General features: G+C 34.8%; 7 protein-coding genes and 1 pseudogene across 10 annotated transcripts in view; 4 read left to right on the forward strand and 4 right to left on the reverse strand.

Annotated features, from left to right (window-relative positions):
• LOC120771695 overlaps positions 1-2,437 on the forward strand; it is an 8,945-nt pseudogene extending 6,508 nt beyond the window's left edge.
• Positions 2,438-9,161: 6,724 nt separating this feature from the next.
• LOC120771409 lies at positions 9,162-13,234 on the forward strand. Its single transcript, XM_040099385.1, has 3 exons — positions 9,162-9,256; positions 11,985-12,422; positions 12,479-13,234. The coding sequence occupies exons 1-3, from the start codon at positions 9,202-9,204 to the stop codon at positions 13,168-13,170; spliced, it is 1,185 nt and encodes a 394-aa protein (XP_039955319.1). The 5' UTR covers positions 9,162-9,201; the 3' UTR covers positions 13,171-13,234.
• Positions 13,235-17,992: 4,758 nt separating this feature from the next.
• On the reverse strand, positions 17,993-65,793 carry LOC120770854 (formin-J-like). Of its 4 annotated transcripts, XM_040098466.1 has the most exons (6): positions 65,478-65,793; positions 33,514-35,653; positions 24,025-24,243; positions 23,466-23,951; positions 20,023-20,076; positions 17,993-18,774 (listed from the first exon to the last, which is right to left on the reverse strand). In XM_040098466.1, the coding sequence occupies exons 2-6, from the start codon at positions 35,621-35,623 to the stop codon at positions 18,746-18,748; spliced, it is 2,898 nt and encodes a 965-aa protein (XP_039954400.1). In that variant the 5' UTR covers positions 35,624-35,653; positions 65,478-65,793; the 3' UTR covers positions 17,993-18,745. The 4 variants fall into 4 exon arrangements, with proteins under 4 accessions (XP_039954400.1, XP_039954399.1, XP_039954397.1 ...); XM_040098465.1 differs by lacking the exon at positions 17,993-18,774 and having other exon boundaries at positions 19,957-20,076; XM_040098463.1 differs by lacking the exons at positions 17,993-18,774; positions 20,023-20,076 and having other exon boundaries at positions 22,923-23,951.
• Positions 65,794-66,168: 375 nt separating this feature from the next.
• On the forward strand, positions 66,169-67,783 carry LOC120770855 (zinc finger protein 277). The gene is made up of 3 exons (XM_040098468.1): positions 66,169-66,447; positions 66,501-67,387; positions 67,442-67,783. Exons 1-3 carry the CDS (start codon positions 66,195-66,197, stop codon positions 67,679-67,681), a joined length of 1,380 nt encoding a protein of 459 aa, XP_039954402.1. The 5' UTR covers positions 66,169-66,194; the 3' UTR covers positions 67,682-67,783.
• LOC120770856 (pre-mRNA-splicing factor Syf2) lies at positions 67,767-68,760 on the reverse strand. The gene has a single exon (XM_040098469.1). It carries the CDS (start codon positions 68,564-68,566, stop codon positions 67,877-67,879), a length of 690 nt encoding a protein of 229 aa, XP_039954403.1. The 5' UTR covers positions 68,567-68,760; the 3' UTR covers positions 67,767-67,876.
• A 285-nt stretch (positions 68,761-69,045) lies between these two features.
• LOC120770861 (U7 snRNA-associated Sm-like protein LSm10) lies at positions 69,046-69,798 on the forward strand. Its single transcript, XM_040098477.1, has one exon. The coding sequence runs from the start codon at positions 69,129-69,131 to the stop codon at positions 69,549-69,551; it is 423 nt and encodes a 140-aa protein (XP_039954411.1). The 5' UTR covers positions 69,046-69,128; the 3' UTR covers positions 69,552-69,798.
• Positions 69,598-92,470, reverse strand: LOC120770860 (putative fatty acyl-CoA reductase CG8306). The gene is made up of 10 exons (XM_040098475.1): positions 92,338-92,470; positions 91,645-91,809; positions 76,683-77,133; positions 74,796-74,941; positions 74,597-74,706; positions 74,283-74,475; positions 70,539-70,676; positions 70,355-70,474; positions 70,034-70,291; positions 69,598-69,972 (listed from the first exon to the last, which is right to left on the reverse strand). Exons 2-10 carry the CDS (start codon positions 91,650-91,652, stop codon positions 69,834-69,836), a joined length of 1,563 nt encoding a protein of 520 aa, XP_039954409.1. The 5' UTR covers positions 91,653-91,809; positions 92,338-92,470; the 3' UTR covers positions 69,598-69,833.
• A 4,613-nt stretch (positions 92,471-97,083) lies between these two features.
• LOC120770859 (putative fatty acyl-CoA reductase CG8303) overlaps positions 97,084-144,179 on the reverse strand; it is a 53,892-nt gene continuing 6,796 nt past the window's right edge. Inside the window, exons 3-7 of the mRNA XM_040098474.1 lie at positions 109,094-109,488; positions 101,374-101,878; positions 99,273-99,714; positions 98,952-99,209; positions 97,084-97,900 (exon numbers count right to left, since the gene is read on the reverse strand). Coding sequence (XP_039954408.1) covers positions 97,768-97,900; positions 98,952-99,209; positions 99,273-99,714; positions 101,374-101,878; positions 109,094-109,360 — 1,605 coding nt within the window. The 5' untranslated portion in view covers positions 109,361-109,488 and the 3' untranslated portion in view covers positions 97,084-97,767. The remainder of the gene's footprint in view (positions 97,901-98,951; positions 99,210-99,272; positions 99,715-101,373; positions 101,879-109,093; positions 109,489-144,179) is intronic.

Here is a 144,179-nt window from a genome sequence, read left to right on the forward strand (position 1 = left end):
CCGAAAACCTATATCAATCGCAGCGAATTGAAATTCCATCAACTCACCCATACGGGCGAGAAGCCACCACAAGTGTGAGTTGTGCCCGAAACGGTTTTTCGTTATCCGCATCATTTGAAACGTCATTATGATGTTGTACATTTGGGCAAGCGTGCACGCTGTCCCGTGGAGGTTGCGGACGCACATTCACCACGCAAGCACAATTGAAGATACATTCGTGGATACACGACGGCAATGAACCGTATCGCTGCAAGTACTGTAGGGAAACGTTCAAGAAACGCGAATAGTAAGTATTTGTGTTTATTTATCATTATTTACATATTTTCTTACTACTCAACTGCTAAATGTTAATTATATACTTAAATGTAGTTGTGTACACATATACACGGGTGGCTGGATAAGTGTTACAGCATTAAACTAAGCGAGATAGATATAGGGTTATATAAATAATCAGCATGAGGAGACAAGCTGTAATCCGGGTGACTGTCTGTTTGTCCGTCCACGCAAGCTGTAACTTGTGTTAAAATTGAGATATATTGATGAAACTTGGCATGCAAGTTCCTTCGCAAAACAAATTACGAGTTCGTAGATGGGCGTAATGGTCCACTGCCACGCCCACAAAACGCCATTGACCGAAAATCTATAAAGTACCACAATGAAGCACTAAATTAAGATAAGATGTAGAACTGTAATTTGTCACAGAAGATGACCCTCTGTGGGCAAAAATTTTAAAATATGTGGGCGTGGCTCCGCTCTCTAATAAGTTTAGCGCACATATCTGCTAAACCGCTAAAGCTACAATATCCAAATTCACCTAGCGCAAATATTATAAGAACTTCTACCGACAGTGTGAAAATGTGAATGTGAATGAAATCCGATGATAACGCTGCCCACTGTCCATATAACAGTACTGTTAAAAACTTAAATCGCGATAAATCAATAACTAAATACGCGAGAAACATAAAATTTTACCCGCGATATGGTATGACAGGGGCGTTAATGTACGTTAGGGTCAAAAATTGGACTGGGCGTGGTCCACTTTTTAGGTGAAAACACATATTTCAAGACCTGTCCGTCCATTTGACCTAAATTCTAGTAAGTAGCATTCTTTCTCATATTGCCATATCACAGTGCGAAAATGGGTGAAATCGGACTACAACCACGCCTACTTCCCATATAACACAATTTCAAATTCCATTTGATTCTTTCACTTTCAGTACACAAATCAGGGAGTAATTGATATAACGGGCTTAAACTTTGCACTAACAATTCAGTTTAAAGTATGTAACCTTATGACCAAAAATTGTCTGAGTCCAGCGTAAAACCGTTCAAGCCCCTAGTACCGAATATTTGGACCCCAGTATATATAGTTGACTTTTGTCCGTAAATATCGGTTAATGTGTAGAATATATAATTGAAATTCAGGGATAATCCTTCTCCTGACAATGACATTTTAAAATGGATTGAATCGGGCTAACACTTCGCTGAGTCCCCATATAGCAAATTTAAAGATTTTCGAACTTCCATGTGACTTTGTACTGCATATATCAGCTAGAAATATGTAAGTTATCTCAATGAAAATAAAGAGAGCATGTTTCACTCATAACAGTGTATCTTTGTGCCTAAAATTGATGGGCGAAAACTTGACCTAGACCCCATATAACTAATACGAGGATTTTCGAACACCCGACTGACTTTGCTCCATATGATTCCGATCCTCTGGTTCATGTTATACACTTTAAGGTATTTCCTTGGCTTTGAGTCCTGAAAGTTGAGAGAGTATAAAATGTTCGGTTGCACCCGAACTTAGCTCTTCCTTACTTGTTTTTTTTTTTTTTTTTAATAATATTTTTTTATTTTTATCAATTATCAATTTCGCGGGAGGCGCTCACTAATCTATAATGTAATTTTAAAATTTTTCACAGTTTACGTAAACACACGCGCCGTGTCCACAAATGCGATCTAACTGAGGAGGAAATTGCCGAAATTTATCGCCAAAGTGTTGGTCACACCAATCCGCACGATTTCACAGTGTCACTCTCCAATGGGCGCATGTTGCGGCGTTCAGATCTCGAATTGGCCGCCCAGCGTCCTCACGAATATGCAAACGATTTGGGCGCCGAAACAGCGGTGTACCACAGCCGCCGCAGAGGTAGCTGCCGTTGAGTATCGTTAAAACGTGGACATCGATACATCGAACGCACTCTCACCGCTACTAGCATCCAATACGTACATAATAATATGAATATGAAATTCGGCATGGGCGTTGAGGAGGAGGATGAGCATGCTACTGGCTCCGTATCGCATGTCTCGCAGAGCAGCACTTCCTTGTCCACGCATGAGGAAAGCATACACACCTACATCTTGCCCGGCATGGAAGAGCACGGCCAGTTGCCACATTTCAAACTCGAAAATTCTGGCTCATTTTGAAGTGACACACAAGCGTCTATATAAAAATGCTGTGTATTCGCCCTCAATTGCCATTGTTTGTGAGCACCGTTTACCGCCAACGTCGCGACCGTCACCACCACCTTCAGCTCCACCAGAAGTTTTAAATTTTTATCTAAATGTTTGCAAATATATTTTAATATAAACAGTTAATAAACACATTACTGTATATACACACATACTTATAAAGTGGACATACAGCAGTTTTGTGTTTGCCTGTATATGAAAGGCATATATCTACACTTATTTAAATCATTGTTTGGCTAGAGATATAACAGTAATATGGCTCAGAAGAAAAGTAAAGTATTTATGATTAAACTACAAATAATCTTGGGTTTTTTAAAATGAAAAAAGTTGAAATTAAGTTAATTGAACACTTGTGCATATGTAAATTCATACATACATACATACATACATATTTTTGTTCACATACCCACACATATGCACACCGTAGCATAAATGCTATTGTAGATATTTAAATGCTAAAAGTAATGTAAATTAATAATATTAATAATAATAATTAAAAATATGTCACTATGTAATGTGCTTTACATTTTTTAAGCTTACCTGAATCCTTGTTTGTTTTCTGGCGGAATTTTCCAATTTGCACTTTTAGGCTGATTTCATTGTTACAGCAATGTTGTTGTCGTAACGGTTATTTAGTACCCGTTAGGGTGGTGAGTTTCAGAAAAGTTGTCATCGATGTCCTCCAACGGTAGGCCCAGGAAACGTGCTGTTTCGACGGTGTCGGACCATAAGGAGAGGGGTGTTAGATGTGTAGGGTTAGCTGATCATACAAAGAGGTGGTTAGAATCATGCGGTGACTTCTTGCATGCTGAACATACATATATTGATATGTCAGTGTCGAGGAAGCTTATTTCCTAGGTGCTCAGGGCCAATGGATTTGGAAGATTTTGCTTTATTGATGACATTCCGAACCTTCTCATCGGTTAGAGTAAGTAGGATTTGTCTACCGCAGGGTGCAGTGTAAATTGCTGATTAAAATAGCTCGCGCACTTCTTCGGTTCCGTTGAGGCAGGGCCATTGAATTGAATTTCAACTCAGTCATGATGTCTCTTCGTGTTAGACAAAGCCTTGACAGTAGTCCAGAGCTTACTCATGCCGGTGGAGAGGTAGCAAGTTTCCAGGTCTCTCTTTCCGCTTGCGTTGATTTACCATTTGCCGAATCTTCAAATTGAGATCGCTTATTCGGGGATCACAGGCATCAGCATGGCGTAAGATGTTGCGCTCATTAGCTAAAACAGCTGCTTCGGCAGGAAAATTGGGGCGGAGTTCCGCGAATTTCCAGCCGGGATGAATTGAGCGATAGCAGTTGCGATCACCTCGGGAATAGGTAGTGTGGTAAAGGTGCTCTCGGTAAATCTGTATAACCGATCCAGTTGGCTTTGTTAAAGGGAGGTTTCTCGAACGAGATAATTATAGACATATGGTGTGATGCGATAGTTAGCATAGGTCGCCAGGTTATGCTATTTATCAGACCATCACTAGCGACGGTAATAGCGGGCGCGCTATTACAGGTGCCCATAATTCTGGTGGGGGCTTCGTCATTCATTGTCTGACATTTGACCGGCAGGAATGCCAAAGATCGTGATGCGATTTAAAGTCACCTAGTACCGAACGGTTCTCACCACAAAGTAGTGCACCTATGTTTGGATGCTATCCTGTAAGGCAACATGTAACTAAGGGGATGTACATACATATATAAGTTAAATATTTCGAGCTCGACATTGCCTGACCGCTTAGCTATACCCTGAAATCTGACTGATCGGAATAGAAGTCATGCTGCCTGTTTGAGCTACTATGGACCGTATAGGTCCTTTGTCGGCCACTCAGGTTGAGTGAGAGTGCGCGAACTTCGTGCAGATCTCACAGCCGTAGAGGCCAAAGTCGTAACTTGTGGTTCACTCCCGGTGTGTCTTAAGGTCTGAGCAATTCTTAAGATGGCTCCATCCATTGCATGTATAACATGTGACCGAGGTGGAGTTTGGATGAAGCCTTTTGGCGCAGGCTCAGAACAAGAATTCGTCCGGGCACGGAATCTTTGAATAAGTTGTTCTGATTGGACGACTTTAGTATATAACTGTCATACAGGCTGACTCGGGTAGATTTAAGCCACTATAATGCTTTTTGTGCTGTCGCTTGTTAATTGTTGCTGCCATCAGGAATAACTTTATAAAATACCAGGCAGGCTGAAAAATCCGTATATCCAGGCAGTCCAACAAATAAAGAGATTCATATTTATTGTAGTTGGAACTAAACTTCGGAAGACAAGTGCATAAATTCCATTATTTTGGGATGAACAATTTCTTAATAATTTCATTCCGAAGAGTAATCCACATCCGAGTGGACTGTATGCGAAGAACCGACCCGTTTCCACAACAGTCGAGTATGCGTAACCGGAACGGACCCGGATTTTTTCCGCCCAAGAACTGTCAACTCGGCAGAATTCTGTTTTACGTCATCCTCTACATAATTTTGAGATATACTGACGAGTTGGGTCCAACTTTCGTCCATGTGAACTGAATGCGAAGAAGCGGATCTAAAGCGTGGGAAGACGTAACGGTGAGCTGACAGGGTCCATATATTTGGACAAATATTTTCATCGACTATCTTAAAAAGGTAAATAACAGCTGTAGAAATGTTACTTAAAAGTTTGAACGAGGAAATTAAGGGATAATGACACTATTTGCATAATAAGAAAGTGCTGTTTCAAAAAAAGACACTGCATCATGTCACTAATCACTGAAATGATGCTATAAGTTGTGCGCCGAATTGTTTCCGCCTTCAGCATATTTCCCAAATCTGAGCTCATTCAACTTTTTCCTATTCTCAAATCTCAAGAAAGGCTCGACGTAAGCGAGGTTTTTCTGTAGGAAAAGGTAAACTGTACTTCAAAAATGAATTCAAAAAATTAGGATCGGTGCAACAAGTTGCTTGCACTTTGGTTTTTTTCGATCTGGGCCACCAAGAACTTTCTCCGGTTCTTAACTCTCAAGAAAGTGGTCTCTGGCAGGAAGCGAAGGCGTAATCAAGGCTTATTTGTAACAAAAGCCAAATTCTACTATAAAAATGGCATCGAAAAGTCCGTCCGGTACATCGCACTCGACTGTGCGGTTGAATATCATTTCGAATTAAGCAAAAATTTGTGCGCACTTTCCAGACTCGTGTTCTTCTTTTGAAATAATGCAACAAGCAGTCGCGCCATTAACAATGAAGACGTCGCAATTTTTAACAAGCATGCTCTCTTTGTTCTCATTGTATATTTAAATGCAATTCTTCTTAACTGTTGACTTTTATTACATTACATTGTAATCAGCTAAACATTACCGTTAATGGAAACTTGTATTACAAGCGAAAAGCATTTAGCAATTATTTTCAACCTTGTTAGCAAAAGCGATACATATGAAGATCGTTTAGTTCGCGTGGCACGAAATTGTTATACACGTCGTAAGTTCGCCTCGAAGCTATAGAATTCGAAAAGAATGTAGTATAGCTCGACATTGAAACCACTTTTAGCACATGAACCGAACAAAAGTATCTTCAGCGGCTTAAGATAACGATTATTTGATTCTGTTATTCTTTCGGAGATGGATAAAATAACACTATATCGTAGCACTGGGATAGAAAGTTCAGATATCGTACATTTGTGAGGACTGTGCTGTAAAACGCATTAGAATATATAGAAATTACTAGGGGATCCGTCCACGCGTTCTTTGGTATTATTAACTATTCAATGCAGTGAAATTTTTATAAAAATCCAGCGTTTCTGTCTAGTTAATAGAGTTGTCCGATAGATTGTACTTAATAAACATCACCATTTGTGCGAATGGAGATGCCCGCTTAATAGGGCGTCCATTTAAGATGGTTTTCACTGTATTGTTTATTTATGAATGGTTTTAACTATCCTATCTTCTAAGTTGGTTCGAACTGGACACAGTATGCTAAATTTTACTAAAATCGGTTCAGTAGTTTAGGAGTCCATCGTGGACAAACAACGTGACACGTACTTTATATTTAAAGATAAGTTCACCAAAAAAATGGGTTAATAATAATATAGGAAACGGGACCACAAAAAACGGGGATATATGAGAGTATTCAATTTGGTGGTGATTGCCGGCCGAGCTATTCAAATATGGCGGCGAAGAACTAATAAGGAGGAAGTATCAGCTTCATTATAGAATATGATCGGACAAAAGCATGCCCAACGATTGGAATTTAAGTGTATAAGAATAACTCTTGCCAGCTACTTCGGACTGAGTAGTCAATTGAGAAGTAAAGTCCTTTCTCGACGAACAAAGACCATATATGGTGCAGAGGCATGCATGGTGACAACATCTGATGGGTCGATATTACGAGTTTTCGAGAGGCGCATTGGCCACTTGACATAGCTCAGTGAATTAAAAGACAGAGGCTGCGCTGGCTAGGTTATGTCGTCCGAATGGATGAAAACGCTCCATGTCTGAAATCATTCGACGCAGTACCCGACGGGGGGAAGCAAAGGAAGAGGAAGACCTCCACTTCGCTGAAAAGACCAGGTGGAGATGGACCTGACTATACTTTAAATCTTCAATTGGCGTCAAACAGCGGGAAGGGAGAACGATTGGCGCGGTTATAACCACGTAAGCGGTATCTACGTCAATAACCCTATTACCTGATTTATACTCAGTTTGGTTTGCCATTTTATAATGCATAGACTTTCTCCGTAACTACATTGGCAATTTGAGCTAATTTTTTACTAAATGCGCGCTGTATCCAATATTCGGTGGACAAAATCGCCCAGCAGAGTATTTAATTCGAGCAACTATCGATTGGCTTCGTAACACGTTTACTCTAGTGGATAATGCGCAGCCTCCGAGACGCCGTATAGTAAGCATAGAAGACGCGATTGCTCTTGTGGTGCAGAATATCGAAGAAGATCAGAATGAGTCCCTCCGATTTTATGGATTTTGTTTTGTGTGCTAACAAAATCAAACTCATTCAAGGATTAAAGCTGAACGACCATCAAAACCGTCGCATATTCGGTGAATGCGCCCAAAATGAAATGGCCAAAGATCCCGATTTTCGCAAGAATATTTTATCTAGCGTTAAAGCTCAAAGGCAGTGTTTGGTATACTTTATGGGCAGAGGGAATCATTGGTCCATATTTCTCCAAGAATCAATAATAATATTGAAATGAATGCGGAACGCTTTAGAGCCGCGAGTAATGACCTTCTATGGTCGACCTTTACTTCCAACAATACCCAACAATACGGCACTACATGCCATACAGACAACATGACAATCAATTTGTCGATGGAAACTTTTGGTTGGCACATTACTCTGGCATGGCCTCCAAAGACGTATGATTTATTAACGCTGTATTATTTTTTTGTGGGGTTATTTGAAGTCGCTTGTCTATGCAGATAAGCCGTAGGTGCTAAACGCCTTGGAGGAGAATATTCGGCCGGTTATTGTCAGCAATATGCCGCCACAATTGCTGTATAAAGTAGTTGAAGGCCTCTCGGCTGGTATTTATTCGAGCCAGCTGGAGTGGTTACTTGCACAAAATTATTTCTAAAACATAATGGCAAATCCTCATATTTATTATAAAGAAAAATTCTTGACTCTGACATTGAATTATTTGCATTTTAGTTGTTCTCGAAAGCCAAAAGTTAAGAAAAACCAACAATTTTTATAATAATTTATAATATAATCTCACCAAAAGTGTTCGATTAATTTTAAATTTTTCAACCTTAGCTGAATAAAATTATTATACTCTGTGCAGATTGTTGTGCGGGTACGAAATGTCGTTGGCCAGCGTAGTGTCTGATTAACTGTGCTGTTTTTGAGCGCAACTTTAAAACTTACTCCCCAATTGCATGTTATTTGTTAATAGTCGCTCGCGCAGTGTACCTGTACATAAATGAATAAATTAAGTTTAATTTTCGTTTGTTTTAAAAAAAAGTGTTTCGTTTATTATTTTTAAAAACACTTGGAACTAACAATCAAATATATGTAACTACTATGGATAGACATATGTATATATATGTTAGTACGCTGTTTGTTTAGGTGTATCGTGGCGTATACGCAACATAATTAAATTGCGTCTAGCTTTACACCAGCACTAAGTATTTAAACACCGTTTATATACAATTTTATACAAACATAACTGCAAGTAGAGTGTTCACAAAGTTATTTAATATTAATCCTCTATTTTTTTGTTTGGGAAATATTAACCCTTTAACTGGTAATAGTATTATGGACGACCGGTCTATTGAGTTGGTTCTACATATTTGAGGTCAGCTCAAAGTTATGGCAAATATACATTTTTTAAGTAAAACTAAGTTCCTAAGCAGGTGCCGAAGAAAGATGGAATGAAATGGAACTTTCATTTAAAATCAAAAAGAACTTGCAAGTTAATACTTTCTTTACAGCATTTTCATATTTCAGTGCTATTACTGCAAAATGTTAACTTTCATATGTATGTATATCCTAAATCGACATACTCATATTTTACTTTTCATAGATCATTATAAACACATTAGTCGACCCAATGTTAAAACTCTAACAATTTCCTCAAATTTGGCACACAATCTCAATGTCTGCGTTTTAGAATACACTTACGCATATCTTATCAGTTGAAGGGTTAAGCAACATTAGTTTTCTATATAAAAGCGCTAAAATTGGTTAACACTTTAGTTGATAGTAATTAAGTCACTACTCTGGGCATTTGAATAACGGTTAATAAGGGAAATGTTTAAATTGTGGTTGAAACTTGAACTGTTCTTGGCATTGAGCAGTGTTTTCGGTAAATCGGAATTGGAGTTTGGAAACTCTGTGCAAAAGTCTTGTGTCAATCAAATATTTATTCAAGTTTAAAAATCGACTGTGCTAGTGAATGACTGTGTTGATAAGCCAGTGTGATAGAGTCGAATATTTTCGACTTAGTCGGTCATGAATATAAGTTAATATGCGACAAAACTATCAAGAACGAAATGAGTTGAAGAGATTTGAGTAATCTCAAAGTAGGGTTATCTTTAGTATCAATTGTTAGCATTAACAAATTACTAACAGGTCAATTGAAAAGTCCCCGGCCAACCATAGTAAAGCACAAAATGACAAAATTGTTTTTTTTTGTTTTTTTTTTTTTAATTCAACATAGTTTCCTTTAAGGGATATACATAAACTGATTGTAACAACCTTCTAACTTTGATTTGTCTTTCCGATTTGTCTTTTGCTTTCAAATAGGTCTCTGTTTCGTCGATCACCTCCTCATTGGACGAAAATTTCTTCACAGCTAGCATTCTTTTGAGCTCTGAGAATAGGAAAGAAACGCTGACGGCCAGATCTGCAGAATACGGTGGATGCGAAAGCAATTCGAAATCCGATTCATGGATTTTTGCCGTTGTTTTCACTGACTTGTGTGAAGGTGGATTGTATTAGTGAATCCGCACTTCCTTTTTCTATAAATGCGGCCGTTTTTCGCCGATTTCATCCCTCAAACCAATAACGCTATGTAATTGTCGCTGTTTATAGTCTTCAAGCTAGTGAATCAAAATTATTCCAGGCACATGTCATAACCTTGTCAGCCGACTGTTGCATTTTCCCACGCTCTGGAGGGGGTTCACCATGTACAATCAACTCGGTTGACTGTTGATTGGATTTCGAAGTGAAATAATGGAGTCATGTTTCATCTATTGTAACATATCGCGGCCAAAACTTGAGTTTATTATGCTTGAACATCGCCAAACACTGCTCCGAATCATCAACTCTCGCATAGAGCTTTCTCGCAATCATATTTTCGTGAATGATGTGAGGTACACGTTCACTTGATATTATATGTTATCTCGAACAACTTCACTTTACGTCCATTCAAAATTATTTTGTGGACTTTCGACGACGAAGAACATATCAACGCCGCCAACAACATTTTTTGGGCGTCCACCATCTTCGGTGCACATTTCAACACGTCCAAACTTAGCATACCAATCTTTGATGGTTGACTTTCCTGTGGCAGTGTCGGGAAACTCGTCATCAAGCCCTTCAACAGCTGTTATTTATAAACTCGCCATATACATATGTACATATGTGTCAGGTCGGGGACTTTTCAATTGATCTTTCAAAATTACCGAGGTCCTGTCGACGTCCGCCTATTACAAAGAGAGAAAACGTGAGGTCTTCAAACATTGATAAGATATAAAAGTCCAGGTTGTTCTTGGCTCAAAAAACACAAAAAATTAATTTAGCACCAATAATCTATTCAGGGATAAAAGCTTGTTTGACATCGAAAAAAAGAACAGAGTTCTTGAGAGACCCATTATTTTAAATAGTAATCTGTTAAGACCTGCGAAACGACTTAGACATGAAGACGTTCTAGCGGAACGTAATCAAGTGCATATGGGTGCCCAATCACTAAGGTATAGCCGGGAATAAACTGGCTGATGAGCTCGCCCGCTCCGCAGCATACACTAACATGGTGGGACCTGTACCCTTCATTGCGGTGGGTCGTCATACCATAAAGTAGCTGCTCCGCAAGGAAGAAGGAGTAGGCGGAGAATCTGTACCACTGTAAACTGAAGAAGCATAAATGGTCCTGGCTTCTTGTGTAAATTGCTGGTTCTGCGATAGGAAGCCTGAAACTCCAGAACACCTGCTAATTGACTGCATTGCAGTCTGCAGACGCAGGATAAAGGCGCTTGGCTCCATGTTTCCATATAGGAATCATACCGCCTCACTAGTTCCTAGCAGTATATTGGAATTTATCAATATGCTAGCCCCAAGACTTAGGAGAGGTCACAATAGACCTTAGATCGCGATGCAATCCTCATCTATCCTTATCTTAGACATGAAGATCTCATATGGTTTGATATTTATTGCATTTCTGTAGGACTCGTGAGGCTCCAAACATCCTTGCCTTAAAGGACAAGAAATAATGCGGATTCATTCCAATATTGTGTTATTCACTATGGAACTTTACATTGCTCTAAGCTCATATACTTAAATACCAGAAATGCGCGAGATTTTGATACAATATTTTAAAATTGGTAGAAGAAACTTTATTTGTCTTCTTCTTCAGGAAATTCTTACTCGATCTGGTAGAAGAAACTGTATCTGTCTTCTTCCTAAGGATATTTTTATTCTGTATCTGTTTTCTTCCTAAAGAAATTCTTACCCGATCTGGTAGATGAAACTTTTTCCTAAGAGAATTCTTCCTGGATATGGTACCTTTACAGCTTTTCTATCGTGGCGCAGGTAATTTAGTCGAATCTCAAATAAGACCGCCATTTCACTAAACTGATGGCAGAAACACTGGACAAAAGCTTTCTGATTGTGTAGTTGGCTCTAAAAGAATAAATAAAATCCTTAGTTCAGCTCAAACCTATAACTGCTAAGAATTTATTGGGCTTACGCTATTTATGTTATAAGACTTGTAAGATCTTAATGGAATCTCGCAACTTGCAACCATTCACGCACAGTTCGATTAATCTGTAAAACTAAAACTTTATTTAATCAATAATATTATGCCTGCCTTTAAGCCGATCCCTGCACGATTACCATACCAAGCGACTTGCCTACCCCACAGCCGGTTATTCTGATACAAGATGCACTCTTCCGCCCAACTAATGTAGTGACCGAAGTGCAGGAGAATGAGGAGATTACGTTGCATTGCGCCGGTAGTGGTAATATAGTGGTGGCATTAAACCAGCAGACAGCTACGCTAAAATGCCAAAATGGTCAATTCTATAGCGAAGAGAAGGATCAGGAATACGCGCTTGCAGATTTAAAATGTACACATGTACCCACATCTGAGCTGTTGGTAACCGAAAATGCTTGTGCCGAAGGCGCCGGTGTTTTCTACGAAGTCGGCTTTCAAGTGAACGATGTTTTCCAAAGTGTCTTCACGATCTGTTACGACAGCGAAAACGAACATGCGCTATATTCACGCAGTCTCATTAATGGTGCCGCACAGAGTTGTAAGTTATGTGCTGTGTCTGAGTGGTTTCATATAAATATTATTACTTATTTACAGTTAAAATAAACGATAGCACGCGTCGCGCCTTCCGTGCGGATGGCATGCGTTTCAGCACCTCTGCTACAAATACTTTATACACGAACAAAAATCAAATTGCGCGTTTCAAAACACTTTTTGGTACTGGCCAAACTTTTATAAACAGCACAAGCTTCTTGGCGCGTGGTCACCTGGCACCAGATGCCGATTTCGTCTTCAGTTACGAACAGTTGGCCACTTACTATTATGCGAATTGCGCTCCGGAGTGGCAGGTTGTGAACGCCGGCAATTGGGTACGTGTGGAGAATGCGGTGCGCAAACTGGCCTCCTCATACGGTTCCGATTTATTGACCTTTACCAGCACTTTGGATGTGTTAGAGCTGGAAAATCCGTCAAATAATCAATTGATTGACATTTATTTGGATAAAACCGAAGTGATCCCTGCTCCCAAGTGGTACTATAAAGTGGTGATGCATCCTAATTTGCCGATTGACATCGTCTTTGTCACTTGGAATAATCCGTTCGCAAATGTTTTCAGCGAAGTGCAGTTTTGTACTAATGTTTGCGAGAAATATGGTTTGAGCTCCAGCTACTATGAGGAAGCCAGTCGTGGTTATACTTACTGTTGCGAGTTGAACGATTTTTGGACAAACGTTATGGGTGACAGCACACCATATTACGATCTACCAGATGGCTGGAGTTATAAGAATTAATTTGAGGCATAGATATTGCATATGTGTCTCATTAAAATACAATAAAAATATATTTGAACGAATACTTGATTTTCTTATTTACTTGGAAGCATTGTAGAACTGGATAGATAATTTTGAAAAAAAAAAATCATAGAAGGATGAAACCCATCGGTAACGAAATATAAAATAAAAATAATTAAGGAAAATAATTTACATACGACCTGGGGTCGAGGAAAGCAAGAGGATGTTTCGATTTCCGGCAAAACTACTAGGCCTATAAAAAAAGTTATATGACAAGTAGGTAATGAAAATTTTAACTTTTGTATACATACTTTTTACACATAACCTCAAAATGTATGTGAAAAATTCAAATAACCAAGTTTGTGGTTTACTAATTTTTATCTTATATCGACCCCAGTAGAGAAAGTAGAGTATTTTACGTGGCGGGTTTCAAGCCCAGCGCACAACCCTGGGGAGGGATGGTTTATGTTCTTCTTCAAACGGATGTTTTGTGGCTACCCAGAGGTTACTTGGTTTAAAATCGGAAGTCGTAAGCTCCTTGAGCCATATGTAAACGAATCTTTTCTGGCCACTCCCAAGTGAATGGCGCTCAGAAAACTTTCCTCACTTGCGTGAACTTCTACACTTGGCACCATCCTACTCGGACCACTATCTTGTTGCAGCCAAAATACGCACCCTCCTCTGCGCAGCATAAAACGCACGTCAACAAACACAAGGCAGGTCGAGAAGCTGCTATCACAATAGACAGCCGAACGATCTTCTACTCTACTTGCACTGCTGTTCTCTGAGAGCACTCATCAGCAACTCGGTATAAGGGAACTGGGGGACGGCATTTCAAGCTCCTTCTGTACAGCTGAAAACGAAATCATTGGTTTACGGAAAAGGCAAAAGTACAGCTAGTGCGAAAAGGAATGCAGTGTCGCAGTAGAATGAAAACAGACTGCCTATCTCGCAGCGTTACAATCGACCACAACACGTGCGGGATGGATAGATACCGAGAGTTGAAGATGGAAGCGAGACGCATTTATAGACTAAACAGTATGAAGAGCTTGACAAGCTGATCTACAGGGAACAATTTCACAAATCGAAAATTCTACTTAAAAACTACTAATAGAAGGTTTCAAGACCGAAGCATGCTCTTGTCCAGAGGTGATCTATTGATTAGTACCCAGAGCTTATTGAAATAATGGAGGGAACACTTCTACAGCCTGCTGAATGGCAGTGAGAGCATAACTCCAGGAGATGGTGAACCCGATTCCCCAATTGATGTCATGAAGAAGTTCGAATAGCAATTACCCGTCTGAAGAACAACAAAGCGGCGGGGGCTGATGGATTGCCGGCCGAGCTATTCAAACACGGCGACGAAGAACTTTTAAGGAGCATGCATCAGCCTCTTTGTAAAATATGGTCGGACGAAAGCATGCCCAACGATTGGAAGTTAAGTGTGCTCTGCCCAATCCACAAAAAGGGAGACCACACAAACTGCGCCAACTATCGTGAGATAAGCTTCCTCAATATCGTAAAAAGAGGATCGACACACGCCATCTCTTCGTCAATTTCAAAGCTCCTTTTGACAGCACGAAAAGGTTTGGAAAGGACCTCTTCGAGCTGTTCTATACGAAACGAGTTTCAGACAAGGCGACTTCCTATCGTGTGACTTCTTCAACGTAGTCCTGAGAAAAATAAGCTGGAGATTTGAACAGAAAGGTATAATCTTCTACAAGAGTGTACAGCTTCTGCCGTATGCTGATGATATTGATATCATTGGCCATAATAACCGCGCCGTTAGTTCTGCTTTCTTCAAGTTGGACAGAGAAGCGAACCATAATGGGTATGGTACTGAACGAGGGCGACGAAATATCTTCTGTCATCAAAAAACAGTCATCGCACTCGCGACTTGGCTTCCACGCCACTGTTGACAGTCAAAACGTCGATGCTGTGGATTATTTCGTCTATCTTGGAAGTAGCATTAACACAAACAACAACTTCAGCCTCAAAATCTAACGCAGAATAAATCTTGCCAACAGGTGCTACTTCGGAATGAGTAGGCAATTGAGAAGTAAAGACTCCTCTCGTCGAACAAAGACCAAATTCTATAAGTCATTCATTAGCCTAGTCCTGCTGTATGGTGCAGCGACATGGACGACGACACAACTGATGAGTCGACCTTACAAGTTTTCGAGAGAAAGGTTTTGCAGAAGATTTATGGATTCCGTGCATATGTATGGTTGATGTTTTACTGAACATGTCGGCCATTTTGTACTGAAATATTTTTGTCAATGATTCCCTTATATTGTTTATGCCACCACAGCAACAACAATAAATATCACTTGCAATAGGCATTTAAATAAAAAAAAATGCACACAATAAATTTATTTGCGTAAATGTATGTATGTATGTTTATATTTACATTTGTTTATCTTTATTTCTTAGTTTAAATTTCGGTTATTTGGCTACATACTCGTATTTATAAATAATATTTATATGCTCTTGTATCAAAATTAAACTACAAATTATATCAACAATTTTTCGCTATATACAAAAACACTACAACTATATACATATTTACATATATTTAGTGAATTATATGTATTATAAAATAAAAATTCACAAAAAACTCTCTCAATAACTCATTACTGCACTAAGGTACGCATATCTACAGTTACAGCTATTTAATTCAATAAAATAATAAATACACTCGCGGTAAAATGTTAACAAGCTAGATTTTTATTAAAAAAAATGTTTGCTTTGACGAAACTAGTTCGCTTGAGCTACTAAATTAGTTATCACATTCGCATGCGACGCTACAAAACGTAAGAATTATTTTAATAATTTAATATTACAACTTGCTAGCTAGTATGGGCTATACTACCGCTTACAGTTATACATATATGTATAAGCGTTACATTTAAACTTTATTTATTTACAAAGTCTTTTTCACATTTCACACAGCATTTTCTAAACAATTACTGTGAACTAATTTATGCCGGTGAAAAGAAGTAATATGACATTTCTCGTTAGTGTAACTGTTTATAATGCTTTTGTTTTGTTTTTCACACATTCAACTAAGTAATTTTGTATTAGACTAACTAAATTTAGCTAAAAAATATTTTAACAACTTTTACACGTAATTTGCTGCCAGCAGCAATTTTATAAATTCTACACACGCACATGAGTTTACATACAAATATATAGTACAGCGATTAATCGATCGTTTACAAACGCTACAAGCTTGATGCTTTTTCGTCACAAAAAATTTCGTGTTTTCTCGAAATCGTTCAAAATTACTTTTTGGTTTATTGACTTCACACAAAGTCCTTTAAAATGGTGCCTTCGTTTCACATTTTTATTGTTACATACAAATTTGGCTGCTACAAAAATCGGTTGATAAATGCGTTAGCTGTTGAATGCATATCCATGCAGATTGTTTGGACACTTTATGTAATATATATGTGCATATACATACATATGTATAAATACATATACGGCATTTAATTCATGCCAATTTGTGATTTTAGTTATTTTTTAAATTTATTTTCTCTACTTGTTTGTTCAAATAATGATCATAGTTAAAAAAATACGATATCTTCGATAGTTTTCATTGAAATTGTATCGATATTTTGTGATTTTTTGATCGATATTTTGTAATTTTACTATCGATATGAAATAGTAGAAATGTCGAGGAAAATAAATTGCTAATTTTGATGTTTCTATTTTTTAAATTTAATTTTTCGATTTTTTCCATTCAAACTTAGTTGTTATTTTATGAGATTTCTTGATTTTTACTTTTTTAATAATTTATCGGCTTTTAACAGTTTTGTATTTATCGGATATAAATGTAGACATTTTTTAAATTTTTCTAATTTGCAGTAATTTTTTAGCTCCTTTTAGATTTATAATTGTTGGAATCAAACAAAAAAATTTAGCACAACAACTTGTTTGAAAAATATCAACATTTTATTAAAACTCATCAATATTAATCTCAATTTTAAATTTTTTACACTTTATCGGTCTTTATAGTTTTATTTATCGATATAAAATAGTAGAAATTTTTTTTTATTTTTTTGCTAATTTTGCTAACAGTTATTACAGTTATTTTTTAAACTCACTTTTCGATAAAAAAAATATATTATATAGTATATTTAAAAATTAAATATAAAATAAAAAATAATTAAATTATAATAAAACAAAAATTCTATAATTTATGCACAATTCACTCTACGCGATAAAAAATATCGATATTTTAATTAAAATTTAGTGCTAGTTTCTGCTTTTGAATAAAAATTAAATGCCAATTCTTTGATTTGAAAGTTTCGAAAATATTTTTTTTATGAATTTTTAATTAAATAAAATTTTAAAACAACGATATTTTCTGCAAAAACAGGTATATAAAATACATATTTTGTTCTCACTAAAATATGTAAATAAATGTATAAAGCGCTTTGAATTTTTGTTTTTGTCAAAATAAAAATCACAATATGCCTACATGATCGAAAAATACAAATAATATCGAAAAAATAATGATTTACAAGGTCGGGGAAGCTAATTTAACTTCTAATCGAAAAATTTCAAAAATTTTAAAATTCGAAGCATTTCTACTATGACTGTTATAAGACCGACTTGTGAAAGCATTATCTCCCACCTATTTTATTCTGATTTTCCGAGTTTAACTTTGTGATTTTGACACTCTTTTCAAAAAAATCTATATATGTATGTATATATACTATAGTATGTATGTATATATTTAGTGTTCGCAAATCAAATTAATTTCTGATCAATATTTCTTAAAAGTAAATAAAGCCATATTTTTATTTACCAATCACATAGTGTTATTAGCAGCACTTAAAAAATTCTTGAATATTTTTTTTTATTACAGCATTCAGTCGAAAACTTAGCGAAGCGTTTCAAGCACCTTTGCATTACAGCTACGACGACAAACATTTGTATATACCTAAACAAAATTCTCGACTTAAGTATGTATACTTGCTAGCCAATGCATTTTGCATTATTTGGGTAACTTTTGTGAGTTTACAAAAAATATAATAAGCTAATTCGTTCTGAAGTTTCAATTCTTTGTCAGCATTAAAATAAGCAACGCTTAAAGCACACAGTCCTCATGGCGCAAAATGAGGCATTTCTCGGCATCACAGCTGTAAAACATTTGAATCGGAAGATGCAAGACCGCTGCGGCTAAAACAAAGCTTTTCTACCGTAGTTCATAACTTCAAAATAAAGCCGACACGATCTCTGCATATTGAAAAAGTAGTGGTAATAGACGATTAACATTTCCTGCACTGCAGTCAATTACCGTTCTGCACTTAGCGGTCAACAATGACACATTTTAAATAACCTTAAGATATTTAGTGCCAATATGCCATGCAACAAGCGTCGGCCTAGTCAAAAATGACGAGTTTCTGCTAATGCTGTTGAACTATGCAGCGCAACTGCTTCAACATGAGCGAGTCTTTTCCAAACTGTAAACAGATATCAGTCGCATTTACTTTGCCGCCAGTTGTACTATTAATCCTCAGTAGACCAACAAACGTGATGGTTATGATGGCCTACGCGGTGACTGTCATGACACGACCCACGAATGCACAATTCCTGGAAGCAGACATAAATATTTAATAGAAAATTAGTTCAAGAAACATTTTTACAAATACTATGTATATATATTTATATATATATGTATGTATATGTGTGGATATATAAACAAACATGAGGTGTGCGTTATTTCTCAATTTTTTTTTTTTTTTTGAAAACCTCTGCTGAAGTTTAAATGTTTGCCCTAAAATTAATGATGCAACGTAAACAAGCTCTGTATTTTCAACTTCCCATGCCTGATACATTTTGTACGGTTAAGGTTTAATTTTATTATTTCATTAAATAATAATAATTGTATACATATAACCTCCTATTTTTTTTTTATATTTGGCATTGACGAAGAAAATCTACAAGTTTGAAAACGTGATTTTCTAGTACAAAATGAAGTTTAAATGTTTGCCCTAAAATTAATGATTCAACGTAAACAAGCTCTGTATTTTCAACTTAGATCCCATGCCTGATACATTTTGTACGGTTAAGGTTTAATTTTATTATTTCATTAAATAATAATAATATTTCTTTTTCCATGTATACATATAACCTCGTATTTTTTTATATTTGGCATTGACGAAGAAAATCTACAAGTTTGAAAACGTGATTTTCTAGTACAAAATTTTCCATAGTTCCAAAAATAGTAACGTATTGATTTTTCCATACAATTTTTTTCAAAGTTATACGCAGTTAAACTTGTACACCAAATGTGCTGAGCATTCATATAAGTGATTAATGCATTCTGCGTTGCTCATACGACATGGTGTACTTATCAGTATATTGGATACATAACTTTAGTTGCGTATAACTTTAAGCGCTGTTTTCACAATGTTTGGGTACCATCTGGCTCGGTAGAATTCTGCCGCTACAACAACTTAATAATCACTGGTTAGCAGCCATCTGTCAGTTAAGTTTTGGTTAACTTAGCCAAATTTCGGTAAATAACACTTTTTAACCAAAACTTTTTTAATAGGCAAATGGCTGCTAACCAGACCTTGAGGAAACGGACTCAGCTAAAAGGAAAATCATGATGATCTTTTTTGTAGAGTGGAATATGTTTTTAGAATACCACTTATAGGCAAGGTTCACATTGAAAAAAAAAAGATAAATAGCTTTTTTACGTCAGATCCTTGTTTTTATGGCAAGCGACTTCAGATAGCATTTGCAAAAATAAAAAAAATCAACTTGAAATATAACGGACACTCTAATATGCTTAGATACATATGTACATACTCGTATGCCTCTGTGTTAACTTACTGTTCTCGCCTGGTGATAGCGTGATATGTATATCCTCTCGACTCAAAATGGGTTCTGCAACAAGTATTTGAAAAAAAAAGTGTTCTTCATAAATAACTGTTGATATGGTTAGGTTTGTTTTTTTTTGAAGGCAGCAAAAGCAGGCAAAGAACAATGGCATAGAAAACGCAATTCAAACGCAATTTTCGCATAAGTCTTAAGTTTCATTTTTAATTTATTGTTGCAGTTTTTACACTTACATACATAATATTAGTATTAATATTGGTAGTAAAGGTTATATAATTAAATTTGTTGCAATTAACTAATTAAAAAAATAAAAACATTTTCGTAACGAAATATTAAAAAAAAGGCTAAAACAAAAAAATGTTAAAATATTATAAAAAAAGGTTTACAAAAAAAATTAAATACACAAACATGCTGGTTGCACGCTCTTTAACAACAGCTGAAGTATCCATAAGGGTATGCTTACTTGTTGAGTCCTTCTGTAACTATTGATGTGTCGACTTGAACTAACATAAAAGTACCGCCTAAACGTTAGACTTATTTCACATAATTTAAAATGACTATAATTACTATAAATATTTATATGTATATGTAAAGTATTTTATTTTTCTTTATAATAATTAATGCACACGAACGTAAAAGTAGCTTTATAGAGCACTTTAGCTTTACTTTTTTATTTTATAATGTGTAAATTAACTACATACATATAAGCACGTCATTTAAGTATTCAAAAAAAATAGTATTTTAAAATATAATATATCTACTGCTTACAGATTTTTTAAACACATTTTTACTCTTCTTAATAACGCAAACACTTTTTATACTTGTTTTTTGTTTTTTTTTTTTAATTATCACAGCTTCTAGTTACTATTTTTTATTGTTTAAGAATTTTTTGCGTATGTATGTATATAAGTATATACATATGTACATATGTGTATAAGAATCACATGCAGTTAAAGAAGTTTTTGACTGTTCGTTGAGCAAATGATTGGATAAATAATCTTAATTAGATAAAGGGAGTTTTTATTAGCAAGTACGAATAGGCACTTTAGTAACTCATTGTAAAAAAACATTAAGATTTAATGTACAAGTTTTTTGACATTTTTAGAACAAATAATAATAGTTTTGTAGAAAAATTGTCATAAATTAAACAGTTTAATACAGGACAGAAAATTTTTAATAAAAAAATAAAAAAATTTAAAAAAAAATAAAAAAAAAAAAAACTAAAAAAAAAATTTAATAAAAACATTGTAAAAATTTAATTTTAATACAAAAAACTTAATAAAAAATTTAAAAAATTTTTAATAAATACATTGTAAAATAAATGTAATAAACAAAATTTTAATAAAATAAAATTAATACAAAACAAATTTTTATTTAAAAAAATTTATTATGAAAAAAAAATTTATTATGAAAAAAAAAATTTATTTAAAAAAAATTTATTAAAAAAAATTTGAATTAGAAATTTAAAAAATATTTTTTAAGAACTGAATTAAAAATAGAAAAATTAATTTTTAATGGCAAAATAGGTGTACAAATTTTAAAATTTAATTTTTTAGTTCAAAAATACATAGTACATAGCAATTAAAAAGAGAAATTTGCATATTTAACGCCAAAATTTGAATTAAAGTATTTTTATATGCACAAATTGTATTAATAACAGAAATTTAAACCTTTAATCCCAAAATTACATAAACATACATATGTACATACATACATACATATGTGTAGTGAGCAGGATTGTAAATCTTTTAATTAAAACATTTTGGATTAGAAATTGAAAAAATATTTTTTAATCCCAAATTCGAAATTAGAATAGACCAAAACCTGGGTAAGAAATTGAAAAATTAAGTTTTTAAATAAAAAAATCGCAATTAAAAAGTGTTTTTTGAATATTTAATCACAAAATTATAAGTAAAATATTTTTGAATGCACAACTGGTACAAACAATTTAAAATAAAATGAAAATTGAGTCCTTAATCTCAAAATTAGAATTGCAAAATTTTGAATTTGAATTTTGGTAGTGAAAAATAATGTTTTTTTTTTTTTTGCAAAATTTACATGATTCTAACTGAAAAACTGTAATTAAGGAAATTATTGATATTTTATTAAAAATAATTTTTCATTTTCAAAAACTAACCAAAAATTATAGAATATTAAATTTAAAAATTTCTAACTGAAAACTTGGCATTCGAAAACACAAGTTTTTAAAAGCTAGCCAAAAAAAATTGAATTTAAAATTCGAAATTTTCGTTCGAAAAAGCAATTTTTTAAATTCTTTATTATAGACTTGGCATTAATTTTTTTTTTATTTTTTATGTGGCATTTAAAATTTTTTTGTTATAATTAACAACTAAATTAATTTTTTTCAATAAATTTTTGCAATTAACAATTTATTTTTAAATCCGATATTTGGTATTAGAAATTTTAAGATCATTTTTAATTAAGATTTTCGGGATTACAAAATAAAAAAAAAATAATTTAGATATTAACGCAATTTTTAACTGAAAACTTGGCATTCGAAAAGACATTTTTTTAATTATTTATTGTAAACTTGGCATGCCTTTTTTCAATGCGGTATTTAGAATTATTATTATTTTTTTATTTTGAAATCGATTTTTGGGATTAGAAATTCATTTTTCATTTTAAAATCCATTGTTTGAGATTAGAAATTTGAAAATTATTTTTAATTAAGACTTTCGGGATTACAAAATAAAAAATAATAATTTAAATATTAACGCAATTGCGGTTTTAACGCATGAATTGCAACCCTGCTGTTGATTGTTTATGTAAGAATTGTAAACACATTCACTATTTTAAAACATTTATGCAGCTCATTAAACAAAAAAAATTAATAAGATTTAATATAAAAAAAATTTACTTAAATATTTTGCTCTTATTGTAGAAGTCGTTTAAACGTGTATACGAGCATTTTAACTGCATGCAAAGCAACAACAATGAAATACAAACATTTAAACGCATAAAACTGTGCTTAATTGTAACGGCCTTATATATAAGTAAACAAGTAACTAATGCATTTGGTTTATAGATTAGCATAAAATATATAAGTAAATACAAACTTAGTGGCTAAGTAATAATTTAGCATTGTGTCCATAAAAAGTATGCAACACGTAACAATAATTATAAAAAAAAGACATTTAATAATAATAAAAACGCCATGCAAGCCATGCAGTGTTATTCCGCAGCTACGGTGTGTGCAGCAGAAGTTGGCGAATTGCCCGCTGATGCGGTGCTCGCGCCATGCGCTATTGCAGTTGGAGTCGCAGCGGTCAAGGCCGCCGCTGCAGCAGCTGCAGTCGCCGATGCCGATGCGCCACCGGCTGCCGTTGCTGCGGGCAGCGGCTGTGGCATGACTGCGGCTGCTGCTGCAGCGCTGCCGCTGCCGCTGCCACCAGCTGTGGGCACAATGCGTATCGTACCGGGTATGATGCGCACACATTCGCACGCCTCGCATATGTTCAGCTGTGGATGATTGAGGAATGTACACATGGAGCAGGGCCAGCGTTCGAGCGGTTCATAGTCGTCACCGCCATCGGTATTCGAATCAGAGTAGTCCTCCTCGTCGGTTGATGGCAGCTGATATGGTTGCGGTTGGCCGACATAGTTCACGCGTTGCGTTGGTGGCGTTTGCTGCAAGCGCGGTGAGTTGGGTGTGCCTACAGCGCTACTGTGTCCACTACCAATAACACCAACAATGCCGGCGGTGCTACCGACACTGCCAGGCGTGTTGTATTGTTGCTGCTGGAAATCTACTTCAGTTGGCTGGTATTGTTGGTAGGGACTTTGCGGTTGTTGTTGTGGTGGTGGCGGTCGTGGTGGCCGTTGCCACCGTGGGAATGCTTGTTGTTGTTGCTGTTGCTGCTGCTGCTGTTGTTGTTTCAGTCGCTCGTCTTCGCTTAGCTGACCTGAGGGTTAAGTGAACGCAATTCTATTGTAAATAAATTGTTTTTAGGCATGTGTTTAGCTGGTATAAATTACCGTAACGTCTGATATTTTCGATTTCATTCAATGTTTGTTGACAGTCAGTGCGTAATCTTTCTATTTCATAATCCAGTCTCTCAGATTCGCCGGGATTCAAGGGTTCGGTTAGCATTTTGACCTCTTCCTCGACATTGCCAAGCTTATTTTTGTTTTCCCGCAGTGCCGAGGCCAACTTGTCACGCCGCGCCTTCTGACGCTTTATGGTCTCGATGAAAGCTGTAAAAGAGGAACAGAACTTTACTAAGTGTTAATGAAATTATGCACACAAATATATGTAGATTTAAAAAATATTGAACACCGAACTCATTCCAAAATACCTAATTTTTAGCGAAAGGGTTGAATGGTTGTCTTAAAATACCCTGAGGTATGAAAGAGAGTTGGTAGTACATATACTATGTATATACTGAGCAAATATGAAGAGAAAGCTAAGGGATAGATATATGAGGACAAAAAGGCGTTATTTAAAACTTTGGAGATGGTTTTTAAATATCCTGAGGTATAAAAGAGAGTATTCTAAGCTAACTTGCAGTCAAACCAACACCTATTGCATACGAAGAGCTCGAGTTGCCCCGAGAAACTAAAGTGACCCTTGCGTAGCTTCGTTCTGGAGAGTTCTTAGTTCTGAGTTTGTATGACAGCTATATGGTATAGTTTTGTGATATCGGAAGTTTCGGCAAATGAGCAGCTTCCTGATGAGAAGTAGACGTTCAGATCAATATCTCAAAAACTGAGGGACTAGTGCGGATATATACATACGGGTATTAGAAACTTCTTGTCAAATTTAATATACACTGTTCAGGGTGTAATAATAATAAAACACAATTTTAGTCATTTTGGACTATAAGAAAAGCCATTTCTAGGTTAATATACACTTGTAGGGTGCCAAATTGGGTTTTTGAACATAAGATTGCAGTCCGTCACTAGCATTTGCGACACAAATTTAAACAAAATTCTACGACGAAAATTAGAATTTATTACTCGCAAAACATGGCCAGCAGTAAAAGTTTAATTATAGCAAAAGAAATCTCGAATTTTTCTATATTTATTTTTTTTATTAATTTTGTTTTATAAAAAGATTAATATATATTTATATTAAGTCCACTTGATTGGCGCTAATTTTTATTTATGAGTATGAGCGCTTTCAATATGATTGCACGAGCCGAAAGCCATTGACGTTAAACACTCGGCTCACTCCATTGAAGCGCGCCCCGCCCACATAGGCGCTATAAAAAAATTTAGTTGTGTCGGACAAGTCGTAAAGCATCAAATCCACATACAAATGAAATGCGAAGGAAATTAATTGCTAATCCGCTAAACTGCTGCAAAATAATAATAAAAAATAAAAAAACAATAATACTAAAATGCAAACAAATTAAATTTTAAGCTTTAATATTGTACATTATAGAAAAGCCATCGAAAGTGGGAATTCTTGAGAAAGTACAATCGTAAATCTTATTTTATAAAGTCTTTTCTTCAGCTGTCGCGTTTTTTGTTTATTTGTAAGCGCTTTATTTTTGGCATTGCGAAAATAGGTATTCATAAAAAAACCAAAAAGCATAAAAACACAAACAAAAATCATAAAATAATAACAAAAGAAATTCGCAATGTTTAACAAATTAATAAACATTCTTGCACATTTTTATCTGAGTTCTAATAATAATTTAATGGCGTTGAATTGGAAACATTGTTGCTTATAGCTATGAAGAGCGCCGAATGAGCGGATTCTTTCAATAGACCAGCGTCGAACGGATGTTGGATAAAATATTATTTTGAAAATAAAGTGTTCGGCAATAAAAATAGTTATTAATTTTATTTGCTTAGCTCAAGTGATAATAAAATAATAAAAAAAACACGAATAAATCGTATAAATGCTTTCATGTGAGGGTGGTCCTCAATTATGCGGAACAAATTTTATTTCAATAAAAGTTGAATAGCTTTAATAGAAAATGCAAAAACTTTTTCATCGAGCTACCTAGTTCTGCCCGGATTGAAAAGCCAGCAAACAGATCGATCATGTTGTGATAGATGGAAGACACGTCTTCAGTGTTTTAGACCGTCCGAGGTCTTGGCATTAATAGAGGCGTGAGTACGAAGGGCTTGATAAACTGACGTGCAGGAGTAATGCTCGAAAATTCTGTGAAAATATGCGGCGACTAACAGAATGTTTCAGGACCGGAGCATATTCCTGTAGAGTCCCAGAGGTGATTGACAGCGGCTACGCTGACTAGGTCATGTCGTTTGAATTGATGAAAACACTCCAGCTCTAAGAGTATTCGACGCAGAACCCACCGGGGGAAGCAGAGGAAGAGGAAGACCTTCAAGACCAGGTGGAGAAGGATTTGGCTACACTTGCAATCTCTAATTGGAGCCAAACAGCGAAAAAGAGGAACGACTGGCCACCAATCCCGATTTTCACAAGAAAATTTTGTGCAATAAAGCTCACTTTTGGTTGAATGTTGAGACGCTATTACATCCTCAAAAAGTCAGTGTTTGGTATACTCTATGAGCAAAGGGAACCATTGGTTCATAATTGTTCCAAAATGAAATAGGCCATAATATTACAGTCAAAGGAGAACGCCATAGAGCCACTATTAATGACCTTTCGTGCCTGAATTTGAGGATGTTAATGTGGACACCCTTTGGTTCTAATAAGGCGCTACATCACATGCAGCCGACGGAACAATCAATTTATTGCAGTAAACTTTTGGTGAGCGCATTAACTCGTGTCGAAGCCTCCAAGGTCGTGTGATTTCGCCTTGAAAGAGAATATTCAGCGCATTATTGCTGACATGTGGTCCCAATTGCTGTTATAAGTGGTTGAAGATTGGGCCTCTCGGGTGAAATTTATTTGTTGCAGCAGCGGCGGTCGCTTGGCCGAAATATTTTTTAAGCTGCAATGTCTTTTTTGCGCATAGAAGTCGAAGACATTCTGTATTTTATCATCACTTCTTATCCATGATGCAGTCAAAACTTTTTTCTTGCTCAACGGGAATTGGGCCTTTCTAATATGTATAGACTTTAATACCAAAGTTGTCAATGAATGCAAAACGCTATAACAATCTTCGCCACATTAGGATCCGGATTTTGCGTTTTTCGATTCCAAAATTACCGGCCAGAAAGTTTACAATTTGAAGATTAGGTATCTTTTTGTTACAAGACTGTCTTGCACACTAATTATTTGGAATAAAATGAAAATTGATGCAGTCCTGGCAATCATTTTGTACTTTCACTGTTATTTCCGAAGCTTGGAATAACTAAACTTGTAATTGGAATATTTTGTTTCATTTAATGGGTGTTTAATTAAGTAATTATGAAATAAATCCACTCACATGACGTTGCAAAGGGACTAGATGATCATCAATTAAGTATATTTAATAAGACAAACCGTTAAACCAAAGCCGTCGGGCATTATGACGAAAGAAAGAATATGTAAGTGTATATTTTTCGAACGGCTATTGCGCTAAATATAAAAATTTCATGCTAAATTTAACAACACACCGGAAAGCAAAAAAATAGACGTGTTTTCGCGGGCACCTTTCACATACAAACATACATACATTTGCACAATTTCATAAAATATTAAAACTGCATGCAAAACTATAAGCACGAAGACATACATACTTATAAATATATAGTGTACTACATACAGTTGGGTGTTGCGCTTGTCAATGTGTGACTTTCAAATGAAATATGTATAAATGCTGATATAAATTTTCTTTCAGCGGGTGTCGAGTGTTTGCTGATCGCCGATCAGCGTCATAAACTGCCCACCACTCACAGCGGCATCTCCGCAACGCACATGACAGCTTGTGCCGCCAGCAAGGAGCGGTGAAGGGTGCTCGCCGTTTGGCAAGCGGCGGACGTGAGTTGTGGCTGTAGGGAGTCGCGTGATCAAATGTCAAATATTATGTACGAGAGGGTTTGGTATAAAATAGAAATACATACATAATAATAATAGGGTAGGTGAACTTATGGTTTTAAAAATAATCCACAGTAAGGAGGAAAAAATTTGTCATTATTGGATTAAACCAAAGTTGAAATAATAATAGAAAAAAAAAAAAAAATAGAATAATAATACTGCATAATGCAAAAATAAATAATAATAATAATAATCTTATATACAAATTATAAGGGAAACGGTGGAAAATGATAACCTTAAACGTGCTTATGGCAATCATTTATAAAAAAACGACTTTTATTACAAAAATTCAAGTTCAGTAAAGAACATCAACATAATCGACCTTACTGGGCGTATTATTCGCAACATCATCACCCATCTTGAGATCCAGCATTCATTCTATCGACCAAATAGAGAACGTTCAGCACGCAGTGAAGAAAAAATATAGCAACCGTAGCTGAGGAGTGCATACACGAAGATCATGAAGAGTCGATTCGGCATCGTTCGCAACAACTCGAACTGACTTATGGTACGACTTTGAAGCATTTTCTGTCGAGACCTTAAATTGAAAGCGTACAAAATACAGTTCAGTTCCTGTACAGAAGCTGCTCTGACCTTCCCAAGCGACAACGCGTCACTCTATGGGCTCTTGAAAGTTCCAAGTAGATCCGACGTTTTTGAGCCAAAATTTGTTCAGCGATTAGGTTCACTTTCTTGCTCAATGGGTATGTAAAGAAGCAACATTGCCACATTTGGGACGAAGAGCGACCTAAAGAGATTCAAGAGCTGCTATTTCACACAAAACTCAACGGTTTGGTGTGGTTTGTGAGCCAGTGGAATTATCGGTCTATATTTTTTCAAAAATGATGCCGCTGAGAATGTAAACGTGAATCGCGTCATAATAGCCTAATATCTGATGCCTAAAATTGAAGATCGTGATCCTGGCGACATTTGTTTTCAACAATACGGAGCCACTTCTCACACATCGCATCAATCAGTGGATTTATTGAGAAAACGCTTCGACGAGCAGATAATATCATGTTTTGGGCTGGTCGATTGGCCACCAAGATCGTGTGATATCACATCGTTACACTTTTTCCTGTGAGGATATGTAAAGTCTAAAGTCTATGCGGATAATCCCGCTTCGATGCAAGTTTTGGAGCAAACAGCACGCGTGTCATTCGACAGTTACCAGTAGAAATGTTAGAAAGAGTTATCGAAATTTGAACTCAACGCGGCCAACATTTGATAGAGATAATCTTCAAAAAATAAATGCCACAGAATGTTCTTTCGAATTATAACAAACATTCCCCATTAAATTTGAAGTTTCTGTGTTTTTCTTTAAAAAAGTAGGAGTCTCGAATTTATATCTAAAATAAAAGAGGAGATAAAAACTGTGCTATTATACTATATATAGACTGTTTTTAATCGAAGTGAAAAATTTTAATTCAAAAAAAAAACTAAAAGCAAATAAATGTGGAGAAAAAGTAGTAAGTTTGGCATGTGAATTAAAGATATACTGCAGAAAATCGCCCTGAACTTGAACGCACAGAGAAAATCAGAACGCAGAGCAACATTGTACCGCTAAAAAAAAGGAAAATACAAAACAAACTCTCACGCAACCTGCACACAAACACATACATACATATGTATGTATTCAACAGAAGTAGAAATCTTGACGACATTAAAAATAATAAAACAAAACATGTGCAAACTAGGTGTCAAAAAGTAGAGAAGAATGAAGAAATAATGAATATAAAAAATTACTGCAAAATAATAAAACAATGGCAAAGAAATGATAATAAGATAATTTTGTTTTACATACTTTAAAAACGGAAGTTATAACCATTATCAGTAAAAATAGCAAAAATATGAAATGTGAGTAAGCCATGCCAAAATACGTTAAGATACCTTATAAATAAAAAAGTTTTCCTTACAAGTAATGGGTTTTGAAAGAACAATTTGCATGGTAGCTATATGATACATACAGATAGTGTAGTATAGTATAAAAATACCGAACAAAGATTTTCTCTCAAATATGGTATTTCAACCAAATTTCGTAAGCGGAATCATTGCGAATGTTGTAAAAGGCTTACGGTGATTCCGCTTTATCAAAAACACAAGCCTACGAGTGGTACAAAGCCTTCAAAAACGGTCGAGAGATCGCTGAATGCTTCGTTCGAGATGACCTTCGACCTTTTCAACTGAAGTAAATATTAAAGAAGTGAAGGTTATGTTGCGTCAAGCAAGTGGTAGAGATGTGAAAAGAGAGCTCGACATCTCTCGTGTGGTCCTTTCGAATGGTTTTGATTAATTTTTGGGTATGTAACGCGTTTTTTCGACTCGTCCTGATAAAGCTGATTTTTTCAAAAAATTACGGTACTAGGTCTCTTTGAACATGTTTGATCGTGCGAAATCCGATTCCACATTCATGGAGAGCATTATAACTGCCAATGTAACATGGGTTTATGAGTTTGATATGCAAATGGTTTGAATGGGAGAGGCCAAAACCAAAAACAAAACACTCGGAATTCTTTTATTTCCAAACTAAAAAATTAGTAGAAGATTCCTTTACCTCAATTAAGCCACACTTTGTGTTATTGCTTAGGTCGATATTCCAGTTTATAACAGATTTAAACAGTCGCCGGAAAACCTTCTAAGATTATAATAATTAATAGAGAAGATTGAAGCCATTTTTATATTAGATTGCTTTATATATTTCGAGATTTGGCAAATCTAGTCTTGCAATCTTGCAACTCAGAACTGTATCGTAATAATACGAGCGCTTTCATTGTGTGGTTTCAAAGTGCATCTTGCAATATTCATCTCGGCAAAAAAGAGGAATTGAATCGCGAAAATTTTCGCGCGGTTATTTTTTACAACTCTCGAAGTGGTCGTCCAAAATCAGGTGTTTTTCCAGAATTGATTGATGCTGTACGCAAACTGATATTGCAAGATCGTCATGTGATCTATCGTGAGATTGAGACAACTAGAGGCATTAAGTGGGACCAGCATACATTCAATATTCCATGAACATTTTATTGCAAAAATATTTATCTTGTATCGCACACAATTTGTCAGTCGCTCAAAAAGAAGGCTCATGTCGATTGGGTGAGAGAAATGTGAAAAAAATGATAGCGTTGCTTCGGAACACATTGCGTTAACGTCTGTGTGATGACAAGAAACGTATTACGATCCGGAAATACACGATCAATCGGCCGAATATCGTGGCAAAGGTGAGCCGAAGCCTAAAAAACCATATCAAAGCAGGTCAAAAATCAAGGTTATGTTGACAGTTTTCTTCGATTATCGAGGTGTGGTGCACTCCGCATTCCTTCCGACCGACAAACTGTCAACGAAGCAAATTGTTTGAGTGTTATGAGTCATTTACGCGAAGCTATTTAAAGAGAGGCCGGAATTATGGGCTGACAAATCCAAGTATTGCACCACAATAATGCACCGTGGCAAATTTTCAATCAATATCGTGACGCAACCACCGTATTCGTCTAATTTAGTTCCATGTGACTTCGGGCTATTCAACAACTCTAACGACCGCTCCGGGAAGCTGTTTTGAGTCAATTAAAGAGGTCAACGTTTTTCGACACTGAGAGGCAGTTGAAAGTTGGTTCAAATGCATGGAAAATTGTATAGATCGTAATGAAGAAAATTTGGAAAAACAATTAATCTATTTTCGAGGATTAATATTTGTTATTTTTCTCTAATCCGGGAATATTAAAGTCAACCCTCGTAATGCTTGGGGTTTTGGATATTTCTTTTAGAAGGAATTATATCGTTTACTTCTATAGCTAAATTCGAATTGAATTTAATTCATTTATAATCAGAAAACTTTGATCAAATTAAAACGCAGTACATAACGTATATGTACATACATATGTATAAGCAATCCACTTGAACATATGTATGTACATACAAGTACATATATTTAGATGTCTCTACTTGCTTATGACATGCTTGTAGTATATGCGGAACTAAAATAAATGTAAATATAATAAAAAACACATTTATAGTAAATTCCACTCGGCGTATGTGTTAAAAATACATACATACATACCTATGTACAATATGTCTTTAAAACACGAGTCTAAGCCAAAATGACGTGAGAAACAATGTAAAAAGTATAAATAGATTTTAATACCGATATTATTTGTCGATTGGAGACATTGAAAAGCTAAGTAAATAACAACAGAAAAGTGTAAAATAGAATTGCCCTCACGAATATATACATTACTATATATATATATATATAAGCGTGTATATACGAACCTTAAAATGCTAAATGAACTGATAAGAGCAAGACTTGGTATTGTTGGAAAATGAACGTAACTTTGAAGTTATACAGACTATTGTGATTCGACTTTTTTAATATATTTAGCTAGAATTGAACGATCAGTTATCAGGGGGAGCGTCATGGGAGAGTCTATAGCAGAGAAAATAAGTCTAAAGCACTCAAACCTTAGGAGGGTATTAATTTATGTGAATATTGCATACTTATCAGGTATGTAGATAAGAATCGTTATTACGTTGTAAATAATTACTAGCGCTCGACTAAAATATATGACTGCTATTAATTACGTCGCAAGCTTCATATGTAACAAAAGCTATATATTGGGTAGTTGAAAAAGTCTTTTCGTATTTCTAATCAAACTTTCACTCATTTTGTTTTATTTATACTAATGAAGAAATTAACAAATATCTCCAAATTTGGTCGAACACTTTTTGGCATTTTTCCGCTGGAGACATTATTCTATCAGTGTAAAACTTTTATCAGTGTAAATCGAAATTTCCAGAACGGAAGCGAGCAAAACATTGTTGTGCTACACGAACTGATACAGCATCGTCTCCTTAAACATCACAAATTTGCGTGGCATTCTTCCCTTTTTTATACAAAAATTTAAACAATTGCGAATTTCTTCATTATTTCCACTCATTTTTGAACAGCTGTAATTTTTTTCAACTTCTCCGAATTTAATTATTTTTTTTTTTGGATAAATGAAGCTTAAAATCTCACCTTTCCAACACTATGTATGTATATGGTATGACACCATGTAATTGGTAGCACTGGAGATATACGACTGCAACGACATCTATTGACAAAATGGCGAAAAGACTTTTTCGACTACCCAATATTATATAGTTTTAAAAGAAAAAGCATGAAAAACTTGTGAAATTTTCGTTACACATTATAGAGTTAATAAAAATAAAAGCGAAAATTAGCAACAGAAGATACCTCTCACAGTAAAGCGATTTTAGCTGTCTGCCTAGCATGTGGCTGAGCTATTAGCAGCCTTCTATGAAAAGGGGGACATAAGTGCTGAAGCAAATAAAATATAAGTTTTATATGTAACACGTCAATATGTCTGAAAGATTATAGTTTACTTAGAAGTCGAAAGCCAACAAGTTAGACACCACGTCTAAGAATATAAGATGCTTCAAACTTTTGTCTAACATATGAACACCTTAGACGAACGGGAAAATAGATAACAAACGCCACAGAAGTATAAAAAACCTTGTTTCAGTTTGGCGGCGTTTTAATACACTGAGCATTTCCCCACTAACGCTTAACTCACCACTATTCTCCAATGGCAGACACATGTCCTCACTGCTTGCCGTTGTTAGTTGCGCTGGCGGCGCAATAAATTGTGCTGTTTGCGCTGTTGGCGAACGCAATATTGCCGTAGGCGTTTGTTGCTGCTGTTGTGACGTAGTCGTTGTTTGGCCCGTGCCGCCCGTTGGTCCGTCTGCTGTGTTCACACCCTCAATGCTGGCGTAGTAACCACTATTATTACGTGGGCGTATGCGACTGGCATTAAATACACCGCCTTCCTCGGTGACTGTTATATGGAAATTTTGCTGAAAACCGTGACGTGCATTATACGATGTACTGGAATAGGTCAGACCACTGCCATTGCCGCTCAACACCGGACCGGCAGAGATGTCTATGGTTGATTGTGGTACAGCGTTGGTCGGTTGACGTAATGTCAAATTGACTGAGGTGAAGCTTTTCTGACTTGTTGGCGTACTGCCACCACTACCACCGGCGGTGGAATTTGCGACGGTGCTAATTTTTGCGGACGGTAGAAAGTCGCGCGCGTATGGCGGCTCTGGCTGTACGGTGATAACTGAGCGGTGGCGTATAGGCGAACGCAGCGGTGATGTTTGCTGTGGCTGATAAGCGGAAGCAACAACGTTGTTATTGTTGTTATTATTTTGCCGATTGTTATTGATATGGCTGAGCGCAAAAGCTTGTGATGGCGAACATCCCGCATTGGCAGATACTTCGCTTTCGCCGCACGAGCTTAACGGACTCGTCAAAGCCGATTCGCTCGAGCAGCTGCCGACGCTCTGCCATTGTGGTGAATTTCCACCGCTATTATTGTTGTTGTTGTTGCTGCTGTTGTTGTTGTTGTAGCTGATATTATTGTGAAATACTGGCTTTGGCGCGATCGGCGGCAACGGCGCTTTGCGTATCGGCTTCTGTAGCGGTGGATCCGCGGCTACGCCACTCGCTGGCTGTTGTTGTTGTTTCAATTGGCTGCGCTGCTGCAAATGCTGTTGCAGTTGTTTGTTCAACTGCTGGCGCTGCAGTTGCTGCTGCGATGCTTGCAAGTTGAGCGTATTGGGACGTGCGCGCGCACCGGTGGCCGGCAATTGTGGCGTCGAGGGCTGATGATTCGCGGCAATTCGATTGAGCGCCGTTATAAAGTCGGCAGAGCGCGCGCATTCAACAGACGCGTTCGCGTTCGCGGTCACGGGCATATCACACGCTTGTTTGGGCGAATCACCGGCAGCACTATTGTTGTTGCTATTGTTACACTGATTATTGCACGGTAATTGAACACTATTAACATCTTTTGCTAAATTGCTACTATTTTGCACTAACTCAACACTATCACAATTGGCTTGAGGTGTAACGACACTATTTTTGATTTCAGCACGTACGCGCTGCAGCGTCGCCGCAGACGGCGGCTGTGTAGGCGCTGCGCGTATGGGACGTAACGGTGTTGCGGGTTTTTGCGGCGATGCGTTTTTAAGGCGTTGCGGTGGTTGTGGCGGTGTGTGCGGTGTCTGCGCTGGTTGTTGTGGACTCTTTTGTCGTTGTTGCAACTGCTTTTGTTGCTGCAGATTGTTGTGTTGCTGATTGTTGATGTGATGTTGTTGCAATACTTTCGCTGGGTACGTTTGTACTGGTATCGGATTTAGTGCCAACTCATTCCGCAACATCTGTATGCAATTCTCACGTTGATGGCAATTATCGTTGACACACTGCGCTACAATCGGATCGGGTATGGTCGGAAACTCTTGCTTCATCTCATGAAAGAGATGCATAATACTTATGTTCGTGCAGTTGCAAGCGTGACGTGCGGCGGCAACTGCTCCTTCCAAATTATTGCCTTTCGTTTCGGTGTCGTTTTCGTTGTAGTTGTAATCGTTGGCGATGTTGTTGAGTAGATTTTCGCGACTATTGTAACGCTTTATGCCCAGTTTGCTGTATGTCTCAGCGTTGGTCGCGTGTGTCGCGGCGGAGGTAGGCGTGGTGGGTGTTGCTGCTGCAGTGGCAGCCGAGGTACTAGGATTACTGTTGTTGTTGTTGCCGTTATTATCGTTGTCGGCGTCGTTGTTATTGTGACTACTTTGCTTCAAAAAAGTAGCTGGCGGCTTCGGTGGTTTAGCCGCCATTTTTGGCCATCATTTGCCGTAAACACGCACCTGGAAGGAGAGCGAAAAAGACAACGAAATTAAAAAGATGTTAAAAAAATAGATTTTGTTTTGAAAACTGTTTAAAGCTGCTTTTCCATACAAATATGTTTGTCTAAATATACAATTAGTGTTTCCATAGACGGGAAGTAAAAACGTAGTATTTTTACTAAAGTTAAAATGCAACCCTGCCAATGTTAATTAAGTAATATAAAATATACAGAATTATTCCTGAAGTTGATCTAACTCTGCGTGAAGAAAATCAGATTAAGACAACTCGTTTTTTGTAAGATTAGGTTAAAAGCTCCATCCAAAAAGGATCCCGCTTACGACAGCGGTGAACGCCGGTTTATGAGAATACCTAAATACTCTTAAGTATTAGTCAAATACAAAAATTATAGAATTTTTTACAACCTGAACATGGTATCTTAAGTTTGCGAAGTAACGGCAACAGGAACGCTGCAAAAGTAGCGCGATAGGGACAGCAAATGACGCCATATTTTTTCCCGCTCTTTTGACTTCAGTAAGGTTTGCCATTTCATAATGGAAAGATATACGACCCTACAAAGATTGGAATTATTAAATTTTACTACGGAAATTCGGAGTCAGTGACCTCAACTTTAAGCGCGCTACGTCCAATTTATGGTCGTTATAAACGACCTGTCAGATCAACGATTGAGCGTCTAGTGGAAAAACTTGAATCCACAGGCATAGTACAAAATTTTACCGTGCCAGTGTGATGAAGAAGTGTCCGTAGCGTCGAGAATATTGCTGCCGGTAGCGCATCAATTGAGAAGGACCCAAATCAGTCTCTCACACGTCGTTCTCAAGCGTTAGGCATCTCTGTGACGTCGCTGTGGCGAATTTTGCGAAAAGATCTTGATCTACATCCTTATAAGATCAAATTGACGCTAGAACTGAAGCTGCTTGACCACCAAAATCGTCGTATGTTCGTGAATTGGGCTGAGCAAGAACTTCAAAACGATCCGGATTTTCATCGAAAAATCATCTTCAGCGATGAGGCTCATTTCTGGCTGAATGGCTTCGTCAATAAGCAAAATATGCGTTTTTGGTCAAGCAGCAATCCACACATACTCCATGACTCACCATTGCCTTCCGAAAAAATTACGGTTTGGTGCGGTTTATGGGTCGGCGGCGTCATTGACCCAGTCAATTGGCCGCCTCGGTCGTATGGTTTGATGCCGTTAGACTATTTCCTGTGAGGCTACGTCAAGTCTATGATCTATGCAAACAAGCCAGCGACGATTGATAAACTTTGTACAAATATCGAACGTGAAATTGTAGCAGTACCGGCCGATTTATGCTTGAAACCCGTCGAAAATTGAGTTCAGCGTCTGTTATATTTCCGTAATTCGGCAGAGATTAATTTCCAAGGTATCCAATCAACTGACCGATCAAACCGAAGTCTTTGTATGGAAAACTCTTTTATTTGTGAAGGATATTATAGATGCAGTGCAGCAGAAGTTAAAGCTCCAAATATATTTTGACACCAAAAATATATTTATTAACCATCTACAGACGGCCTAAAACTGCTGGGATTCCATCCATTCCAAATATATTTATTAACCATCTACAGACGTCCTAAAACTTCTGAGATTCCACACTTTAGGAATGACGTGAAAGCACACACCTCAAAAAGTAGCAAAATTGTAAATGCCACTATCAGTACGCGTGTATCCCAAAATTCAGGCAAAACCCGTTACGCCTGTTGATTACCGAGGTAACGACGACTCATAACACGACCGTTAAAAATGTTGAATGAGTAACGGTCGTTGTTATAAAGGAACTAACAGCTGAGAAATACAGTCAACACTTAAGTCTTAATTAAAATATTACATAGAAGTCGGAAAATTGATTCCAACGTGGGTTGACTCACCTTGACATTCTTAAGATAACTAAAATACCTAGAAATACATATGTATGTATGAACAAAACAACATTTGTAAGGTCTTTAAAATGTCAGTGCATAGTATTAATCCCGACTTTTGCATGCGCTTTGCTGAGCATTCCATATACCAAATATATACATATATAATATGTAGGTATGTACATAAGTATAGCACTTTCAGTATTTAATGCAATTAGAATGACACTTTTAGAACTTAACTGGTATTGATCTCGAATAGTTAGAAGTATTGTAAACAATATACAGTGGGTTCAGAAAAACAAGCAACATTCCAAGAGTAAAAAGTTTTTAGAACAAGCCGTGAAAGAAACGCAATAAAACAAGCGCTTGATATTTGCACAAGAAAAGGCAAATTTAGTACGCAGCGATTTCTACAACAACAACTACACATATATTTGCATTGTTTTTGCACGAAATAGCAAAACTTATTTCATTTCCAGAATTAGCGCTACGTACTAAACGTGATGTTGGAAGCCAAAATAGTATTAAAAATAATAGAAAATAAACCGCTACTTAAAGAGAAATGCGTCGGCGTCGTGGAGAAATAGATTTATGCATATACAGAGGTATGTAGATATATAAGTATGTATACAAAACAATAAGTACTACATAAATAGCCATTGACGCGTGCAAACGAGGGAGGCTCAATAAGACGGGGACCACTAAAAAATTTGCAATTTAACAAAAGTAAAATGTTTGGGTACCACATTAATTGTCTGTGAAAAGTTTAATGGACCGAATTAACATCGCCGATCGCCGCTGAAACGAAATAAAATCAAACCACTTCTGAAGCGTATGGTAACAGGAGACGAAAAGTGGATCAAATACGACAATAGTATGCGAAAAATATCATGATCGAAGCATGGTGAAGCTCAACAAATGATTGCAAAGCCAGGATTGACGCCTTGAAAGGTTATGCTGGGTGTTTGGTGGGATTGGAAAGGAATCATCCACTTTGAGCTGCTCCAGCCTGGCCGCACAATTTATTCTACATTTTACTGTCAACAACTGATGAGATTGAAGCAAGTAATCGAAAAAAATGGCCAGTACTGATCAACAGAAAAAGCTGCGTCTTTCATCAGGACAACGCTAGGCTACACACATCTTTGATGACTCGGCAAAAACTGGGAGAGCTTGGCTAGGAAGTTTTAATGCATCCACCATATAGCCCTGACCTTGCACCATCGGATTACCATTTGTTTCGGTCAATGCAGAACTCTCTTAATGGCGTAAAGTTGGCTTCAAGAGAAACCTCTGAAAATGACTTGTCACAGTTTTTCACCGAGAAACCACTGATGGAATAATGTCTCTAGCGGAAAATGGCAAAAAGTGGTCGACCAGTTCATTATAAATATAAAAAAATAAGTTGAAGTTGGATTAGACATACGAAAATACTTTTTCGACTACCCTATATTTTTATTAATAGTTGGCAATTATTTTGCCTCAACAATAACAGAGCCAAAAATTACACTATAGATCAAAATATTACGACAGTTTCGCTTTGTTACTTTTTTAAAATGTGTTTGACAGAAACATTGCAAACCTCACGAATCATAGAAATTAGTTTGTTTTTCTTCACAGACTCTTTGCAATTTCTTATACTTGCGCCGATCGATTTGGTTTGTTGATATTTTGGAAGAGAAAGCATAGATGGAAATATAAAAAAGTAAAGAGAAATGAGATTTTTTATTTCAAGTGATTTCAAACGCAAAGAAAATGCTACAAGTGGCGAAAGTTGACAGAAAAAAATATATGCGCCTTTCGTAATTGACATCTGTCAAAAATGCCATAAACAAACTGACATAAATGAAATTTGTAACAAATACGCCTGTGACTTTAAGACAGATGTAACCAGAATAAAATCTTTAACTCAATGAATATTCGAAATATAAAAGCTTCTCAAAAAATTCAATATTTTCCATTGTGACTTGTCACGTACTTATCCCGTCACTTTCCACTACTCGTATGCAGGTGTACATATATCTGCATATACTTGTTTTTGGCGAAAATATGTTTCGAAAGGCTGCAGATTATTTCGCGTGTAGTGTTGGCTGGCGTGACGTATTCAAAATGAGGCGAAAATAAATTCCAAATATAAGTGGAAGATTTAGTAAAATAAATAAAAAGTGGAAATAAAAAAAAAAATACTTTATAAACAAATGACAGGAATATTTAAAAATATTTATGACACAAAATGCTGCAAAGGAAGGGTGTACATGTCGGTCGATTTGAATACAAGACAGATGACAGAGAAATGTTAATGTGCAAAATTTAAATTAAATTAATTGAAATTTAAATACAAAAAAATATTTAATTAATAATTATAGCTGAGAGAAAAAAATATAAATTTACCGTTTTAGCAGATTAAACAATTAGAATTAAAACGTAGATAAAATAATATGCACAAATTATTAGAACTGCAAAACTAAGAACTAATAGATTGTTAACTATGAAAAATTATACATAAAAGATAAATATATTTATACATAAAATATTTCATACACAAATTTTAACGGAAAAAGGTGGAAAATGTAAACGAATATTACGAAATTTTAAGAAAAGTAGAATGAAAAGTAGAAATTAAAATATAAAAAAAATAATAAAAAAAAATTAAAATATAAAAAAAATAAATTAAAAAAATTAAAACTTACAAAAACTTATTTGAAAAATTAGAAAAACAGACCACGTCCAGCACGCAGTGAAGAAAATATAGCAAACGAGATTGTACACGAAGACCGTGGCAACTCGGACTGACGCGCGGAACGACTTGGCGCATTTTTCGTCGAGATCTTAAATTGAAAGCGTGTAAAATCCAGCTTGTGCAAGAATTGAAGCCGCTCGACCTTCCCGGCTTATTCTATTTCTGGCTCAATGGGTTTGTAAACAAGCATAATTACCGCATTTGGGACGAAGAGCAACCTGAAGAGAGTCATGAGCTCCCATTTGATCCAGAAAAATCAACTGTTGGGTGTGGTTTTTTGGCCGGTGGAATCATCGGTATTATATTTTTCAAAAATGAGAACGTCAACGGCGTCCATTATCGCGCCATGATAACGACTATTTGATGCCTGGTAAATTGAAGCTTGTGATCTCGGCGAGATTTGGTTTCAACAAGACGGCGCCTCTTTCACACAATGCATTAATCAATGGATTTATTGTGAGAACACTTCGGTGAGCAGATAATTTTACGGGCCGGTCGATTGGTCACCAACATCGTGTGATATCACACCGTGAGACTTTTTACAATCAGTTATAATATAATAATGTATATACATATAACTTGAGGTAGTTATAACGTTTTCGAGGAGAAATGGTTTTGGAGGTTTTTTATGTATTGGTAAAAAAAATGTTTTCGGAAAGAAATATCAGTCATAAAAAAAACTTGAAGAAGTAAAAACTTTTTTAAGGAGAAGGCTTTTTGGTGTTTTTTGTGTATTGACAAATTTTTTTTCAAAAATTTTTTGGAATTTTTTTTTCTTAATTTTTTTGGAATTTTTTTTTTTTTTTAATTTTTATAACAAATATTCTATCGTAAAAAAAAATTATAAAAATTTTTACTCACATTTTGTTTTTTCTACCAGTGGCTCTAGCAAATAGTGTCAAAATTTTCACTTTTTTGTTTTTGTTTTCGTTGTACTCTTGTGAACTCTCTGTATAATAATTTTTTTTCTTGTTTTTTGTTTTATATTGTATGGATATAGCAATTAATTTTTTTTATTGCCTTGCCTATATGTTTTTACATTTATACTTTGTCAACACTTAAAAAATACATTTCGAATTCGTTTGAAATTCGTTCGATAAAATTCTGCACTTGGCACTTTTTCGCAACGAGCAGCTGCACCGCAATCAATATGGGTTTTCCGATTCGTACAGTTATTAAGTCACTAGCAGTTTTTGTTTTTAATTTAATCTCTCATGAAAAACAACAAAAATACAACAACAAATACAAACATATATATGTACGTGCACGCGAATAAATATTCATAAATTTTCCCAAGCAAATTAGTTGCGACAATTCAATTAAAATAATAAAATCACACACTTAAACGTGCGCCGCTGTAAAGCAGCTGCTATATGTATGTACGTATGTATGTACGTAGGTACAATTAATCACTTTGCACTTTGAATTTTCACTTTTGATTGCAGCTTTTCAGACAGATGGCACAATTATATAGTGAGCAGCGCGTATTAACTCATCAATTTCAAAAATTTTACTAACGTATTTTTATTGTTATTATTGTAGGTGCTTAGCGACAGGCGCAAAGCAATCGAAAGCCTCAAATGTATGGCAAAAAAAATAGTAATAATTTCGAGGTATTTTTTCTTATTTATTCTAATTAATAACACTGATTAGCTGTCTAATATATGCTTCGGGGTCACGACTGAGCAGCGTGCGTCTTTTTCGCGACCGTTTTTCTAAAAGTATTTCACGTGTGTTCGTTTTAAATGCTGAATTTTGACTGAATCTGTTTGGTACGTTTGTTGCTTAGTCGATGCCAAAGTCAATGTTGCGCCGATATACTAGCTCACACTCGCCCATACACATACACAGGCACAGGTAGGCATACCAACGCAAGTGTGAAATACATAGTTAAGCGTATTTGTGAATAAATTAATGAAATAAAAACATGAAAAGTAGAAAATTAGCAGGAAAACCCAATATTTCGAGCAATGAAAACACTGAGCGGCGCGTTGGCGTGCACCCACACATGCTTTTGGGGGGAATTAACAGCGAGTACGCGGTGTGTGTGCAAGAGAGCGGTAGAACTCTGCATTTTTTTTCATTATTGATTAATCGGAAATAAATACGCTAGTTGTAGCAAAAGAATTATATGTGCTAAGAGCTCTTAATGTGATAAGCATTTAGCACTCAACAGTAAGCAGTTATCAGTTGATAGAAATCAAAGCTGTATTGCAAGTACTAACGCGTGTAAATAATAATAATAATAATAATAATGTAAACGACCATGTGTGTAAAGCTTGGAATATCGGGTGTTTCGTAACACTGAAGTTGGTACAACTAGGCGTATGTGTAACTTGCTACGAGTTAATGCCTGTAGTAATGTGTACATTATAGTTTGCGTATACGCAGGGGTTAACATACGGAAGCAAATTAAAATAGAGGAAATAATATTTACATAATATTTGGACAATGATTGATTATATACATAAAAAAATGTGTACAAAAAAAATTCCATAAAAATATATAATAATTACTAAATAATTTAAAAAAAATATATATAAATTAAAATAATAGTAAAACATTATTAATGAATAATAAAAAGAAATAAATAGCAAATTTATGGAAAGCGTCTATATTAAAAATATAAAAAAATCAAATTAAATTTGCAATTAAAAAATTAGATAAATTAAGATGGGATTAAAATAAAAACATAAATTAATAAAAAAATAGACATATGTATGTATAAAAAAATTGTATTGAAAATATTTATAATAAAATATTAAATTAAAAATAAAATAAAATCAAAAAGAAAATAATTAAATTAAGAATCTAAATTAATTACGAAAATTAATATAAGAAAGAAATAAGATTAATTAGAAAAAATCAATAAAAAATTATCAAATTAAATAAATAGTAAAAAAAAATAATAACTAATTAAAAATAATTTTAAAACAATAACAAATAAATAATAAAAATCAAATAAATTACAAATTAATGGAAAGCATATATATTAAAAATATAAAAAATGAAATTAAACTTGCAATTAAAAAATTAGATAAATTAAGATGGGATTAAAATAAAAACATAAATTTAAAAAAGTTAATAAAAAAACTAATTGAAAATATCTTCAACAAAATATAAGAAAAAAAACAACCGATTTAAATATTAAATTTAAAAAATTAAATTAAAAAACAAAAAATTTAAAAGGAAATAAATAAATTAAGAATCTAAATTAATTCCGAAAACAAAAAAGAAAATTAAATTACAAATCTAAATTAATCGGAAAGTAATACAAAAATTAATGGAGAAAATATATATTAAAAATAGAAGAAAATCATATTAAAATTAAACTAAAAACACTAATTAATAAAAACATAAATAAAAAAATAATAATGGAAAATATTAATAATAAAAATTTAAGAAAAAGTCAAATTAGAAATTAAATTAAAGAAAAGTCAGAAAGAATTAAACGAAAAAACTAAACTAATTACGAAAATTAAAAAAAAGTAAACTAATTAAAAAAAACAGTAATGGAAAAATTAATAAAATAAATTAATTAATTACAAAATGGAAAAGAATGTATAATAAAAAACATAAATGAAACCAAATTAAAATCATATTAAAATTAAAAAAAATTGAATTAATAAAGCTGAATTAATTAGGAAAATAATAATTAAAAAAATAATAATTAATTAAGAAAATATTGGAAATTTTTAATATTAAAGAATAATTCAAGATAAGAATTAAATTTAAATAATAAATTAATTAAAAAAAAAATAACAGAAAAATCTAAATTAATAATAGAAGCAAAATAAATTAATAACTGCAAGTACATATGTAAATAATAAGAAAATATGGTATTTATTGAAAATATTCTCATAATTAAGTATTAATTACTAGCAAAATACCACTTAAGTCAGAGAAAATATAAAAAAGAAATAAAAAAAAAACAAAAAAATAATTAAATAAAAAAGAATAAAAAAAAATTTTAATACAACGAAAAATTTTAACACAACGAAAATAAATTAAAAAATAAATATTTCATAATTTTTTTAAGGCATATTTAAAATTAACTTAAAATTAAAAATTTTAATTTTTAATTTTAGTTTTTAACCTTATTAAGCAACATTTAACACTCCTAAAACGTAATATTAAAATTTTGCTTTTAAAAAGCGTAAATGAAAGTGAAACGAATTTAGAATTTTGAAATGTGTAAGCGAACCCATGCATGCTTTCATTAAATTAAATGCGCTTCTGCTTGATTAAATAATTGATATATTTACTTTTAAACGCTACAGAATTTGACCAAAGAATTGTACATACCTACATGCATACATACATATGTATGTGAATTGGTAACTTTTATTGAAATACAAAAATGCCAAAATATTCAAAAAGGCGTAGGTGTTGAGATAAATAATAAACAAGAAACCGTAGGATGTTGGCGCAGAACCGGCCACACAAACACAATCATATAAATGCGGCTAAATGTAATGTTAATACGTGTCTTCATGTAGAAAAAAATGTGTTTTCTATGAAAAATTCCTGTTTTTAAAGAAAAAAGATTGAGCTGACAGGAAATGAAAGAAAATTAAAAAAAAAATAGTTTCTATTTTACTAAAATCGTATTTAAGCAAAATATATATAAAATAACATATTATTTTGCTATAAACTAAGGCATATAGAAGATTAGTTAGGATAACGAACAACATGCAAAATAATAAAAACAACATAACCTCAATACCTACATACGTGACAGAGAAAAACCTTTTGCGACCTTCGACTATTACTTTTTTGTGAGGAAAACAAGAAATACAAAAGGTAAAGCGTATATCGTAAAAAATAAGTGAAAATGTTAACAAGTTGTGGTGTTCTGTTTGCAACCTCGCCTAAAAAAGGAAATTAATTTTAGTTTGCAAATCATAAAAAGCTTAAGAAAAGTATATAAATTCTCTTCAGCACAACTAAAAATACATGCGAGTTGAGTGTTCTTTTGCAAGTCGCTTATGTAAAAAGGTGCATTTTCATGTCACTTATGATGTTGTGTACTGAGCCTGTTTTTGACAACTTTTTGTATTGCTATATCAAATACAGTAAACGGTAGATCTTAGGAAAAAACATTCAAACATTTTTTTTAAATAGTTTGGATAAAACAGCACTTTCTTCTTCTTCAAATGGCAGCCGTAGATGAGAGTGCATACGAAGACCGTGGAGAGTCCTTATCATCCTAACGGGGATTGAAATCCGTTAGAACAACAACCCCACTCATCTAGCACCCTTTTTCCTTTGATATCCGTTAGAAAAACAACAACACCGTGGAGAGTCGATTCGGCGCCGTTCGAAGCAACTCGGACTGACGTATGGAATGACTTGGCGCATTTTACGTCAAGATCTTAAATTGAAAGCGTACAAAATACACCTTGTGCAAGACCTGAAACCGCCCGATATCAATTCACTTATGCGCTCTTGAAAATTCCAAAATAGGTCCGGGAAGTTTCGAGCCAAATATTGTCTCAGCTATGAGTCCTATTTTTGGCTTATGGGTATGGAAACACAGAAAAAAATTACTACATTTGGGGACGAAAAAGCTACCTGAAGAGATTCAAGAGCATGTCATCCAGAATAAACAACGGTTTGGTATGGTTTGTGGGCCAGTACGAGTCCTCGGTCCATATTTCTTCAAAAATTATGCCGGTGAAAACGGAACCGTCGACGGCTATCCTGCTATGACAACTGACTATTTGATGCCTGAAATTGAAGCTAGTGATATCGGCGACATTTTATTTCAACAGGATGACGCATCAATCAATGGATTGATTGAGAGAACACTTCGGTGAGCAGACGATTTCACATTTAGGACCAGTCGATGGGCCACCAAGATCGTGTGATATTAAACCGTTAGACTTTTTCCTGTTGGAATATGTAAAGTCAAAGATTTATGCGGACAATCCCGCTTCGATTCAGGGCTTCAAGAAAAACATCACGCGTGTCATTGGCCAGTTACTAGTCGAAATGTTCGAACGAGTCATCGAAAACTGGACCCAACGGATGAACCATCTGAGACGCAGCAGGGAAAGAGATAATCTTCAAAAAATAAATGCCAATGAATGTTCTTTCGAAAGATAAAAAGCCTTCACCATTAAATTTGAAGTTTATGTGTTTTATTCAAGTTGGGACTCTCGCAAAGGGATCACTCTTTGCATAAGTATCTGCCTATATTGGGTAGTCGAAAAAGACTTTTCGTATTTCTAATCAAACTTCAACTTATTTTTATGTACATTGTGTATTATATAATTGAAAATTACTTGACCCATTTATATGGTCACAACTGTATAAAAATATGTATTATACTATGCTTATTTGAATATGTAAAAAAGCTATATGCGCTGATTTATGAATGAACACCGCCAACTCTATTGACATGTCTCTCTAATATTAAATATACCTAGACACATATACAACTACAGTTATAATTTATTAAATGTGATATTTGGCAACAGAAATCGAAACGTGGGCACTATAAATTAAAGCGTATATTTACGATTCAAAACGCTACGTAAATAGGATGTTTGCTTGTTTTGATACACAAACTTCAAGAAACCCAGAAAATTTTAATATATTTGTTCAATCGAACAACAACTACAAACAAATATGTATGTATATAGAGTGCCACACCTCCGAGCAAAATATATACCGATATGTTTATAAAACAAACTCATAAGAAATTTTCATAAATAAGACTTTCAAAAATGCTTCGTGAAACCTTTCCAAATTTATTTAGCCACTTTTCAACATTGTTGCAAATTAAATTCTTGCATTAAATGCCCGCCCGCTGATCTTATTACCGTTCGTTCTATCATTTCAGCTTTACACGTGCTGTCGTTGTTGTTGTTGTTATTTGCGAAACGCCCCATTAAATGTTGTGCAACATTAACATTGGAATATATTGTGCGATCCTCCAAATTGTAGCATTATTTTGACAGAAACGGCCCAAAAATTGCGGCATTAATTACTTTGAAATGTAAAATATTTCTCTTGCTGTTTATGCAATTTAAAGGTCTAAACACAGTGTTGCTGAAAATCGCCTGATAATTAAGTGAAAGTAAAGAAAACAAATAATAATAACAGTAAATTCCCCATTAATACCTACATAATAAATAGTGCAAGTATTATGGAATTTTATAATAAGCGCAGAACGGTGAAGGAAACTGGCTTAGCAAATGTATACAGTGGCGGCAAAAGTGTTAGGGCGTAATGTGCGGATTTGAGTTTGGTGAATTATTGGCTCAAAATTTTCCAAAACAAAAGAAGAACACATTTATTTATTATAATATAAATAATTGAAATTAGTAATTGGATGTGTGGTGGATGGAAAGACATGACCTTCATGAGGTATAAACGAAAATATTTGTAATTAGCGCTTTTGCCAAAAAAAATTAAAAAAAATGCGGAATTGAAATTGTGTGTGATGCAAGTTTCGTGGCACGATAGGACTTTGCGAGAGAGTTAAATGCAAGAAAGAAGTCCTTTGAACTGGACACCATTTATAAGGTTGAAAAGCAACATTTTTGCCATTGCAAAAATTGGATGATGATAGAATCCATGCGTTCTTTTAAGATGCCAATTATGCTGATCTCTGGGATTATGGACTCTCAAAGATCCCTTTAAAACAAGGTGTATTAGTTGTGTGCGTATTGTTACGTCGAAATTCAGCAAACCATTAGTCACCATACGTATGTACATATGTATGTTGAAGAAGGGAGTTTAATCAGTCAGATCAGTCAGTTTGTATGGCAGCTATATGGTATAGTTATGCGATCTGAAAAAATTCGTTCGGAGATTGTAACGATGCCTTGAATAATAAGCTTTGCCAAATTTTGTTAAGATATCTTACCAAATAAAAAAGTTTTCCATATAAGGACTTTAGTTTGTACGGTCAGTTTGTATGCCAGCTATATGCTATAGTACACCGATCCAAACAATTTCTTTGCAAATTGTAGCATTCTTTTAGATAATAATCTGTGCTAAATTTCGTGAAGGCACCTTGTCAAATAAAAAATTTTTCCATGGCAAGGTCTTGAGTTTGATGAATCAGTTTGTATGACGAATATGCAGCTACTGATATGCAATGGTTATCTGAATCTGAAAAATTCATATCTGATAAAAAGCGATGCTCTTTAATAATTTTGTATGGCAGTCTATGCTAAAACTTTATCAAGATATCTGCCTAGATAAAAACCAACCGAGGACATCAGTCATAAGGACTTTGACACATGGACTTGATTTGATTTTGTATGGCAGCCATATTATAGTTGTCCGATCTGAAAATTTCTTTTCGGAGGTTGTAGAGATGCCTGAAAGAAGAAAAGAGCTATGCCAAATTTTACTTTGAGATATCTTGTCAATAAATAGAGTTTCCCGATATAAGGACTTGTACTTTGACGGCCAAATTTTGTTGTTTGTCAAATAGTGGTCCGATAACGACTTTAGTTTGAAACAAATTAGCAGCCTCTTGGGGAAAAAAGCACGTGAGCCAAATTTCAGATCGATATCTCAATAATTGAGCGACTAGTTCAGACATATACGGACGGACCTTTCTTAAAATCTTTCCTTAAGATCTTCCTTAAAAAATTGAAAGAAAGCCATAACTTCCTTTGTTGGAATAGCTTTACTAAGGCATATACATATGTACATACATATGTCTATATTTTTGTTTACTTGGAGTCTTAGTTGGACTACAAGTGCACACCATATTCGCACGTAAGAACGACCTTCACAATTAGCGGTGTATGCTCAAAAGCACAGCATGTTTTTCTACGTCAAAGCGGTAAACGGAAAAAATATTCAAAATAATTTCAGGCGGTTTGCAAAAGCAACAAGCAACAAGAGACAAATGTACAGCGAAACAAGTGAACGAGCAGCGGCCTGATGGCGTAGCCAGCAGACGTTTTATTTTACCAACGCAAACAACAAAAACAACAACAACACATGCATGCACGAGAATTGGTAAAAATAATCTAAACAAACAAAAACGAGTAGCAGAAACCATCGATACTTTGTGTACGGACGTAATGAGTGCGGGCAGCAGGGTGAAGCGACGGCTGACTTGACACTAACGCGGCGACGAAGGCGCAAACGACAATTCAATTCAATTCAGAAATTTTATGTGCGCACATACAAAACAATAAAACATACATATCCACAGCGCAACAACAACGAAGCACGCTAAGTACATACGTACATATGTACATAGTAAATATGTATATACGGACACACGTACGTAGAAACAATATTTGCTGGCTATTTTTAGACGATCTTATAAAGTTTATTTACACAGCGACTTAATTTTGGCCAAAATATGCAATGATCGTGATGTAGATCTGCTTTAATGCTTTTACACTTTTTTTATTGTTGACCAAAAGGGAGTGCGCTAACAACAAACTGCCAGAAATACAACAAAGTTTCATGTAAAAGCAGTGTAGTGGGTGGAAAAGCAAACGCTTGAGGGTCGAGGAGTGACGGGTGCGGAGCGCAAGGCGCGCGGCGTTTACAAAGTAATCAACAGCGAATGAAATAACAATAAAATTAAATGCAGAACAACAGGAAAAAAACGTATAAGCAGCACGTAAGAGATTGGTTGCCAACTAGGCTAGAGGGTGAGGGACACGCATTTACATGCGCTATGCGGCAATACACACATATATTTCATATGTTTGTATCCAACACTCATATATTTCTAAATAAAATAGCAGCAAAAGCAAAATCTATTGACAAAAAAAAAAGAAACTAATGGGTAAAACAAAACAAAAGCTTACCAACTACGAAAATTCCCCATCTCATTAAATTAAATTTTCAATTTTAGTGGCAAAAGTTTTATATTTTGCTTTTCTCTTTAATACTTTTTGTCTTCTATTCTACTTAATTTTATTTTTTCTTTTTAATTATTTTTTTTTTTTAATTTTTTTTTAATTTTTTCCCTTAATTATAATTTTTTTTAATTTGTTAGTTTTATTTTTTTTAAATTTTTTTTCATTTCTTTCTATTTTTTTTCTATTTTTCCATTTTTCTATTTTTTCTTCCCCTCCAATGCTTCCAGCGCTTTATTGTTTTGCGTTGTTTTGCTCCATTTTCTTCATTGTTGTTCTTATAATGTATTTTCGCAAAATCCGTTGTTTTGTTCTTTGATGGTGCGCAATAAACAAAAATACCGCAAATACGCGCTCACGTCCAAATGTCTGCGGGGTTATTGCTGGCTTTTGGCAATGCCATATCGCCCATAAAAATAAAGCGTCTAAAGCAAAAAGAAAATTGCAAGCGAATTTCGGCAAATAAACAAATTGCGGTAACAGTGCCTCGTTGCTTTAGCTGAAAGGGGTATGTGTTTTAAATATACATACATATATATACCATAAATATATATATATATATATATATACGTAAATCTTTTCCAAATATTTGTTACAGATATTTATTTATTTTTAAGAATTACTGCATTGCTTTTGTTAAACTGAAGGATTGTAAAACAATGCATTTCTGCATTCTCAACCAAGCGAAACAAGAAAAAACTTTAACTTCGGCTGCAACGAAGCTACAATACCCTTCGCAGTTGCATTTTCAAATTATAAAAGGGAATAAAAACATCTTTAGCTTGTTTTTGATCGAACGGTTTATATGACAGCTATATGCTATAGTTGTCCGATTTGAACAATATGTTTGGAAATTGTAGCGATGCTTTGAATATTAATCTGTGCCAAATTTTGTTAAGATACCTTGCCAAATAAAAAAGTTTTCCATACAAGGACTTGATTTTGATGGATCAGTTTGTATGGCAGCTACATGCTATAGTTATCTGATCTGAAAAATTCCGAGATTGTTCGATGCCTGAAAAATTATGCCAAATTCTCGTGATGCTTTGTCAAATAACTTTTCCATAGGACTTGATTTTGATCGATCAGTTTGTATGGCAGCTACATGCTATAGTGGTCCGATGTGAAGAATTTTACTATAGTTATCTGATCCGAACGATTCCTTCGGAGATTGTAGCGATGCCTTGAATAATAAACTATGCTAAATTTCGTGAAGATTGATTTTCAAATAAAAAAGTTTTCCACACAAGGACTTGAGTTTGATGATCAGTTTCTATGGCAGATATATGCTATAGTTGTCCGATCTGAACAATCTGTTCAGAGATTAAAGCGATACCTTGAATACTAATCTATGCAAAATTTCGTGAAGATTAATTCTCAAATAAAAAAGTTTTCCATACAAGGACTTGGGTGTAATCGACCAGATAGTATGGCAGCTATATGATAAAGTTATCCGATATGAAAAATTCTTTCGGAGATTGTAGAGAAGCCTTTAATAAAAAGCTACGCTAAATTTTGTTAAGATGCAATATGCTATAGTTAACCGATATGAACAATTTCTTCGGAGATTATGGCGATGCTTTGAATAAAAATCTGTGTAAAATTTCGTAAATATCTTTTGTCAAATAAAAAACGTTGATATTGCATGGTCACCATGGGCTTGCAGAAGTCCAGACGCTGAACTCAATTTTTGCCAATTTTCAAGCATAACTCGGCCGATACTGTTGCAATTTCATGTTTGATATTCGTACGAAGTTCAACAATCGTCGCTGGCTTGTTGGCATAGACCATAGACTTGGCGTAGCCCCACAGGAAATAGTCTAACGGCATCAAATCGCACAACCGAGGCGGCCAATTTACTTGGCCATTTTGTGAGATAACACGTTCACCAAACTTGGTTTTCAATAAATCGATTGTGACATTCACTGTGTGGCTTGTGGCGCCGTTCTGTTGAAACCACATATTGTCCAAGAGCATATCATCCAATTCGAGCCAAAAATATTCGGCTATCATTCACGGTAACGTGACGATCTTGATCATCACGAAAGTAGTAAGGCTCAATGACACCGCCGGTCCATAAACCGCACCGGAGCGTAGTTTATCGGGATGCAATGGTGACTCTTGGAGTCCGTGCGGATTGCTGCCTCACCAATAACGCATATTTTGCTTATAGACGAAGCCATTTAGCTAGAAATGAGCCTCATTACTGAAGATGTTTTTTCGATGAACGATTCTGGTGGTCAAGCGACTTCAGTTCTTACGTCAATTTGATCTTGTAAAGATTTAGGACCAGATCTTTTCACAAAATTTAGCACAACGACGTCACAGAGATGCCCACGCCTGAGAACGACGTGTGAGAGACTGATTGAGGTCTTCCTCAATAGATGTGCTAGCGGCAGCAATATTCTAGACACAATCGGTCTACGCTTGTAGCGTCCCTATTCAAAAACCCGTCAGAATATGAAAAAAATATTGTAAATATCTATTGAACACCTGTCAAAAGCTATACGTCAATATATGTATAATATGTATATGTAATCATAAAAAAATAAAATATGGTATAATAAAAAAAACTAAAATGGAATATATGTAGATATAAAAGAGCAAAGTCTCAAAGAAAGAATTAATTAGCTTGAAACAGACCAGTCCCTTAACTGTACGTAGGAATATAACACAAAGTGCGCAAAATGTCCTATAAACAGGACATTTCCATCAACACTTGGACAGTTGTTGCCAGTTGGTCCCAAGCAGTAAAGAATTAAAATTTATTTGGACACATCTAAAGGCGCTGCGGCGCGCTTGCCTGCATGTGTGAGTTGGCGTTGTCTTGCCATGCAATTGTCAAGCACAACCAGTGAGTAGAATGAATGATGAGCCAAAAATAAGCGATGATCTTGTCAACGAGAGTTCGAAGCAAACAAACTAAAGCAAGATAAAACACAAAAATAAAAATAAAGAATAAAATTAAGAAATTCTACGCGTTTAATGTGTAGCTTTATGCCGCATAGCATATAACGAGCGTGTAAGTGAAAGTGGCAAAGAGAATTCGAATTTAATTTCGGAATGATAAAGTGATGCCTCCTAATAACTTTTTGGCATGTGACAAAACGTTTGGAATTGCAGCAAAGAAGTGCCTAGCATTCAGCGCGCTTTTGTACACCGTTTAATACAGCGTACAGCGCGTAAGGTGGCTGGATTAGTGAGTGGAATGTGAAGATCAAAGGCAACGGCGAAATGATAAATTGCTACAGTGAAAGGTGTTAAAGGACGCAGGTGAAAAATACTACGACTAGAGCAACAAACAAGTGATTACTTTGTTTTTCTTATGTTCGAATTTAAAATAATTAACAGTGAAAAAATTAGACTTAATTTCTAGGTCTAACACGGTAAACTTAGACTCAATAACTTAGATAAATTTTAAAAACAAATGTAAATTCTGTTCAATTTTATTGAGAGAGTGCGTTTTTAGGGAACTTCGTTAGCAAAAATTATGTAATCGGTACAAAGATAAGTGCTGTTATCGATTATCGACATTTCTGTTCTCCGTCAGTTGAGTTACTACGTAACCGGAACGGACCTAAACGGACCCACTGGGTTCCGTAACCGGTACGGACCTAATCCTTTATTATATCAAGAATTATCAACTTCAAACTAAAAAGTTGGCCGATGTTTAGACCGGGTTTACCTGAAAATTTAATTTCATTCAAGAAATGATAATTATCGATATTGGAACATATTTAAGAAAGTGTAAATTATCGATAAAAACTAACTTTCTCGCTTCCTTGCTGCACGGAACTTAACACTCTCCCCCACTAAATCTACAGCTACCATATTCACAAACTGGATGAAAGAGTATAGACTTGACCTTACTATTGCAGTCGATGACATAAAGATTCCAACTGTCAATAATCCTAAAATTTTATGTGTGACTTTTGACAGTCTCTGCTCCTTTACTCCTCATACGACCGCTATTATTACCAAAGTACAGAACCGCAACAAAATCCTCAAAACGCAAGCTGGCAGCCAATGGGGGAAAGGACAAGGAAACGTGTTAGCAACTTACAAGGCAATAGACCGGACAGCTCTTAACTACTCCGCATCAATATGATCGCCTAGATGCAGTGAAACGCAGACGAGGAAGTCCCAGACTTGTCAGAACACTGTACTCCGAACTACGATAGGATGCCTCTTGATTTCTTCTATCGAACACTTGCATAGTAAGGCTCGTTTGCTCGCAGTTAAGGAGCATAATGAACTCCACTCTAAGCAGTTCCTGCTGGCGTTTTTTCGAAATCATCCCTGCAGTCATCTGCTTAGAACGGAACCGTCTGCTAGGAGCATCAAGAGGTTATTCCTCCACTACAATACATCGACCAGACTTCGAATTTCCGACAAGCACTGTGCGCCATTCAGTGGAGCCATCAACACCTTCACCGACTCCCTCTCAGTACATTCCGACCCCGTCGAAACAGCACGTTTCTTGAGCCTACCGTTGGATGGCGTCGACGACAACTTATCTAATCCTTACCATTCTAACTGGGATTAGATACCCGTTGCAACAACATATTCGAATATGTTTGAATTTCCAAAAATAGTTCCATAAATTGATTTTTCAAACCAATTATCGTTGGGTACAATAAGATTCTTAGTTCGTTTTTGGGTGCCTGGATTGTAGAATAGTACTTGGTTGAGAATTATTCACTTATCGATAACTAAGATCAATGTATGTTGGGTTAGCAAAAAATACAGAATTTAAGAGGTTATATCCACTTGTGAGTCTTAAAACATATATACATATGTTTAAAAAAATTGACCGAATATTTTAAGTTGATCCAGCAAAAAGTTTTGGAGATATGAAAGTAGTCAATCAATCAAGACTAATTGATAAACGAGGAATGCACCGCAACCATAGGTCTGTTGTACCCTCTGCTGAATCACAAAGACCCACATAGCCCTTGATAAAGTTCAATATTCTGCCTGGTGCTAGTGAAGCGATGTGATCCCTATTTGGAAACATGGATGCAAGGGCTTTAAACCTGCGTTTGAAGACTGCTATGCAGTCAATAAGCAAGTGTTCTGGAGTGTCAGGCTTTCTGTCGCAGAACTGGTAATTTACGCAAAAAGCTAGGCCTTTGTTGTATAAATGTTTCTTTAGCTTTCAGTGGCCAGTGTAAAATACGACCAATCTTTACGGTCTCCAAAAAAAACACGGCGGTATTTAAAACCTGTGAAGACTGTATCCCTGACTGTATATAGAGAGCTTGGTTCTACGACCGCTGCTCTGATTCTCTCCGACGTTTTTGAAACACTTCTAAGATTTTTTTTTTATAGTTTTTCTAGACTTGTTGTTTTCGGAGTCGGTGAGGAAAATTTCATCAAAACGACTGGTAATATCAAAAGAATATTTTTGATGATAATTTCGATTTTTTTGATCACTTTGAAATAAAAATTAAAAAAAAAAAAAAAAAAAAATAAAAAATTAAAAAAATAAAAATTAAAAAAAAAATCTAAAAATTAAAAAAATAAGAATGATTAAAAATTAAAAAAAAAAAAATAAAATTAAAATAAACAGGCATCATTGTGAAAAAATTAAAAATTAAATAAAAAAAAAAAAAATAAAAATAAAACAACTTTTTTTCGGAAGCTACCATTTTTGTGAAAAAGTCATTTCTTATATTTTACTAAAATTATAACAATGTTTTTTTGGGAGATTCTCCTGGAGACCGGCTACGGGCTGCCTCCAAACCAAAAAAATTAAAAAACCGGTTTTCCTGACAAGTGGATATAACGATTTGAATCGCTTTCCCAAAATTTCAGCTATAATAATAGCTTTGATCACAGTATATCTGAGAGATTATCAAAGTTATAAAAAAAAGGACAAGGACGAGTATATTTCAAGGTTGTTAGAAATATTAAGGATTTTTTTAGGAATCACATGTCTTTATCTTCACCTCTACCTCAAAAGATAATAGTTAAGATTTTAAGCTTCTCGCAAACTGAGCGTTCGAAAAAAAAACTAAAAAAAATATATATGTATATAAATATATTAAAAAACTATTTTATCTAAAAAAATATTTATTTATACTTATGTATATGTATATGTATTTCAAAAATCCATTTATTTTTAAGTAAATGACCGGAAACAATGAAAACTTTTCGCTTATATATTTTCAAAAATAAGTTTTCAAAATTTAAACAATAACTTGAAAGGACAAACGCTCAAAATAACAAATGGAAATGCCAAAATTGCGTAGAAGTGATAATTTATGCGCGCTGAGCGGTGGCATTGCGCGGACGGGGGCGTGCCATAGTTGGCGCTGTCGCGCGCCTATCACTTTCACCAAATCCTTAAAAAAGACATAAAATAAAAATACATTTTAACGGCGAAAAAAAACATAGATGAAAAATTAATTTACATATATACTTAGCTACGCATGTATGTATGTATTTGCCGACAAATCGCACACACACAAACATAAAGAATAGAAAATGTGAAGCAATGCGTTTCGAAAATAAATCAACACATAAAACATATGACAATAAAAAATTTCATAATAACAAAATAATATCAAGAAATACTTTAAGTCCAATAGGCACAAAACCACCGGCATACAGGGTGGTTCAAATACCAGTTGCTATGTTAACTTTAGTTTTGGGAGAAAATAGTCTCTCGAAAATCGAAATCTGATTACAGTTATAGTAACAGGAATATATTTACGTATTTCATTAAAGAAAAGATTTAGGACATAAAATTTCTTCAGCTCGACTTAAGTAAATACTAGAGCTTTTGTTGTAATACAGAAAACTTAGATTAGACTCAGTTTGGTTAGAGCACGCGTCGAAGATAAATATCAAAAAAAGAGAAAATACGCCATATTTTCCTTCGATAAGGTCGAAAACGCAAACCAGGCGGCTGAAAATGTGAATATTGTTATTGTGTTTAACGACCTTCTGGATGAACGGAACTTGAATTGGGCGATCAATTCTCATCAGCGTCTTCTCCTACTTACTAAAAACTCTAGAGAGACTGATTGACTGTTACATAAGGGGGCGGTTTCCGAGGAACCTTTTATCAGGAGCGCAACATGCTTATTGTAAAGGCAAGTCAGTGGATACTGCCCTGCATACTATCATGTCATGGCTTGAGGAAACCATTAGACGTAAGGAATTTGCTGCTGGGACCTTCCTTGCTTTATAGAGAGCTTTCAATAATGACCTGCCGGAAGCAGTAGTAACTGCTTTGGACGGTTTAGGGGTTGAATCAAACCTCAAACACCAAAATTTCAGTCTTCTGTGCGACAGAATGATCGAAACGGAATGGGGAACGCACGTGCTCGACGAAATGTAAGTACTTCTCTCTACTCTTCTATGGATCCTGGTCGCTAAAGACCTGCTCAAAAAACTTGAAAATCGTGGCTGCAGGGTGATTGCCTATGCAGACGATGGAGCGTTTATGGTTAAAGCAAAGTTCCTGAACACCGTTTACGAATTGACGCAGGGGTATCTCAGCGTCGTAAATAATTGCGCAGTCGTAAACGGTCTCGCCATCAACCCAAATAAAACCGAGATGGTTTTATTCACCAGAAGATACAAGACCACAGCGGCATGAAAGGCATCCATACATTGGAACCATCGAAAGCAGTGAAATATCTAGGGCTCATTCTGCAAAGAAAGCTTTCATAGAAATTGAATATCGAAGAGAGCCATTGGCTAAAGGTGGGGTCTCTCATCGAAAGTGGTCCTCTGCCTCTTTGATACCATAGTCAAGCCCATTTTGTTCTATGGAGTTTTTATGTGGTGGAGGGCTCTAGAAAAGACCACACTTGCAAAGAAACTCGAAAGCCATACTGCACATATTGCCCGTGGACATCGTTGAAAGGTGTATGGCTGCGAAAGCTGCTATCAGACTCAGAGAGACTGGGTTATTAAAAGAACACGGGTCTGAACACTCGGAAATCCTCACTTGCTTTGACTTCATACTAGATCACTTGGATCACGGAGTCGCCAAACCGCACTCTGGCGGATTCTTCTCAACCCTCATACCAGCAAGGGAGTTGTGGGTGAGAAGAAGCCGTTGGAGTAGAGGGGCAGTGAGCTTCTCCTCGGTTGGGTTAAAGCTTGGGGGGAAGGTTGGTGGAGAGATCTACTGTTGGGAGCTCTCTGTCAACTGCAGTTTCAGACTTTCTGCCTTTCAGACTTCCTTTGCGGTGTCTTCTAGGCCATTAAGGTAGCAGTAGATTTACTGTTCTGGAGTGTAGCCTCTTTCAGAGAAGTAATCATCCACTCAGATAGCAGAGCGGCGATACTAGCCTTGAACTCATCATGCATTTCGACCACCCTTTCCTTACACACATACATACTTGTCATTTGCAATATACACGTTTATATATGTATGTGTTTAATACATGAATATCAAACAAGAATAACATAACTTTATTCTGGCTGATTTTCCGTACAGCCGATCGACCGTTACGAGCAGCACAGCGAGCGATCGATTTTTGAAGAGGCGTTCTGTGGAATTTCGGACGTCAGTCAAATACCAATCTGACGTCATTAGACATAATATTTTCGTATTTATTTTTTTCTCACATACGGCTATTAATATTTATTTTTCAAAATTTCTTCACCCTACATTATGTATTCAATGCTTCGGTCTGTTTTTTTTTTTTTAATTTACTTTCGCGATCTGTGTTAGCTTTTGAATTGTGGCAAAACATAAAAATATAGTAAGGCCAAAAAATGCGGGCGCAACTGAGTTTACACTCGGATTTTTCAATAGGAGCGCTTTTTTGAAATTCTTTATTCCTGTAAAAGTACATTCGATGCCATTATGTATGGAACTCGATTCCTTTCGCTTGGCCACCACGAGTACGCTTGCAGAAGTCCAGACGCTGAACCCAATATTCGACGGTTTTCAAGCATAAATTGGCCGATATTGCTGCAATTTCACGTTCGATATTCGTATAAAGTATATCAATCGGCACTGCCTTGTTGGCATAGACTATAGACTTGACGCAGCCCCACAAGTAATAGTCTAACGGCGTCAAAACGCACGACCGAGGGGCCAATTGGCGGTGCCATTTCGCGAGATAACTCGTCTACCAAACTTGGTTTTCAATAAATCGATTGTGACATTCCCTGTGTGGCGCTGTCCTATTGAAACCACATATTGTCCAAGTCTACATATATCAACCAATTCGGGCCAAAAGTATTTGGTTATCATTGCGCGGCATCGATGCCCATTCACAGTAACGTGCCGGTCTTGATCATCACGGAAGAAGGACGGGCCAATGACACCCCCGGGCCACAATGACGTCACAGAGATGCCCAACGCTTGAGAACGACGTGTGAGAGTCTGATTTGGGTCTTAAACAGGACTTAAAAAAAAACAAAACAAATGGTTTTTTCGGCAAAATCAATTTATTTTATTCAAAATAGTCTCCTTCTGCTTCAATACAGCTTTTTGCACGGTCCAAAAGCATGTCAAACGACTGTTTTAACTCGTTGGCTGGTGTGGCCGCCAATATGCCGGTGCAAGCCTTTTGAATGGCCTCTACGTCTGCACAATGCTTTCCTTTCATGGGCAAATACATTTTTCCGAAAAGGAAGAAGTCGAACGGTGCCATATCAGGTGAATACGGGGAGTGGTTAATGGTTAAAATGTGATTTTTGGTCAAATAATCGTCCTTCGAATGTTGGATTCTGAGCAACCGTGGATTCTGAAAAAACCGTGCACACACCTTTCGTAAGCCTAAATGTGCGGTCAAAATGCGATAAATCGATGTTTCAATTCCATTTACATAAATTTCAATGATGATTTCGGCTGAGTTTTGATGAATTCACCCACAGTTTTGATTGGCCCACATGTTGATCGTCATTTATGTCCTCACGATAGGCAATCATCGCCATAAACTTATTTCATCAATTGAAAAGTTTCGGTAAAAGTTTTATCAATTTTAAACAAAATTTAATGTTGGCTCTTTGTTCGAAGCTCATTTTCGCACCGATAACACAAACATACTGACACTTAAAACGGAATAACTTCACTTCCAATCGATGAAATGTCATGAAATTCTCACTGGACAATAGATAAAGATAGCAGATTCTAACGCACCACTCGACATATAGATGCCCACCAGGGGGCGCTAGATTCAAAAATTCCTGTTTACTTTGGAATGCACCTTGTATGTCTTCTCGCCGAATACTCGAATCAATTTTTAAAGTAAATTTCCGGAATAGCCTTCAATGCGCGTAGCGCTTAACGTTTAATGTCTTCAATTGACTTAAAACGGTTTCCACGGAACGGACATTTGAGCTTGCTGAACAGCCAAAAGTCACACGGAGCTAAATCAGGCGAATACGGTGATTGCGGTACGATATTGGTTGAAAAGTTTGCGAAAAACTCACAAAGAATCAATGCAGTGCGTAACGGTATATGGTCTAAAACCAGGAGTTGTCGACCCATAATTCCGGCCTCTTTTTACGAATAGTGCTTTCACTTTTAGGCCAAAATGATATTTCTAAATGGATTTCACTGATCCTTACGATATTCCGACGATGCCGCTAAGATCTCTGACTGTTAATCGTCGATTTTCAAGCACCAATACCTTTATTTTATTGACGTGTTGAACATCAGTTGATGTTGATGGCCATCTTGGACGTGGTTTGTCCTCTTTCCAACAAGATTAAACGTTTCGACACCAGAAATTCGATTCCGCACACAAAATTTAATGGGACCTCGTGCGAAATTTAAATCAAAATGTCTTACTATTTTTTGCCCACAAAGTCTTACTATTTTCTTTTGTCCATCCGTATTTCTATATGATATACTAAAAACCGTTAGTTGCAGTGAGCTATCGCGACGTTTTACCACTGGAATAAAAGTACGTACGTATGTACTTTTCTACATATATTTTTGGGTAGATATGTTTGTATGTATAGTGTGTGTTGTGAAAGGAAATCATTGTATGGTAGACAAGTGTGGGAAATCATTAGGAGGGGCAAAGGCCGGCGGCGCCGCATAATATATGTTTGCACATTAACAAAAATATACTGGCGAGTTGACATACATATGTATATATGAAGAATACACATATGTATATGTACATATATATGTATGTATGTACATATGTGTACTGAAAATATTGTTATTTGTGCTCTAATATTTCCTTTTTATATGCCGTCTGGTAGAATGTCAAGGCATCAGGCGGATTTAACATGATTCCTTTGAAATTATGGAGGCGATGGAACAAAACAAATACTATATATGCAGTATATATACATGTTAATGAGAGCTACAATAGGCAGTGGTGAAATTATAAGTTGAAAGTGTGCTTATTGCAAGTTTTTTATGGAAATTTTTATAATTTTTTTTTGGAAACATCAAAATATGTATAACAAAAATGCTATGTAAAGCCAAAACGTTTTGAATAAAAGCTAAAGTAAAAGAAAGTTTACACCACACAATAAAATTCTCAAGTAAATATCACCAAACTATTATAATATTTTTTTCTTGCGAAGGAACTGATTTTTGATCATATAAATATTTTGCAATTTTTTACGACTTTTCTTCGCGACATTGTGCTTTTACTGTTTTAAAAATTAAAAATCCATTTTATGCCTCATTCACAGTAGAATTATGCTAGAAATTGTTATAAAGATCTACAAAAATATTTTTGTAAGAAAAAAAAATTTATTAGAAAATCTTAAAAATAAAATAAAAATATATGAAAAAAAAATTGTTTTACAAAAATTAAAAAATTTAAAAAAATTAAAAAAGTTTTTTATTATAAAAAATTAAAAAAAAAAATTAAAAAAAAATATAAAAAAAATATGAAAAATATGTGAAATAATAAAAAATAAAAAAAAAATTTAAAAAAATATATATTTAAAATAAAAAAAAAAAAAATAAAAAATTTATTATAAAAAATAAAAAAAAAAATATTTAAAAATTTATTAAAAAAAATAAAAAATGTATAAAAGTAAATATACATTAAAAAATTATTAAAAAAAAATTAAATATTAAATAAATTATTGGGAAAAAAATAAAATAAAAAATATTTTTTTTATGGAAAAATACTTTCATAAGGGGTTATGTCGGTATATGATTTTCCAAAAATCAACATTTTTAGACTTAAAGTATACTGTAGACCCCAAAACATTATTCAATTGGTGAATGGTGAAAAATATTTTTTTTCCGTCCATTCCGTTGTAGTGTCGACGAAGCGTGTACCTAACCATGTAAAATTTTGAAGGCATTTTCTTCGAACTGTCGTTCGTATTCACTGGAAATATAACCAAAACTCTTCGGTAAAGAAATTTAAGAGTCTTGCCATTTTCCAAAAATTTATGTAAAGCTTAAAATGTTGGTCCCTTACTAGCAAGTCTTGTGTGTATTAAGATCTCAGGGAATATTAAGTTTGCGCGAAGCTGAGCCGATTAAGCCATGTCTGTCTGTATATATACGAATAAGACCCTCTGTTTTAGAGATAGCGATCTAAAATTTTACACACGTCCTTTTATCACCAAGAAGCCGCTCGTTTGTTGGATTGGCATAGCTGTCATACAAACAGAAGGATCAATATCAAGTGCTTGAATGGAAAACTTTTTAATTTTACAAGATATTTTCGTCAAATTTGGCAAGGGGCATGGAGGCAATAATGCTATCTCCGAAAAAATTGTTTAAATCAAATCAACATAGCATATAGCTGCCATACAAACTGACCAAAGTTTTTGTAAAGGATTTTTGTAAATATGAAGGGTAGCGGAAGTTAACGGTTTTTTCCTTTTTTTTGTTTCAGATAGCGTAACTGCCTAGAACCACCGTCGCCTGTTGGAGCACTTCTTGAAAAAGTTGATTTTGAACATAGGCTTTTTTGAAGGAAATGAGCGTGATAACTTAAGTTAATTGACTATTTTTTATTAAGACTTGAGCATTTATAAAACCTAATTTAAATTTTCCGAATACTATTAAAATAATTACTTACATATAATCACATAAATACATATTTGTACATTAATATTGCTGTGCGATAAGAACATTGCTTATTTTTAAAGCAGTTAAGGCACGAGCCATTTAATTTTGCGTATGTCTGAATATAGTTTTTCAGTTTTTCATATGTATGTAAAATATAAATTAACCTATGTATGTATGTACATATGTACATACAGCAATGTACTGCAGTCTTCAAAAAAAATAGTAAATATTTTTTAAATTTTTGAAAACAATATACATATACATATGTACATATGTACATATACATATATATTTCATGATATGTATATAGAAAGCTTTAAGAAAAATGTATTCGGTGTGGATTAATAATTAATTTCATATTTTCCTAATATATTTCCTGCTGTTCATCTAGAAATCGGTTCAGCACATAAAGTTGTGTCAAAATCTGGAAATATTTCACCGTCTTTATTTTTTGTGCATTGCAAGAGTTTAAAATGTTCAGCTGCACCTGAACTTAGCTCATTCTGCCTGCTAAATATGCGTATTATATGATAATTTGAAGTAGTATAACAAATACAGAAACACCGTTCAATATCATTAATTTATTGGCTTAGTACAACAAATACAAAAACACCGTTCAATATCATTAATTCTGTCGAGACATACGTTAAACATTGAATTTGCAGAGCAAGCCCCATGCATTAGTGCCTTCTAATATGTATGTATGTATGTATTTATGTAGTTAATAGTGCTTGTCGCATTATCGATTCTGAGAATTTTTCTTATCACAAAACTTTTACAAACATTATTATCTACATATATGTACATACATATGTACATACATATGTATATATTTGTATAAAAATATGCATATTTATGAGTGTGTGAATGTAAATCAGCTGATAACAGTTGTTTGTTTCTAGTTGTTAGTTTGTTTGTTTTTTATATTTTTATTATTTTTGTTCTTTTAGATAACAGTAAAGCCAAAAACAATTTACCTTTTGTTTGTACCCACAAATGCATATATACATACATCCAAGCATATGTACATATGTGTATATAGATACCTAAATATATTTAAATATATAGGCAGGTTTAAATATGTACACACGTATAACAATTATAATAAACATGGAATAGTGAAAGTGTTGTCTTGCGCTAATTGCAGTGAATCGTAGATACGCTATCATTAAGTGACATGCTAGAGATTACTGGCGCCAAATGCACAACATTACAGGTATGGGACGCGAGTGGCAGCAATTACTTTAACATTTAAGGAATTTTTTTCCCAGAATTCTACAAATACATATGTAAGTATGTATTTAAATAATTATTATACATCAGCTTCTTGCTTTAATATTTTTGTAAATTGACTCATATAATTTCATACTTATTTGACTGATCACCATATACTTATCGTCTGTATAACGAGAATAAGTCTATTAAATTTTTTAAGTGTTTGCAGACAGTACCTACTAAGAAAAGCCCTAACTTTTCTAAAGTTATGCCATAATCTGTAATGCAAATACTGAGAAAGCGATAAAAATTTGGCGCAGCTGCCATTGGTTTAGTGAACCTTTCTTCACATTGCTTATAAACATATATACATATGTACATATACACAAACGAACTCACTCACTGTGTAAAAAAAAAAACAATATTATAAAAGCCAACGAAATAAGAACTAACAAAGGAATTAAGTGCATACAAATATATGTATGTATAATTACGAAGAATGCTACAGCCCTAACTCGTTTGAAGAAATCCCGCATGGAGTTTGATATTTTATATTATTTTTTATAAATGTGTGACGACAAGAATTCCATTTCTTTTTTCAAATTCTAATAAGAATAAAATTTTCATTGTATGTATTTGCATACATGTAGTTATGTCAGAATAAAACATCCGCAAAGTTTGCATACAAAATGAAGGAAAATTTGCAATGATAAGAAATAAATTAGGAAGCGATAAGCATTGTAATACTTATCACATTGCGAAAGCGGCAGGATCGGAGAAGGGAGATAAAATATCCGAACGCGCACCTTATCGTTGTCTGTCATTTCCTGTTGCTTTGTTGAATGACGTTGTAAATTATCAAGTATGTAAAGCAGTAATTCAATTTTAAAACAACTTTTTGAGTTATATGAGGACAAAGAATTTAGACTACCACACACCATTAAGCTTATTTATATGTGCAATATATGCACATACTTAAATGATGATATTGATATAACCAAAAAATAGTATATTTTGGTGTTTTGGTGGGTGTATAAATAGGGACCGCCATTATTTTTGATACCAAAATATATGCATTAATACAGTACCATAAACCTGCATGCCTCCCAAATTTTATACAATTCAATTTATTAGTAATTTTGAAATTGTATAAATTCCAAATAACTTACCGCAATATGATTACCGACGTCAGCTGCAAATCTGCAAAAATTATTTGCCGTAATTGCAGATTTTCCAAAAATCTGATTTGCCGTTTTCTGGCTTTTAAGTTTATCAGCACTGTCTGTTGCTTTCACAATTCGCAAATTTATCTGCTTTTTCTGTAATATCGTTCTGTGCGTTTTGTATTAGATTGCTTTATTTTCTTTATGCACTAGTTTTCAGCCATTATTGTACAATAAAATTCATATTCCACTTCAACAGTCCGATAAACTTTATAATATTTAATTTTTATGAATTGTACAATTATTTCGCGAACCGAAATAATATTTCACCAATTGGAAATTAAATGAATAAAGTTTTTATTTTCCCTCTTTTGCTATTCGTCTGTCATCAGGTTTGAGAACGTTTACGTGCTGCGATCATATGACGTTTTTAGTCTCCAAAATTTGGTGTAGACTTGAGATCATTAATGATTAGCAATGGTAGAATCTCAAATTGTATGCGTTATAACAATTAATATTTTTTTAAAGTTAAAATTATATCAATATTTTAATAAACAATTTTATTTATTGAATATGTTAACTCTATTTACTTAACTTGAGAAATATTTACACAATATCTCAATTGTATCATCTATTGTTAATAGGCTTTCACAGCTGTTTTGTATTGACATTTCTTATTATTTTGATTTCTTTAAAGCCAGAGTGATTCAGATTTGTTGAGAAATGGAGGAAAGTAATCATGAAAACGAAATACTTCCAGCATTGTCTTTTAGTCAGGAATCAGTCAACTCGAATTTACAGTCCTCTGAACCAACCAAAATTCAATGTCTCCAGTGCAGTCGTGTTTATCAATTTCCCGCAGACAAAGATGACTATCTCGCACATCTGTTTTTGGAGCACCGATTGGTTATAGCAGATGTGGATGATATTCCATTACTTGAAGAATATTTGATTTATTGGCTTAGAGAATTCACAGGTTAGTTTTATATCTATTTGGAATATCAAATTATGGATGAACTTCAATTGTAGGTCATGAGTTGGAGCAATATTGCACCACAATGCTTTTGGATCAATTGCCAGATGGTACACCTGCGAAAAACGAAAGATATTATTTACTGAGCGATATATTACCAAAAGATTACGAACTGCGCCACAATCTACAGAAAAATCACCTGGAACGTGCCCTCGCTCAGCATCAGTTCGAACTAACAGATCGTAATTTTTCAAAGGAATGTCTCTATTGTCGTGATATTATTACTGGGTTGCGTTCTGAATTTCTGGAGCACTTATTTAATAAACACTTCTTACAATTAGGTAAACCTGAAAATCTGGTTTATATAGATGAGCTACTGGCAAAAGTACAAAGCAATCTTGAAAATTTAGTGTGTCTTTATTGCGAAAAAGTCTTTAAAGATCGATCCACTTTAAAGGAACACATGCGTAAAAAAGCACACAAACGTATCAATCCCAATAATCGGGAATATGATCGTTTCTTCCTGCTAAACTATCGCAATAAAAAGCCACACAATAAACCACCTGTTGGAAAAAGGAAAACTGAACGAAGACGTAAAACACAAGAAGAAACAGTAGCAGAAGTGCGCTCACCCGAATTGGCGACATCACCAGATTTTGAACACCACTTTCCTGTGCGTAGCCAGAGTGATGCAAGTGATTCAGACTGGTCTGATTGGGATGAAGATATGGGAAAGATGTCCCCTTTCAATTGCCTTTATTGTAAACAGAAAGAGGAAAAATTCGAGGTTCTAAAGAAACATATGCTAGCCACACATAACGTAGATTTTGAGTCAGCTCTACTGGGACTGAATTTTTATGAGAAAATCAAAGTTGTTAACTATGTGCGACGACAAATATGTTTGATGCGCTGTGTAACCTGCAATTTGCGTTGTGAAGATGAAGTAAGTATTCTTACATTGTTTCTGCATCAAATTAACAGATGTAAGTTATTTTAGGAAAAATTACTACTTCATATGGAAGCCGAGAAACATTTCGGCTGTGGCACTAAAAAGCAATGGGATAAGCCTGAATATTTCTTTCCCACTTACGAGGATGACAGTCTTCTATGTGTGCTTGATGACAGTCCCAATGACGATATGGATGACGGTGTGGTGCGAATTATATCTGAAGATACAATGGCACAGATAAATAAAGATGCTGAACGACTGTCTTTGGAGAACTTTCCATACGCCTAATTTAGAGTGCTAATATTTATAATAACGAATAATCGACTCAAATGCATATTGTAAAGTATGAACAGATTCAAAATCAAAATAGTGCTTATTGTGTACAACAAACATTTTTTTTTTATTAATATCCCTAGAGTTATTATGCCTACAGCTAATGACAGTTTAAAGCATAATTGCGTTTGCTTAAAGCATTTAATATGCTTATATTGCAGTACCACGTTCCAAATTCTGTTTGATCTCCGCTGTATGTTCACCATAAAAACGATGTAGTTTCTTGTTGAATTTAGAGTTGCGCTCATTAATGAAATCGACATCGGCATCATCATTATAAGTACGTCTACGCGAATATTTCTTTCTACGTTCGATTTGTTGTTCCAGATCTTTGGCCATGTTATCGATTGAAGATTTCTTATCCTTTACTAAACCTTGCAAAATAGTATTCGGTCCACCATAAAATGCTTCGCCTAACTCCTCTTTCTGTTGTTCATATTTGGCCATATCGCGTGGTGGCAGATTCTTAACCAAACGATTGTATTGACGTGCTGTTTGCGCTTCGAATGTAGAAAATCCTAAATCGGGATTCTGTTTACGTTTCTTCTTTTCAATACGCTCAGCGTCGACTGCTGATACTGACAATAACTTTAAGCGGTCATAATCCTTTCCTTGTTGTGTGGCTTCCTCCCGAGCCTTTTCATCTGCTATCAGCCATTCTGCTTGACGCCTACGTGCTTCCCAGTTGTTGGGTAACTTTTTGCGGGCATCCTCAGCAATCACTTCATGATTATTCTGCGTACGTGCCTCCTGTCGCTGCTTGTGCAATTCCCGCAAACGTGCCTTGCGCTCAGCCAGCTTTTCGGCTGCTGTTTTCTCACGAGGTTTCTCTGTTTCCATTCTTGTCGAGTTTTAGATATTTTATATTGTTTGGGTGTATTTCGCAAATATTGATAACTTCACCTTTATATTATCAAGTTAAAACTAATTTTGATCTGTGCGTTGTATTTGCTTATATTTATTCCTAAATAATGTAATCTCTAAAATATTACAACTTGTTTTACGTCGAAGTTTATTTGATGGTTTATTTACTACCTGCTTCTTTGATGAAGTCATTCACAATGAGCTCATTGTGTAGTGTTGACAAGTAACATAAGACGATAATCATTAATCAAACACTTTCTGAAACATTTTAAAAATTTTTCGCTGAAAATTTTTTATGCTCCAACGATGTTCATTTAAATTTTAAATAATAAAAGAGTTTATACTTTTTTTTTAAAACCAATATAACAAAAGAAAATTTGTTTTACTGTGAACAGCACACTACCAACATCATCTGCATCATTGTGAATATATGCAATTAACTACTGTCAGCACAAATAAATTATGGGGATTTTTTAGTTAATTTCTTAGAGAATATTTAAAAATATTTATTATTGGAGAGAGCAATTTTAGTTTTAAAATGCAAAAAGCCAGCGGAAAAGAAACCTATCTTATTACAAATACTCTCAATTGTTTACCATTTCTGCTGGACGGTCATTCGGTTTTGATAGATTTGCGAAACGAATCATCTGTGGCCGGACGTATTGATGCCACTGGAACTGATGGTTTTATGAATATTCACTTAATAGATGTAGTGTTTATAGATAGATATGGTCTTCAATATCCCTTCGAACAGTTTATGGTGCGTCCACGTATGATACGTCAAATACATTTGCCAGCACATTTAGATGCTGAAAGCGCCATACGTGACTGGTTGGATCACGGTCGGAAACCGCTCAGGAAGGCGCCACAACGAAAGGGAAAAATGACCTTTAAAGAAAAACGCGCAAAGCAAAAACACATAGAGGTTTTGAATGAAATATCAAAAACCCAAAAATTATAATATAAGCCGCTAAGTAAATTAATAATTTTGTAATCAGTAATTTTTTTATTCTTTATTTTTTAATTACAAAAACACTTTATTTAGTATTTATACGTATATTGACAATAAGTACTGCATATAAACCAAGCCTTGAAGTTAAGAGAAAATAAAAAATGATTCTTTAAATCAGTAATTCAAATAAATATTTGTGTACGCAATTACACAGAAAAAATTCACGGCGAATCCAAACAAGATTCAAGTAAAGAAAATATATGTGATTATGTATTTATTGTGATGATGTTCTTAAATAAGTCCAAAAAGGAAGTAGGCAACTGGCAGTATAAGCGCAGCCTTGGCGTTGGAGAGACCAAAAGCAAATATAGCCAGCTTCCAGATGCCATAGTAGAAAGCCAATTGAAGGGCAACATGTAACGCCAGCAAACTGTAAATAGAAAAGAAAAAAGTAATGGCGGCATTTGTAATTATTCAGCGTATTTGCTTACATCTTATCCTTCTTTCTGGCAGCTGATAATGTTTTCGGTGATTCCTTGCTTAGATACTGACGCACGCCCATAATCGTGTTGAGGAAGTAGTCATCCCAAGCTAAATCGCCAATGTCAATGAAAAATGTTTCACGATCACGTGGATCCAACTGCTTTGAAAGCGCCAACGTGTGTTTGCTGTCATAATGCCATTCAGTGAAAATAAATTTCTCCAAAGTATTCAACGAATTCCAGACACTTTTATGCAGGCGTATAAGACTGTAAAAGATATTGTAAAAATTTAGTTAATATTCGTATGCCTATGGACAGAATTTTACATACATGGGTCTGCCACCGCTAAGTTTGGTGACCAAATCCAGGAAGAAACCGGGTATAAAGTGAAACAGTATAGCGCCTAAACGGAAGAGGAATAAGCTCTTGACCAACTTGAGATTTGGATACCTGAAAGAAAATATATGCAATGTAAGAAGCAATTCGTTAGCGCAAATAATTATTTGCTTATTACCAAACAGCAGACACCAGCGGATATTCATGGAGAAATGCATTAATTTTATTTATCAAGAACTCGAAACGGAATGGCTTGTACGTGCTGGAAGTGAGATGGAAAATTTGTAGCTCAGCTGGTTTGCCGGCGTTTTTGACTCTGCAATGAAAAGGAGAAAGATAAATAACAAAAATTATGTTTAAATGTGCATAGAAATATTGTCTCAATTTGTTTATGCATTTCTTCAAAAAAAAAAAAAAAATTGTGGCGGGAAACAAGGATGATAGTTAAACCCACGGATTTATAACCGTTGTGGGCACCGAAGGCGTAATCCCCTCCATAACTCAATCTGCCTGCTCTTGCATTAACGGATATTTTCATATGAGAATAAATCCGGCCAAATAGAGCGGCTTCGTTAAAAGTGCTTCAATGTTTATGGTTTTGTGCAATTTGTAGCACTTACGTCGGGATTCGAACATGTCGACGACTATATACCTTAGAATGCTTATGCATAACACCTAAACAAGTTGAACTAAAGTAGCGTTCATTAAACTGCTATTAATAGCGCGCTACTATGCTTGTGTAGAAATTCACCACACTACTACTACTAAATTCAGTTATGTGTTTATGTGGGATGTAGCATGTTTTCAGGCGCAAATATAGCCTGGGCAGAAATTGCGTTTGTGTTGCAAATAAAGTCAGTAAGCAAATTTCAATTAATTTTAGCAAAAAAAAAAAGTTTATGAAATGAGAAGAAAAGTATGTTGATTTATGTATGTAATGTAATTGTTAAAAAAAATCATATAGAAGAAGTAATTAAAAATATTTTTTAATAATAGAAAAAATAATGAACACAATATATGACGAAATAGCAAATAAAACAACTTAATAAAAAAATGAAAATAATAAAGAAAAAAATAAAGTAGCAATAAAGAAAAAAAAAATAAAAAATATTAAAACAAAAAACCTAAAAATATAAAAAACTAGCATTAAAAGAATAAGAATTATTACTAAAAAAAAATTATGGGGAAAAAATTAATTAAATAAAATTAAATGAAAAATATGTAAAGAAATTCTATAAAACCAAATATGAAGAAAAATAATCGCTTTTATTAAAATAAATTTTTTTTGAAATAAAATTAATTTGTTATACAAAAAAATAATTAAAATAGGTTAACATACATATGTACATAGTACATATGTACATACATATGTACATGTATACATGTTTATAAATATTAAAAATTAAAAAAAAAAAACAAAATTAAAAAGAAAAATAATGAGAGAATTCAAAATTAAATTAAAATTAATAAAGAAAAAATATTAAAACAAAAATTTAAAAATATGTATGTATATACATACATATGTATGTATATAAAGGAACAAATGAAAAATTAATAAAAAAAAATTAAAAGAATAATAAAGAAAAAAATCAAAATAAAAAATATAAAAATATTAAAAAATATAATTAAAAAATTGTTACAAAAATAAAAAAAAAATAAATTTACATAAATAAAAAAATTAAGTTAACGAAATTTGTTATAAAAATATGTAAACAAATTTCTATAAAAACCAATTAAAACCAAAAAATTATTAAGAAAAAATATGAAGAATATATTAAGCAATATTAATTAAAATAAAAAAATTAAAAAAACGAAATTAACAAAAAAAAAAAAGAACTTTAAACAAATTGCTATATGTAATACCATTTTAGAAGATAGTTGACATTACTAAAATAATTAATAAAAAAATACAATAGAAACAATTAAAATGTAACAATATAAGAAAGTATAAAGAAAATATGTAAAGAAATAAGAATAAAAAAATTAAAAAAGGTGGTAATAAAAAAATAATAAAAAATAAAAAAAAAAACAGAAAAACTAAAAATAAAAGTAAAAAATTATAAAACAAATTAAAAACATTAAAAACATTAAAAAATATAATAAAACAAATAAAAATTATTACAAGAATATATCAAAAAAATTGAAATTAAAAAAAATGGTATAACGAAATCACTATAAAAATATGCAAACAAATTGCTATAAAACCAAATTAGAAGAAAATAGTTGTTACTAAAATAAAAACAACAATGGAAAAAAATAATGGGATAACAATAAAAAATATTTAAAAATTATAAGAAAGTAAAAAAAAAATGTTTAAAGGAATAAAAATTTAAAAAAATAAGAAAAATTAAAAATATTAAAACAAAAAATTTAAAAACATTAAAAAATAGAACTGAAAAATATACAAAAGTTATTAAAAAACTATAGAAAAATTGAAATAAAAAATTGACATAACAAAATTTATTATAAAAAATATGTAAACTAATTTCCAAAAAAGTTGATGTTACGAAAATAATAAATAAATATACTAGAAAAAGATAATAAGATAACAATTAAAACTATAAAAATATATGAAAAAAAAACAATAAAAAAAAATAATAAAGAAAAAACAATTATTAAAAAAAACGAATTGAAAAATACATATAAATACATACATATATGTATGTACATATCGTCACCTGAAATGCAAAATAACGTAACAACATTTTCGGAAATTTACAGTGGCATGAATGAAACACGAAATAAACTGGAACATGAGTGAAACAAAATTTTAATATCGGTTAAAACTAGTTTATATTTGATCGGAGAACCAGAAAATGTTGAACATATGTAATATTATGTAAGTAATTTGAAGTAGTGAAGCGTAATCTATAAGACATTCAATTTCGAATTTTTTGCTGATACGTTATTTTGCATTTCAGGTGACGATATGTACAATCACAAAAATATATAAAAGAAATAAAAACAAAAAAATAAGTTAACAAAAATATTTAAACAAAAATATGTAAACAAATTTCTAAAAAACCAAATTAGAACAAAGTAAATTGGTTAAATATACAACAATTTAAAAAAAAATAAAGAAAATATTAAAAATATTTTTAAAATTAAATAAAAATATTTAAAAAGAAAATAAAAAGGTATGAAAAAAATTAAAAAAATATACATATAATAAAGTGTTCCAACAAAAAAAAAATTGGAATTTGAAATTATTAAAAAAAAGAAAAAAATAAAATAAATACAGTATAATATAAATATGTATGTACATATGTATATACATATGTATGTATATTAAAAAATATTCTAAACACTAAAAAAAAAATAAATGAAAAGTATTAAAAAAATAAAAAGTTTTAAAAAATATATAAAAAATAGCTATAATCCAAAAATTATTTGAATTTGAATTAATGAAGATAAAATTAAAACAAAATCTTCTATAATACAAATAAAATAATGACAATAAAAATAGAAACACTTTTTTTACTCTCCACGCAAACTTATAATTATTTCACAATAATTTAATGTGCAAATTTTCCCAAATCGAACTCTGCAATTTTTCTGTTCATTTTCATTAATTATCACTCATCCGGCACACAACTTTGTGGTTACTTGTAAGCAAACTACATACAAATACAAAATTTTGCGTAAACCCGTAAATCAAATGGACAAATAAACATAGATCACATGTGCGTATGTATGTTCAAATGTTTATAAAAATTTTTGTATGAAAAGAAATACAGAAAGCGGCTGCGAAATGTTGCGTGACAACTTTGTATGGTATGTTTATTTTTACGAGTACCTACTCGTATTTGTATGTGTACATATGTCTGTTTTGAGTGCCGGCTTTAATAGTCAATGACTTTGCTACACTAGAATTGTTTACACATACTAGTTTTGCTGAAACATAGCATGTATTTATACTTACTTGAGCGCATTTACATAGTAACCGGTTGCGATGATTGCATTCACCACCACGTCGACAGGTATGTAATCCATGATAATGGTCGGATCTAAAGGTAAACGACGCAGAATGCCACGAGAAGCGCCCATAAAGAAGCCTTGTGGGCCATTCTTCGAGATTGTCCAACCGGGCGTTGGCTGCTTCCAGGCGGCAGTGACTGCGAATGGGCGGAACAAAATGCAAATATATTAACAATTAATAGTAATTATGTATCAAGATGTATGTATGTATGAAAAATATAAAAAAATTTAGATTTCTTTTATTTATTTTTAACTTACTCATGCTTGGTCGCACAATGCCGCATGGAAAACGTGAGGCCACATTGGCCACTTCGTGTTCGGCCAAGTGTTTGGTGAACGTGTACGTGTTGGGATGATCTTTCAACAACCTGTTGATAACAAGTTTTCATATTAGTGCATTTCAAATTGATTATGCTTTACAACAACAAACAAATAATATAATTAAAAATCGGCTTACTTGGGCTCTAACTCTTTGAGCGCCTCATCGCTTAGCGTTTCAGCCAAGTGTATGACCTTCTCTGGATCATCTGGAGATGGATATAGTTTTTCCTCCACTTCGGTAATATAGGAGTTTACATAAGCGCTGGAGACATGTACAAGAGCCTGGAGCACAAAAAAATACACCATACATAAATCCATATGTCAAATAAAAAAGTCTTTCCTACAAGAAAGTCAATTAGACCAGCCAGTTTGTATGACAGCTAAAAAAGAGAACACTTTCACAGCTTTACGAAGCAGCTGTTTTAGCCAACGAGCGCGACACTTTACGTCATGCCCATCCCCGTGATCCCCGAATCTCAATTTGGAGATTCGACAAATGGTAAATCAACACAAGCGGGCGAAATGGATAGAGTACTTGTAGTCACCTCCATCACTCACCATCGGCGTGAGTAAGCTTTGGACTACTATCAAGGCTTTGTCTAATCCGAAGAGACTTTATAACCGAGTTGAAATTCAATTTAATGGGCATGCCTCTTGGGACACAAAGAAAAGTGCGAACAAAATAGCATCAATTTACACTGCTGTTACCCGACGGCTGCGCGAAATGCAAAAAAAAACACTTACTTTCACTGATGAGCAGGTTCAGAATGTCATCAACAAGGCAAAATTATCCAAATCCATTGGCCCTGACGGAATCATCATGTATATGCTAAAACATCTAGGCTCGACGGGAGTATATTACCTCCCCAAGATCCTCAACCTGTCGCTTACCGCTCTTCAAATACCCTATGTGTGGAAAGTCGGGAGAGTGGTACCATTACTGAAACCTGGAAAACGTGTCAACAAAGGGCAGTCCTATCGTCCGATAACATTCCTCTCCCTAGCAGGAAAGACACTTGAGGCCTTGTTACTCCTGACCTTCACTCACCACCTGAAAGTAGCAAACCACCAGCATGACTTCCGAAAAGCGCACAGTACCACCGCAGCACTTAGCGTCATAAACGCACAGATAGTTCGTGGCCTTAACCAGAAATCACCCTGTGAGAGAACAATCCTCTTAGCATTGGACTTGTCAAAAGCCTTTGCCACAGTCAGTCACACAAAGTTACTGCAGGAAATCGAAAAAACTACGCTCCTTCCAAGACTGAAGAGGTGGACCATGAGAAAAATTAAACAAGGGGTTCCAAGGAGTGGTGTCCTCTCGTCCAGTGAAACGCAGACGGGAAAGCTTCAGACATGTCAGAATACTGCCTCTTAATGTCTCCTATCGATCACCTGCATATGCTCAAAGTAAAGGAGCATAATGAACTCTTTTCCAGAGAGTTTCGGCTGCGATGCTTTAGCAGAAATGGCGTCCACTGGAAGCCAAACCACCACGCATTACAGACGAAGGGCTCGTGTTGCCGCGAGAAACGTGAGTGACCCTTGCGCAACTTCGTTCTGGATACTGTAGCAGGTTAAATTCCTACTTATACAGAATTGACCCCATTAAATGTATGTCCTGCGTCCAATGAGTCTCTGTATGACACTGGTCACTTCTTTGCATGCCCCACCAACCCCACTTATCTGATACCCCTCTCCCTTCGGTCCGACCCCGTCGAAACAGCACGTTTCTTGGGCCTGCCGTTGGATGACGTCGACGGCAACTTAGCTAATCCTTACCGTCCTAAACGGGGACTAGGTACCCGCTAAATCTTCATTTGGATCGGTCAGTGTGGGGAGAAAAGGATGTGTGGACTGAGTAACTACTTCGCATATACATATATAGACGGACGGACAAGGCTAAATTGACCCAACTCCTACCGCTGATCATTTATACATACATACATATATCATTTTATATGGTTTCCGTCAATTTCTACTGACTGTAACAAAATTCGTGGCTTAGCTGTACAAAACTCACCTCCAATTTGGACAGTTGCTTACACAACTCCACCACACGTCGTGTGCCTAATAAATTAATATTTGTGGTCTCTTTGAGCGATTGAAAGAAATCCAATGTGGCTGCAGAGTGAAAGACTACATGCACATTGTCGATCAACACCTGACGTTCCGTTTCGGAGATGCCCAAATGCTCTTGACCCACATCACCTTCAATGGGCACAATCTTATCGAAGCGCTTCTCATCGATTTTCAACTCTTTGAACTTGTCGAAAACGGAATTCTTGCGTATGTCTTCCAAACGTTGTGCCACCGTCTTGCCTTTTTTGGGACGCATCAGCAGATAGATGGTGCCAATTTCGGGTATGTCGCGCAATAGCTTTTCAACAATGGTAACGCCCACAAATCCGGTGGCGCCGGTGATGAAGACATTTTTGCCCGTATAAAATGCTTTGATGGGAGAAGCGAGGTTGCTGCAATAAAAAGAAGAGAAGAAGCAGGTTAATAAGTTGAAGCTGTTCGCCTTGGAAATATTTGTGTAGAAAATTACGGCAGAAAAATAGTTAGAAACTGATAAGTATCTTGCAAATTACTATTGTTGCATGTGAAAATGTTATTGTAGGTCGCAAAATATCTTGTAAAAATTGGTACTTCAAACATCCCACTAACCTTTGAGCGTGAATCACTTAGGTTACTCCTTAAAACTTCAGAAATGTTACGTGGTATGTTCTTCATCAAATTATATCAAACTAAAGAATCGAAGATTAACCGGAGATTGCACCAAACGGTATTAATTTTCTTATTAAGAGTCTAGTAAAAAATTTAAGGAGAGGTTACGAAGGTGCAATCAAAATCCGCGTCACTTGGACACTCTACAAAAGCCCGGTAGTGAGGGGAGAAGCGCAATTGTGGAGTCAAACCAAATAGTTCATCAAATGAGGTGTTGTAAAGACGCCTCTGATCGAAACTGATCATTCTCTACCTCTTCACGGACTTATCGTGCAAAGCCATTCCATGATTTCTCCGTATTAATTCTTGCTGCTTCGCTTTTGGAAGCGGACTGCGCCATTTTTTACACAATTGTTGGATTCCTTTTATGCTGGTAGATCTTCTATTGGTACATCTTATTTTTAAAAACCCAAAAAGTTGAGTTTTGACTTCATTCGGTTAGATTTATTTTCAAAGTTTCATTCCTGATTCATTAGCTTTAATACTGACAAATCGAGATCGTGGGAACTACAGAGGGACCCGAAAGAGTCCATGGGCCATCGTGGGCAACAGTTAGAGCACATCCCCTTAATGCAGGTTTTTGTGGTCGGATCTTGGTTTGAGGTCTTATAAAATCCTGTTCGTCAGAGAATTGAAGGCAATTTCTTGTTTTAGGATCGTTTTCTCATTGTCTGGTTAGCAGCCATCTGTCACCTAAGTTCTGATTAAAAATATGGTTCTTTACCGAAAGAAGGAGTTAAGTGAATCCGAACTTAAATGACAGATGTCTGCTAACCAGACAAAAGAGTCCTTAGTCTAGTAAATATTTTAAAGACCGTTTGTATCTGACTTCGTTTTGAGAATGTTCGGTTCGGTACTTTCTTCACATTTTTACTCATTTTGCACAGTTTTTTTGAATTTAATTTTTGATTTTATTTATGGCTTCGATGTCGAGTTGATAGGAGATTTGAAATAATCCCTAACTCTCAGTTCTAGCAAAATAATTAATCGAAAACCGTTCGGTGATCTGAGTAGATTAATGAATTATAAAGTTTATCCTCGTCATAAAAAGCTTGGCCCATATACTGTGTGAACCTTCTTGCAGATTTTGAATCTGGGTTATCTATATAACATTTTTCATTGACCCTGGAAACCATATAGTATTTCAGCTCGAAGGTGAGCGCCAATAAGACTTGATTAATAATTAAAGATATAAACCTTACGATCATTAAACAGCGATGCTTCACAACAGGATACAAAATCAGTAAACGTCATTAAGAAATCACGGAGCATAATTTGAAAACGTTAGATATTTTTGTGCTTAAATTAAGTTATGTTATGTTAGGCAACATTAAAGGAGTCTTAAGGAAAGTCTTGAGGCATTTTTCCCTCGAAAGAGTAATGACCAGTTACAATCCCTATAAATAGGAAAAAGTTAACCTTACTGAGGGCGAAGAGCTCTTTAGACCTTTTGAAGTTTACTTTGTGCCAGAATGATCTTGTGGCCGAGCAAGTACTTTTTAGGCAAACGATTTAAAGTTTTGGTGCGAACAAAGAATAAGCTATTGTCAGATAAAGCTGGAAAGCGTCAACAAGTTATTACTGTGCATCCAACCGAAGCAGCCGCACGCATGAAATAATGCTTCGTAAATAATGAAATTTATTGATCATTCGAAAAATACAAAACAAAAGTTACGAAGCCGGCAATATAGTAATCAACAGCGAACTTAAAATGAAATGTTGAAAGTTTGAGTGAGTGTAGTAAAAATCAAACCGAGTCAATAAATTTCTATATCAGCAACACACACAAACGTAAGTCCATATGTAAGATACTAATCATAAATATTACATTTGTTTACGTAAAAGCGACTTTGTTGCACTCGAAAACACAATTAGTTTGCTATAATTTTCACGGATGTTTTAAAGGGTGTTTTTTTTAGACGTGTGGTTTCCAATGAGCCCCTGCTTTTTTCGTTGGAATTCGATGCTGACGTTGTTGGTGGTTCCAAGATAGACGAAATTATCTACGTCTTCGATGATTATGACTGTCAACAGCAACGTGGAAGCCAAGTCGCGAATGCGACTACTGTTGGTTTGTTTGTTGACAGGAACATTAACACCAACACCAATAGCAGTCTTGAAATCCAACGTAGAATCACTCTTGTCAACGGGCGCTACTTTGAACTGAGTAGGCAATTGAGAAGTAAAGTCCCCTCGCGAGGAACAAAGACCAAATCTACAAGTCACCCATCATTCCTGTTCTGATATAAGGTGCAGAGGCATGAACGATGACAACATCTGATGAGTCGGCGTTACTGGTACTCAATAGAAAGGTACTGCGGAAGATTTATGGTTCTTTGCGCATTGTAAAATACCGCAGTCGATGGAACGATGAGCTGTACGTGATATACGACGACATTGATATAATTCAGCTACACTGCCTAGGTCATGTCGTCCAAATGGATAAAAACACGATTCCCGAGTATTCGACGCAGTACCCGCCGGTGGAAGCAGAGAAAGAGGAAGACCTCCACTCCGTTGAAAAGATCAGGTGGAAAAGGACTTGGCTACAATTTATACGCAATTTGGTTAAGAATTTCATAATGAACAGGCATACTTCAGAACAATGTTGGCGAATCTTGCAAATTTAGTACTAAAAATGTTTCGGTTCGACATAATCGCCTAGCAGTGTCGGTAACTCGGGTAACTATGGATCGGTTTCGCATCGCTTTAACTCTAGCTGATAATGTGTATCATTAGAGACGTCATAAAGCGCGCCCAGAATACGCTATGGCTGCTGTGAAGTACAGTATTGAAGAAGTGCACAATAGTTGGAGCTGTGCGCATCCACTTTATGGAAGTTTTTGTGCGAGGATCTTGGTTTGCGGGCTTACAAAGTCTCACTCGTGCTTATTGAAGCCGAACGACCAACAAGTGCATTGCACTTTCGGTGAATTTTGGCTCATTCACCGGATCCCGATTTTCACAAGAAAATTTTGTTCAGCAATGAAGCTCACTTTTGGTTGAATGGGTACCGGAATAAATAAATTGGTAAAACTGTCTCATTTTTGAGATGAACATGCATATCCATGTAACGTTACATTCTCAAAAAGTCATAATTAGATGTGCTCTATGGGCAGAGGGAATTATGGGTTCATGTCTCTGCAAAAATGAAACCGGTTATTGGGTTAGATGCGATGGGGTACGCTATAGAACTATGATTAAATACTTTTCCGGCGCCGAATTGGAGTAGGTTGATGTGGACGACCTTTGCTTCCAACAAGGCGGCGCTACATGCCATGCAGCCAACGAAAAAATCTATTTATTGAACAAAATTTTTGGTGAGCGCATTAGCTCGCGTCTTGGACCTGTGATGTGGCATTTAAAGATCGTAAGATTTTACACCGTTGGACTATTTTTTGTAAGGTCAGGTGTAGTCGCTTGTCTGTGCAGTTAAGCGTGAGTCTATTGAAGTCTTGGAAGAGAATGTTCGGCTCGTTATAGCCGACATACGACTCCAATTGCTGCAGAAAAGAGTTGAAAAATGGGCCACTTGGCTGGAATTTTGTTGGGCCAGTCACGGCGACAGGCGTCACTAGTCTACAACCTTGTTTAAAACAAAATGACAAGCTCTTATATCTCTATAATGAAGCTGAATTCTTGGCTTTAACATTAAATAAACGCGTTTTATTTCTTCTTGAAAACCACATGTCTAAAAAAAAGCACCCTTTACTACGCTCACAATTAGATAATTGGATAATCATCCATCATATCCAGTATATAACTAACTTTTGAGAACGTGTACATGATATTCAATCCATCTAACGTTTAAATCTTACGCGCTGAGCAAACTTTACGTTAACGATCGCCCTGAAACCCGCCAAAAACTTTCCGCTTTGAAATTGTGTAAATATGATTGCTAAATCGAGATTCATAAGCATTTAAATTTTGAAGAGAAAGTTACGGCATGCAAAGCTATTAACTGGCTATCTGTTGATATTATATACTACTATACCTATATGGACAAACACATCTAAAAATATTTATTTATGCGCCAAGTGAATTTACATATGTACATATTTACATATGTATATATTATATAAAAATGTTTAACGTTTTTAGACCTTTTTTATGCTTCTCAACTCTGCCTTTAAGCTATTCAGTTGTATGTTTATCTATAAACACGCACACATACATACATATACTTTTTACGTTTATTTAATTTTTCTTTTTCCTCTATTGGATAATTTAGTATTTTTTACGCCACTTGGACTTAGATTGAAGTTCAAATGCCAATCGTCAACTGTGTGTGCAGCTGGTAAGACAGGTTTTTACAACAACAAGTTGTTGGCTAACTTTTTGTGATTACATAGTAGAAAACGAGTTAACACCATTTAAAGTTTTTTTGGATTTAATAAATTGTAATTGCTTGGTTTTAGCCTGGAATAGAGAGCTAAATCATATAATGGCTTAACAAGTTAAGTCTAAGTTCGAATGGATCACATATTTAATTAAATACATAAGTATATTCTGTACTTTGAATAGCTTTATAAATCGAACTGCTTTCAATATATTAACTTTATTACGAGGTTCTTAGGTATAAAGTGAGATACGAATCTGGGAAGTAATTTGTTAGGTAGAAAATTTAAATTAAAAGCAGTTTGAGATCCTGTGTTTCATCTAGGTTAGGCTAGGTTAGATTACTGATCGAGGATCGCACGTGGGCTGTAGTCCTTTGTGATGCCATAGAAAAAAAGAACTGTATTCGGACTTATATATAGGCGTTTACTTTCAACTGCATCCAGTTCGGTGGGATGTCGGAAGGTAAGCGCTCCCTCCCAAAAGCGGGACAGTCAAGAAGGAAGTGTTGAGTTGTTTCCATCTCATCTTCTTCCATACAACTTTTGCAAATGACGTTTGGTAACATTCTCAACCTTACAGCATGGACGCCAATAAGGCAATGGCCTGTTAAAAGCTCCACAACTGAGGGCAAAGAGATCACTAGATCTCCTGCGATCAATCTTGGACCAAAAAGACTTTTGCGAAAGCGCATGTACCGATAGTGGCTCAGAACTGGTAAAGCTTCCGCGAAGTCCAACAATCTTGTTGTAGAACACAAGAGGATACAGGTGCACCGACAGCTTTACAATTTTCTGCGATTTGTGTTTCATCTAAGAATGATAGTTTTTAAAAAAATTTTAAGTTCTTGATAGTATTGGAGATTTTCAGTCAGATATAACAGCAAAAAGCAGCTCAGTTTAATCCGGTTCACTGGTTTTTTTTTTTGTTCTTAACAATTTTTATCGCATTTGCTGTAGCGATAACTCGAAGACAAATGATCCGAACATCATGAAATTTTTCTATGCCTGTTCTGTGTTTAATTCTATATATAATACAATGACTAAATCGGTTGGCAGGCCAAAAACGACCAAAATTGGGGGTGAAATTCAAAAAAGACACGATAACAAACGCAATGAAGGTTCAACGTCGAGAAGCTGCAAACACAATAGACAGCCGAACGATTTTCTACTCGACTTGCACGCCTGCACTCCGAGAGCACTCATCAGTAACTCGATATAAGGGAGCTGTGGGACGACATTCCAACTTCCTTACGTACAGCTGCAAAAGAAACCATTGGTTTTCGGAAAATGCAAAAGAACAGCTGTGAAAAACGAGACCAGTTTGCAGACAAAAAAAGAGAAAGCCCGAAATGCATGAATACGAAGAGCTTGACAAGTTGGCCGACAAACTTAAATTACTCACAGATCCAAACGGTGTTACGATCGCACAAAAAAAAGCCTTTGGCCGGATAAAATCTGGGTCATTCCGGTGCGTAGAACCGGCTGTCGTGGGAATCGACAAGCTGGCCGACAGGGGCAATGCTCGAAAATTCCACGAAAAGATGCAGCGACTCATAGAAGATTTCATGACCGGAGCCTACTCTTGTAGAACCCCACTATAAGATCTAGTGACTGATGGCCTACCGAAATTATGGAGGAAACAGTTCTCCAGCCTGCTGAATGGCACTGAAAACATTATGGTGAACCCGATTCCGTAATCGATGGATATGGAGCAGACGTTCTTTTGTCCGACCATGAAGAAGTTTGAATAGCAATTATTGAAGTCCACCGTCAACAAACTGATTGGAATTTATCAGTGTGGCTTAAGGCCTGGAAAATACAGCAAACCAGATATTCAACATGCGCCAAATCTTGGAAAATACTTATGAATAAAAAATCGACACACAACACCTTTTCATCGATTTCAAAGATACTTTGGACAGCACGAAAAGGAGCTTTATGCCGCTATGTCTGAATTTGTTATCACCGTAAATATATTACGGCCGTGTAAACTGACGTTGAGCAATACCAAAAGCTCCGTCAGGTTCGGGAAAAAATTCCCCGAGCCGTTCGATACTGAACGAGGTTTCAGACAAGGCAACTCCCTATGATATTGATATCATTGGCCTCAATTGAAGTCTGCACCCAGACAACTCCGTCAGGATCGGGAAAAAATTCCCCGAGCCGTTCGACACCGAACGAGGTTTCAGACAACGCGATTCCCTATGATATTGACCCTACAAGTCACTCATCATTCCCGCCCTTCTATATGATGCAAAGGCATGGACAATGACAACATCTGATGAGTCGGCGTTACGGGCTTTCGAGAGAAAGATTCTGCGGAAGATTTATGGTTCTTTGCGCATCGGCAACGGTGAATACCGCAGTTGATGGAGCGATGAGCTGTACGATGACATTGACATAGTTCAGCGAATCAAGAAACAGCGGCTGCGCTAGTTTGGTCATGTCATACGTATGGACGAAAACACTTCAACTTGGAAAGTATTCGACGCAATACCCGTTGAGGGAAGCAGAGGAAGAGGAAGACCTCCACTGCGTACGAAAGACCAGGTGGAGAAAGACTTAGCACATGGATCTCCAAATGGTACTAAACCGTGAAAAGGAAGAACGACTTGTGCGCTGTCGCAGATTGGGCTATAACAGCGTAAACGATGTCTACAATAAAGAAGAAGACGAATGCATCTGTGGACAAAACTATGCGATAAGTTGTAAAACTTAATAAAGTTGTCTGTAAATTGCGCAATATCAACACAGAGAAGCAAATTCGAGGTTATAAGCTCCGCTTGCGTTTATTTATAAATTGAAAAACATTTTGTATCTTCTTCAAGTCGGTTACTTGAACTCTACAACCATATTACATAAGAATACCTGCTTCTGGTGATGTAAGAAATCGATTTATTGTCTTATGATGTTTAAAGTCCAATCGATTTAATATTGCAAAATAAACATTGAGTCGGTTAAGCAATAGTAATAAAACAATAAATAACTATATGTACAGATGTACATATGTATACCCCCAGACACGCATATACAAATGTATGTATGTACATATGCATAGTCCGAAAATAGTTTAGAAAAAGCAAACTTCCTTATATTACAAATAAATTGTGTGCTTGCTGAACGCCGCTTCCAATGTGCGCACCATTAACTCTGCTCGCAAGTCAAGCATAGCAATGCGCATGCTCGCATTCGCGGAGCCACAAGTGAAAGCAGAAAGTCGTTACCCAACCAACCGCTAATGCTACGAGCAAAAATTATTAGCAAACTGGCAAGTAACTAACGGCGAGAGTCAAACGGTAGCAATAATAAAAACATACACACTCGCTCAATCAGAAATGTAAACATGAGCACATCGCCGCAAAACACGGCCCATAGAAACAGTTCGTGCGCTCATGCATGCAGATGAGACCAATGAAGAAACCGATATTCGTGTGGAAGATTTCTGGCGCTTGTTGGAAAAAGAGTAGCCCGCAGCGTAGTGCTGTTGCGCTTCAAACCTAGTCGATGAGCAGATAAGAAAGTGCTGTAGGTTGTACATAACTGTTGTTTAGGTTAGGTTTTCGTCTATTTGGACCTTGCAACACTTGCTCGACTAACGGTGCACTGTATTAAGTAGTGGCTTTCGTGTGGTGTAGTCTAATTAGCGTGGAAATAATTTATGATTTTATGCTTGTAATTTATAATTATTATTTTTTGAGTTTCTATTATTAATTTTTGGTGGGAGGATGCCGTTCATTAAAAATCCATATTTGCATGCGTGACTCTGATAGAGCATGTACATACATATATAAATATATTTATACTAATATAATATTAATAACATTTTTTTGTAGTCTTTTCTTTTTTTAATTTTCTAATTTTCTTTAATTAATTTCTGAAATAGTCGAAGAAATGCAGCAGAGTGTGAATTCGGCCTGTTAAGTGAACAAAGTTATAATGAATTTAGTAAAAAATTTGTTACATTACTAAAGAATGTATATCCAAATTAAATCAAGTTAGCAGAGAACAATAAAAAAGCGACGAATGGAACTCGTAAGATTAGAAGGCACGCAGTTTTTAAGAGTTATACTAGACTTTCTAGGTTAAGTTACATTAAATACGCCTTCTCATTTTAGCTCGCCTACAAACGGGTGTTTTTTGGCTACCCAGAGGATACTTGGTCTAAGACCGGAAGTGGTGATCTGCTGGAGTCATATATAAACGAAACGTTTCTGGCCACTCCCAAGTGAATGGCGATCAGAGAACTTTCCTCACCCGCGTGAACGTCTACACATGGCTCCATGATACGTCACTGTTGAGTCATAACTTCGAAGTCGTAGATAAATTCGTCTAATTTGGACTCAGCATTAACACCAACAACAATGTCAGCCTCGAAATCCAACTCAAAGTAACTCTTGCCAACAGGTGCTACTTCAGACTGAGCAGGCCATTGGGAAGTAAAGTCCTCTCTCGTTGAACAAAGACCAAACTCTATAAGTCACTCATTATTCCCGTCCTGCTAGATGGTGTAGAGGCTTGGACGATGGCAACAACTGATGAGTCGACGTTGCGAGCTTTCGAGAGAAAGGTTCTTCGAAAGATTTATGGTCCTTTGCGCATTGGCAACTGCAAATACCACAGTCAATGGAACGATGAGCTGTACGAGATATACGACGTCATTGTCATAGTTCAACGAATTAAGAGACAGCGGTTATGCTGGCAAGGTTATGCCGTCCGAATGGATGAAAACACTCCAGCTCAGAGAGTATTCGACGCAGTACCCACCGCCGGAAGCAGAGGAAGATCTCCACTCCGTTGAAAAGATCAGGAGGAGAAGGACCTGACTGCACTTAGAATCTCCAATTGGCCCCAAAAAGCGAAAAGGAAGAACGGCTGGCGCGCTGTTGTAAACTTGGCTATAACCATTGAAGCGATGTTTACGCCATTGAAGAAGAAGTTCCCTTCAAGAGTGATACACTGTTTATAGTGACTCTCCAACTTTTCGATACCACTTTTGTAGTACGATTTGTCCTTTGTTTCAAAATAGGCCTCAATTTCGGCGATCACCTTTTCTATCGACAAAAATTTCTTTCCAGCAAGCATTCTTTCCAGATCAAGGAACAGAAAATAGCCACTGGGAGCAAGATTGGGAGAAAACGGTATATGCGGAAGCAATTCGAAGCCCAATTCATGGATTTCTGCCATGGTTTTCACTAACTTGTGACAAGGTGCACTGTCCTTTTGTTTTTTTTTGTTTTTCCCCAGCAAGCCTTGTTTTCAGATCTGAAAACAGGAAATAGTCGCTGGGAGTAATATCTGGAGAATTCGGTGTATGCGAAAGCAATTCGAAGCCCAATTCAAGGATTTTTGCCATCGTTTTCACTAACTTGAGACAAGATGCACTGTCTTGATGAAACATCACTTTCTTTTTCTGCTAATTCAGCCTTTTTGAAGGAAAGGACTAATTAAAAATCATATTTATGCAAGATGTTAGGGACTTTGGTTTGTGGGCTTACGAAATCCAATTCGTGCAATAATTGAAGCTGAACGACTATCAAGGAGTGTCGCACTTAAGTTGAATGAGTCCAAAACGGGATTGCCACCGATTCCGATTTCAAAAATTTTATTTTTTACAGCGATATAGCTCACTTTTGTTAGTAAATAAAATTGTCGCATTTAGAATAATGATAATCCACAAGCCAAAAAATCAGTGTTTGGTGTGTTCTATGGGCAGAGTCATTGGTTATTGGTTTATAGATCTTCAAAAATGGTCTCTAAAATCGCGCGATTTAACAACACTGCCTTATTTTTTTGGGGTTTTGTAAAGTCGTTTGCCTGCGTAGATAAGATCGAGACAATTGACGTCTTGTAAGAGAATATTCGACGCGTTATTGCTGTAAAAAGTGACCGAAAATTGGGCCCCTCAGATGGAATTTATTCGAGCCAGTTTCCATACAAGTACTTGATTTTGATTAATCATTTTGTATGACAGCTATTAGTTATAGTTTTCCACCATATACAGATCTGACAAATTGGCGCCATCTTCGAGAGAAAAAAACGTTTAAACATTTTCAGTATATACAGACAGGCGGACATGTCAAACCTAATATACCCAGTTCAGTGTATAAAAATTCAAATATAAGAACTTCTTTTATATTCATCTAATACTTTAACTGTCAGTAAAAAAGAAAATTTGTATTCCACTCCAACCCTGCGAACTCGGTAAGTAATGAGTCATATTTTTTTATTGTGCAGGCACTGAAGCAAGGCTGTAAAATACCAAGCGCTTATCTGCATACCTGTCCCACTTAACTCATACTACGAGCTGTGCTAATCAACAAATTAAACTTTGATTTGAGAAAAATATTATTTTGTTATTATAACAAATAAGATAAGAGCAGAATATGCATAAATAATATGTATATATGTATATACAAATATAGTTATATACATATATATTTATATATGAAAAAATTCTAATTTTTTTAGATAACTTAAAGTAGAAGGGAACTCGCTAAATATCAAATTTTTAGAAAAAAGGTTGAGAGTAATGTGTATATTACATAAGCCCGCATATATTTAATGTATTAGGTAATTATAAATGTTTTTATTTCAGCAGAATAATAATATTTGTTGTATTAGTGCTTCGCTAAACAGGAACTAAATACCTTAATGAGTCTATTAAAATAGCGAGGAACTTGAACTTAGAAGTAAAAAAAATAAGATTTAATGTCAAGGGTTTAGAGTGCCGCGTTTCATAATTATATAAATGTAAGTATTTATTTAGCAAATAAATAATAATAGGCTATTAGCCTAGAGCTAAAAAAACATAGCACTTATTTGCCAGGTTTCTATTATTAGAATTTAATTTTTTTGTTATTGGCATATTATATTTTATTTGACGGCTACAAACATAAAAATCTTATACCTGGGGTTTGAGAAATCGTCTAACTTTTAGAGGCTGAAATATTGGGTAGTCGAAAAAGTTTTTTCGTATTTTGTCGCTAGGTGTCGTTGCAGTCGTACCAGTACTAGCAATCACATTGGATCATACCATATATTATTGGATAGGAAGATGAGTGAAAATAATGAAGAAATTCGCTATATTTTGAAATTTTTGTAGAAAAAAGGAAGATTGCCTTGCAAGCCACCAAAGAAAATTGTGAAGTTGATGTAATTACAGAAAATATTGACCAGGACCGTCACATAAGCAGCCATCGCTAAGGAACTTAACATTCACCATCAAACGGTTTTGAACCATTTAAAAAAAAGTTGGCTACAAAAAAAAAGATCGATGTTTGGATACCAAAAGAATTATTGTCTGTGAAAAATTGAATGGACCGAATTAACATTTGCGATTCTTTGCTGAAATGAAATCGAACCATTTCTGAAGCGAATAGTAACAGGAGACGAAAAGTGAATCAAATACGACAATAATGTGCGAAAAAGATCATGGTCCAAGCGTGGTGAAGCTCAACAAATGGTCGCTAATTAGGATAGACGCCTTGAAAGGTTATGCTGAGTGTTTGGTGGGATTTGAAAGGAATCATCAACTATGAGCTGCTCCAGCCTGATCAAACAATTAATTCTACATTTTACTGTTAGCAACTGATGAGATTGAAGCAAGTAATCGAAAAAACGGCCAGAACTGATCAACAGAAAGGGCTTCGTCTTCCATCAAGACAACACACACATCTTTGATGACGTAGCAAAAGCTGACAGAGCTTGGCTGGGAAGTTTTGATACATCTACCATATAGTCCTGACCTTGCATCATCGGACTACCATTTGTTTCGGTCAATGCAGAACTCTCTTAATGGAGAGAAGCCTGTGAAAATTATTTGTCACAGTTTTTCCCCGACAAAACAGGAAAGTTTTACACTATTGGAATAATGTTTCTAGCGGAAAAATGGCAAAAAGTAGTCGACCAAAATAGTACCTATTTGGTTAGTTAAAGTTCAATATAAATAAAAAAAAAGTTGAAGTCTGATTATAAATACGAAAAGGCTAGCAATATTATCCATCATAACAGTTACTAATATCACCTTATAGTGATTTGATCTAACTACGTGCAATCAATCAAAAGCAAACTAGAGAATGAGTGAAATCGCATGGCTCTCTCTGAGAACTCTTAAAATCTTTTCAAATTTTTTTCGTAATATGAACTGAACGTCAATTTGCCGGTTATTAATGAGAGTTCATGGGAATGAAATCTGGCCGGCAAAAACAAGTGCAAGTGTTTTAATTCTTTAATTGTTTACGCGATGTATTTTTACATATAAGATAAATACATATTTACAGAAGTATGCATATATAATACATAAAGGTGGGGTGAAAAAATCGCTTGGCAGTAAATTTTCTGCAAATATGTTTTGCAATTAATTTTTTTTAATTGGCTTATAAAATTCATAAGAAAAAAATTTACTTTGATATAATCAAATTTTAACCGTTAATATCTTTTAAAAGGTAAGGTTTACGAAAAAAACGTAAGAGATCACTTGAAGAGCATTCAATTTCCTACAAAAACTAGTGCCGACGGCTGATTATAGGGTGCTGAAGGTCATCAACTCCGGCAAGTAGGATGTCAGCCAGAACTACATACTCCAAATAAACAAGTCGGCCTAGAAAATTTTATACAGAAGGTTCGGGAAGATAACATTTACCCTTATCTCGAAAAGCGCAACCCGTCTGATAATAATTTCCATACGCTGGTGGAGCTCAATAAGGATCTAGCTGAAATCCATGAAGAGACCTTGAAGCAGCATGATGCAGAAGAGGGTGATCCGGTGATGCAACTCGATCCCGAAGAATAAATCTCATCTTAACCGAGTAGGTACTTAAGATAAACCCTCACAAATGCAAAGCCGCCTCTGCCGAGCTCCTCTCTCTCAATTTAGAGAAGATCGGCTGGTGTGCGGCCTCATGGACAACCTCGGAAACCATGGTTTCCGGATTATATTAGCCATAAGTATGTACATCTATAAATATATGTACATATGTACAAGGTAAGAACTGTTACACTGGTGAGAAGAAGTATGCATTCATATCTTGAACCAAATTTCTACTCAGCTGTTCTCAGAAATTTGATCCAAATTCCGTTTCGTAACTCTTTGGAAGCTAATTTTTCTCGGTCACGTTTTATATGAGAATCCAAATAGTTTGGATAGAGTATTACTGTTGCGTACATCCTTGAGGTAATAAGCACGGAATCTATGAAACGAGCAAGCAAGCGGTTGAAAGCGAGATATAAATTTTTATATCTGATAATATGTAGTGTACATACTCGGAGAGATGATTAATCAATTTAGCAGAGTACCAAGCGAAAAAAAAATTTCAGTTTTTTGGGCCACCCTAATACATTCATATGTACATATGTATATCCCTACTAAATCATCAACTCAATTTACTTTAATTAATTTTTATTCCAAGATGAGACGCTATAACGTCGCGTTGGCGCTTTTTACCACACAACATTGCATGGCTTCGGCTGCTGCCAGTTGCCGACTGACCTTGATGCACGATGAACTGCAACATACGAGCGCAGCTACAACCTAGAAGGCCATGCAGTCGAGAACGTGTTGCAAGCTGTTTTCGGAAAATTACTGCAAACAGTTAATTACCGAAAATAGGCAAAAAAGCAGAACCAGTATAAAAAAAAAAATAAAACAAAAAAAAACAATGTCTGTTTTTGAAATTACAAAAACAAAGCAATATTACCAAAAAGAAATTTAGTGGACTATGAAATTATTTACCGCCCACAAGCGCGCTAATAAGCATGCGGAAAAAACCTACAGTACTTAATATAAATATTTAAAGAGAGACAAGTGTATGATATGAAGTGCCCAACCCTACAATAAAAACAAACTTTAACGAGCATAACAATAAGAATAAATACAACAAAAAAAAATGAGAAAATGTTAAATATTCTACAACTTACTCGGCCATTTTCGTGCTGATGCCGCTGCTTGATCTACAAAATATGCAGTGCTCTTGTTGATGTTGTTGTTCTACTGCTGTTGTTGCTGTTACGCTCTTTTACTTCACTAATCTCTATTTACTAGCGTATTAAAACATGTGAGACTTTCACGTCCCGCAAGCGAACCTAAAAGCAAAAACCAAGTAAATATGTATGCAAGCACATACAAATATATTTATGTGTATGTAAGTCTTTCACAAAGCTCGTCAAAAGAAGATTGCTGTACGCGCATTCTTTTCGAAGTATATGTATATGTATGTATGTACACAACAACACTAATAAGACTTCACTGTTAGCCGCGTTTTTTGTTTATTCACACTTGTTTCATTTGTTGTTGCTGGTTTTGTTGTTGTTGTTGTGCTGCTACAGCTGCCGCAGTATCGTGTGTGAATCAATTCGGCAAATATTCAGTGCGCTGCGCCACACAAAAAATACAACCGGTGTATATGGCAGACAACAATAAAAACAACAAGAAAAGAAAGCAACAATTCAACAAATAAAAAATGAGTTGGAGAAAAAAAAAACGCGAAAGTATTTCTGACTTTTACGTCAAACTCTTTTCGATTGCATTTCGTTACATTTGTTGTTGTTTATAATGGAGTGTTCATATTTTTATACGCACAGCTACTGCAGTATTTTTTTCCTTTGTTATACCTTTTTTTTATCTACACTGCGGCAATTTAAATAAGGTCTAACATGAGATTCTCGCGTTGACACACAGTGAGGCTATTTTTATTGCGCACAAAAATCACAAGCGACGCGTTTCGCGGCCAAAGTTGAACTGAATCGGCGCAAATGGCTACGGCAAGCTTTAGTAGCAGAACTCGGTTGGCGCAATTGGGAGCGTAATGTGTTTGAAAGCTTTGAAAAAGAGTAGTAATTAAAAAAAATATAAAAATAAATGAAATAAAGCTTTTTTTATTTTTTTAATGTGACTATATTTGTAAGAGTGTGTGGAACTAATTTTAACTTAATTTTTGTATGAAAAGTTAGAGTAAACCACAAAATTTATAAAAAAAGTTAAAAATTTAAATTTTATTTTTATACAACCGATGTAAATAACAATATAATTGGGAGATAAGAAATAAATAAAAATTATAAATAAATAAAAATAAAAAAAATTTAGATGTTATGTTTAAAATACTTTTTTATATTGCATGCTAAAAAATTAAAAAAAAAAATAATAATAAATGGTCAAATAAAATATTGCGATTGATAAAAATAATTATATTAGAAATATTAGTGGTAATAATAAAAACTAAGATAAAGTATTTCAGAATAAATAAAATTTATCTTTCTTTTAATATTTTGTCGAATAATTGATAAAATAATATTAATAAAAAAATAAAAAAAATAATCAAAAAAAAATATTTCAATCCATAAAATTATTATACTTGTATCAGGAATTTTAATAGCGATAATAAAAAAAATATGATATGATATATGATTTCAATATTAATAGAATTGATTTTTATTTTTTAATATTTTTTTATAATATTTTATTTCATAATTAATAGACATAAATAAATGGACCGATTAATTATATTGGTGGAAAAGAAATGAAAAATATTAATAAGATAATACAAAATTATAAAAAATGAAAAAAATATTACGATTGATAAAAATAATTATATTAGAAATATTAAGATAAAATATTTCAATATAAATAAAATTTATCTTTCTTTTAATATTTTGTCTAATAATTGATAAAATAATATTAATAAAAAAATAATAAAAAAAATAATCAAAAAAAAATATTTCGATCCATAAAATTATTGTACTTGTTTCAGAAATATTAATAGCGATAATAAAAAATATGATATGATATATGATAACAATATTAATAAAATTGATTTTTATTTTTTTTAATATTTTGTTTAATAATTATTAATCATAAATAAAAAGACCGTTAAATAATATTGGTGGAAAAGAAATGAAAAATTTTAATAAGATAATAAAAAATTATAAAAAAAAATAAATTTAGATGTCTTGTTTAAAATATTGTTGTAATTGGTTGCTGAGAAATTAAAAAAATATATATTAACAAATAAAGAATCAAATAAAATAATACGCTCCATGAAAATAATTACATAAATATTAACTTATAATTACTTTTTTGACTTTATTCAACCTAAAAATAATAAATTTAAATTTGGTTCGAATTTCTTTGTAAATATTTATTTAATTTTTATTAACATTTTTTTGACAAATTATACAATTTTTAAGGTATTTTTTTGCAAATTTAACTATGTATATTTTTCTTATTATTAATATTTCTATTTTTAATAAAGTTCCAAATAAAATACAAGCTTTAAGTGGCTTTAAAATAATAACATTTCACTCTACTACTAAAAAATACATAGTTGCTACTGTGCTAACAAGTATTGCATACGTTTAGGCGTACATAAATATATACATATTCTGTATCATATGTTAGTCTGCCGTTAAATTCGAAAACGCAAAAGTGGGGAGTTAAGGGGTTATATACCTTTAGAAGGCCGAAAAAAAGCGAATTTTCCAAATTATTTCTGAGAACACTTTTAAATTTATTGATCTAAAAATCTGTAGACATATTATAACTGTATTTTAAGACTTAGCATTAGTAAAAATATTTATTTGGAAAAGAACTACAGCTGATCTCGGGAAGCTTCTCTCAAAAAAGACTAAATCTCTGAACTAAATGCTCTGAAATCAAAAACTCAAACAGATTTCGTTAAAGAAATGTTAAATCTAGTAAATCAAATCGAAGAAATAAGCAGAATAAAATTATTTGACAAAATTGCGGTTTCTCAAAAAAAAAAAAATAAATCGATTTTTGACCAAAAAAATTGATTTCTGCCTTAAATTGTTTATAAAAGAACATTTATCGGTAAAAAAATCTTGAAATAATAACTAAACAAGAAAAAACGTTAACTTCGGCTGCACCGAAGCTGATATACCCATCACAGGTGTATTTCTTTTAGTAACTATGTGTTCAGTTTATATGGAAGCCAAACGCTACAGTAATCCGATCCTGAACAATTTTTTCGGAGATTATATTATTACCTTAAGCAGTAATCCATGTCAAATTTCGTGAAGATCCATGTCAAATGCGAAAGTTTTTCATACAAGAACTTGATTCCGACTAATGAGCAGCTTTTTGAAGAGAAAATGACGTTTGCAAAATTTCAAAACGATATCTTAAAAACTGAGGGACTTGTTCATATACAGGCAGACAGACCGGCATGGCTAAATCGACTCAGCTCAACATACTGATCATTTATATATACTTTATAGGGTCTCCGACGCTTCCTTCTGGGTGTTACAAACTTCGTGAAAAACTTAATATACCCTGTTCAGGATATAAAAATATATTTAAGGAGCTCGTGTTAAAATTTTGAGAAAAACTAACCAAATCAATTTCACCGCGAAACAGTAGGAATAGTCTTTTTCCAGTTTGGCGATAGGGTTTTAAATTCGTCAATCTTGTTTGTGAAGGGTTTGCTGAAGAGTCACCAGTCGCACGGCACCGTTTTTGGCAAACAAGTCGCGAGGAATCAATTTAGTAAGACATGTTGTTTCATTGTCATACCGTCACCAATTAAGACTTGACGCGTTTAGACACAACACATTCTTTAAGATGTTTTGGGCTGAGACAAATGATATTCCAACACTATCAGCGAGTTTTCTAATTATCTATCGACGAATTTCAAGCATGAAATCTTTGTTTTTTGGATGGAAGTTGTTGATGGTCGTCCAGTGTGTGGTCTTGCACCAACTTATAAACGTTTTTTGTGTGATAGCCGGATCACCACAGATCTTACATATTAAAAAAGTCCACAAAATAATTTTGAATGACCGTAAAGTGAAGTTGTTCGAGATAGCAGTCATTCTATATATGTGACCTGGTCTACAAAAAGGGAGCTAACGTGCGAAAACTAGTTTTCTGGGAAAAACTGTTAAAAATAATCGTCAGTTTCTCGTTATCTCATTAATTATTCTCCTTTTTTTGACACCTAAGCCCCCTTTCCGTAGACCAGGTCACATGTAACAACTGATCGTATCCAAGTCATATCATTCACGAATATTAGATCATGAGAAAGCTCAGTGCAAAGTGGGTGCCGCGAGAGCTCATTTTTGACCAAAAACTACAAGTTGATGATTCGGAGCACTGTTTGGCGATGTTCAAGTGTAATGCAAGAAGCGTTTCAAAGTAAACAGGACTTAAAAAAAAAAAAAACATAACAAATGGGTTTTTCGGCAAAATCAATTTATTTTATTCAAAGTAGTCTCCTTCTGCTTCAATACAGCTTTTTGCACGGTCCAAAAGCATGTCGAACGAGTGTTTTAGCGCGTTGACCGGTATGACCGCCAGTATGCCGGTGCAAGCCTTTTGAGTGGCCTCTACGTCTGCATAACGCTTTTCTTTCATAGGTAAATGCATTTTTTCGAAAAGGACGAAGTCGCACGGTGCCATAACAAGTGAATACGGGGAGTGGTTAATGGTTAAAATGAGATTTTTGGTCAAATAATCGGAATACGTTCCTTAACTTGCGCATGGAATAGTTTCTATCTCTTTGAGGAATTTCTAAATTTAATTTCTGATCTCTTTGGGGAAGAAAGGACCATCAACAGCGACTATTATATAGCGTTTTATTGGACTGTTTGAAGGACGAACTCACCGAAAACATTTGAAGAAAAAGGAAGTACTATTTCACCAAGATAATGCACCGTGTCATAAGTCCGTGAAAGCGATGGCAAAAATGTATGAATCCTGTTCCTGTTCTTAGATCTCAAAAGAATACTCGCTGGGAAGTAGTTTTCATCAAATGAAGAGGTGATCACCGAAACAGAGGCCTAGTTAAATGATCAGTATGACGAGCTGACTTCATTTATTCTGTCCGTCTGTCTGTATATCCGCGAACGAGTACTCCACTTTTCAAGATATCAATCTGAAAATTTGCGCACGTTCTTTCTTCCCAAAGGCTGCTTATTTGTCAGAAACGCCGATTTCCGACCACTATATCATATAGCTACCATACAAACTGACCGAATAAAATCAAGTCTTTATATGAAAGACTATTTTATTTGTCGAGGTATCTTTAAACTCTTTTTCACGTGAGCCACGTCCTTATCCAATGGAGTGGAGGTCTTTCGCTTCTTTTGCCTCCCCCGGAGGGCATCTGTCGGCCTCAGTCTGAAGAGGCACCTGTCGGCAAGAGTTATTCTGCGTTGTATTTAGAGACTGACATTGTTGGTGGTGTTAATACTGGTTGTAAGATAGACAAAATTATCTAACACTTCGAAGTTATGACTGTCAACAGTGGCTTGGGAGCCAAGCGCGAGTGCGCATAACCTCAAATATTACAAAAAAAATTCATCTCAGTTTCTTCATATTATGGTATATAATTATATTTATTATCGGTAAATTGCACAGCATACAAATTTATATATATTTATATATGTAGTTATGCTAAAAACTAAAACTTAATCGGTTCGTTTTTATGGAACTATTTTGTTGTTGCTAAGAAATCATATTTTATGTCTAGTAGGCTGTTTATCGTTTTTTGTTTCGTTTAATATTTGCAACTGTAAAAAATATTATTTATATCTGTACTTTCCTGAAAACATTTAATTTGGCTTACGTATTTTTAAGAAAATAGCTTTTATTGTGTTCTTAAGAGTAATTCGTTTGCTTCACTATGAACTTTTGTACTTTAGAAACAAAAGTAAGTAAAATACGTATTTTTATAAGTATAACAAATTTATATGTATATATATTTTTATAGTTTAATATCTTGTCTATATGTATTTGTATTGCTATGTAAATTGCTTGTTTCCCTTGGCTTCTAACAATGACTTGTACTCATAACTATTTTGTTACATTTAGTTAAAACAATTAAAATTAAAAATTATACTAATATAGACGCCCACAAATATATAGGCATGTAGAACATGACTCTATCGTCGTGGTATATAATGTCATAAAAAGTAGCAGGCTTTGGAAAATTCTGCCATTCCTCGCTTTTACATGCAACGAAGTGAATTTGATAGTTGTAGAATAAGAGTTTGTTGTTTTTGCTCTAGTAATTTATCCTCGTTCGCTCACAACCACACCAGAAAACCCCAAATAGCCAGCGCTAATGTAAGTCCAATAGTTAGGCCGAAGAGCAGTGCGCAAATGCCGAAGATAACGAGGAAGAGCACGAAGAAGCCAAGATAGTGTATGATATTGAAACTATAAATTTGTGTGAGGAGAAGAGAAAATATAATTAAATTGGTATGTTATGGCAGAACAATAGAAATTATACATTTGTAGAGGGATAAGAATGTGCACTGTTGTTTCTAGTTGAGATAAATTAATGTTAGGAAGAAAAAAGAAAAAAATGGATTGTCATGAAAAAGGCATAAGCTCTGATTTTGTAAGAGAAAATTGTAAAGCTTTCTGCTAAAACTTCATAATATTTCACTTTTCCGCTATTGTGATGTCAGCGGCAACACTCGGTGACGTCAGCGGTGCCGAGCTCGGTAAGTAAGCTTGTACTCAAAGAGTGGTCACTAGAAATAGCTTCAATTAACTTGAACATCAGGCTCGTTTGGCTGTCTGATCACAGCGGAATCCCTGACAATTGCAAATCACGGGCACTCTTGCCCCGCTCACGTCAAAATGAGACCGAATAGATCTTCATTGACGACTTGCGCTCTAGCTCTGGATCAATGGACCTCGCATGCGCTTAGCAGGCGTTGATTGACAACCAGTTTCTGTGCGACCGCGAGGTTCTTCAGGCCGAGAGTAGAACGCAAGGGATCGACTGAACTTATTTCCTTGAGAAAAGTTGATCTAACCACAATTATAGAAGTTTTTAGTGGACAAAGTTCAATAGGCATGGCGGCAAGGGTTTAAATCTTATCGGAAGGTAGTTGTTAAAGTTGTATGGAGGTCCTGCTTTGTCAAGTCTTTGCAAGACTGAGGCTGAAACATCTCGGTCACCTTAAACATAGTCGAAACTAATATTAGCAGTCTGAACAAATTTGTGATTGGCTAAAAGCGCTTTGTTGATCTGTAACGGTCGTCTGATCTAGTTTATAGAAGTTTATAGGTACCACAACGGACCGGCGTTGTATGTTATCCAAATGAGATACTTCTTGGATCGACCTTTTAACCTAACCTAACCTGCCGTCAGCGAAACAGCTGTAGCCGTCCAACTAGTAAGTGTGAATCACTAAGCAAGCATCATAAACTGCGCCATCATTTTATACACTCTACTAAGCGAAAATTGTATACTCACACTCTCCAATACATGCGATGCCATTTGGTGGTCTCTGCAGCCTCCTTAAAGTAGAAACGTCGCACACCGATCAAACAGCGATCTATGAACTCGGACCAGTCGCACGTGCTAGAATCGAAGTTATAACGTTTCTTGTCACTCTCATGCATCACCGTCATTATGCGTAGAGCATTTTTTAATGAATAGCGAAAATCTTTGTCGAGGAAGTAGTCGAACGCTTTGGTGCCCTTGTGAAAGACGCGCATATACTCATAGGCGCTGTCGAAAAAAATGGTTTTAAATTTTACATTTCAGATAAAATTATAGGCATTGAATACTCACGTGTGCTGTGGCATGCCAATACCGAACAATTTCTCTGGTATGGTATAAGCGAGCGCGGGTAATATGTGAAAGAGGTAAAAGAAGAGTTTATAACGCCAACCATTACGCAATTTTGTACTTGGCTTCCAAACGAAATTATTGGGCGGATGCCGTTTGACGCTCTCATTCATTATATTACATAATTCGATCAATGTTAGCGGGTTCACTTCGCCCGATGTACAGTGTATCACTTCGGGTTTTTCCAATGGATGCGTACCCACATACCAGCCCATAACTAGCGACGAATTAATCACAAAATCGCATGGTATAATATCGATGACAGAGGCGGCACGACCGCACATGGTGCGAAAGATGCCCTTTACGAAGCCGGCCAAATAGCCGAGATGACCAGAATTTGCATTGCCGACCCAGCCTTTCATTGGGTGTTCCCAGGTGCCGTAAACTGTATGTATGAGTAAAATAAAGGTGTGAAAGTATGATTTAACTAAAGGTTAAGCTCAAAGGATAACAGTATATGTAATTAATATCCGCAACACCACCACCTATCTTGAGACCCAGCATTCTTTATTGGATAATATTTGACCGAATAGGTCACGTCCAGCACACAGTGAAGAAAATATAGCAACCGTAGCTGAGAGTGTGCACGAAGACCGTGGAGGGTCGATTCGGCGATGTTTGCAGCTAATCGGACTGACGTATGGCTAATGCCTTGCGCAAGAACTGAAACCACTCGACCTTCATAAGTGACTTCGCTTCACACTATGGGTTCTTGAAAAGTTCCAAGAAGATCCGACGTTTTCGAGCCAAATTTTGTTCAGCGATGGAACTCATTTCTGGTACAATGGTTATGTAAACAAGCAGAATTGCCGCATTTGGGACGAAGAGCAACCTGAAGAAATTCAAGAGATGCCATTTCATCCAGAAAAATACGGTTGGGTGAGATTTGTGAACCGATCGAATGGCCGGTCCATATTTCTTCAAAAATGATGCCGGTGAGAACGTAATCGCGCCATTATAACCGACTTTTAATGCCTGAAATTGAAGCTCGTGATCTCGGCGACATTTCGTTTCAACAAGACGTTGCCACTTTCTCACATCGCATCAATCACTGGATTTATTGCGAGAACACTTCGACGACAGATAATATCATGTTTTGGGCTGGTCGATTGGCCACCACTTCCCTCAAATCGCATCAATCACTAGATTTATTGAGAAAACATTTTGGTGAGCAGATATTGGTCGATTGGCTGCAAAGCCAATGATATCGCATCGTTGGACTTTTTCCTGTGGGGATATGTAAAGTCTAAATTCTATGTGCACAATGCCGCTTCGATTAGGTCTTGGAACAAAACATCACGCTTGTCGTTCGCCAGTTACCAGTCGAAATGCTCGAACGAGACGTCGAAAATTGGACTCAACGGATGGACCAACTGAGAAGTAGCCGAGGCCGACATTTGAAAGAGAAAATCCTCAAAAAAAAAAATAAATGCCGAAGATGGTTCTTTCGAATAATAATAAACATTCTCCATTAAATAGATATAACGGATGTCTTCGGCAGCGGCATAGATCTCTAATATAAGTACATATATAGTGCAGTGTACTAGATTTCAGGAGGAAAGCAAACTATATGAATTCGTATGTGGATATTGTATAAAAGCATAAATACAGATTTCCGAAGATCGTTTTCAAGACGAATAAGTTTACGCCACCGAAATGGACAGTATCCAGTGAATGACTATTAACTATGTATTTAGCATTCTCCACCCACGATGCTCTCAAGACTGTAAAGAAACTTAACCGGAATAGATCCGGCCTTATACAGATCAATGTTTGCTTTTTTCCTAGAGGGATATGTACTCTCTTGCTATAAATAAAAAAAGGGTACTTTTTGGTATGTAGAAGACCCGAATCTTGTGGTCGATGAACCAGACTTTAGCGATTTGCAAGAATTATATAAAAAAATGGCAAAAGAATACATTGGCAAAATAAAGTAGTATAAAAAAGTACAAAATCCATTAATTTGAAGGCTCTTTACAAAGATCATTTGGCTCGTTGCTAATTAAACAAAATTAATAAAAATTATACATGTTTTCACACTCACCAATCGATGGCCGCACAATTGCCGCCGGCAATCCCGACATCTCTGCCATTAGTAAATTCTCCGATAGATTCTTTGTGAATGTGTACGTATTGGGGTGATCTCGTATGATCTCCTTACATTTCTCATCTGTGAAGTCTTCCCATTTAGCATCATCCTCAGCCATTTTCATCATATCATACGGATCGAATTGTGATTTGTAGACTTCTTCGACAATTAGGCCACGGTTGTTGCTATTGCAAAACGCGGTGGACAGATAAATGTAGGCGGAGAGATTTTTCAATTTCTTTGCCAGTTCAATGGTGCGCATTGTGCCGGTTAAATTCGTCTTAATGGCCGTACGTAGTGGTGAACTGAACTTGATCGTTGCGGCACTGTGATAGATCACATTCACTTTATCGATGAGCTCGTTTAATACTGCCTCGTTGAAGCCGAAATTCACTTCACTAAGCTCACCAACAATGGGCACGACTTTAGCGAGTGACTTCTCATTGAACTTCTGGAAGATCTGTGTTTGGGAGAAATGAAGAAAATTAGCAATAATTAAATTATTAGTAAATATTTAAAAGTTCTGCTATTAGACCATTAAAAATGGATCAGCTAGAAGATTGAAGCTGTTGTTTAATGTTGAACTCCAGTTTTGAAAGCAGCTGTTTTAGTTTCTTTAACTAAAAGTCTCCTCAGCTCAAGACACTGGTATTGCTAATATTATAGAAAGGTTGGTCTAAGAACTCTAAAATCTAAAATATACTGAGATTACAAACGTATGGACTTCCTTTTTAAGCTCTTCTATTACTCCTCAGCATTAGTTGTGATCCGTAGCTGTCCTTTTCGATCAATTGACTTTATAAATATATTTGGATCTTTCAAATGTGATCTTGGTAATTCATCTGTAGCTCAATCTCCAGCGTTCGAATGCGTCAAAATACTGATCTGTTCCAGTTCCAATACAGACATTTCTAAGTAGTAGACCGCGCATGCGTAGCAGAAAAAATGTATATACTGCCACTTTTTAAGCAAAATCAGAAGGCGAGTCATTAAGAGGGCGAATTTCAGTTTTTTACTATCTTAACTTACAAAAGATGTTGATGGGGAAAAACACCACACCTTTGAGAGTCTCTCACAATTATTTTCGTACGGGAAGCATACCTTTAGCTGGACAACTATAAAGCTGTTTAGTTTATCAGATGAGGCATCTTTGTTGAAACGGCAGGCACAAGAGCGCCAGACTGCAGGCGGCCGCACTAAGATCATCACTAACTCATTGTGCTCCCAGATGGTTAGCAAATTAAGACTTATCCAGCAACTGAGAGTATTTGCTAATATAGAGCAAATTTTGTTCTAACACCTGCTGCCCAATATCCTTTAAATTGGAGCATTGGGAGCGGTTGAATATATCCCGACTCATTCGGCTGAAGACAGGATATTCCCATAGATAATGTTTCAGCGTCTCATTATTTTCCATGCATCTTCAGGGTAGATGTCCATGATGATCCTACAATATTACTAGGTTCCCTTTTGCCTAAAAGTGGAAGCTTTTTGGTCTGCCCACCATCGACACTATCTCAAAGTAACTTTGTGGTAAGTCCTCTATTGAAAATGTTCCAAGACCTGAGCTGCTCTTCTAGGGTCCTTGCTTCAAAAAACTCTTGAAAGTAAAGTAACTTTGTGGTATGCCCTGGTTGCTAGTGTTCCAAGACATGAGGTGTTTTACTAGGGTCCATTGCTTCAAAAAGCTTTTGAAGGAGCTTACTCGTTTTACTACAGAAGAAGCGCATTGCTGTTCCGGTTTCAACCCTTGATCCATCGGTGAATGTGTAGATTTTACTGTTGTGTCTGTTAATCACACAATCATTGACCAATTCTTCTCTACTGGGGAATGAAAACGACGTGGTTAATTCCATATGGATCTCCTTTTCTCGTTCACATTGCCAATTTAGCCCGAGTTCAATAACAAGGTCGACTATGATACCATATCCATACTGTCTCCGAATCTGACTCCAATGGCCTAAAATCCTGAGCCGGATGGCCGTAAGCATTGCGTCATACTTAATTTGATTATGTATTGGCTGAATATCGTGGATAAAGACCAGAGATTTGTTGTTGTAATTTCCATAGCGCCCGTAATCCCCAGCCAGCAGACCCGTTGCTTCCAGGGAATTAATGTGGCACTTTTCCGATAATTAATCCATCGCACCACATGTTAATATAGGACGAATGACACATGCGTAGAGCCAATAGACTATAAGAGGCCGTAAACTCCACTTTATAGTACTGGCTCATCTGAAAGAGTTCCAGATTCGAAGGGCTTTGGAAGTCTTGCTCTCAATATGTTCTCTGTAGATCAGGTTTTTATCTAGCATAACTTCAAGATATTTGACATAGTTTGAGAATGCAATAGTTCTAACTATTAAAAAGATATCGAATTGAGATCTAGTAGTGAAAATTTTTGGGTAGTCATGAACTCGTTTGGTCAAGTCTTGGATACATGATCTCGAAGGAAAAATTTAGCTTTTGACGTGGCCGTTATATTGACAACACATCAGCTATCTTATAAAAGGCATACTTTCTAAAGGGTGATACATTTCGAGGGTATCAAATGGGTCTGGCAGTGAATGAGGGCAAGACTAAATATCTCCTGTCATCAAACAAACACTCGTCGCTCTCGCGACTTGGCACTCACGTCACTGTTGACAGTCATAACTTTGAAGCTGAAGATAATTTCGACTATCTTGGAACCAGCGTAAACACCACTAACAATGTCAGCCTAGAAATCCAACGCAGGATAACTCTTGCCAACAGGTGCTACTTCGGACTGAGTAGGCAATTGAGAAGTAAAGTCCTCTCTCGACAAACAAAAACCAAACTCCATAAGTCACTCATAATTCCCGTCCTGCTAAATGGTGCAGAGGCTTCTGGACGATGTCAACAACGGATGAGTCGACGTTGCGAGTTTTCGAGAGAAAAGTTCTGCGAAAGATTTATGGTCCTTTGCGCGTTGGCCACGCCGAATATCGCATTCGATGGAACGATGAGCTGTACGAGATATACGACGACATTGACATAGTTCAGCGAATTAAAAGACAGCGGCTACGCTGGCTAGGTCATGTTGTCCGAATGGACGAAAACACTCCAGCTCTGAAAGTATTCGACGCTGTACCCGCCGGCGGAAGCAGAGGAAGAGGAAGACCTCCACTCCGTTGAAAGGACCAAGTGGAGAAGGACCTGGCTACGCTTGGAATATCCAATTGGCGCAACGTAGCGAAAAGAAGAAACTACTGGCGCGCTGTTGTTAACTCGGCTATAATCGCGTAAGCGGTGTCTACGGCAATTAAGAAGAAGAAGAAGATACATTTCGAGGTTCCTTACTTTTTACAGAGAATCCACATAAACTTCAAATATAACGGGGAATGTTTATTATCATTCGAAAGAACATTCTTCATTTATTTTTTGATGATTTTCTCTTTCGAATGTTGGCGGCGGCTAAGTCTCAAACGGTCCATCTGTTTAGTCCAATTTTTGTTGACTCGTTCGAGCATTTCGATTGTTAAGCGGCGAATGATACGCGTGATGTTTTGCTTCATGGTCTCAAACGAAGCGGGATTATGCGCATAGACTTTTGTCTTTTCATATCCCCACAGGGAAAAGTGTGATATCACACGATCTTGGTGGCCAATCGACCGGCTCAAAGCGTGAAATTATCTGCTCACCGAAGTGTTCTCTCAATAAAACCATTGATTGATGCGTTGTGTGGGACGTGACGAAATCTTGTTGAAACCAAATGTCGCCGAGATCACGAGCTTCAATTTCAGTTATCAAATAGTCGGTTATCATGGCGTGATAATGGTCGCCATTGACGGTTACGTTCTCATCGGCATCATTTTTGAAGAAATATGGGCCGATGATTCCACTGGCCCAAAAACCACACCAAACCGTTGTTTTTTGAGGATGAATTTGTAGCTTTACATAGAATCTCTACAGGTTGGTCTTCGTCCCAAATGCGGAAATTTTGCTTATTTGCATACACGTTGAGCCAGAAATGGACCTCATAGCCGAACAGAATTTGGCTCGAAAACATCGGATCTACTTGGAACTTTTTAAGAACCCAGAGAGCGAAGCGATGTCGCGTGGTAAGCGGCTTCTACTTCAACTTGGATCATTCGTTATAAAGCGAACCACCGTTAAATGGGTTTAGTTTTTGTTTAGGTTTTGCGTTTGATTCTAACCGTTCGCAAAATATTAATTGTGATGTTAATAAAAGTCAACAAAAAACATATTAGTCTCAATTCAGTTAATGTTTTTTTTAATTAACTTACAAATAGCAGTTTTTTCAGCAGTGACTTCAGCTACTTTTATTTCTTTACGCACATTTTCTCATATTTTTTTTTAATATTTCACATTTTTTACACAGCGCAACCAACAGGTGGCGACGGTTTTTATTTATGAGTGATTTTAATGACTTGTAAACTGCATATTTTGACTTTATTATGCATTTAAATTTAAATTTAATACAACTATAAGTGCAAATGCCTGCGTAGAAGTGCAAAATGATATAAAAACAATAACGGTAGCACAGCTGCTATGCGGCTATAACACAAGAGATATGTAGTCGCATTAACGCACGACTTAAATCGCACTTCAAGTGTCATTAAGTGCGCAATTATTTCGCTGCTAATGTATTTAACTTTTTTTCCCAACTGCTTTTCATTGTCTGCGGCTGTTTTGTATTTACATAGCGTGTGATGCGTTGCGCATGCGTCACATGCAAACACACTAGCGGACAACGGTCAGTGACTTGGTACGTGTGGACGGGCGTCAAAGAAGAAAAAAGCAGATATTAAGAAGAAAAAAATAAAAAAAGAAATTGAAAAAAAGACAATTGAAAAGAAAAAAAGACAATTTTTTAAATCACTTTTCCGTGTCGCTTTTGCTTGTCAAGCGGATGTATCGTGACATCTGCTCCAGTCGCTTTTCATATTGAATTTATTATTTCTTGAAAATTTCATCTTTCAACATTTTCTTTTCACTTCCTCAATTATATTTTTTCATAACTGTCAGCGCATCCGTCCATTTTGACAGATGTCGCAGTTCGCTGAATGTCACTCGCTGCCCGCCTTCGTATGCGGTTTGGTAGGCGGTTATGGCTGGGTGCTGATGCGTTGTGGTTTTCTTTATACCTTTTGGAGATTGTATTGTAATTAAGTGAAGCTTATGATGCTTGAGTGAATATATGAATTATATAGTATATTTATAGGGAATTATGTAAGTTGTTAACAGGCTTATATTTAGTTCGTTTCTATTGGTTAATTTGGGCTCATTTATTTTTATTATATTTGTGATATATTTTATTAGATTTGCAACTGCAATTATTTTTTGGTAATATTACTTCCTATCAAAGAAAAAAAATACTTTTGGAAACCTTGCTTTAGGACATATGTAGATGCTTTTAATAGGAAAACTTGGTTTCACAAGGTGATTCAAAAGTTAAGGAATCATCTGAGACTTTATATATCGGTGCCAATGCGCAAAGGACCATAAATCTTCAAGAGAACCTTTCCCTCTAAAACTCGTAACGCGACTCATCAGATGTTGTTTTCATTCGTGACTCTGCACCAACCATATAACAGGACGGGGGAGATGATTGACTTGTAGAGTTTGATCTTTGTTCGTCGAGAGAGGACTTTACTTCATAATTACCTACTCAGTCCGACGTAGAACCTGTTGGCAAGAGTTATTCTGCGTTTGATTTCGAGGCTGATATTGTTGTTGACGTTAATGATGGTTCCAAGATAGACGAAATTATCTACGACTTCGAAGTTATGACTGTCAACAATGGCGTCCCCCTGCGGGTACGGGGGGACCTCTCCGGGTTCGAGGGGAAACCGAATATACCCGCGGTAAGGCATGCCTGTCGTAAGAGGCGACTAAGATCCTGGCCACCAGTCCAGGGCTGTATGGAAGCTCAACTAGTCGTAGCTTCGGCTACAAGGTCAATACCAAAGACTTTAACCTGGTACCACGGGGAGCAGTAGCCCATGGAGTTCGCTCCAGTCTGCTCATTGGGTTTGGCTCTTTGTGGAGATTCGTGGTGGCTGTGGTTAAAACCCAAATCGCGGGAAAAACTGACTTTGTCAGTCGAATGTGGAGTTGCATTGCAACCGGGTGCCGGACCCAAAGTACGGCAGAGGTTTTAGATGGGCCTCGAGCTCTACCAAGGTGGTTAGTGTGTCCATGCCACACTGCCGATTGGTACTGAAAATTGTTACCCAATTTTCAGGGCGCTGATCGACGCATTGTAATGATCCGTTGTGCTTTTGAGCACCGTGGAGTTAAGCTGTCGCCAGCAGGATCCCATGTTAAACACTATCACTTTGTTGTCAACAATGACGTGGGAGAAAAACCGCGAGTCCGACGATTGTTTGTTTGATGACAAGAGGTATTTCGTCTTGTCCTCGTTAACTACTAGACCCATTTGCTTCGCTTCCTTATCCAGTCTAAAGAAAGCAGAACTAACGGCGCGGATGTTGGGGCCAATGGTATCATTGGCGTACGCCTGCAGATTTGCACTCTTATAGAAGATTGTACCTGCTCGACTAAGGTCTGCAGCTCGAATAATTTTCTCCAGTAGTAGATTGAAGAAGTCGCACGATAGGGAGTCGCTTAGTCTGCAACCTTGTTTGGTATCGAACGGCTCGGAGAGGTCCTTTTCGATCCTGACGGAGCTTGTGGTATTGCTGAAGGTCAGTTTACACAGTCGTATTAGATGTGCGTGGATACCAAATTCATAAATAGCAGCATAAAGTCAGCTCCTTTTCATGCTGTCAAAGCAGCTTTGAAATCGACGAAGAGGTGGTGTGTGTCGATGCTCCTTTCACGGGTTTTTCCCAAGATTTGGTGCATGGTGAATATCTAGTCAGTTGTTGACTTTCCAGGCCTAAAGCCACACTGTTAATGTCCAATCAGTTTGTTAACGGTGAGCTTCAATCTTTCACACAATACGCTCGATAGAACCTTATCCGCGATGTTAAAGAGGCTTATCCCACGGTAGTTGGCGCAGATTGTGAGGTCTCCTTTTTTGTGGATCCGACCATATGCTACAAAAAAGCTGATGTAGGATCCTTATCAGTTCTTCGTCGCCGTATTTGAATAGCTCACCCGGCAATACATAGACTCCCACCGCTTTGATGTTCTTCAAACGTGTAATTACTATTTGAACTTCTTCGTAGTCGGGCAAAAGAGCGTCTGCTCTATCGCCATAGCTTGGAGAATCGGGTGCACCATCCCCTGGTGTTATACATTCACTGCCTTTCAGCAGGCTGGAGATGCCTTCCCTCCATGCTTTTAGTATGCTCTGGTCATCAGTCAGTTGAAAACCTGTGGGGGTTCTACAAGAGTTTACTCCGGTCTTGAAACCTTCTATTAGTCGCCGCATGCGTCTCGCTTCTCTCTTCAATTCTCAGTATCTATCCCATCCCGCACGTGTTGTGGTTGATTGTTACGTTGCGTTTCTCTGATTTCTCTCGTTGAAGGAATAAATGACAAAAAGCTTGATTTCTAAAGGTGATTCTAAATTTAAGGAATCAGCTGAAGGCTGCTCAAAGTAAGATGTAGTGAATACAGATCTTAACAGTGGCCCTCTATTGCTTTCTATTACCTGCCTCTCTTACTTTCTATTAGTTTAATCTTTTATTTATTTTGAAATATCACTAGTCTTTTCACTCACCGGCTTCTGCAGCAAACGACTTATGCGCTCATTGGGATCGAAGTTGCGTTTTCCTCTAACCAGTACATAGATGGTACCAATGTCGGGGTGTGTATCTAGCAGTTCTTCAATCAGCACTGTGCCCAGAAATCCCGTACCGCCAGTGAGGAAAATGTTCTTATGCGCAAAGAACTCTGGCACTGTGCCGATATTCTTTAGATTCTTCTCATTTTGTTCTTTGAGCGCCAACTCCTCGGTACTGCTGCCATGATCACTGATGACAGCCATCGTATAATTGAGATTTGTTGGCGGCGCCAATGTGAATGCTTACAAAGTGGCGGTACTAAGCAGAGTAAAGGCGAACCAAAGTCAAGGCGATATTGGTGTAACGGTCGATAGCTGATATCACGTGTAGGCTGAAAAGATATAGAGTTGTAGGCAAGTAAGTAATTGAAGATCGAGTATAAAAATTGTAAACAATATTTTAGTATTATAGAAAATCCGATTTCGATTTTCGATTTTGATGGATAAGTTTGCATGACAGCTATACTATCTTCGGAGATCTTAGGTACCAATGCGTGAGAGATTTCTTGAAGTTATCTCGTCAAATGAAAAATCTTTACATACAAGCTATATTCTATAGTGATCCGATATCAGCGGTTCCGACTAATGAGCAACTATTCATCAGTTTACAGGCGAAGGTAAAAGGTAAAGGTTTCTAATCGTAACCACTCAAAGTGAAACAGAATTTGAGTTTTGGTTATAAAATGGTTATATATTCGTTATCATATACTTATATATCGGTTATTATATCTGAAAGGGATTTTCGATTTTTTTTTTGATGATACGCTGTTTTGCATTTTAGGTGACGATATAGTTTATGGAGCCTCTGACGTTTCCTACTGGGTGTTACAAACTTCGTGGCAAACTTAACGTATTTTGTTCAGTCTATAAAAATTGAAAATCGCCAGCTAATGCACTTGACCGTTGTGGATGTCGACGAAAGCGCGTGCTTTACAAGTCACCGCCGACACATTCACAGCCACCGTCACAGCTTAGGCAACACGTCTAGGTCTTTGGCTTGTGACGGCGGCAACTTGTCGTTGGTATGGCCTTGTGCGCATGCGCTTGCACCCAACCCTGGCCTTGGTGCGTGCGTAGTAGCGCGAGCGTACAGACATACAAACGGTTTTTTACGCTGCTTCCTTAGAGGCGGTTGAAGTGTTAATCGTATTGTTGTTGTTTGTCAAGTTCATTAATTATACCGATTTTCAGATTTCTTTATTTTTGTTCTTAAAGAAGTGAGAAAAAAGTATTATTATCTTTTCTAAGAGCGAGTCTGGCGCGTTGAGGTTATATCGTTGCTACCGTTAAATGTCGAGTCAGCGAAAAACGAGTTTTTCTTATACAATATATATGTATCTATGAAGCTGTACACTGTCAAGGTTTTTATTAAGAATTAATTTTGACTTTGACTTGAATTTGTGTTACTTTGTTTCTTTAGAATAAGTTGTTGTAGGTCAAGTGAGAAAAGACACTTGAAAGATAATAAAATATTTTCAAATACTAAGCAAAAGATATAATTGGTGGTAGAATGTCCATAGAACTAACTAAATTTTGTATTAATTTAAATATTGGAGAAAGAATGTTTTTTGAAAGGTTTCTTTATGTGAAAAATTGAAACCTTGTAGCTAAGTGTCTTATAAAATAAATAGGCGCAATATTGATCAATATTCAAATATATTTTTTAGGCATACAATTTCTATTATATTTTTATGTTTTTCATTACTCCTGACTATTTATCTGCATAGTCAACCCGCAGAAGCGAGAGTGGGAGAGAGAGAGAGAAGTGTTAGGTATATTTATAGCAAAGTCAATTGGATTCATTGGATAAATATTCTTGCAAAAATCTTTACCATTTGAAAAATTTAATTTTAAAAAATATTTATATGATACACAGGTGGCAACCCTTCTCAAATAATAACAGCTTCATATCCATATTATACCACAGAATACCTACTATTTTAAAACAAATTAAATTATTTCTTTGAAATATGTGGCAACCCCTCTCAAATATTAGCTTATATAAAAAATTTCTGAAATCAACGCTTAATCTTTAATATACTCTAATATAATACCATATTTCTTCTTTAAAATTTAATTTAATTATTTCTTTGGAATATGTGGCAAGCCTTCTCAAATAATAGTTAAGTAACAATACCACAAAACCACTTTAGCTTAATATCTATACTATACCACATAATAATTTTTTTGTTTTAAATTAAATTAAATTATTTCTCTGAAATATATGTGGCAACTCCTGTCAAATATTAGCTTAAATAAAAATATTTCAGAAACTAACATTTAATCTTTAATATACTATAATATAATACTATTTTTTTCTTTAAAATTTAATTGAATTATTTCTTTGAAATATATGGCAACCCTTCTCAAATATTAGCTTATATAACAAAATTTCTGAAACCATTTTGGTTTCATAAGTTATTATATTAATATTTTTGAACTGATGGCAACTTTTACAAATGTTAGTTTGACATCTATAACGTCTGTTGTTTCAAATTTATTGGCTTACATTTTTTAAACAGCTGGCAACCTTCACCAAAAAATAGTTTTGACTATAAGCTTGCTAAACATTTTTTCCAACTGACTGTAAGGAGTCCTTTGTAGTTATTATAAATTTTACTGAATTATATACATATTTGTGAAAAAGGTGGCAACACTGTAAAAATCTATCTCCGACAAAAAATAACATTTTTGTCACATAAATGTATTGATAAAATTGATTTCCATTTCATATTGTAAAAGTATTTTTTTTGTAGGTGGCAACCCTTACAAATATTTAATAAAATTCAAAACCTTCATTTTGACGCCCTTATTGTAAGAATTCCTGTGAACTACTAATTTCATTCAAATTATGTTTTAAAATTATGTGGTAACACCTTACAAAAATATCTTCGCCGGAAAAATTCCTCACATATGTACATATGTACATAAGTTTGATTGAAACCCTTATTGCAACCCTTTTCTTATAAATTTTATTCAATTCAATTAAATTTATACCTACATCTGTATACTTGTATTTGGCTATAAGTTTATTTAGGTGGCAATCTCTTCTAATAAGTAAAAAATAATACAGTTTAAACTAGAAGCCCTGTTAAACTGCTTTAGTTAAGCAATTTTTCGTTCTTCTTAATTTTTTTACACTTAAAATTTCAAAAAGGTGGCAACCTTGAATATATCTTCATAAAAAAATCATATTTTCACTGACAACAAAAATAAAATTTAATTATAGTTTTAAATAACGAAAGCAAATTTAAAAATATTTCGCTTGAAATAAGTTTATTTAAGTGGCAACCTATTCAAATAAATAAAAAATAATATAGTTTAAACTAAAAGCCCTCTTAAACTGCATCGGTTTGGACATTTTTTGTTCTTATTAATTTTTGTAAATAAAAAAATTCAAAAAGGTGGCAACCTTAAATATATCTTTACAAAAATACACAGAAAAAATTAAATTCCATTAAAATTTAATAAAAAAATTAAACAACTAAAGTAAATCTAAAAATATTTAGGTAGAAATTGATCATTGGAGACCCGAAATGACTCGAGTGAGAATCCCTCTAAATAAGTTAAAATTAATATAGTTTAAACCAGATCATCAGTTTCGAGATTTTCTTCTTTCTAATCAAATTTTCTAGAAGAACTCTTCAACGGCATCAGTTTCAAGGTTTTTTTACTTATCAAATTTTATATAAACAAGATTTAAGACAGGTGGCAGTCTTAATTTTTTTTTATAAATCAATAATTTTTTACACTGTAGAATTAAAATTTTAATTAATATTAAAAACAACTATAGCAAATTTACAAATATTTCTATGAAATAAATCATTCGAGACTCGATTTAAACCGTATGTTCCAGTGGGTAGCTTCATATAAATAAAAAAATAAAAATATATCTATTATCTATTTTCAATGCATTTCCTTACACATTTTGAGTGTCTCATACCAGCTTTAGCCGCTTTGATCTAATATGCATAGCAACCAAATATGCAGAGCGCCCTTCTGTCTGCTGAACCTGCGAGCTAACACGTCTTTCAAACTTTTTTCTGTATGCAGCTGCAGTTTTTCAGCCAAAATTTGTGTGTTTATGTGTCACACGACCTTTTGCTCAGCATTAACGGTGCAAAAGCGTGTTTCAGCGCGCATTCCATTGTGACCTATAAGCCTCGTGCACAAGCACCTCGTATAATGAATGAGATTTCTGATTCATGGTTTGGTGCCTTTGAAGTTTGCATAAATAAGAAAAAAACGTATCTTGATATCTGTTTATTTCCTCTCTTTTCTTTGTAGGCATGTTGTACCGGTATTTGTGTCAAGGTCAATTTGATTTATTTCAAATGAAGCTGCGTGTGCCTGAATCGATTACGATCAAATGCCATTACAATCAAATCACACCAACATATTAGCTCAAGCCTATACATATATACATATAGCCGCCAAATAATATTGAAGTGTTATTTCAGCTTTGCCGGAATTGGCCGATCAAAAATACCGTTTTTACAATGCTTTAAAATACAGTCTTGCTTTTGGAGGTAAGCAACTAGCAGCGGTCAAAATAAAATATTTAAATGAAAAAAAAAAAAAATAGTTTTAAGCATTTATAATATACATATATATACACTTGTATATATATACATATATTTAGATTTGTAAGTTTGTAAATAAAGGGGTGTGCACACTAATTAAACGGTGTGTGTCTTTGATTAACTTTGTAGTGCCGAATTTTATTATTGCCTCTGAGTTTATACACATAAAATTAGTCAGCAAAGTAAGATGTGCGCTTTTTCACAAGACACACCCAATTTAATAAATCCCAATTTATAAATATTCAGTGATATTTAGAACCAATAGAATTATACATTTTTATTAATTTTGGGTATAAATTGGCATAGAAGTACTGGCACGAGTAGACCTTGAGATGTGTAATATAAAAACTGACAATAGTCTTAAGCATAGCAATGAAGAGGGTTATTACGCGGGTTAAGCTCACTCACAAAATGCAAATTTTTTCAATACTGGTGTGAAAACAAGCCGCCTTCGTTTGGCCATTTCTCTGTGCGCTTTACTTGAGCTCCTCTGCGTTTGTCAAAAAATTTACATGTGAAATCAACAACAAAGTTATATCGTTAAATTTCATGCAATGTGTTATGTGGAGCACCCTTTAAGTGATATAATTCTTTCTCAAACATCTTTAATTGCTTATGCCAGTACATGTGCTGCATTTATACCAGCTTTGTATTCGATTCGCCATTTTTCAAGGCTTGTTGAATGAAATATCACTCTAATATAAGGCTTGTGGCTTAACAAAAAAAAAATATTGTCCAATGTCAGAGGGGGGTTAAATTCTTCAATCAATTTGTCGCTTACATTTATACCAGTTGTATGTTCTGTACAACCATTTTGAAAGTTCAATTTTATTCAATGAGTTATGTGGAGAACCCTTTAAGTGATGTAAGTTATTTTTAAAAATCTTTAGCTGCTTATGCCAGTACGTGTATTGCATTTATACCAGTTTTGTATTCGAATCGGCGTTTTCCAAGGCTGGTTGAATGTAATGTCATTCTAATCTAAGGTTTGCGGTTTAATAGAAAAATTTATTTTTTAATATCAGAGGGGTGCAAGACTCTTGAATCAATTTGTCGCTTAAATTTATACCAGTTCTATGTTCGATTGACGCATTTTGAAAATGTGGCAAATTTATGATCTAAAACTTTATAGAAACAATTATTTTCTAATGTCAGAGGAGGGCTAGACTATTTAATCAATTTGTCGCTTACATTTATACCAGTTGTATGTTCGATAGACCCGTTTTTAAAATTGTGGCAAATCAACAATCTGATGCTTAACAAAAAAAATACTTTCTAATATCAGAGGGCAGCTAGACGCTTTAATCACTTTGTCGCTTACATTTATACCAGCTGTATGTTCGATTGGTTTATTTTGAAAAAGTGGCAAATCACTAGTTTTAGGCTTAATAAAAGAAATATTTTCTAATGTCAGAGGTTCTCTAATGCTCTTTTATGAATTTGTCGTTTAAATTTATACCAGTTGAATGTTCGTTTTGCCAGTTTTGAGACTCTGGAAAGTCTTGCACCACAATTTTAGGCTTAACAGAAAGTTTTTTTTTAATGACAAAAGGGGCTAGACTAGTAAATTGCTAGAAAGAAGTTTCAGTGGTCCCTAAATAACCTTATAATGACAAAATAGCTTAAGGAGTGGCGTAATGAAATAAGAACAAGCTATTTCTTTAACAAAAAATGATGTAAACTTTAAAAAGAACAGCACTCAGCAATAAATAAACATTGAAAAAGTTCTCGCGACACATTTCTTCAAAAAAAAAAAATAAAAAAACACAGAATAAAAATAAAAAAATTTATAAAAGAAAATAAATAAATTATATTTAGAAATCATCAATATGCCCGATTTAATGCTGTTTTACACATTGCTCACTTTGACAACCCGAATAATTTTTGAGTATTGCAATGAACGAAATCCACAATATTTACCTTGTATATAATATATTAACAAAACAACAAATCATGTAAGCAAAAAAAAAAAAAAAAGAAATGCGCAAAGCATTTGATGACAGCTTTCACCTTAAAGTGAAAAAAAGAAAATTTTTTTAATTATCGGCGCACTCAATAACGTCAATTTTAGCGCATTAAAGCCTAAAAATTCATTTAAAATTCCCCAACCTTAACACCTTCTTCTATTCAGTTATGTTTTTTTATAGTTTTGTATATATATGTATATATATTTTCACCACTTTAAAAAATTTCAAATACATTGCTTATGCTCCGCCAATTATCCCACGCGTTAAACACACGAGCCCACAAATTCAACAGCAAGTTCGTTGCTTGAGTCTTTTGTAGGCAACTGCCTTCTACAGAGTGTAGTCGTCTATTGCCCATCGCTTTTGTTATTGAACACGCGTAAAATTGCGTGCATGCCTTCAAAGCTAACGGCAAAGTAACGAAAAGTGACAGATAAGTCAATATTGACATATCTTTGTTATAGAAAATGTGGGGAATGTGTTTTTGTAATGGCTGTTTAAAGAACAATGAACCGCTTTGCTTGAGAAATGAATGGCTAATTTGAAGGGCTTTTGAGGGAAAAACCTGTTTTAAGGTTTACTTGACTAAACTGTAGTATTCCGCTAATATTATTTGTGCAAACAATGTGTTATAATATTTGAAAGTTTAAGCGACATTAGGTGCAAAAATGTTGTTACAGATAATAATAATAAAAAATAATAATATAAATAAATTTAAAATTACATGAAATAAAAAATATTATTTTATATACTATTATAATAATAATAGTAATTTTTATTAAAAAACGAACTAATTTAAAACACATTTTTGTAGAAAAAATCTTATTTTTTTTAAATTATTAATGTGATTAATATTTATCAAATTTTTTACTTTTTTTGGCGTTTTCAATATTATTGCTAATTTTTAAACCGAATGAAATGAAAATTCTTTGTGTTATTATCTACTCTCAGTTCGCCTATTTTAAGGCATTCACATGGTCACAACGTATTGTCTACGAATCGTCGCCCATGCGCACATTTATGTAAATTCAGATTTCAATTTAGGTGAGTCTGCTGTTAATAGTTCGTATGAGTTTGGTAACTGATGTCAAAACGTTTGCAAATGTGGCCATATTTATGTATTTTTAAAGCTTTATTTAGTTAGTGATAAATTGTGCGTTTTACTGCGTATTTCTTATGCTGATAGAAGCTTCGTTCCTATTGTTTAGTTTCTCTATCAGTTGTAGAGCATAATAATATTATGATTTCCAATGAAATGTTATATTTCTGCTTATATAAATAGCTATGACTAAAGTTTCTTGTATAATAGAAGTCATGTTTGTTGTCACGTAGCGTTGGTGGCTATTTATATGATAAAAAAACTAAATAATTATAAATAAACAAGTAAGGAAGGGCTAAGTTCGGGTGTCACCGAACATTTTATACTCTCGCACGATAAAGTGATAATCGAGATTTCATTATACGTCATTTACATATTTTTCAAATACAATATCATCATTGGTTCCTAATGTTTATACTCGTATTATACAGAAAAGACATCAGATGGAATTCAAAATATTGTTATATTGGAAGAAGGCGTGGTTGTGAACCGATTTCACCTATATTTTTAGTGATTTTCAACATAACCTTTGTATGGGAGGTGGGCGTGGTTATTATCCGATTTCTTCCATTTTTGAACTGTATATGGAAATACCTGAAGAAAACGACTTTTTGCTAATTTTTAAACCGAATGAAATGAAAATTCTTTGTGTTATTACCTACTCTCAGTTCGCCTATTTTAAGGCATTCACATGGTCACAACGCATTGTCTACGAATCGTCGCACATGCGCACATTTATTCAAATTCTGATTTCGTTTTAGGTGAGTCTGCTGTTAATAGTTCGTTTGAGTTTGGTAACTGATGTCAAAACGTTTGAAAATGTGGTCATATTTATGTATTTTTAAAGCATTATTTAGTTAGTGATAAATTGTGCGTTTTACTGCGTATTTCTTATGCTGATAGAAGCTTCGTTCCTATTGTTTAGTTTCTCTATCAGTTGTAGAGCTTAATAATATTACGATTTCCAATGAAATGTTATATTTCTGCTTATATAAATAGCTATGACTAAAGTTTCTTGTAGAATAGAAGTCATGTTTGTTGTCACGTAGCGTTGGTGGCTATTTATTTGAAAAAAAAATAATAAAAAATAAAATAAATAAATTCATAAATAAAAATATTGATGAGGTATGTAAGAAAATATATTAACACTTTGATTGGAAAATAAATTATTAAAAAAGTATATTAAAATATAAAAATTGTTCTGAAAATTTTTAAGACGCAATTTAAGAAAAAGAAGTAGAAAATTCTATAGAACTAGTTTTTCTTGTGCTATTTTTTTGAGTAGCGTTTGTCAAAAGCGGTTTTCTTTTGTATCATTTCTGACTCACCGTACCATCACTAACTCATTTTAACGCTCAGTTGTGAGTTATGAAGATTATATCAATCCTCTGACATATAGTTCTTTAAGGGGGTTTTAGTGTGGCACAAGTGGCACATACCGCTGCTGTGACGACAGCACTGATGATGCGGAAGATGTTTTCCACCACCTCACCAGCGAAAACTTAAACAAATTCAGTTTTAAATTTTAAGAAAGATAGAAACTCCAAAATTTTTTTTCATTTTTGTATTTAAAGTTTAGTTGTTCAAGAACATTAATGTTTACTAGAGGATTTTCTAAAGTTCAAGTTATTTTCAGAGATATAGATATTTTGCTGGTTACTAAAGCTTTGGAAAACAGTAGTTTTTTGTGAAGAGAATATAAGTATGTCTGATGCCTAAAACATGTTATTAAAAACACAAACACTTTGTAATAGAGCTTTAGAAAGCTTTTTAAATAGTCAATTTACTAATTTAAAAAATCCTTATATGTAATAAATCTGAAATAGCCAAATTTTGCAAAATTATTAAAAAAGTTATTAAAAAGCTGTAGAAAGCTTTTGAATGAAAATGACTTTTGAGAAAAAAAAATTGCCTGTAACATCGAAAATACCTGTTTATGATGTTCTTTATAAGAGAAACTTTAAGAAGCTGCATGTTTTAATCCTTAATTTGTATGTATTTTGAGCTTTAGAAAGCTCTAAATTAATAAGTGCTATAAATTTCCTTTTAATGCCACTTTCATATGAAAATTTGTAATATTTTTGCATATTCGTGAATAAACATTATCATTGCCATTCTTTGTATACGAGTATAATGTATATTTTAGTTTGAAATATTATGAGTATAGCTTATATATTATTAAGATTAAATCGGAAGAGGTCTACGGAACTAGGAGTTCTAACTCGACATTGTCCAATTGGGATTCATGCACTAAGAGTGAATATCTTACCAGATGCCAACTGCATCAGATGTTTTGAAGAAGATATCATCTCAACACTTCCACGGATTCTATAAATAAAACAGCTAAGTAGCTAATATCCAACTACAAGATTTTTAGTTTGACATCACTAATGACTGTACATAACAGTCTAAGTGTAAGTTAGTCTTCGAAATAGTGTTAGACTTTGTAATTATAAAGCAGTTCAACTTAGTTGATTTAGGTTTTTAAGATGTTCTTACGAATTGTGGAAAATCTAACATTTTGTCTATCACTCATAGTCTTTTTTTCTAGCATTTTGGTAAACCCACATTGCAATGCATTAACTGAAAGTCTTAGCAAAACATTCTGTTTAAGAACAGATTTGAAGCCTTGAATTGAATCATGTAGAACAATTCTCCGTAGGTTATGGCACGTGATTTCATCTGAACCTTGGCAATTTTCACTGTGACTTCTGAATCGGGTATGATAAGGCGGATTACCATGCTGCTTAATTTTTTTTCAAGCCTTTGAGTTATGAATTATTGCTAAACTCCTTCGGTATTCAGCCACACAGTGGTCCGATGTGATAGTTATTTAGCTGAAGTTCTCTGTTAGAAGTTCTGTACTTTTTAAGTGGCCGTAAGGCCAATCATTCCTTATAGCCTTGACAGACGGCAGCGTTAATCCGGACTAACTGCGCACTTAATCAGATCCAAATTTGTAGGTGACAGACGGCAGCTATGCGAGTTTGAAACTCTCATAAACAGCTCATTGTCCTTTTTATAATATTTTCAATGAAAATTGATAGAAGATAAACAATACGGTTGTTAGCCGACCAATTTTTACCAAACCATTTTTTATTACAAAAACATAAGTATAAACACATTATTTTTAAAACTGCATCATTACATAGAAGTTTTATGGATATTATATTGAGAATTTGATAAACAGCTGTCAGGGTTGCTTGTATTTCATTCACAATAGATGAAAATTGGCCATTTTTAACAATGTTGACAACGAAAATCTCACAAACTCCCTAAAATTTTGAGAGTTATTTTTGGATTCAGCAACGGAGTTAGCTGTGGTAACTCCTGAATTAATCCCGAAAAATGCAATTAATCTGGTTTAACGCTGCCGTCTGTCAATGCTATTACTCTCTTACCCCTGTTCTTGCTATTCCTTCACTCCTCGTCGCATTATAACTTTGAGCTTTGAAAAAAGCACTTATCTTTCAAGAATTTATTAATCTTGTCAGAATAATTTAAAATAGGTGTCACTTATCACCTGTGACATCATGACTTATAACGAATTGGTTACTGGTTAGGCCGGAACTGAAACTGAAAACAGTATTTTCAAAATGATGTGTTCAAACATATTTTTTTTTTCAGGCAGTTATTTCTTTAAAAAATAATTTCAAACTTTCTCTTAGTTCCAGGCATTTTGCTATGTAGATTAATATTTAAAAAATTTTTTTTATTTTAATTTTTTCTTTTTGTTTTTAGATTGCTAGGAGAGTTGAAATCTAGGGTATTGTCACGTGCAAATTTATCATGAATAGTAAAATTATTAATTGTCTGACACTTCAAAAATTACCAAAATTTATGCGTCCAGACTAGTACAGAAGAAAAAGACTAGAAAGTAGTATTAGAGAAAAGTGTCTAAAGCTCTGATAATTGATGTTGTGTGCAAATATTTTATATATAAATAATGTAAAAAACAACAAAAAAATATTTATTTTACATTTTTTAACCATTAAGAAAGACAACAGCAAGAATAATAGCAAGAACGTTAAAAATTGTTATAAATAACCCTCGTTGTATGGAACGCATAGCAACATAATTTCAAAACTTCTTTGTTTTGGTTTTGTTTTGCTCGTACACAAATCATGTTTAACCCTCTAGCTACTTAGTTGCTCATTACTAATTTCATTATTAATTTTTTTTTTGTTTACATTATTTGCCTATATTATTTTTTTTTGTCTCGGAGCATGTGTGAATTGCAAACTTTCTAAATTTGGGCAGGTACGTTTATGTGATGAGCATATGATTAGGTTTTATTTCACTACTACACATTTTTTGTTGTTTTCAAAAAATTTTTTTTTGGTGTTTTGATTTTTTTTGTTTTTTATTATTTTTCTTGTGAATACCTTGTTTAATTTGCGACTACTTTAAATAAACTTCCGCGTCTATTGCATTATTAAAACAAAACAAAAAAATATTAAAAATAAATCTAAATATAAAATATGTATAAGAATTTATGAATATGTACAAGGAAAAATGCAAAATCGCTGATAAAATACATTTTTGTGCAAAATAAAATATTTCAAAAATGCAAAAATATAATGCGGCGTATTTAAAATAGATATAATCTTTTCTTAGGAATGCACTTTTAATTAATTGCGCTTAACCAAAGCGGAAATTAACATTTTTATTAAAGATTAATTTGAAAATTCTAAAATGGTTCCGTTATACGTACTGATAAATATTTAGTTTAAAAAAAAAAAACAAAGCCAATGAAATATGTATAAATTATAAATATTGGTTCTCAATTTATTTTTTTAATTTTATTTTAATTTCTATTTTTTCAATTTTATTTTTGTTTGTTTTTTTATACGCTGAATAGGTTATAAAAATATACATAAATATATTCCGATCTAATATGCATATTTTTTTAAATTTATTTATTAATTTCTTTTTTTTATTTTTTTATTTATTATTTATTTATTATTTTTATTTATTTTTTTTTGTAGCCTGAACAGCATATATATAATTTGCAACGATGTTTGTAACACCAAAAGGTTAGGAAGAACTTGGAGTTATAGAAGGAAATTTGTATTTCCCAAAAGGAAGCTCCGTAGACCCTATAAAGTACATATCTTCACCTAAAATGCAAAATAACGTAATATCACTTTTCATAACTTCACAGGCGAAGGAAAGGCGACATAATTGAAACCACTCATATTGAAACAAAATCTGAGTTTTGGTTATAAAATGGTTATACATTGGTTATATATTGGTTATACATTGGTTATATATTGGTTATATAATTGGTTATAAATTGGTTATATATAGGTTATATATTGGTTATATCTGACAATGGAAGCCTTAAATTTTATGTTACATATACGCATATGATGTAGTGAATCGTAAGCAAAAAAAAACTCATTTTCGAGTTTTTCGAAGATACGTGGTTTTGCATTTCAGGTGACGATCATTATAAATTATCAGCGTGATGAGCTGAGTTGAGTTTGTCATGTCCGTCCGTTCGTCCATTCGTTTGTTTTTGCTATATTCGTCTGAAATTTTGCAAATGTCATTTTTTCACCAAAAAGTTGCTCACTTGTAGGAATCGCTGATATCGGAGAAATATAGCATGTAGCTGCCGTACGAACTGAATGATCGGAATCAAGTTTTTGTATGGAAAACTTTTTCATTTGACGAGATATATTCGTCTGAAATTTTGCAAATGTCGTTTTTTCACCAAAAAGTTGTTCATTTGTAGGAGTCGCTGATATCGGAGAAATATAGCATGTAGCTGCCATACGAACTGAACGATCGGAATCAAGTTTTTGTATGGAAAACTTTTTCGTTTGACGAGATATTTAGAAGACATTTAGCAGAGTTTATTATCTAATACATTGCTATAATCTCCGAAAAAAATTTTCAGATCGGATAACTATAGCATATAGCTGCCATATAAACTGACCATTGAAAATCAATATACAAATATATAAGCCATAAAAAATGCACCTGAGAAGGGTACTAAAATTTCAGTACAGTCGAAAATAGCGTGTTTTTTTGTTTTTAGGCGCATTCATTTGGAGAGAGAGTAATTTAAGGAAGTCTCAATATCAAGAAACACAAAATTATTGAAAATTGTGTTTAGACAGCAAAGCGCATAATTTTGTATGCATTGCAGTCTGCCTGTTGTTATTAAAAAAAATACATTTACAATACATTAATTGTATATTTTTAATATTTTCAATAATTTTCAAACACAAGCTTCATATTAAAGCTGTTTAAATTAGCATACATTTTATTTGAAGAAATAAATTTTATGCTGAAAAATAATTTATAAGGTTATTAAATACACATAAATGTTTATATACAAGTATGTATGTATGTATATATATATATCTTCTTTTTTACTCTATATGTATATGTATGTACTTACACATATACTTATGTATATACATATTTATGCATCTACAGCAGATCAGCTATGAAATTATGTAGATTTCTTCTGCATTAATCACATGCTAACCTTCACTGCCTCATTTACAGTTTTAAAGCTATGTATTCTCATCACGGTGACTAGACAATTTGATGGCTGTTTTCAAGTTGAAGTTCATGAGCATAGTCTTCATCAGTCATAGTCTAGTCTTCAAAGAGAGCGGCAGCTAAATAGAGTCGTACAAGGAATTCAGTAAAATATAAAACAAATGCGGCGATTATGGTGTACGCTTGGTGAATCGCAATGATGTGGCTGCTTTGCATAATAAATATATATTATAAGAAATATATTCAAAATTTTTAATGTAAATATGAAAAGTAAATATGATAATATATATAGTTGCATATATACATTTTTTATGTATCGACTATTTTTTGAACATAATATATTATGTTTCTTGTTTTTGAAATTTCTTACGAAAATCTGCAATGTCATATTTACACGATTTATAATTTTATTTCTATAATTTGTATATATTTTTTTATTTTTAAAGCAAAAGTAGTTGAAACCAGCTCACCATGATGTGGCAAATCGCAATGAGTAAGCAAAAGTAAAAATTACTAAGCAGCCTCCGGCTGAAAGTAGAGGTAACGACAATTTCGTGCCGTTATTTTTTTGTAGTGCATCAGGCAGAAAATTAAATACGTTTGTGACGTCATGAGGAGGCTTTGTGACAAGCAGTAATGAAGGTTTGACTATCAGCATGAAGTTGAGACAGTTTCAGGTGGTAATAAGTTTTTTTGTTGGCTCATTGCGATTAACAAAATTTCATGGCAAGTAAATGTTTTTATCATCCTTTGTGCACTTGTTCCGCATTGGCAATATTACGCTGTAAGCATCTGGAGTCCCCACGGTATGATAAACTATAGGAGGTATCGATAGTGAGGCCACAAAGTCTGTTAAAACTGGCATCAAGCGCAGGCATCCTAAAAGGTAACTACTTTTCTTGGACCTAGGAACTGAACTCCATCTGGTATCGCAAAGGACCAAAACTGGTCTATGCGTGGCTTATGGGCCTACCAGTTTAACTTAATCTAACCTAACCTGAATGTTTCTAATATACCTACCGTCGGACTGTTCATCTTATGACAAAATCTATGAATAAACTTACAAAGCGCAAAAAATATCATTCCACGGCATCAATGTGGTCACAATTCAGCTGCTGTAATGGTCTTATCGCCACTTTTGGGAATAAGGAGTTAAAGTTGAGGAAAAGTGTACCAGCATGATGTTTTAGAAGATGTGGAAAGCAGTGAAACAATGCATTCTTCGATGGGGAGCATTAGATCTTCCTTCGATGGAGAACATTAGATCTTTTAGCAATACTCTGCTGCCGCACACAAGGCAAAAACCAGCCAGCAGCGGCTTAAAAGCAATACAACTGGTTTCATAGCTGTTGATGATTGGCCATCTGGAAGTGCAGATTGGAATCCATTGTTCTTAAGATTGTGGTCAGAATTGGAGATTATGGCCTGTGGAATACCCCACATAAGTTTGGAGAGTCTCAAAAATCTTTGGTTTGTGTAGCTAATGATCAATGGCCAAATCGTTTGATGGCTTAAGTAAAACCAAAAGATAACCGTTTCGAATACAATTTTCTACATTATTAATTGAATGAAATTGCGAAGAATTTTGTCGAGCACGCAACGCTTTATATAATAAAAGCCTGTCAAAAATCAATGCCCAAGACCTCCCACAGCAAGCATAAAGCAGTAGTTTACTGGTGGACTGAAAATATCACCCAACTTAGACGCACATGCCTTCGCCTTCGCAGATCCTACATGAGATCCAGGCGCATAGGAGCCGCATCCCGAGAAGACGAGCAATACAATGCAGCAAAGAGGAGCTGAAGCACGTCATCAATGATAGCAAAAAGAAAAATGGGAGGAACTATGCGAGGATATTAACAAAAACAAAAATTAAGAAACTCGGTGTTCGAGCAAAGACACCTAAATTAACCGCTGGCAAAATGGATCACATCGTAAACGCGCTCTTCCCCACACACGAAAAAAGAACTAGTAACCCAGAATAGACTCTAAAATTTCTGCAAATCCCCCAGTTTACTCTCGATGAGCTGCAACTAGTCACAGGCGAGCTCAAGACCAACAAATCACCCGGCTCGTACGGGATACCCGAAGAAATCCTGAAAATAATCGCTTCAGAACGACTGACAGTACTATAGAATATGTACATCGCCTGTCTTGAAACCGGAATATTCTCTGAACTCTGAAAAAACCAACGGCTGGTACTAATCAGTAAGGAAAAAGGAGATTCCATTAGCATACCGTCCACTATACATGCTTGACACAGCGTGAAAACGCTATGAAAGGCTATTTAAACCCAGTATCGAAGCGGTTGTCAACGAAGCTGGAGGACTCTCCCCTAGACAATACGTTTTTAGAACTGGCAGATCAACTCTAGTAGCTATAAAACTCGTCATTGAAAGTGTAGAAGCCGCACAGCGTAGATGGCATAAATACAAAAAAATAGTGTTGGAGATTTAAGATGTTTGAAACGCTTTCAACAGCGCTGTTGTGTAGTAAACTTCGAGTCTCAAATAAGTTGGTCAGAATAACTCAAACTCTGAAATCTTCCTAACTGCTCGGTAACTCAAACATAACCACAAAAAGAACGATTTCATTGATTTCTGACATCATAGAGCTCAGTTTCTTAAAAGTTCGTTTACCTGTGTATATACGTTTATATAAACACATTTGTCAAGTAAAGCTTTATTTGCTATTAATTTTGCAAATTCTATTGACGTTACAAACGAGATATTGCAAACAAAAGTTAAAAATATGCAAATAAACCTTCAATTAGAAATTAATTCACGGCAAAAATGCAAATAAAAATTTCACCAAAATATGTTTACTTTTGGCGCATTTCAAATATTCGCACCAAGAGCTTCGCCCACTAACTGCGCATGCGCGCTTATTGCCCCATAAGCAATGATTTCCATGAGGTCTCCGTTAAATGAAACTGTAAGCGGCGCTTGCGAATTCCTTAAATATTAAATTAATCCAAATATCATTGGAACAAGCAAAAATTGCCAAATTTTTAACAACCAAAATTGGTCAAAGGCAATATTTAACTGGAAGAGCTGTTGCATTAACGATTCAAATAAGCGAAAAAAGATACAACAAACGCGCGCTTCAAACTGGGTCAAGTGAGAAAATTGATAGCCATTGTTTCATATGAATGATGGATATGAAATGCGCTGGCGAATAATTATTTAATCCATCAAGACAATTTGTTTGCCAAAATAAAGAAACAAGAGACGCTGCGGAAAAGAAAGAAAATAAATAAGAAAACAGGGCCATTTGTAGTACACAATTGAAAGGTGTCATGCGATATTTTGTGTGATCAGCAAAAAGTTGAAACTGAAATGACAAGATTTCAATTTCAGTAAGTGGAGTGTCATTATAAACAACCAGATTTTTCGTAAAAGAAATAATGTAATTGAAACTAATTTACTCGACGTGGTACTTTACGGGTTGACATTTATAAGATATAATGTATGTTATATGAACAATAAGGCTTTCGGACGTGTTTTGGGGAATATTTTCTAACTTCAACGAAGGTTGCTTTTCATATTTCCGGATTGGAGAACAAAAAAAAATATTAACCATCGAAAATTGATTTATTGTTTTTCAAAATATTCTTAATTAAGATCTTTTACTTATACTTTTGCATGCGTTCGAACCAATTGTCAAAGCACATTTGCCAACCAGATTGACATCTCCAAAACATGCATTCTGAACACATCAACTGTCTGTTGCGGTGTTGAAAAACGTTGACCTCTTACTTTACTTTCTTCGTTGATGTACTGTTGCTGAGTTAATCCACTTCGCAAGTTGTAAAAAAATAGTCGCGTGAAAATGTTCTCGACTTAATTCCTTTAATTTGGCCGAAATGAATATTTTAAGTTACTATGACCAACACGAATAGCGCTCGTATGTCAAAACGTTCTGAGTATGTCGAACATCAAAAATGTCAAACTTTATGTTAAAGTTATGCACGTAGGTTATCATCGAAATATTTTTGCTTCTCAGCTTTTAGTTGGTTTCCTTAAAGTCTTTAAGTACTGAAAAGAGAGACTAACTAGGATGCCCAAAAAAATTTATTTACCCAACGGATTTCACATTATCATTTCTACAATATTTCAACTTCAAAATATTAATTATATAATATAATGCGGAAAAATGAGTTTGTTTTTGATGTTAGGGAGCAAGCAGCTGTCATTACTTTTAAATCAGTTCTGTATAACATATTTCCTCTTGATAGCAAGCTTTGCATTGTTTATGGCATCAAGAATCCTGATTCCTTACTATAAGTTCCTTACTTCTCATGTACTCGGGAATATATACTAGGAAACTAGTTTTGCTCAACTCAGAACTCGCAAAAAGCCATTATTCTTTAGTTTCGTGTTCGTGTTTGTGATCTATGATTTGCTTCACTCGGTTTCCTGAAATATTCTGAGTGATTTTACGTTAAAACTTATTGATCTATCGAATGAAAACGCAGCAATGTGTCTGTGAAAAAATTATTTATTTATTCATGAATATCTATTTTGTCCCCTTCAAAGTAATCCCCATGAGATATTGTACACTTGTGCCAACGGTTTTTCCAATCTTTGAAGCATTTCAAAAAATCATTTTTTTTTATCTTCTTCAGCTCCTCCTTCGATGCCGTCTTTATCTCGTCAAGAGAAGCGTAACGTCGTCCTTTCATGGGCCTCTTCAGTTTAGGGAACAAGAAAAAGTAACAGGGGGCCAGAACTGGGACATACGGTGGCTGCGGCATCATTAGTGTGTTGTTTTTGGCCAAAAAGTCGCGCATAAGCAACGATGTGGCTTGCAAAAGCCAATTTTTGTTCTTCCACAAATCCGGGCGTTTCTGGCGGATTGCTTTGCGCAAATTGCGCATTACTTGCAGGTAACATTCCTTATTGACCGTTCTTCCCTTTGGCAAGAACTCATGATGCACCACGCCCCTGCAATCGAAGAAAACTGTCAGCAAAACTTTCGCGATACTTTTTGAACACACCTCGTATGTTTGATTCGTTTGTTTCCCCTTGAAAGTTGGCAACTTGGTGGGTAGCGTTGTTACCGATAATATATTTTGTTTAGTTCACATTCTTATCGATAGTTTCATATTTCTTAACTTAGATAATTCAAAATCGAAAACTTTGGACTTGGAAGGTGTTTAGATCTACATATGTATATCATGTGATCTGCTTGAGTTCTAAAATGCATGAAATGAAATAGAAGGAGGTGTTCAAAAATGAGATTTACCTGGAAGTCTTTGATATTAATACAAATACATAACAATAATAAAAAATTTACTCAAACATAATACTATTTAAATTCTCTAAACTAATTAAGCAGTACCTAAAGTTTTCCAAAACCTATTTCTTTAGGTGCAAACACAACTAAGGAAATTTTCGCTTACTGAATATTCAAGATATTAAAACAAACTGGATACCCGAAACTACTGAAACACAATATGTGACCTGGTCTACGGAAAGGGGGCTTATGTGTCAAAAAATCAATTTTCACTTTTTAGTTGATTCGGATGGAAGATGAAATGCTTTTTCACGTGATAGACTAAACTAGTTTTCGCACGTTAGCTCCCTTTTCGTAGACCAGGTTAGATATATGAAAAATAAATAGAAAGTAATAAGGATCGCAAGAGGTTTCGGTATCTATTATATGTCAGGACTTCAAAAAATAGTTTCAAAACGCCAATTTAATATTTTGGATACAAATAGACTTTTTTAGAAAACGAATACAGTGGGAAGTGCGTCGAGTTCGAACAATGTGATCTAGTTGCTGGCTCTTAATTCGCTGAACTATGTCAATGCCGTCGTATATCTCGTACAGTTCATCGTTCCATCGACTGCGATATTCGCCATTGCCAATGCGCAAAGAATGCGCATAAATTCTCCGCAGAACTCTCGAAAACTCGTAACGCTGACTCATCAAATGTTGTCATCGTTCATGCCTCTGCATCGTATAACAGGACGGGCATGATGAGCGGCTTGTGGAACTTGAGCTTTGTTCGTCGAGAGAGGACTTTACCTCTCAATGCCTACTTAGTCCGCAGTAGCACCTGTTGGCAAGAGATACTCTGACATTGTTGTTGGTGTTAATACTGCTTGGACGGCAATCCATCGGGCAATATCCGGAAATATATTTAGTACATGTGGATTGTCTTAATACTCGTTTATGTGGCATATTCACTAAATTATGTAACCCAATATTTGTATGAATTACTATATTATACTCCGATATATCTTCTTTGTGGAATGTCATAGAGATCACACCACTTAAAAAAATTGAATGCAACACCATTAACCAATTATTTTGTGGCTATTATTTTCCATTATTTCCTGTACTTTTTTTCTAACTATTACGAGCTTTTAATTTCGTGTCAATTTTCTTAAACAACGTGGCCTTCAGCAGTCAAAACCGAAAGTTTGAAAAGTATTGCGTTTAACAACATACAACCATGCAAGTGATAAACTCCAACAAAGCGGCAATAAGCAACAGTTAAAGCAACAACACAACAATACACAGACAACACAAAGCAACAAAGCAACAATAAACAAAATCCAGTTGCTGACTTTGCGGATTTTTTGTGTCAAATTTTGCGTTGAGAAATTCCAAAAAAAATCTGATGTTAGTTTGCCTTCAAAAAGCGTGCGATGCGACGCTCGATTTCTTAGGAGTTTCAGCCGCGCTCAGGGCGCTAATTTAGCATATGTAAATGTATAACTCATACGTATTAGTTGTATTTGTATTTTTGGGCTTTATATTTGAAATATTAATAGGTTACATTTTGGCTTTAGAGATTTTTGCAGCCATTCTTTCGCCAGCCTTGACTGTGACACAGTCAGTTGCGCGAATTGGTAACTAAAATGGCGCTAATTGGGTTAATGACATGCGTCCAATCGAAAGCGCAACCATAAAACAGGTGATGTGAGCAGATATTTCATGACTATCTATGTATGTATATACATGGTATTTTAGATAGGCTTACAATCTTGCAAATTTTTTTGAAATTATTATTTTTCGGGTTTTTTGCCAAATTTCTTAATTAGCTTGGACTCGTTTTCGCTTCGGAAGCTGGGTTTGCGGCGTTTTAAGTTAGTTATTACTAACTTATATATTATATTATTATTTATATGATAGATATATTTGAACCTATATGCATGTAAGTTTGTATGTATTTTGCTAAGGCCAAGATTTCTTTAACATGTGACCAAATTTGTATAATTTTGCATGCAAAATTTGATTTTAATGAAGCGAAACTTTGGTTTGGCATTCATTAGCTTGCGTTTGGATGATTGCAAATTCCATATTGATAAATTAACACGTTGTTCATATTTGTCATTAAATTACAAAACCATCTCATGCCATCCAAAATAACAAGAAGAAGCGTTGACTTTGCTGGCATCGGAGCTATACAAAAGCTTCACAAATACAAAAGATTCCTTACAAGAACTTGATTTTGATCGCTCTATGTATGACAGCTATATGCTATAGTGGCCCGATCTGAACAATCTATGTCAATAATGTACCATTATTTTAAACAGTTATCCGTGCCAAATTTCATGTCGGTATCTCATCTAATAAGAGAGTTTCCGATACAAGACTGCAAATTTGATCGTTCAGTTTGTATGACAGCTATATGCAATAGTGGTCCGATCTGAACAATTTTTAAGGAGAATATACCGTTGCTTTAAACAATAACACATGCCTAATTTTATTTCGATATCTCATGAAACAAAAAAGTTTTTCATACAAGGACATGATTTTGATCGTTCAGTTTGTATGACAGCTATATGCAATAGTGGTCCGATCTGAACAATTTTTAAGGATAATATACCGTTGCTTTAAACAATAATCCGTGCCAAATTTCATGTCGATATCTCATCGAATTAAAAAGTTTGCCATGCAAGTATATAATTTTGATCATTCAGTTTGTATGACAGCTATATGCTATAGTGGTCCGATCTAAGCAATTTTTTCAGAAAATGTACGACTGCTTTAAACAATAATCCGTGCCAAATTTCATGTCGATATCTCATCGAATTAAAAAGTTTGCCATACAAGGACCTGATTTTGATCGTACAGTTTGTATGGCAGTTATACGCTATAGTAGTTCGATCTGAACAATTTTTCTAGAAAATGTACGATTGCTTTAAACAATAATCCGTGCCAAATTTCGAGTCGATATCTCATCGAATTAAAAAGTTTGCCATGTAAGTATATAATTTTGATCGTACAGTTTGTATGACAGCTATATGCTATAGTAGCCCGAACTGAACAATTTCTTCGGAGACATCATCGCTGCTTCATGGAATTAGCTGTGCCAAATCCTATGAAGATATCTCGTCATATTAAACAGTTTTCCATACAAGGTCATGATTCACTTTGTTTGGCAGCTATATGCTATAGTGGACCGATATCTATGATTCTGACAAAAGAACAGCTCATTGGTAAGAAAAGCATGTGTGCAAGATATTCAGGTTGATATCTTAAAAACTAAGAGACTAATTCGCATGTACACAGACAGACGGGTATGGTTAAAGCGACTCAACTCATCAAGCTGATCATTGTATGGCTTATTACACATATGTAGTCTACAAATATTGAACTTGCTTTTACAAATTTGTCCAGTTAAGTTTGCCCTCAAAGCTCAATTAATTATTTGTGGGCATATTATTAGACGTGCTTAATATGTACTCAGTTTCATTGACGACTAAATCAAATGTGCGTGGATTTTCAAATAGCTCTACTATACATTTATGTTTACATATTTACATTAATAAGCAACGCATATGAACAGATAATACAAATTTACATACATAATTAGCTATAAGCATAGATATGTTATACAAATGTATATGTATTAGCTAGTTTTTGTAGACGCCTCTCCAATTATTAGCGATTACTTATGCAATTGCTCGTAAACAATTAGGTTTTTAATAATTAAACAATTTGCTAATAGTAAATTTGTTTTTTAATAATTAAAATGTGTGCCTTAAAACAGTTCTTAATGCCTTAATGTGCTATTTCAATATCTTTTTTTTAAAGAACGCTCTTTTCAAACCTAAAACGGATAATTTATCGCCGTAACGTTGGTAACTGTATGGAAATTTGTTAAGGTTGGCAACTCTATTCCAACTTGTATCATGTCTGTGGCATTATATGATGTTCTGTTCCTCTTAGTTTTATATAGATTTGGTAACCCTAGTGCTAGAATCTGGCAACACACAACTTTATCATAAAGTTTGACATTTTTGATGTCATACATACTCAGAACGTTTTGATATACGCGAGCTACTTCGGTTGTTTACATTAACTTGAAATATTCATCTCAATTAAATTGTTAACATTTTCGTGGGATTATTTTTTATAATCTTCGCATGAATTATGTCAGCAACAGTGCATTGATGGATTTAATTAAATTTTTGACGATGAAGCTCCATCAAAGACCAGTGTTTATCGATGATACTATAGTGAGTTCAAACTAGATCGAAGATCACTTCAACACGAATTTCATAAAGATTTTTCACATTCATGACAGTTATCAACAACAACTGATGATGAACACGGCAATAAAATAAAGAAATTGGTGCTTCAGAATCGACGATTAATAAGCAGAGATCTTACTGGCATGATTGGAATATCGGAGGGATCAGGGAAAATCATTCTGAAAGATCATTTGGGCCTAGGAAATGTGAAAGCACGATTGGTTTCAAAATCATGAAGTTTTTTCAAAAACAGCGTCGTATTAACAGATGTGAATTAATGCTTTCCGTCTACCATGATGTTATGAAACGTATTATTACTGGCGATGAGTCTTGGATCTGTGCTTATGACTCGGAATTAGACGATCAATCGACCGAATATCGTTGCAAAGTTACCACGAATTTCAAATTTCTTCCGAACAATTTGAGTGTTATGAGTCATCTGTGCGAAGCTATTAGTAAAAGAAGGTCGGAATTATGGGGCTATAACTCTTGGTTTCTGCACCAATACTGTATTGATTATTCGTGAAATTTTCAACCAATATCGCGCCGCAACCACCGTATTCGCCTGATTTAGCTTCGTGTGACTTTTGGCTATTAATAACAGTCGACTGTATGGGTGTTTCCAGATGAGCCAAAATCCACGAAAGTTGTTCACGGTCGAAGCTCTTTCAAGTTTCTCAATGGTACATAAACATTAGTTTACCAATTGTCTTCCAAGCACCGAGCTTCTTTATTGGCTGAAACAACTGCATTTTTGAGCACTCAAAACATCGATTTGATGAGTCATTCACCATATAGTCCTGCCATGGCACCGAATAGCTTCCTTTTATTTCCATACGTAAAAAAATACTCAGAGGTCAATGTTTTACGACAACTGAAGAGGCGATTAATATCGATGTTTTGGAGATACCACGATCAGAATGGCAAAAGTACTTCGGCAACTGGTTCAAACGCAAAAGTATGTTTTAAGTTTTAATACATCATATTTAGAAAAAAATGAAGCGATTTTCAATTATTAATACTTGTTTTATTTGCATATAAAAGAAAACCCTTGTATGACAGTTTTGCAATGCATTAATTGCCTTCCTAAAAAACTTGCTCTATGCCGGTCATCTTTCAACACCCTTGTAGTAATGATAACGTTGAAAAGGTTAAAGAAACAGTGGTTGAAAACCGTTTTGTTGGCATCAGAGAGTTAGCAGAGCATCTCAACAACTTTTATGTGTAAGCTCAAAGAATTTTGTTTAATTATTTGGCTAGGAAGACTGTGAATGCCAGAGTCGTAACAAAAAATCTGAATCTTGCGAAAAAGAAAATCGAGCAGAGGTGGCAGGAGAGATGCTTGACAACGTCGCTGAGATCGCTACTTCATGAAACGTGTCTTTACTGGTGACGAGGTTGGGATTTAGGAATGTGATGTCGAAACTGTCCACTAAATCTAGCGAACGGCGCTCCAAAAATTAACCTAAGCCAAAAACCAAAAATCGCTGTAGGCACTAGAGCCCACTCCAACCGAAGTTTTTGACTGTAAAATAGGCTCAGAAGCCTATTTTGAAGAGATTAATACAGATTTACATATTAAAATATGTGGATCTTTTTTCGTCGGGGTCAAATATAATCAGATGGGAAATTTTTTAAAATCTTCGAAGTTATTAAAACAAACAAGTTCATTACTCATTAATAATTTGCAATTTGAAGACTGCATTGATTGCTTCGTTATGAATTTTTCTGCAAATATTTAGCACAGATTTTATGCAACATTTGCACATACTCTATATGCAATATATTTACATACATATGTTCTATACATAACCTAGTTCTGGGTCAGACTCTTCGAAACGTGTGTGTTGTGCAGTTGTTCACCATTTTGTAATTATTATTTCTTATACTTTATTCTTCACTTTTAATTTTTAATTTCTATGATTTTTTTGTATTTTTGTATTATCTACGCATATTATTCGCACCTTATTGTAATTTAAATTGACTTTGCTAATTTTAGTTTTATTTTTTTTTTATTCGTTTACACGCGCAGCATTTCTAAGTAACCACAACAAAAACACGTCGGCAAGCTGTGATTAAATTTTCGCTGCTAGGCATGTGGAAATTTAATTAAAGAAATATGCATAATGGCTTATTGACCGAAGTTTTCAAAATTTCGTAATAATTAATTGATGCGGTGTTGGTAATACTACATATAATTGGTTTGAATGGTTTTATAATTGTGGTAGTGAGAATATTTGCGTAAAAGTTTGCAGCAAGAATATTACAGTACACAGTCCACAATAAGATATTTATAAGCTTCAGCAGTATGATTAGAAACTTTGTATATATGTATAAGTAAACTTTACCGAATTATAAAATAGAATAGACAATTCAATTTTTCGAATCAAACAAATATCTCGGTACGGATAGAATCATTTCAACAGTGCAGCAAAATGCGCTTTGTTTATCCGATGCCTGAAGTTTAGCTAAGTGCTGGACTCATGAAGAAAGGCTAGAGTCATGCTGAAGGTACGTAGAAACAACCTACTACTTGTTGGAGTATAGGCCTCTAAATTTAACTTCCTTCCTGCTGAAACCGTTAGAGAAAATCTCCCTAAAGCTTTTCCAAAGCGCAACACGCATACACAACAGTCTGATCAGTAAACCATAGACTCTGTTCTGTATATTACCGGGTCTATAGGTGTTTATACTGCTGCACAAAATTGGAAAAGTAGCCTCTTGATCTCGAGAAGGATAAGAGCAGAATGAAACTAAGCTGGAATAACCAAAAAAAAGAAACACGAGACAAGACACGAGCCTTTTTTGAACATTTGTAGAGACACTTCGGGGGATGGACATAGGGACACTAGTGGTGAATAAACTGTTAAGGAACTTAGATGGTGAAGCCTTTAAGATAGTGGCATATGCAGACCATGTTGCCATCTTTATAGCGGGAAGGTGTCTTTATAACTGGAAGGTGGGAAGGGAATGGTGTATCCATTAGCTGTATTACGAACACCACTCTCAATATAGTCAAAAATTGAGTATCGCAAGTGGGTCTGGGCTCCGGAGAAAATGTATCTCCTTGTGTTCAAAAGATACGAATACGAAACATACGAATCACTTTATGGATGTTCACTTCGATAAGTGGGACACACCTCTCTTTCAAGTATCGCACCAGTCGCTTGTTCCTTTCGAGATCTTCTAAGTTCTCGATATTTTATACCGATAAGAGATTCAATCGGACGAGAGGAGACTACCTATTTATTTATCTAGGCATCTAAAGTAGATTACGGAGAAGAAGCCGAGGTATACTTCAATGGTCTTGACATCTCCCTCTCTTTTTTCGGTTACGAAGTTCAGCCAGCATTTTTCAAACAGAAGTACTAGGTATAAAAAAAGGTGTGTGGAGCTCAATTGATTAATAACGAGAGCATAGTCAAGCGGCACTGCTGTCCTTTCAACGCCACAGATTAATTCCAGCATAGTCAACAATTGCAGAAGGTTTTAAGCTCACTTTCAGGTGAACTCCATAATTTAGGTTCCCTGGAACGTTTTGGGCAACGCAAAGCAGATGAGTCATCAAAACAAACGCGTCTATTTAGAGGAATCCGAGGCGACTTTAATATCAGACCCGCTGGAAACCAACAAAAGAGAGCTTTATATGCATTTTGCTCAGAACCGATTCAAATCAATAATAAACAGCATATAACGAAGCAGAGATGACCAAGAACTTATTAAATAGGTCCAGAAATAGTAATCCATACACAGACCTCTTCTTCGGAGTGTACAACAGCGCACTAGTTCTTCCTTTTCACTTTTTGGCGCCAATTGGAGATTCCAAGCGAAGCCAGCTCCTTCTCCACCTGGTCTTTCCAGCGGTGTGAATGTCCTCCTCCAGAACGCAGTGAAGAGGGTTCACGAAGGCCGTGGAGAGTCTATTTGGTGCCGTCCGCAGTAACTCGGACCGACGTGTGGAACGACTTGCCGAATTTTATGTCGAGACCTTAAATTGAAAGCATACAAAATACAGCTTGTGCAAGAAGTGAAGCCGCTCGAACAAGCAACATTAATTCGCTCGGCAATGAGGCCTATTTCTTGCTCAATGGGCAATGTTATTCAAGCAAAATTGCCGCATTTGGGTCGAAGAGCAACTCGAAAAGATTCTAGAGCCACCATTTCATCCAGAAATATAACGTTTTGATGTGGTTTGTGGGCCAGTGGAATCATCGGTCTATATTTCTTCAAAAATGAGCGTTATGCCGCCATGATGACCGACTATTTGATGCCTGTCTAAAGTCTATGCGGACAATCCCGCTTCGATTTAGGATTTGGAGCAAAACATCATGCGTATCATTTGCCAGTTTCCAGTTGAAATGATCGAACGAGTCATCGAAAATTGAAATCAACGGATAGGCCATCTGAGACGAAGCCGTGGCCAAAATTTGAAAGAGATAATCTTCATAAAATAAATGCCAAAGAATGTTCCTTAGAATGATAATAAACATTCCCCATTAAATTTGAAGTTTCTGTGTTTTTTCGTTAAAAGAGCAGGAAACCTTAAAATGATTCACGCTTTATATGCTATAGATCAGCAGTTCCGACAAGTTACTTGGTGAGTGTGTAAAACTTTAGATAGATATCTCATAAATGAAAGTACTACTGCACATGGTTTTTTTCATTGAGTTATAAAATTCATAAAAAATAAAAATTTTTTCCAAAAATAGTCAAATTTCAACCGTTAATATCTTTTAAACGGTTGGGTTTTCGAAAGAATCATAAGAGACCATATTTTAGTGCATTCAATTTCCTACAAAACCTAATTAACAAGATATTTTTTCAAGTAGTTGGAAGCGAGATATAAATTTTTCTATCTGATAATAAGAAAAAATAGAAAACCGTTAGGCGGAGGACCTTCCCGTTATAATTAAAAACTCATATTTGGAGAGGCTTTCTTAGAGGTGTATAGGAAACTATTTTTGCGAGTACCAATTGAAAAAAAATAAAAAAATTTTTTTTTTAATCACCCTAATATACATATGTATATAGTATAGTACTTTATAGGGTCTTCGACGTTCAGTAAGTATTATTATATTAATATTTTCATCGATATAGTAAATTTTCGTGGCAGCCGCAACCCGCAATTATATGTATATATGTATATAATATATATACTGTTAATAATTAAATAAATAAAATTAACAGCATTTTAAGTAGGCAGTTAACTTTTGTAACGACAAGCGACGAACAGCAAATAGTTTTAGTGTCAAATATGTTTTTTTTTTTACTCTTCACGCCTGAGGCGCATACACACCTTCGTAGTACTTCACGCGAGTAGACATGAGCTTCCTATGTGGGCAAATACGTAAGCGTTGGCATTAAATGTGACAGCAGCATCGTGGTATTCCCACTAATTAGTTATGCAAATATGCGCACAAATCATTTGCGCTAAATGCATTTCCTCATTTCAAATATTTATTTAAATCTGGCAAGCTTATACACCAACACATGCACACATAAGTATTTTGATTTATTTGTTTACATTCGACATAATCAACCGTTGTAAGTGCAAGTACTGCAAGTACAATGTCCAATGTGACAGAACCGACGTCCAAGTGCGGTCCGTAACTGGCACTCTTCGTCGCATCTCTGTAAACAATCTTGTCTCGAAATGATTTTGCGCGCAATTTTTGCATTGACAAAATTTTTCAGGTTGCTCTTTGTATGCCGAGCGGGTGAAGATGCAAAAATGTGAATGAGTTGATAGTAAGAAAAGTTTCATTGACTTAATTACACTAATTACACACAGATTACACGTGATTGTACTTGACGGTCAACGAAAACGAGTGAGTTAAATGTAAATCACACAAACCGCATGTCGGAATGATACGCTGAAAATTTCAAGATTGGAACCTTAAACTTAAGAAACTGGAGAAAAACAGCTCGCAGTGTCGCATTAGATGAGAGTATTGGAATTGCACTTGCTGAGTAGATATAGAGGGTATGCCGTATGTCATGTTGGTAAGCAAACATTAAATTAATTTAAATAAGATAAGTGACTTTTATAATTTTTATGATTTCAATATTTGTACTACTATTTTTCCATAAAAAATTTATTTAAAGCTTCTTTTGCTGCAGCGTCTAGTTCTTCTCGAGCTTTCTGAGCATTAAAGCAGATATTTCGGCAGTAAGGTTTGCCTTGAGTTGAGGATGATCAAATGATTGTTGGCACTACAATTTACTTTTCAAAAAATTGCATCAAAAGAGGTCAGTCAAGTTAAGCAAGTCATGTCAATGACACCTTTTTGAACATAGAACGTTTAGGAAATTTTTGTTTCAGAAACCTAGTAGTTTTATAGTCTACACTAAGATATGAGAAACCAGTTATTACACTTCGCACAGCCGGTTATTCGTTTAACGATACTATAGATTATACTTGGTTATTTTATTCAATATGCATTTTTTCTTATGATTAAAATAAATCAGCTGATTACTATTTTATCAATGCCCACAACCAAAGTTACAGCCTGGACAACAACCCGCAGAGTTAATTCCAGTTTCAACTCGATTTGAAATTAATTAAAAATTAATGTAGTAACGAAAGATTTTTATTTTCCATGGTAAATGAAATTTATGTAGAACGCTTTAATTGCGAATGTAAGTTAATTGAGCAATTAAATCCTGTACAAAGAGACTATTTGTCGCAGTGGCATATGGCGGGCCATCTTGCTGTAAGTAGTAACAGTGAGGACTTTTCTTTTTTTTCTCAAATTCTTTATTTACAATCTGTCTGCATTCAAGACAATAAGCAAATGTTCTAAAATATACATAACTTTATACTGTTGGACCCCAGTGGGCGCAAAAGTAATATTTTATTCTATACTTAGCTTAAGCTAATGATTATTTATTTCCTGTACGGGAGGTCTAGAATATGAAATCGTTTCAGTCGAAACGTTTCATCTGTTTCATCCAATAACGCAATAGCTAAAGGGTTGGAATGATTGCTCAGCCTTTCAAGATATCTAGAACTAGGACTTGGTATACTTTTTATAGTAGCCAACATCCATCGATATTGGTTGTCATCGAATCTGCAAATATTGATAATAGAGGTTTTGGAGCATATGCTGGTTGAAAGTCACTTTTCGATCATGAATTGGCGTTTCGTGGATCTCGAACGTTTTTTTTTACCGTTTCATGCGGAAAACTCGTAGAAACTCGAAGAAATTGGACTTTTGTACACAAATTTTTTCGATTTACAAATTGCTTTAAACCAACTATAACAAGTCAATTGAGAAGACACATAGATGGCGCTACTAGAAATAAATCCCTACAAAATTTAGTTGGCACTAACCCCCCAAAAGGCACGTGTATAAATTTAACAGTGGTCGGATCATTAGTTTGTGAATTATACCATTTTAGAGTGAAACAACTTTTGTTCTTGTGAGAAAAACGGCTAAAAAGGAATTTCTTGTATTAATAAAGTATTGCTTTTTGGGGGAAAAATAGTGTTAAATACAAGTTTTGGATTCATCAACATTATTTGGATGCTGCACCATGAAAATCGACCGTGGAAAAGTGGTTTGCTAAGCTTGGACGAGGCGAAATGAGACCTGAGGACAGTGAAGGCAGTGACAACCTAAATAGACTGTTGCCGAAGAAAACATCATAAAAGTCCACAAGATAATTTTGGGTGAACGTAAAGTGAAGTTGTGCCAGATAGCAGACACTCTAAAGATATCAACTGAACGTTTACATCATATTATTTACGAATATTTGGGTATAAGAAAGCTCAGGGCAAAGTGGGTGCCGCGCGAGCGCACTTTTGACCAAAACAACGACGAGTTGATGATTCGGAACAGTGTTTTGGATATGTTCAAGCGTAATAAACCCGAGTTTTTGCATCGATATGTGACAACGAATGAGACATAACTCCAACATTTCACGCCGAAGTTCAATCGACAGTCATCCGAGTGGACTGCACACGATGAACCCGCGACAAAGCGTGAAAAGAAGCAACAGTCGCCTGGTAAGGTTATGCCGTTTGTATTTTGGAATTGCGCATGGGATAATTTTTATTGATTACCTTGAAAAGGAACGACCATCAACAGCGATTACTACATAGCGTCCTTGAACCATTTGAATGACGAAATCGTCGAAAAACGGCCGCATTTGAAGAAAAAGCAAGTGATGTTTCATTAAGACAATTCATCGTGTCACAGGTCAATGAAAACGATGGCAGAAATTCCTGCTGGATTCGAATTGCTTTCGCATCCACCGTATTCTACAGATCTGGTCCTCAGCGACTATTTCCTGTTATCAGATCGCAAAGAAATGATGGCTAGAAAGAAATTATGGTTGAATGAAGATGTGAACGCCGAAACCGAGGCCTATTTTGAAATAAAGTACAAATTGTACAAAAAAATTTTACTGAAAAGCCGGAGAGTCACTATAATCAGTGTATCATGTTGAATTGCTTCTTTCTCTTATGCACTGAACAGGGTATACTATATGAAGTTTGCCATGGGACCCTAAAAAATATGTACTTATATAGTTGTCTGTATATACGCGAACGAACTCCTGGGCTTTTGAGGTATAGCTTTGAAATTTTGCACACTTTCTTGCTGTTCAAGAAGCCGCTCACTTTTCAGAACCGTCGATATCGGACCACTAAAGCATACAGCTCACAAAAACTTATCAAAATTAAGTTCTTGTATGGAAAACTTTAATATTTGACATCTGATATCTTCACAAAATCCGGCTTGGATTACTACCCAAGATATACATATATAGCTACATACTATACAAAGTTAACGATCGGAATCAAGTGCTTGCATGGAAGAAAATGCATGGGTACAGTTTCCGAATATACTGCTCAGATCGAATCACTATGGTTTACATCAATGAACAATTAATATCAGAACAAATATCTTTTTAGGCCTTTTTATGCTATAAAAAAATGCAACTGTGAAGAGTAAGATAGAAAAATTTAATTTGAAAGCAAGCCAATCAAAAGCATATATACAAAATATTATAATTTTTAAGCTTCACACTATTAATTACTGTTTTTCGAAACATAATGCAACTCTAAATAGCACACAAAAAAGTTAAATTGAGTGAAGCTAGTTCTATTGAAACGCAATTAAGTCGGAAATACAGGTAACGAATTAAAACGGCGCTGACACTTAAGAATTAACATTTGTCTGAGCCATTTAGTATGCCAAGTTAGAATCTTCGCATAACTAAATTAAATGTTAATTCGAAAAAACCTTTTCTGACAGCCACTAATCAGCGCTGAAGGTGAGAAAAGGAAGTGCATAAGCGCACGAGCGGGCAAAGTGCCTTCGGAAGCGACTTCCTTCTCAAATGGCCGAGACAAAGACGCAGTAATCAAGCGCCTGACACTGGCTATGCCGATGTATGTATGTATGTTGACAGCTGAGAATATAAGGTGTGTTTGTGTGTGTGTGTATGTATGTATATGAATGCTTATATGTAAAAATCTGTTTTGTTTTGGCACAATACCGCCATTTTGGCATATGAAAAATATACTACTTAAGTATCTTGAACATGTATATATTATATGCGTACATATAAATTATACATATGTATATTGTGTATGACTGTGTCGACATCGTACGTTCCACTTGCGCAATAACTTATTGATATTCAAAGCAGCTTCTTAGCTACAGCGCAGCTTCATATACAAACAATTTATATTTTTTTTATTGTCAAATTTGTATATATATGTATATACATACATATATGTATATATATGTTTTTATTATTTTTAAATTTGTATATATATTATATATGTACATACATATGTACATATATATTTTTTATTTTTATTTCTATTTTTCTTTTTGTATTTTTTTTGTTTTCATTTCTAAGCTTCAGCCTTAGTTCTTTGCAGCCACACCACCACTGTCTTCACAATTTGTTTTCGGTTTCGTAAAAATAAAATAAAATAAAAACAACAAAAATTTGCATGTGGCTTTTGTGCGCATTTTTCTCTGTGTTTTCAATTCATTTCGTTGCTTTTGATTTTTTGTGTGGAATTTCAAAATGCTTTGCAGTAAAATTAGCTTTGAAAAAATCATTGACAAGTCGCAGTAACTATTCATTATTGCTTGTCGGCGTTGAGGAAGTCAACGAGTTGTTGCAGAATTTGCTTAAGCTTAAAATGTACGCTTGAATTTGGCAGACAAATTTTCGTTATTTAGTATAAAATTTTTTGTAATAAATTATTTTGTTTTTTAATTATTTTTTATTAAAAAAAATGTATTTAAAAAAATTTTATTTTTTTAATTTAAAAATTTTTTTTAATATTTTTTTTTTTAATATTTTTTTGTATTTTAGTTTTTTGAATTTTTTTAACGAGTTGTTGCAGAATTTGCTTTAGTTTAAAATGTATGCATACTTGAACTTGGCAGACAAATTTTCGTTATTTTGTATAAATTTTTTTTTTTTTTAAAATTAAAATAAAAAAAAAAATTATTTTATTATTTTTATTTCAAAAATTTTTTTATTTTTTTAATTAAAATTTTTTTTTTTTAATATTTTTTGTATTTTAGTTTTTTGAATTTTTTTAAGGTTTTTTTAATTTATAATTTTTTGGTTTTCTTTTTCTGGGTCATTAGCAATATTTTGTGGTCAAAAATATATTTTGGAAATAAGCGTAAAACTATTTAGTAATCGGAAGCATCGGAAGTAAAGTTGCGCATCATAAGCATGGCTGAAAAGACTGATTTAATAAATATAATATCACAAGAATTCCGGCAAATGTCGAGACTAGATATTATTTGATTAAAACTTGCTTCTCGCCATATCCGGTTTACGTTCATTTGCTAGCAGTTTAGCTATTAATTGAATTCAACCTTTGTTTATGCAATTGTTGACTCAAAGGAACTGATACGCAAATTTTGTGTATTCACAATACAGCTTTTGGGCGATTCGTTCGTAAACTGAATATTCACAATAAACGAGTTATGTGGTGGTTAAGTTATTATATTTACCATGGGGTATTATCATACGGTTAAGATACCGCTGGTTTAAAGAAAAACGTAATAAACGTTGGCAAAAGATGCTATTTCCAGTCTCCAGCATTTTGCTTCTCAAAGACATAGACATTGAGACAGTGTGTAAGAATTTGTATTGAGGGCTAAGATATAAATTTCTAACTAATTGAAGCTGTTATTCTAAAATGTTTGTGCTTTCCATTTTCAAAGTGAAGATATTGTTTTTAATTTTTTTAAAAAGTATTTTCAGATCAAGAAGACTGCAGAAAATGTCAAGAGCAAGACATCGGGAAACAATGGAGCATCTTTTGTGCGCTTTTCCCGAATTTGTAAAACTACGCTGTAAGCATCTGGGGTCCCC

The sequence above is a fragment of the Bactrocera tryoni genome, chromosome 3, assembly GCF_016617805.1.
Source record: "Bactrocera tryoni isolate S06 chromosome 3, CSIRO_BtryS06_freeze2, whole genome shotgun sequence".
Taxonomy (NCBI): domain Eukaryota; kingdom Metazoa; phylum Arthropoda; class Insecta; order Diptera; family Tephritidae; genus Bactrocera; species Bactrocera tryoni.

What these genes read in the sequence shown, in the direction of transcription:
- LOC120770856 (XM_040098469.1), bottom strand. Translation starts at nt 68,566, where the DNA reads ATGGAAACAGAGAAACCTCGTGAGAAAACAGCAGCCGAAAAGCTGGCT.
- LOC120770855 (XM_040098468.1), top strand. Translation starts at nt 66,195, where the DNA reads ATGGAGGAAAGTAATCATGAAAACGAAATACTTCCAGCATTGTCTTTT. An exon ending in TTGGCTTAGAGAATTCACAG is followed by an intron (nt 66,448 to 66,500) that starts GTTAGTTTTATA and finishes CTTCAATTGTAG; the next exon opens with GTCATGAGTTGGAGCAATAT. An exon ending in ATTTGCGTTGTGAAGATGAA is followed by an intron (nt 67,388 to 67,441) that starts GTAAGTATTCTT and finishes AAGTTATTTTAG; the next exon opens with GAAAAATTACTACTTCATAT.
- LOC120770861 (XM_040098477.1), top strand. Translation starts at nt 69,129, where the DNA reads ATGCAAAAAGCCAGCGGAAAAGAAACCTATCTTATTACAAATACTCTC.
- LOC120771409 (XM_040099385.1), top strand. Translation starts at nt 9,202, where the DNA reads ATGTTTAAATTGTGGTTGAAACTTGAACTGTTCTTGGCATTGAGCAGT. An exon ending in GGCATTGAGCAGTGTTTTCG is followed by an intron (nt 9,257 to 11,984) that starts GTAAATCGGAAT and finishes CCTGCCTTTAAG; the next exon opens with CCGATCCCTGCACGATTACC. An exon ending in TAATGGTGCCGCACAGAGTT is followed by an intron (nt 12,423 to 12,478) that starts GTAAGTTATGTG and finishes ACTTATTTACAG; the next exon opens with TTAAAATAAACGATAGCACG.
- LOC120770854 (XM_040098463.1), bottom strand. Translation starts at nt 35,623, where the DNA reads ATGGCGGCTAAACCACCGAAGCCGCCAGCTACTTTTTTGAAGCAAAGT. An exon ending in TCTGCCATTGGAGAATAGTG is followed by an intron (nt 24,244 to 33,513) that starts GTGAGTTAAGCG and finishes CCTCTTTTACAG; the next exon opens with CTTTCATCGAGACCATAAAG. An exon ending in CGAAAATATCAGACGTTACG is followed by an intron (nt 23,952 to 24,024) that starts GTAATTTATACC and finishes CTTAACCCTCAG; the next exon opens with GTCAGCTAAGCGAAGACGAG.
- LOC120770860 (XM_040098475.1), bottom strand. An exon ending in CTCAAAGAGTTAGAGCCCAA is followed by an intron (nt 74,707 to 74,795) that starts GTAAGCCGATTT and finishes TGTTATCAACAG; the next exon opens with GTTGTTGAAAGATCATCCCA. An exon ending in CATTGTGCGACCAAGCATGA is followed by an intron (nt 74,476 to 74,596) that starts GTAAGTTAAAAA and finishes GCCCATTCGCAG; the next exon opens with TCACTGCCGCCTGGAAGCAG.